Source organism: Brassica napus, chromosome C6 (genome assembly GCF_020379485.1).
Source record: "Brassica napus cultivar Da-Ae chromosome C6, Da-Ae, whole genome shotgun sequence".
Taxonomy (NCBI): domain Eukaryota; kingdom Viridiplantae; phylum Streptophyta; class Magnoliopsida; order Brassicales; family Brassicaceae; genus Brassica; species Brassica napus.
Window position 1 is genome coordinate 24,462,630 of NC_063449.1, and position 143,656 is coordinate 24,606,285.

Sequence of the window (143,656 nt, forward strand, 5' to 3'; positions counted from 1 at the left end):
CTGCATAATTACATGACAATCATGACTCTTCAAGCCAGTAAACTTTCCTTCGCTTCTATCAACGCAGTTCCCCAAATTTGATGCATATCCGTCAGGAAATTTCACTTTATCTGTAATCCAATCAAAGAACTCTTCTTTTCTAGCACCATCTAGCCGATAAATGGGAAAAGGGGCCGTACCGTTCTCATCAACGTGAAGTTCAGAACGATCACAAATATCGACTAAATCCAACCTTGACTTCAAATTATCCTTCGTTTTACCTTGGATGTTAAGGACTGTGTTCATCAGATTATCGAAGAAGTTCTTCTCAATATGCATGACATCTAAATTATGCCGCAATAGATGACTCTCCCAATATGGCAGATCCCAGAAAATACTCTTTTTGTGCCAGTTATGTAGCTCTCCAACCGCATTGACTCGAATGTTTTCATGTCCACCTACATCTGGCGTCCTTTCTGCATCAAAATACCTAAACTGCTTCAACAAATCTTTCCCACTAACTTCCTCAGGTGGACCATCAAACACCTGCTTGTTCTTCGTAAACGAAGTCTTACTCCTGCGGTATGGATGATCAGGTGGTAGAAATCGTCTGTGACAGTCAAACCAACACGTTTTCCTTCCGTTCTTTAGTTGGAAAGCATCTGTGTCATCTTGACAATATGGACATGATAGCTTCCCATGTGTTGTCCATCCAGATAACATACCATATGCTGGAAAGTCACTTATTGTCCACATAAGTACTGCCCGCATCTGAAAGTTTTCTTTGCGCGAAACATCGTATGTCTCAAAACCATGCGCCCATAGTTGTTGCAACTCATATATTAGTGGTTGAAGAAACACATCTAGTGATCTTTTAGGATGATCTGGCCCGGGGACGAGAATTGAGAGAAACAAAAACTCTCGTCGCATGCACAAGCTCGGCCGTAAGTTGTACGGTGTCACAATAACTGGCCATAGAGAATACTGCCTTCCATGCTTTCCAAATGGGCTGAAACCATCAGTAGATAATCCAAGATAAACATTTCTTCTCTCTTCCGCAAATTCTGGATATGTTGACTGGAAATGTTTCCAAGCCTTTGCATCTGAAGGATGTCTAATCTCACCATTTGTGGAATGCTCTGCATGCCATCTCATTGCTTTTGCTGTGCGCTCACACTGATACAACCTCTTCAATCTTTCCGTCAAAGGCAAATACCACATTCTTTTGAATGGGATCGGAACTCTTCCCCTCGTCTCCTGATAACGAGGTTTCCCACAAAATTTGCATACATTCCGTGTCTCATCCGCTCTCCAGTAGATCATGCAGTTGTCAATACATACATCTATCACTTCATACGGTAGTTGAAGACCTGCAACAAGTTTCTGAACCTCGTAGTATGAACCCGGTGCAAGGTTATCCTCAGGTAGAATACCTTTGACAAAATCAGTAATCGCATCCATACATTCTTCAGCCAAATTATAGTCTGTCTTAATACCCATTAATCTAGTTGCAGATGATAAGACTGAATGACCATCTCTACAATTTTGATACAAAGGTTGTTTTCCTGCATCCAACATGTCAAAAAATCTCCTAGACTCGGGGTTTGGTTCTTCCCCTCTATAATGATCATGTACCATCTGCTCAGTACCTACACCATAATCTATATCCGTTCTAGATTCTTCTAACCTAATATCAGGCTGAGGTTCACTAACAGGCTGAGGTTCGCTAGTACTACCATATTCATAACCAGTTTCCCCATGAAGGTACCAAACTTTATAATTACGTGAAAACCCTTTCATATACAAATGAGTCCAAACATCAAATTCTTTTATAACCTTATTATTATTGCAAGAAGAGCAGGGACATCTTAACATACCACTTTTTGCATCCGGTTGCTGTTGAACAAGCCTCATGAATTCTCCAATCCCTTGAACGTATTCTTCCGTAAGCAAATTGGTGTTCGGATCCAAATGAGGTTTATCCATCCACGAACGATAATAAACTTCTGAAGACATGATTTTCACGGAATTGTTATGACTAAAGAGAATGAAGAGAGAATGAAGTGTGAATGAGTTGAATGAGGAGGGGTTGTATTTATAGGAAATTGCTTACGGACCTCCGACGACTTTCCGACGAAATTCCGACGGATGTAAAGCAGTCCGTCGGTATTCCGTCGGAATTGTCCAATCTCAAACGGCTATACAACGGTCATATATATTTGTCGGCAACGGTCACATGGTTCGTCGGAATTCCGTCGGAAAATACCGACGGAATTCCGACGACTTTGCTGTTAATCGGAATGTCGTCGGAAATTCGTCGGAATATACCGACGAACTTCCGACGACTACAACGGTTACATTTTTTATCGGAATGTCGTCGAAAAGTCGTCGGAAAATTCCGACGAACCATATTTCGTCGGAATTCCGTCGGAAATGGCCGACGGAATTCCGACGACTTAATTTTTTTGGATTTGGTCGGAAATTTGTCAGTATTCCGTCACAAATTTCCGACGGCCTTGGTGTCCGTCGGAACCTCCGTCGGAATTCGGTGTGTTTTCTTGTAGTGAAATTTCTTTTGCCTCATCCAATGGTGAAAAAGTGATCCCCACATTTTGATATACCCAAGACAGACAACTTGCAAACCGGACAGACAACTTGCAAACCGGTCCCCTAACCAAACAGCAACTTCGATCTCGTTTCATTAGGGACAAAAATGTCAAGTTTGCTTCTTGGTCTAAGATATTGTGTCTTGAAAGCAAGATGTGTCTCTCCATGTAAACCAAAGATACGATGTGTCCCATATAATGGAGCTGCTGCTTCACCATACATTGGGTAGATAGTCACTTTTAAATTCAAGTTTATTATGTAAGAAGACAAAACCCCAATAGTCGAAACCCGAAAACCCAAATCTTAGCTTACCAAACAAACTAATTAACAATGCAAGAAAATAAACTTCTGGGAAGACACACAGCCAATGAAAGAATGTCGTGGAGAAGATGAAAGCTATAAAAAAAATAGAATTTGAGAATGGGCCTTTGCAATGAAACTTTGCAAACCATCACTAAGAATTACAATCAAGTATCCATGGTTTAAGAGAAAATTCAATAATAACAAATTTTTAACTCAAGAAATTCATTTTAGCAGAGATAGCCTAGCAAACCCTGTTCCCGAAATTACATATGAAGATCAACATAGGATTTCAAAAGATAGATGAGGTAGTAGAGTGAGAGAGAGAGACATGATGAAGACTCACCTATGAAGAACAAGGTATGCATACCACACACATATTTGTAATTAAACAACTCACCAATTTAAATTATATGAATTGTGAAATAATAAAATGAAACATAAAAAACAAACTTAAATATTCCAAGCCTAAAAATTTGAAGCAGTACTTTAACATCGTAGACTTACAAAATAAAAACCTGGTTTTAATAATTTTTAACGAAAGTAACATATTTATAAATGATTTTAACTAACGAAAATATACAAATATGTTTCAATGAAAATAATAAACACTACTACACATATAAATGATTTAATTAGGGTTTTAAATTATTTTTGAGAAGCACACAATTCGTAATACAGAAGTCATATAATTTCTTTACTTGAAATTTCATAAATAATTATTTTCTCTTCCCAATTCAAGTTTACTTGCTGCTCACCCCGGTCATTTCAAGACTGCAAGAAATTTAAAAAAGTCGGCATTTTTAATAATTTTTAATAAAAATAACTAACACATCATAAATCGTTTTTTCTCCAAATTTTTATCGAGAAACACACAATTCAATAATTACAGTGGTCATATTGTTTTTAACTTGAAATTTAAAAAGAAAAGTAAGTAGTTACAAAAGTTCAAGTCAGAAAACAAAATGACTACTGTAATTATGAATTATCTGGTTCTCCATATAAAATTTCGAGGCGTGAAATCATTTATGGAATATTAGTTATTTTATTAAAAATATTAAAATTTCCAACTTTTTAATTGTTTGCACTCCTGAAATGACATGCATGACCAATAAGTAAACTTGATTTTGGAAACAAAAGTAACTATTTACAAAATTTCAAGTCATGAAACGATATAAATCTATAATCAGTGAATTGTGTGCTTCTCGATAAAGAATTTCAGATCCTAATTAAATCATTTATATGTAGTATTATTTTTCATTTTCATTAAAAATATATATATGTATATTTTCGTTAAAAACATTTATATATCTGTTATTTTCATAAAAATTATTAAACCATGTTTTTATTTTAGTAAGTCTCTAAAGGATGTGAAACGATCGCTTGGAATTGTTAGGCTTGGAGTATTTAAGTTAACTTTTTGTATTTTTCATTTTATTATTTTAAAATTTCTATAATTTAAAGTGATGGATCATTTCATTACAAAATAAGAATGTGTTCTGCATACTTTATTCTTCACCGGTTAGTCTTCATCATGTCTCTCTCTACTACTTTATGTATCTTTCAAAATCCTTTGTTGATCTGCAAATGTAATTTTGGGAATAAGGTTTTCTAGGATATCTCTACCTAAAATGAGTTTCTTGTGTTAGAGATGAGTTTATTATTGAGTTTTCTCCCCAACCATGTCTTCTCAGTTATTGTTCTTAATGGTGGTTTGCAAAGTTCAATTGCAATGGACCGTACTGAAATTCAAATTTTCTTATAGGATCCATATTCTCCACACCACTATCTTTTTAACTGTGTGTTTTTTCAAGAAGCTTGTTTTCTTGCATTGTTAGTTGTTTTGGTTGGTAAACCAAGATTTGGGTTTTACGGTTTTCAATCTTGGGGGTTTATCTTTTTACAGAATAAGCTTGGAAGTGATTATGGACCCAATGCATCGGACGAAGAAAAATAACAAGGATAACAACAAATCATCGGAAAATGTTCCACTAACTGAGCACAATACTTTGAAAGAGAAGTATGAGAGTTTGATGATATATCAAATAAACTTACAAAAATACTCTCAATCTTCTAAAGAAATCGCACGACACTTTAGAGTATTCTGGAGAAAAAAAAAGAGAGAAGCATTGGTGGCCAAGGAAGAGATTGAAGATGAAATTCAGAAACAAAGTGGATGGAGTCAATCAAGAGGGCAAGGTCACAATCCCGACATGTCAGCATCATCATCAAGGACTGGGTGGCAAGAATAACAAGAACATAATATGGTTTAAGACAAGAAAGTAGAAATGGTTGAGGAACAAAATGAAGAGATAACTCCGAAATAACAAGAACAACTCATGTGTTTTCTTACTACACTTTTTCTATCTTCCTCTCAAGTTTTACACTTAATTGTATCTAAACCCTTGGTCACAAATTTTTCTCTTCCGTTTGTTGAGATTAGTTTTGCTTGCATGAATAGTGATTGCGTATTAGAAATTGATGACTTGGTTTCTTGAACTTGATACCTGCTATGCTACTAACTTGTAGCATGATCTATATTTTGCACTATGGAAATGGGAGCATCAGACTTGGGATGGAAGAAACCACGTGAGTAGCAACTCAATATATTTGGTGGGATGTAGTGTCAAAACATGTACACATACTTGCGAGAATGACACTTTATTGACAATTAGAGAGACAAAGATCATGGACTCATCACCGATAATAATCATTATCTAGGTGCTAAGAGCTTTGAATGTGGATGACTAAGTGATGTGGAGTAGGCAGATCCAAATGAAGATAGCATTGGACATTGGTGATAATGATGAGATGATTCAGATGACACCAAAACTACTATGTAAAGAACTCAAAGAGATGTTCATGAGAGCATCATTATCCCAGTCTTTAAGGGTGTATCTTAGCTTAATTGGAATTAAAAATAAAATAAAAAATACATTAATAAGAAGATACGTCTCTAAATCAAGGAAAGCAAGGGACGTCTCTTGTGGACAGGTGTCCAAAAATGAGTGCGGAGGAGAGGTTTGGTGTTTCAACGCTTTCGGTTCCTCTCTCTCCCGATTCCTCTCCTCTTTCGGCTTCTCTTCGCAAGTCATCTTGACTCTCCCTTACAGATTCCGAATCAGCAGCCATGGAAGAGATAACAGACGGAGTGAACAACATGAACTTGGCCGTTGATTCCCAGAAGAAGAACCGGATTCAAGTTTCCAACACCAAGAAACCATTGTTCTTCTACGTCAACCTCGCCAAGGTACACACTTTTCTATTTATTTCTGGAATCAACGATCTGTTTCGATCGAGGAGATCATTGTCTGACTCTTATCCATCAAAAGGTTCAATCTTTCTGGAAATTTCTATACTTTAGCTGTCTTGTGAGAATCACAAAGGTGTAAGCTTTGATTGGTGTGTTGATTACTTATGTTATAGGATCTGTAAACGGCTATTTTCAGAGATTGTGCAACTGGGTTTTGTTTTTGACTTTTGTAGAAGTCGGTGGAACCAGATGGTGAATCATATCGGATTACCTGGAAGAAAAACGTTTGCAGAACAAGTTGAGATTTTGTCTCAAAGGTATTGCCCTGACATAGCTGAAGACAGAGAAGATTTTGACAACAGACCTTTTGATCCTGAAGATTAATCAAGTCTAGTAAGAGAGTTTCTTGTTCCTTTTTTGTGTTCTACTTTAAGGTCAACTTATGTTTTGTTAGCTTGAAAAACTATGTTAAGGTTTTTGATCGTGTTCATCTTTTTTTTTTCTTTGTGCATTAATGTTTATCAATCATAAGAATATCTAGTGGATATATCCATAAATTATTTGTGTTCTAGATATGTCGCAAGAGTCCAGCATTGATGTTGCAGTAAAAGGATATATGAGTTACGTTACTTGTACTTTGCTTGGCTTGGAATACAGCTAATCGTCTTCTATTAAAAGGCATCTTCTAGTTCAAATTCTATCTATTGGTTACAGGTCCTGAGGTTTGAGTAACCTTTGAATCTTGCTGATCGTTGAAAAAGAGAAGTGGGATAAAGATCTTTAAAAACAGATTGGGTTTCTGCTTTTGTCCATAAACAAACAATAAACCAAGCAAAGAAGTTGTATTATTGATAAGATAAGTGGATAGTATAAATGACTAAACAAATGAACTTTTCGTGAGATATCAAAATTTGATTCTTTGTTTTTTTGGTCTTGCAGATTGAAATTACGCTTGGAAAGTCAGAGAAGTTTGATGGGCTAATGACTGCAGCCAATGAAGAAAAGGAAGAGCAGCAGAAGCTCGGGTACAGAGCTGAACATAGCTTACTCCTTATCTCTGATGCCTTTGTGTTTACTCATCCTCAAACTCAAGTAGTGTCTCCTCCCCTTTTCTCATCTCACTCACACACTCTCTCTCGTTGCAGAACCTTCTCCTTCCATCTCTCTGGTTAATTGATTTCATTACTTGGTTCTTTATAATAAGTCCTTTTAAGTGACAGTTCTGAAATTTCTCACTCTTGCTTCTTCATTGCCATAGATTCAATCATGCATCTGTTACTCCTCTTCACTTGTTTTGGATAAGCTCTAAATTTTCATCTTATAGAAACTTCTACCTCTATGATCATTTTAATAAATTTTTTTTCTAAAAACCCTTAAATAAGGGACTTGCAATGGAAGATATAAAAATTGAAAGTTTTTAACTAAGTTTCTTAACCAAATTTACAACTTAAATAATATTAAAAATTAATTAAGAGACACTTAAAGATCTGAGATACAAGTGAGAGAGAAGAAGAAAAAGAGAAAGGTGCGGCAAATTGAAAAAGAAAAGGTGTTAATTTTTGTATATGTTGTTTTTTTGGTATCATTTTTGGCACACTATATAAGATAAAAACAGATAATTAATTAATGGACACTAAGATGAAAACTTCTAGAATTGTTTCTCTTGTTGATCATCGATGTTGGTGGCAAACAAACATATCTCATAATATCATGCCAAGTAGACTTATTTTAGGCTAATAATAATGACCAACATGCTAGGCCCATGAAATACACGTGTATGGTTATGATTCGTCACTAAAAAGGCGGCCACGTCTTTCGCCTTGGATATTTGTCTGTTGACCTTTCTTACGCTATAAAAATGTCAGTTCCATCCTCGTCATGTCTTCTCAAAGAGTGTATCTGTACCTCCGAATGATTGACTGATCAGCTCAAACATCTCTGCAATTCTTACGAGTAGATTTGGCATTTCTTTTGCCGGGTAGCTCTTCGGTTATAAGGGTTTCGAAGAGCCTAAATAGAAGATATAATGCGGCTGAGCTCCGATCTACTCCTCTCTTTGGTTCCTTCGTTGACTTTCTATCATTCTTCTAATCGTTTGAAACCTCTTGAAAAGAGTGATTGGCGTGGTAATCTTAGTTAATCTTTCCCTCCCTTCTCGTTTTTTTTTCTTCTTTCTCCTAGATCCCTTTGTTTCATATCCGCCTTCCTCTGGTTCTAACGGTTTTCTTAAGCTCGGTTTAGAAGCTAATCCGTTCTTTCGGTGTTTCTTGATCTGCGACGCACGAGGTATTTATTTATTTACGTTTATGAATCTTTTTCTTGGATACTTTTTTATAGTTTTCTAGTCATGTAGATTAGGTTAATTCACTGATGTAACTTTGATTTTGTTCATGGCAGTTACTGTTTTTGCGATAATTGGATATGAGCTCAGTATGTGGTGCGTTGGATTACAAAGATGCAGAGTCTCACCTTAAGAGCACTTCTGCTTCTAGTTCCAATAAATGTTGTAATAATGGCTCTGGTAATGGATCTGACGATGCTCAAGAGTCTGATGGGGATGATAGTGGTGGTTATACACACCAATATGTGAATGAAGAGTCCAAAGACATCACCAAACCCATTCTCAAGTCTTCGGATGATGATGACGACAAGAACCTTGCCACCGCTGAGAGTGTGAGTTAACCACCCTACGCTACTAACGAAACTGGTTGCTGTTTTTAATTGGTTAGTGAACTCGTCAATAACTACTTAATTCTCCAAAAAAAATCAATATTTCAGACTTGGTAAAGAGTTTCGTTTCATAGACTTTGGCTTGTGGTTGGATATAATCAGTTAACTAGTTATATATTATTTTTATGCATTATCTGTTATGTTGGTTGCTTCTGACTTGTGTTTCTCATACTCCCAAACAACAGATGATTGCTGCGGTAACCATCATCCCAGCCATAAAAGGCAGCCGAGAGAAGCATGGCAAGTCCCTGGAGAAGCTGAGCGTGTCATGGGCTGAAGATGTGTATGATCCTCCACCCTCCCTTGTATCTCACACGCGGAGCAAGAAACATCAACCGCAGAAATCAAAGAGCAGAGATAGCTTGAAGAAGAATGGAAAGAAGGGACAAAAGGGGAGCAGCAATTCTTCATCTTCATCATCCCGTGGCAGCAAAGACAAGAAATCTTCTTCTTCTCGCAGCAAACACAGTCGTGATAATAAGTTCGGATGGGCCACACAAACGTCTATTGTAGCCGCATCTTCTTGAATTGTCTGTGGCTTGAACAACGCACGTGCGTCTTCCTTACTCCTTGTCGCCTCTCTCTCTCTTGTTTATATATAAATAAAAAGCTATGGTGTGAAAACTTCTTGAATTGTTTCTCTTGTTACAAGAGTTACCACTAGTTTTGTGAACCTTGTGATGTTGTCGGATTTCAAGTTTAAAAACTATCGTTATCATTTTGATAAGTGACTGTATAGTTTGAGAAAAGGTTGAATCTGCTTAGCCGGGTCCTAGTAGTTTGCCACTTGCCACTTACATCATTGTTTTCCTTGTCACTTGCATTTGAAGCCAAACCATCAGGAGTCTTTTAATTGCATATGTAAACTAATATGTAAGCAAATCTCAGCATCTATATAGATGCAAAGAAAGAGATCATGAAAAACTTCCCGAAGATTCATAATTACTGTTATTTATATGTAGAATACTCTTTCTACAAATCTTACCACTTTAACCATTAAGGTAAAGTTCAAGTAGCTACATCATACATTTGCATCTCCATCAGTACTTAAAGAAGACTCATTAACAATTTTGGAAACTGTAATCTCCTCAACATGAGCTTTGTTGTGTTGTTGAACCACAAGGACTGATGGGATGACATGGTTGTTCGAAGAGGCAAGCACATCCCCGATAGGGCCTAACTCGGGATGTTCGGCCTGACGCTCAGCTAACGCAGCCACCTCCACGGACGGTGACCTCCCTCTTCCAACCACTATAAGGTCAAAGTCTTGACTTTGTCCTATTGACAGTATTTCTTCAATTGTGTTGTTTGGTTCCTTCTCTTTGTATTCCACCAGATCTTTCCATTTGCTCATGAAATCTTCTAATGCTCCTTCGTCTAATTCCTATTTTTTCAACAACAAAAATAAATTAATACAGATTAAAATCTTTGCACATGGACATTCAAATGTCTAATCGGGTTCAGTTTGGGTTCAGTCGGGTTTGGTTTTGTTCATTTGTATAGACAAGTCGAGACTTTCTAAAATACCATAATAAGCAAAAACAGAGTTAAACCTTTTCTTTTTCTGGATCCACGTTGGTTGTCAAGAATGCATAATTCTTCTCCTTGCATTTAGACGGTGCCGGATGTAACGTGATGGTGTTACTCCTCAACGTTTCCCCAACCAAAAACCTCATAATGGTAACTTTAACGGCCGGATGCTCAGCCATCCTCCCGCCGAGCTCTAAAGCCTCACGGTCATCAGGCCCACCAAAGAAAATCACACAAACCCTTTCAACGACATTCGACCCATCAAGACTCGAACTTTGGGACTCAATAGACCCAAGCCCACGGTCAACAAGAACCGCCACCGAACACGGTGCATTCTTCAAAACCCTCTGGTTAACTAATCTCCAACCATGACCAACGTTTTCCGGTACGTTCCCATCTCCTCCGTCTTGGTGGTGGCCATGACCATGATCAACGTTCCATCGTCTGTGGAAAGGTAAAATGATCAGTGTGACCCTCTTGGTCTCTGCCATGAGGCAAATGTCTTCGTGCATTGTAGGTAAAGGAGAAACTGCTGTAATAGGCCGGACAGCGACTCTGCCCAGTTGACGATAGGCTTGGAAGCCTCGTATAACGCTGCTGTGGCACTCGTCGTGACGGTAGCGGTTGACGAAAGGAAAACCGTTTTTCTGGGCTCTTCGCACCATTATGATTGACGAGGATCGTTCCGTTAGTTCCACAAGGTGCATGACAAACAGTTTTAGCTTCAGTATCTGCCAAAATAAGTACCATATTAACCAAGATTAGTACCCCTCCAATAAGAAAACTATATACTATGTGTAGGGCCGGTCATGGACTTATCGAGATGAAACATTCGACTACAATACTCAAAATATTAGTGGTTAATATGTATATAACATTTGGCTTCAAATGATTGAAAATAATGTTTAATAATTTTCTCAAACCACATAATATAAATGATAAATATGCATAAAGCCTCATAATTTGTCTTTTTACAACATCAATATTAACTTTGATTCAAAATTTGAAGAATCTTTAGGTACTTTAAAATAGTAGTCTTGGTATAGAAAAGGAAAACACATATATATCATGCATCGTATTCGTACATATCTTAGGGTATCCAAGTCCTAAGTAAATGTATCACGCATGTCAACTAGAATCTCGGTTATTTTGTGCAACTCTAAAGTAAACATTTTACGTAGAACATATCAATATATCATTATAGTTATGTCTACGCATTAGGTCATCCATAGATTTGTATGTAGATTGTAAACAGGAAGAGACATAAAGGTAAATAACCTTGGTGGTTCGGATGGACACGATGAGAGAGATGAGGGATGAGACATTGGCTGGACCATGGAGGCAGGCAAGGATGCGAAGCTCTTCCTTAGAGGAGTGTTCGCTCGCCGACAAGTCCTTTAGTTTGCGGTGGATTCCACGTGCCGGTCTGTAAATGGCCATTGCACTCGGCGTCGTAATGAACGTTGTGAAGAGTGCCATTAGCACCAGTATCGCAAACGTCTCATCGTTTAGCACCTAGTTAAACACAACCCCACGCACGTACGGTTAATCAATAACCACATAGTAATAGTCATATTAATGGGTAATCATTATTGTTCCATTCTGTCGCTTTTTTATTTCTTTTGTGGTGCAAATCGAAGAAGATAAATAAGTATAATTTGTGGTGCCGAAAGTGGAACTGTACGAGGTGATTGATTACGTAAACATTGTCCCAATCGAAAAGGTGACTGATTACGTAACATAGGCCCAATCGAAAAAGCTAATTTCATGTATCAGCCCATTTTTTTGCTAACTTGTAAATTTTATATAATGAGTTAGATTTTATACTTGCCAAAAAAAAAAAAAAAAAAGAGTTAGATTTTATACAAAAAGGGAAATCTAGAGGATTTGTCCCCCCCCCGGTAAAAATTTAAAACATACATCAGCCCTTAATTTGACGGTTTTCATATTATTAATTAATCACCCACTAAAATGAGAAACGAAACAACCAATGGTATTACTCGGCTGTGGTTCTGTGGTTCCGTGGATTTGTAAACTTAATCATTTACTAAAGTCTAAAGCTACTCGAATTCAAGAAGAAAATGTTAAAACGTAGTCAGAGGGAGGGCCTAGATAATATATGAACGTGTACTTTTTATTATATGTTGTTTACATGTATGCTATTTAATTAACTACACTAGTATTTATTATCTTTCGTTACACTTATTTTTTTGGGAAAAATAACTTTTTGTAACATGTAGCACTAAATTCATTAATATGCATCAGAAAAGCAAAGAAAACATGAAATTGCATACATGTTATCTTACATGAAAACCTTTTTCTAGTGGTGAAACAAAAAGATTCTCGGAATAACAAAATGTTTGCCAATTTTACCGATAATAAGCCTGGACTATTATTGATTTTGTTCTTTACCAAATTTCATAAGAAATGTTTTTGTTATGTAGTTCCTTAAAATGAAAAGAAAAGTAAGGAACTATATGTAACAATTATTCTTCAAAGGTGATCATCCTTAAATATAATTCTACTATTAATTATTAATATATACTACTATATAAATAAACACAAGAACTCAACTGTTATATTCTTTTCCACCTTTTCACCTAAAATTCATCAACTGTCACGAGTAAAAGGAAAAAATATACTTATAAATAAATATTAAGTAACTATATAATTTAGTATTAAATTAAACTGTAAACATACGATAAATGATTCAGTGTCAATCCAATTCTCATAATGTTTCTTAAATAACCAATAAACAAAAAAAACAGAAAATGTAAAAGAAAAAAGAAAAAAAAATTATTCTTTAACAGTAATAATGATTTTAACCGCTTTAATTTTTAAAATAAAAGTTCATAGTGAAAAAAATATTTTCAAATAATAATAATAAAGAGAGATGATATGCACTTAATTTAAATGGTAGACTATTGTTTTTTTGTTGTCCAAAAAAAAAGTATCCCGAACGATTCCTAAAAAACCAGTCCACAAGATAAACGTTTTTTTTTTTTTGAAAATTCACAAGATAAACGTTGGATAAGACCGAACCCGTTTCAGACATGTAGCTAAAACAATAACCTAAAATTAATATATCTACACAGTTAAAACAATTATCTAGATAAGAATAAATGAATAGTTGATAAAAAAAGATTAGAATAAATGAATATACTGATCGTGTTTTGTTTTATATGCAGATATGCTGTCCCCATTAAAAACATGATCGTATACCTTTAATAGTTAACGATGACTAGAGGACCCAAATGTCCAAATGATGTTAAACTAGGTTATATATAGTTTTGTAGTTCTTATACTATTTTTATATAACTACAGAAAAACAAGAACCTTAAAAACTCAAAAAAAGAAACTACTTATAGAATATTTGAATATTAGAGGCAAAGAAATCTAACCTTTTTCTCCTTGCCTATATTGAGCACAATGAGCTCCACCAAACCTTTCGTGTTCATCAAGAAACCTAAAGTCAAAGCCTCTCTTGCCGGAATTTTAACCATAACCGCCACAGCAAAAGTTCCGACGATTTTCCCGACGCAAGCCGTAACCACGACAAGACCCAACATCCCCCACGACACAGCTCCTCTGATTTTTGCCACGTCAGTTTTCAGCCCACTCGTCGCAAAATAAAGCGGTAAGAGTAAACCGGACACAAAATCCTCAATCCGTTCAATCAATCTCTGACCAAACTCTCCATCTTTCGGTATAGTCAAACCGAACACAAAGGCTCCGAAAATCGAGTGAATACCGATTAAATCTGTCGCTAAACCGGAAACCATAACTCCAGCTAACGTCAAACACACGTAAGACTCCCGTACGGCACCGTTTTCAGGAGATGCGCGTTTAGCGATCCATTTCATTACGGGTCGGATCACAACCAACATGAAAACCACAAACCCTACACCTGATAGCAAAACCCAAACAGACACCAACGGACTCTTCTTCTCTCCACCGCTCTCACCGCCGTTTCCCGCCAACGCAACCGCTAAAGCGAGCAAAATCCACGCAGCTACATCGTTGAAAGCGGCTGCAGCCATCGCGGTTTCTCCTATCTGTGTCGTCAAAAGCTTCAGCTCTGCTAAGATACGTGCGAGCACGGGGAAAGCTGTGATGGAGAGAGCGACTCCCATGAAAACGATAAACTCCACGAATCCAGGTCTATCTGCGGCGGTGTAGAGAGTGTTGCGGATCACGAAGGAGACTCCTACGCCGGCGAGAAACGGGAGTGTGATTCCGGCGGCTGCGATTCCGAAAGCACGTTTTCCGCTTCGACGTATGGATGACAAGTCGAGCTCGAGACCGACGAGGAAGAGGAAGAAGAGGAGTCCTATGCTCGCGACGGACTCGAGTATCGGCATACTCCATTCTGGGAATATACGGTCCATATACGCCGGGTCTCTACCTAGAGCAGACGGTCCTAACAAGATCCCTCCCTTCAAAAAAATGAAACAGTGCAAGAAGATGTTAGTAAGTTCGTAAATAACGGGAAGATGACAAAATCAGTGCTTATGAGGTCATAAACATTTTTAAGTTAAATCTTAGTTAAAAAAATTCAACAATTTGAATAAACTATGTATAATATCTCTTTAAAATTTGGGAGCCAAAAAAACGAATGTATATTAGTGTTTGTTAGTGTAGTTATTACGTACGACAATCTCGGCGATGACTTTTGGTTGGCGGAGAGGTTTGAAGAGGACGGCGAGGGAGCGACTGACGGCGACAATTAATGCCGTTTGGACGATGAGTAACGGAAAGGCAAAGTTCAAGGGATTGTCGCCTTGCCATGCTCCGTTAGAAGAGGTTTTCACGGAGGTTATGTTAAAGGCCATATGTATTCTCAAAGGCTATATCTGGAACATGTGATATAGGTCAAGTGACAACAAGGTTTTGTGACGAAATTTATAGGCAAGCGGTTATAATCATTTTTGGTTTGAAGATTTGAAAAAGGTAATGATGTTGCTGCTTGTAAGTGGCTAATAATAAGTGCGTCTATCTGCATCTCTCACTTGTGGCTTGTATTATCCAGGTGTACAGTAATGCTTAAACAGTATATATGTACTCATCCAACATACTGTGGTTGAAGTCTCTTATTTATTTATTTTTAGTGACTTTCAAATTTCTCTTTTTAAGTCGGCAATAGAATTGGTAATGGCTAACTAACTACGTATGCACTAGATATCTAGTAATTTGTTTACACATGTAATATGATGGTACAATAGTAAAGTAATGCATGTTAATAAATACGATTGTATCATCATATTATCTGCAGAATACAAAATTTTATAAAACATAGAAATGTCAATAATTTTTAAATTAAAAATTAAAAACTAATTTAGAATAATTTTTCTAAAACGTTATCTATTGAAAAATGGAGGGACTATTATTGTGTCTGATACATGTTATTTCTTGCGCAAAAAAAAAACGTTTATATTTATGCTGCCTGCCACGACATTAAAATTTGCAAATTTATAGGTATCTTAAACTCTATTTATACCTAATTAACGAATTCTTGACATGTTACAACATCGAACGAAGCTCATCTCATGTGAGTCGCACGTGGGACGCGAAACATCGGCGTTCACATATGCTACGTCGGCGTGGATGGGCTTTAGCAAGTGCAACCAGGTAACACGTATACACTTCTCAGATTTACAATCCTTTTCAATATAGTTTTGGCAATATTTTCAATAGATAGAGCTCTGTTGATTTGTCCAAGAATTGGCATCTCTATATGCTGCGTTTTTACGACTTTCCTAACTTTAATTAGTTTATCAAATTATGGTTTTCAACTGATAGTCACGTTTGAAATAAGCATAGCTGTGTTAAGACTGTAGTATGTAGAAGCCATATGTAGAGTTTCATAAACCTAATGGTGGCAAAACAAATTTTGAACATGTAGAAAGAATAAGATGTAAAAGTAGTGGACTATCTCAAAGATGCGATAAACTAACTAATCACACTTTAGTTCAACCCATTTTCATCTTTTAACTTGTTTATGTTTTGTTGTGAAGTATATCTTTTTTCCCACTCATAAACCACAAACAATTTCGGATAATATACGGTATAATTAAGTCGGCAATATATTACTAAAGTTATTAGACAATTATCCCATTCAAATTATTTTATTTATACAAGTTAAATGATATTAATATTACACTCTGATTGGCAAACAAAATGACTAAACTGCTGAAGAGATTATAACTTTTGAATTCTGTAAATCGTTGGTTCAACCAATAATTTGTAATATCACTTTTCTAATGCTACTATAAAATAAAAATTTTATGTTAAATTATTGTTTCAACAAACAGAATATATATCTGACTCCAGGTTTTCTTTCCGTGACTTCAAACTCGAGAAAAGTAAATGGATACGATAGGTCACTTGCCAAGAGATATCAATGTTGATCTAGAAACATGTAATTTGATACCAATTAAGGTCTCTCTTCATATCAAAGAGAATTTGTTCAAGAACAAATTAAGAACACACTAGAACACACTTTTCTTTTGGGTAGTTATGACTACCTCTTTTTAGGGTTTTCATTGATTTAAATAGAAAAGATATTGGAGTCATTAACTCCTACAAAACAGGAATAATGGAAACATGGAGTCACAACTCCTAACAAAAGATAATGTGAAACAAAGTGGGGAACTATTCCCTAAAGAATAGTTCTATTATTTGAATAAGTAAAACCAAAGAACTGGAGAAGCCACGTGATTACCTTGTGACATCCTATCAATACTCCGACCGTCGAAAGAACCTTGTCCTCAAGGTTCGTGTTGAAGGCGAATAGAGGAGAACTTGACTTTAATTTCTTCTCTTCCTCCCATGTTGATTCCTCTAGTCGTAGCTTTTGTTCACGAACTATAATCTCCACGACCTACTAACTGATAGACAAATTTTTTTTGTTTTTTGAATAACAAAGAAATATGAGATTTTTTTTTTTTTTGAAAATTGAAAAACAATGGAAGATTACAGATTTTAATCTATACAAAAGAAAGGATGCTGAACTTGATCAACAAACCCGAAAAGAAGAAAATGGTGAAAAGAAAAATCGCTGGATAGATCTCGATGATCGTTGATTCCGAAGAATGACCGCTCGTCGAGGATTCTTGATAACCGTTGATTCACGAAGAATACCGATAACAAAGAAGATGAAAAATATAAAGTTTTTGATACCACAAAGTGGTCCGGATCAAAAACATAACATGCTCTGATACCACTGATAGGTTCCTTGCCGAGAGATATCAATGTTGATCTAGAAACAGGTGATTTGATACCAATTAAAGTCTCTCTTCAAATCAAAGAGAATTCACTACAAGAAAACAGCAAGGATACTGAGGGAAAAAATCGTCGGAATTTCGTCGGAATAACGTTATTCCGACGACATACCGACGAAACAAGTCCTCGGAAATAATTCCTCGGAATTTCTTCTTTCCTCGGAAATCCCTCGGAATTTTCTGACGGAATTCTGAGGAAACAAATTTCCGAGGAAATTCCGAGGATCACTAGTTTGTCGGAAATCTCCTCGGAATATACCGAGGGAGAACTTCGTCGGGATATTTTCTCGGAAGTTCATCGATCGATGCGTTTTTGGACATATATCCATCGATCGATCCGTTTATAAAAAAACGTTCGGAATATACCGAGGGACATCTTCCTCGGAATATTCCGAGGAACATGTCCCTCGGTATATTCCGAGGAACATGTCCCTCGGTATTTTCCGAGGAAAGGTGTCCCTCGGTATATTCTGAGGAAGATGTCCCTCGGTATATTCCGAACGTTTTTTATAAACAGATCGATCGATGGATATATGTCCAAAAACGCATCGATCGATCGAGTAAAAAATATAATTAATTTCCTCATAATGTAAAAATATTAATTTTTTTAAAAAAATAAAATTTTTGAAATTTAAATTCGAAAATATAAAATTAAAATTAAAATTGAAATCATATTAATTAATATTCAAAGTTTCACAAATAAAAATAAAACATTCCGAGTTTTTGAAAAAAAAAAACTACGGGTCTGGCACGTCTGGGAACACCTCGTTCGGGTACATCCTCTGCATCATCTCCATCATTTGCTGGTTCAGCCTCCTCTGTGCCTCATAGCCCGCCTGTTGAGCCGCCATCTGGGTCTCCAACAAATATATGCGATCATCCTTGTCCTTCAACTGAGCCGTAAGTACTTCTGGATCAACAAAGGGCGGTGGTGCAGAAGAAGGAGGAACCGACCGGGTGCGACGACCCAAACCGACCAAACGTCCCTTCTTCTTTGGAACCGACTGAATAGAAAATAGTCAAATTTACAAATTTAAACCAAGAAATAAATGAATTGAACTTTAAAAAAAAAGAACTTACGGATTCAACGATTTCGTTGATTCGAAACCGGGACAAGTTGGTCGAAGCCGTCGAAGCGTCATCCTCGGTTTGAAGCTGAGACACTTCGTCTACCACCTGAGTTTGGACCAGTTCGACCACGTCCCTCACAAGACCGTCATCAATCTGGTCGGTCTTCTTGTTGGTATACGCCCTCCTCATTAGGGCGAGATCATCAACCGGCTCGCCATCATTTTCTTCCGCCTTGAAAAAAAACATAAATTAAAGAAACATTAGAAATTAGAAGAAATGCACAATAAATTAAAATTCTGAAACTCAAATAATTGAAGAAAAAGCGGTTGAACTTACCATGCGATCTCCCAGAGTGACAATAGATTGAGCACCCAAGTTATGCTTGTAGATGTCCTTCCCTTTACGGTCGCTCCTGCGGTTGGTGGAGTTGGTGGAAGAAGTTTCTTTCGTCTCTTCCTTATCCCAATGCGCACACAACTCCTTCCAGACCGTGTCGTTCATCGACTTTGAGACCTTTTAATAAAAAAAAAAGAGAAAATAGTTTAATAAATTAAAAAATAGTTTAATAAATTAAAAAATTGTTTAATAAATTAAATCGACCCTTATTGATTTCCCACTTATTCTTCCACTCGTGGATCTGCTTCCCATAGTTGTCCATAACTTTATGGACGAAGTGGTGATAGATAAAGAGCGTCTCATCGGAATTCCAGTTTAACTCTTGCTGAAAAAAAAACACAATTAGTAGAAAATTTATATTAAAGATTAAAAATATAAGTAAAAAATTAGAATACTTACCGCAAACTGACGAAACCACAGAACCTGCTTGTCGGTAGGGAAGTGAGTGAAAGTCGGATGTCCCCTGTCGAGGGCCGAGTACATCATACGGTTGATCCATGCGCTGATCCCGTTCCCGGATCGGTTGAACCTAATAAAAAGAACAAACGGTTAATAATGAATCCAAATTTAAAGAAAAAAATGTTTAATTACCATGTTTGACCCCGTCCATGTGGATACGGAGTGAGATACGGAAGATGGTCACGACCGGGCTGTTGAACCAACTCCGCAACACTCATCACTCCCGGAGGACCCGGAGGAGCAGGAGCGGATGCAGCAGCGGGAGCGAGAGGAGCAGGAGCGGGTGCAGCAGAGTGAGATGTATGGTTGGAGCTGTAGGGCGAAAGGGAATCCTGAAAATGGTTGGAATCCCGAGACTGGCTCCCCGTACCGCCACGACCACGACGATGTCGAGGCCGGGTCTGATTATCATGAGACCTGTAAATTAGAAAAATATATTTAATAAATACAGAAATATATAAATTAATTTTTTTAAAAAAAAAAATCTCAAATAATTTAATCACAAAAAAAATTTATAGATATTAAAAATATTTAATAAATATATAAAAATAGTTCTAATAAACAAAAAATAGTTTTAATAAATAAAAAAATAGTTTAATAATTACAAAAAATAGTTTTAATAATATATATATATATATATATATTAAAAATATTTTTAAATCCCAAATAATAGTTTTTAATCACAAAAAAAGTTTTATATATATTAAAAAATGTTTTGTAAAATCCAAAAAATCGAATTTATGTACAAATTTTTTTTTGTAAAATCCAAAAAATCGAATTTATATAGAAAAATCATTTTTAAAAATACAAAAATCGATTTTATATACAAAAATCGATTTTATAAATACAAAAAAAAAAAAAAAAAATTATAAAAAAATTCTAAATCAATTCAACAAAACAAATTATTCAACCAAATCACAATTCTAAACCTATTATACAACCAAATCACAATCCTAACCAATCACCCTAACAAAAATCTATCAAAACTACACAAAAACCTAACAAATAAAACCTAAGAGAGTGGGATAGGGTCCTTACATGATTTGTGTAAGAGAAGGGGGAGATCGCCGGAGATATCGTCGGATTTCAGGGGGGCATCGCCGGAGAGAAGAGAGGAGTCGCGCAGAGGAAGAAGAAAGAAATGGGGAAGAAGAAGGGGCTCGTGGTTATAAAACCTAGGGTCCGACGGACATTATCCGTCGGAATTCTAATTTCAATTTTCGCGAAATATTTGCCCGGTAAAATGAAAATATTCCGATGACATTCCGACGGATAGTAAAATATCCGTCGAAATTTCCTCGGAATATTCCGAGGAAATATCGAGGAACTAGTGTTTGGGGTTTCAAAACATCAATTTTTTTTGCCGTATTTTATTTCTTATACAATTGTAATGCATACCATTGAGGATTCTTTGTATAGATGAGCATAAACCATGAAATAACAAATTTCAAAACTAATTGAAAGTATTCCCTTTACCGTTCATTAAAAGGTATAAGTGTTTCTCTTATGTTGTGGGATTTCGTTCATACAATCGGAAAAGTGTTAATTATACGGTAAGGAACAAATTTTTGACTTCATAATGAACGTAAGACACTTAATAAGGGTTATATAGGTGTTATTCAAACCGGAAAACGTTGTTTTCGGTTTAAAAACCCTATTTCCTCAGAATTTCCTCGGATTATTCCGAGAGAATTCCGAGGAAACCCTTTTCTTCCTCGGAATTCCGTCGGAATATTCCGAGAAAATTCCGAGGAACTAGTGTTTGGGGTTTCAATACGTCAATTTTTTTTTTCTAAACGGATCGATCGATGTATATATATATCCAAAAACGCATCGATCGATCACTAAGATGGACCAAAGCGTAACAATGTGATCGATCGATTAGATTATCCCATCGATCGATCGAGAATCTCAAGCGTTCCTCGGAATGTCCTCGGAAAATCTCGTACGTTTTTTTATAAACGGATCGATCGATGTATATATATCCAAAAACGCATCTATCGATCAATAAGATGGACCAAAGCGTAACAATGTGATCGATTGATTAGATTATCCCATCGATCGATCGAGAATCTCAAGCGTTCCTCGGAATGTCCTCGGAAAATCTCGTACGTTTTTTTATAAACGGATCGATCGATGTATATATATCCAAAAACGCATCGATCGATCACTAAGATGGACCAAAGCGTAACAATGTGATCGATCGATTAGATTATCCCGTTCGCCTCTATCATCATGCCGAGCAGGTCTTCTGTTTTTGGTCTGAACTTCTGCTGGAAAGTAGTACTCGGCAAAGTTTGAAGTTTCTTCATTGATCATCTGTGCGACTATAGAACCTTCCACCCTATTTAAATTTTTCACCATCTTCTTCAAATGGAACATATACCGCTCATACAGATACATCCATCTATACTGCACAGAACCACCAAGTTCCAATTCTCTTACCAGGTGAATAACAAGATGCTCCATAACATCAAAAAATGAGGGAGGAAATATCTTCTCAAGGTTGCACTGAATCACGGCTATGTTAGTCTTCAAATTTTCAATACCTTCAAGAGTCACTGATCTCGTGCATAAATCGCGGAAGAAACCACTTAGCCCTGCAATCGCTTCATGAACATTTCGTGCTAATAGTTCCTTGAAGGCGAACGGAAGGAGGCGCTGCATCATTACATGACAATCGTGGCTTTTCAAGCCAGTAAACTTTCCTTTCTTTCTGTCGATAAAGTTACGCAAATTTGATGCGTAACCGTCTGGAAATTCCACATCGTTTGAAATCCAATCAAAGAACGCATCTTTTCCCTCTGCATCAAGTCGGTATATGGGAAAAGGAGCCCTACCATTCTCATCAACATGAAGTTTTGAACGAGCGCATATATCGACTAAATCCAGTCTTGACTTCAAATTATCCTTTGTTTTACCTTGAACATTAAGGATCGTGTTCATGAGAATGTCAAAAAAGTTCTTCTCAATATGCATGACATCTAAATTATGCCTTAGCAGATGATCCTCCCAGTATGGCAAATCCCAGAAAATACTTTTTTTGTGCCAGTTATGTAGTTCTCCAACAGCATCTACTGGAAAACACTCATGTCCACCGACGTCTGGCGTCCTTTCTGCACCAAAATCTCTTAGTTGTATCTTCAAATCTTTCCCACAAATTTTCGGAGGTGGACTGTCAAACACCCTCTTGTTCTTCGTAAACAAATTCCTACTCCTACGATATGGATGATCAGGTGGTAGGAATCTTCTGTGACAGTCAAACCAACACGTTTTCCTTCCGTGTTTTAGTTGGAAAGCATCAGTGTTATCTTGACAATATGGACATGATAGCCTTCCATGCGTTGTCCATCCAGACAACATACCATATGCTGGAAAATCAGTTATTGTCCACATTAGTACTGCCCGCATTTGAAAGTTTTCTTTACACGAAACATCGTATGTTTCAGCACCTTGAGCCCATAGTTGTTGCAACTCATATATTAGTGGCTGAAGAAACACATCAAGTGATCTCTTAGGATGCTCTGGTCCGGGAACGAGAATCGAGAGAAACAAAAACTCTCGTCGCAAGCACAAGTTTGGGGGTAGGTTGTATGGTGTAAGAATGACGGGCCATAGAGAATACTGTCTTCCACTCTTGCCAAACGGACTGAAACCATCAGTACATAATCCAAAGTAGACATTTCTTCTCTCATACGCAAAGTCGGGATACTTTGATTGGAAATGCTTCCACGCTTTTGCATCTGAAGGATGTCTGATCTCACCATCTGTTGAGTGCTCCGCATGCCATCTCATTGGTTGCGCTGTGCGTTCAGACAGATACAACCTCTGCAACCTTTCCGTCAAAGGTAAATACCACATCCTTTTATATGGCACTAGAACTCTTCCACTCGTATCTTTATAACGAGGCTTTCCACAAAATTTGCATGTAACACGCTGTTCATCCGCCCTCCAATAAATCATGCAGCTGTCGCTGCATACATCTATTACCTGATACGATAAACCAAGACCAGCTACGAGTTTCTGAACCTCGTAGTATGAACCAGGAGCTACATTATCCTCGGGTAGAATACCTTTTACAAAATCAGCAATCGCATCCACACAGTCTTCAGCCAAATTATAATCTATTTTAATGCCCATCAATCTTGTAGCAGATGATAAAGCTGAATGACCATCTCTGCAACCTTCGTACAATGGTTGCTTTCCAGCATCCAACATATCATAAAATCTCCTAGCTTGTGCATTGGGTAAATCTTCCCCTCTAAAATGATCATTTACCATCTGCTCAGTACCTACACCATAATCTACATCCGTTCTAATTGGTTCTTCTAATCTAACCGCTGGCTGAGGTTCGCTAGTACTACCATGTTCATAATCAGTTTCCCCATGATGATACCAAATTTTGTAACTTCGTGTAAACCCACTCAAATATAGATGAGTCCAAACATCCCATTCTTTAATAACCTTTCTATTTTTACAATTAGAGCAAGAACATCTTAACATACCTGTTTTTGCTTCCGGTTGTTGGTGAACTAACCCCATGAATTCGGTTATATCTCGTTGGTATTCTTCCGTAAGCAATCTCGTGTTCAGATCCAAATGAGGTCGATCGATCCAAGAACGAAAATAATTTGAAGAAGACATATTTTTTATGAATCAAATTCGTGCGTAAATAGAGTAAGAGGGAAGATGAAGATATGGAGTGAATGAAGAGGAAGAGGAGTGTTTGTATTTATAGTTTAAATCCTGCCGACAGACCGAGGAAATTCCGACGCCAACGGCTAGTTCGTCGGAATTTCCTCGGAATTTTGTAAAATCCCCCAACGACTCTCCAACGGCTATAATATTTTCTTGGAATTCATCGGTTTTTTCCGAGGAACACATATTTCCTCTGAATTTCCTCGAAATATTCCGACGGATTGATATTTCCTCGGAATTCCGTCGGTATATTCCGAGGAAATTCCGAGGAAACCAAATTTTGTGTTTCCTCGGAATTTCCTCGGAAATTCCTCGGGATATTCCGAGGATTTCATTTTCCGTCGGAATGTCTGTCAGAATATCGCTGTTTTCTTGTAGTGATTTGTTCAAGAACAAATTAAGAACACACTAAAACACACTTTTCTTTTGGGTAGTTATGACTACCTCTTTTTAGGGTTTTCATTGATTTAAATAGAAAAGATATTGGAGTCATTAACTCTTACAAAACATGAATAATGAAAACGTGGAGTCACAACTCCTAACAAAAGATAACGTGAAACAAAGTGGGGAACTATTCCCTAAACAATAGTTCTATTATTTGAATAAGTAAAACCAAAGAACTGGAGAAGCCACGTGATTGCCTTAGGATAGCATAAACTAAAAACTATCAAAAATTAGTCATACGTGCAAAGACTATCAATTTAATATTACTTGTTATCTGCCATAGTGGCCATATCTTTGGAAGTGTTAAGTAAACACTTAGATTATTATTTTTCTAAGAAAATGTTAAACATACAACTTTAAAAAAGCCTCAATAATCACATAATAGTGGGAGAATTCACGATAAAATAAATAAACAATAAAAAATCAAATCACGTGGCGATCGTTTTTCCATGAAATAGTTTTGGACTTTTCATGAGGGGAATAGCCAAAAGTGCCAAACAAGTGATCCTCCAAATTTTTAGGAACAATTTGTTCAAAGCATCGTAAGTTTGCTCTCACCATACGTTTTTTTATTAAACTTTCTGTGCATTATAGTAAATTTTAATGGATTGCACAAAAAAAAAAACGGCCGAACAGAATCAAAGTTTCAGGATGGGCTTGGTCCAGAGCTTTTACATCAATTTAGAATTAGACAAATTTAAGATTAACCCAAAATGAGCTAAACAGAATTAAACGGGTTATATAAAAACCCTAACAAACCGGTGAAACAGAAACCATCACCACTAAGACCATGATTAACCCGGAGTTATTCTTAACTTCCTCTAAAAACTCCATCATAAGAACTTCGGGTCAATCTCCTTACTTAACCCCGTTAAGGAGATTGCCACGTCAAGCTCTGACGACCCATAAAACCGTTTTCAAAAAAGAAACTGGAACATAAAACAATTGAGGCATAACACTAAACAACGAGAAGAAGTAGAGCAGAACATAAAAGCTTTTTGTCTGCAGTCGAACATATAGCCTACACCAGTCACCACAACTATCACCAACGGAGCGAGACAAGACACTACCGCACTGGAAAAACGAATGAAAACAAAGTCACTTATTCCATGAAATATAATGCAACTATATTTGCGTCCATTGTCTGCATTTTTCGTATATTGTTCTATCTATCTTTGCATTTTTATGTGTTTATCTTTCCATCTATAGCATTTGTATATTATGTGTTTCAAAAAAAGAGAAAAAACATTTGTATATTATATTCCTCTTCACACGTAACATTTGTGTTTACATTTAAAATCAACGTACATGTTTTCATATATTTGTGTTTACTTAGCATTTTGTGTTTGAATTCGCTTCTTGTATTGCATATTACGTACTACTGGCTTTTTAGCGGTTCCCAAGAATCTAACAAATGGCTATATATTGAGGGTTCACACTGAAATAGATTATCTGTTCTAAAGTAAAAGTGACAAAAAAACTTTAGAACATGATAAAGATCCATATCAATGATAAATTTGTTATATTTGGAAGGTTCGAAACGACAAACTATTTACAAAAATTAATAAAGATCTATTATTAGATATGAGGAAGGAGAATGTCAAACCTAGCATAAGAGGAATTCTGGAGAGATAGTAGAACCAGATTAAGCTTACAAAATATTTGTATGGTTAATAAGTTTTGAAGTTCAAAATCACAATTCAGTGGTGCTTATGGATGAGCTTGGAAAATTTTTTAGGGGAAAGCCAGCTTTTAGGAACCTTGAACTAGAAGAAAAAACTTTCTGCCATTACATGCAAAAGTAAAGCACTCATATGTACGATGGAAAGATTGTTAGGACTTGATATAGTTAATTCAAAATTTAGGAGCGAGGTCAAGTTTTTCAACAGAATTAAGGGAGTTAAAAAACACTAAAACAAAGATTTCATGATTTGAAATTGATGTATCATTCTTACCAAAATTTCATAAGCGAATTCATTAGCTAAGACCACTAAAGAATTTATAGGATTTATGTTTTGTTGATTGTTTTATTCCGATTTGGTTATTTAAATTACTTCTAGTTTGAGTAATATAATAATCGTTTATGTAAAAAAAAAAACATTTGTTTTGCGTTTACATGTACATTTTAAGATTACCGTACCTAGACCCTCAACCCATTTAATTTTCGGGAGTCCAAACTCCAAAATTTATTTTTCTATATATGAAAAAGCATTTGCATTTTAACTTTATACCGTAACTATATACCAACTGACCCTGGAGAAAACACTCCTCACATGGAAACGAGAATTAATACTTTTGTATTGGTTTCTATCAACTTAACTTGTAATAAGTCATCTGGCTGTTCGTGTCATCGAAACCTTTAGTGAACAAGAATATAATGCCCCTGCTAGTTTTAGAAAGACAACGACTTCGATCGACATCAACGGGGCACACGTCAACCACTGCATTTGGAAGAATGAAATTGTCTGTGAAACATCGTTTTATTTCCATTTAGAATTGGAATCTTATTTCCAGATACAATGATTCTTGCAACGTAAACATTTTGCACCACTGCTTTTGGCTTTGTTGATTCATGGATGAGAAAATCAGGAATGACGATTTAGATAAAAGTAAGTTTCAGTGGCTACAGTATAAGTACAGGGAATAGTCTTAGGCAGAGGGTCCATCATTAGAAAATTTGACTTGAAGACGAATAATTGAGAAACTCATCATACTATACACTCAATAGTGGCATTGATGGTTATAGTTAGTGCAGTTAGCATTATAACTATGGTGAAATCTGGAAGAAGGAAGAATAAAAACGGTGAAAGTATGCATAGTTGTTTTCTCAAACGGACGAGAGAGTCATCATGTTGGGCCATGACAGGGTTATCGGCTATAGCACAAACATCCCTACAGTAGCTTACCGTAACATCCATAGTTATAACCAAAAGAGTGTTTATAAAACTAGAGTCTAGACTGATCCGATGATAAGAACAGATCTGACTATCAACCGGTGATATAATCGGTTTAGATCTTCAAGTTACTGAACGGAATAAAACCACTAAAATTATAAAAAAGATCTACGAACCAGATAAACAAAAAATTAATTAATATTTCCAATGTTTTCTATTTAAAATTTTATATCATGTTTACTATTATTATTTTTAAGTTTATATATTCAAAATCAATATTTGTCAAATTTGGTAATTAGGTTCAACCGATTAAACTAGATTGACCTATAATCCAAACTAAACTTTGATCCGGGCAGATGCATTTTTTCAAAAATATGTTCCTATTTGTTTTTCATGTCAATATTTTATATTGTATCTGTGTCATTATATAATTAATTATATTTTATATGTACCATATAGAGTTGGGTAAAAATATGAATCCGAAGAATCAAACCAAACCCGATCCAAATAAGTATCATTAAATCCGAACCGGAATTGATTAAATATCCGAATGGATTTCAATATTTTGGTATTTAAAGAACCAAAACTGAATCCAATCCGAACCAAAGTATTTCGGATACCCGAATGTATCTGAAATAAATTTATATACTTGAAAACACCAAATTTATATACTTGAAAACACCAAATTTATATACCCAAATATATTAATTATTTTTAGATTTGATATTTATTAAGAAACATCCAATATATATAATACTATTAAGTTGTCCAAAATACTTGAAAATACATACAAATAGTCAAAAGTAAATATCTAAAATAGTTAAATTATACTCAAAACACCAAAATAATTAAAATATTTATTGATTCTCTATCCATATATTCAAACCAAACCAATTTATATGTCAAGTTTAAGTATTTTGACATATGTTATTCAAATTTATATGTAATTTTTATTTTGTTTATAGATTTTGAGAAATTTAAATGGGTTATCCGTTCCTGAGCCAAACCCGCAAAGATTTAAACCGAATCCGAATCAAAATTTAGAAATACCCGAATGTGGCTGAAATCTTTAACCCGAAACCAGATTAGACCCAAACCAAATCTGAATGGATGTCTGCATATAAATAATCATATAATTAATAGTATATTTTATGTACCATCATATAAATAATCACATATCTTATATTTTTTAATTTGAAATATAAAAGCCATAATTTAAGTTGATGTTTGAAATTGAGTTTTTTCTTGTATTTTTTTTATATATATTGAAAAACACTTTTTATAATGGTTATTAAAAAATATTCTAGTAAAAATCAATTTTTGAATATATGTATATTTTTGAATCAAATTTTGATATAAATCAATTTTAGATTATTATTTTGATTTGAAATATGTATATAAAGTTTAAATTTTGTTTTATGATTATTTTAGATAAAATATGTTTTTAAGTAATTAGATTCGGCCATTTTCGTATATTTTAAAGTTAGCACAGATAAATAGTTTCTCATAATACAATGAAATTTCAATTTTTTTTAATAATTATATAAACCTATTACTTGTTTTTTAATGTTTTCAAATAATATTATAATTTTTTATACCGTTATCCGTATTTCTAAACAATTCTTAAAAGTACATCTACTCTGGTGAAATAGATGTTTAGCCAGTCTTGTGTACCAAGATGATGAGTTGATGAACTTGTTGTAACCTCATGTACGATGATCTTTTTCACTTTTTTTTTAAGGAAATACTTAATTAACGTATAATTACTACTCTTCTATTTTTAATTAAGTATTGTTATAAAGTAAATTTTCGTTACGCTTTTATTACTTGTTAGTTGTTACTTTCTTAATTTTCAGTATTTAAATGAAATCACATTCGAAGGTAATTAAAAAAAATATGATAAAAAGTGGATAGACGCTTTGACGCATAAAAATAATAAACACCAGTCTTGGACAACAAAACTCTTAAGATCCAAAACACTAAACACACACAATACGAGTGGTTCTCTAGCTAAGCTCATTTCTTCTTCTCGGTGACACCACCACCACCAGACCTACATTTATTAGAACAACAAAAAATGTATCCGAGTTCAGAACGATAAGCTTGTTTCGTTTTCATATTAACTTAGCTAGTGGATACTTCTCTCTAGCGGTTTAAAACTCTAGATAAGCTTTTCATGTATGTAACAAGTTCCTCAGAAAGATACACATCTAGAAGAACAAAAGCAGAATCGTAAGAAATAGGGTTTTTACCTCATCTTGCGGAGAACGCTAGACATCTCCTCTCTCTTCCTCTTGGCTCTCTTGTGGGTACCCAACTTTCGCTTGGCCACCTTAAGAGCACGCTTGTCTTTACCAACCTTAAGAAGCTCAGTGATTCTCTTCTCGTAGGGAGCAAAACCGGCAACTTCTCTTGCTTGTTTTCTGAGCACATGAGAAAGATTATACCCTAATCAGATCCACAACAAAATAAAACAAGAAGAATCACAATGAAAAAAATGCCACAACACAATTGCAAGATAATGCCACCAAAACAAGAACCAAGCAAAACATAAACTCAAGAATGCAGCAAATCACAAGGATAAATATTGCAAGATCAAATGGTGTTGCGTTAGATAATCTTGTCAACATATAAGATTCACAAGATAACGACTATGGCAAAAATGTTACAATACCAAATTTCCATTAACGTCAGATCATGAATCCAGCAACAAAATCAGAAACTATATTCCCAGGCACTATCTGAACAAAAATATAATCCAAAGAGTTTATAAGGAAAGAGAAGCATACTCCTTTGCGAGCACGGGGACGAGGAGCCAACTCGCGTCTGGTGACAACATGGCCTTTGTTCAAACCGACAAACAAACCGGTCTTTACTTGCGGTGTTGTCATCTTCTCCTCCAAATGTGGAACCTTGTTTTTGGATCGAGCTCTCCGGCAAGAAGAAGGTGGCGGTTGATGACAGAAAAAAAACTCTAATATATACGGAGGCTGGAGAAAAAACCTAACCCTTTCACAAATAGTTTGGGCCTAAAATGTCGGGCTTCTTTTGGCCCATTTATTATAACATTTCACCGAATTTAAACCGAAAAAATCTTATAAACAAATTATTTTAGAACAGAGGGTATAACCGACTTCTTACTTTAATTGAACCGTTTTTATATTTTACGTTTGCCATGCGTTTTGGTTGTCCTCCTCCTTCGCATTAACCTTTTTTCATTGATTGATTGTTTCTCCAGAGATTCACCCTGCCGCGAGAAAAGGTTTTCATCTTCTATTCCGTAAAATTTGAGATTGCTAATTGTGTTATTACGGATCCAGATATCATTATTTATTCGCCACATTTTCGATTGACAATTGATTTTATGGATTTGAGGTTTCGTGGCTTGAACGAGTGAACCTTCCTAAAGATCCCATTTTGATTGATACTCTTCTGTTTTTTGGTTCTTAAATTCAAGCATTTTTCCGAGCGTGTGATAGTATCGTTTGTTTTTTCTATTCAACTGTGATGAATGTTTGTTTAATAATATAAAAAGAATGTTGTTGTGAACGAAGGGTTTGAGACTGAATATTTCGTGTGTCTCTGTATATTATTACTCAATCAAATTGTTCCCTTATATAGGGGTTACAAGGAATAGGAAAAAAGAAATTATCCAAAACCTAAAACAACATGAAATAGGAAAATATCTAAAACATAGAAAAGGAAAACATCTTATATCTAAGGTCGGCCAAAGGATAGGCCGACTCTCTCTCCTCAGCCGCCGACTCTCTCTCCTTTTGGACACGGCTGTGGTTGGGCCTGGTCGTGGCTGGGCCTGGTCGTGGTCTGAGAAGTCATCTCTTCTTGTCTTGGTTAATGACAATCCACAATGTTCATAACATTCCCCCTTGGATGCCATAACCATACAGGATTTGTAGTACGCTTAATGTTGCCTCATTAAAACCTTATCAGAAAAACCCAGCGGGACAAAACCATGATGAAGGAAAAAAAGTACAACACGCACTACTCCCCCTGATGCGAACCTCGGTGTAGGTTCTACATACTACGCATCTTGATGCGTGATCTATCCTGTCTGTGTAGGAAGGGAGTAATCGGCCAGTTTCATTACTGTACCGTAATTAAGACCACTTAGACCTCTTAGGTCGTTTCTCATGTCCTTTGACATTGAGTGTCCCGTTTAAAGCATGTGTGCTAAGCAATGTGAACCACATTGTCCTCGGGAATCACATGTTGGTCTTTGCAAAACGTGTTTGCATCTGTCCATAGTCTAGACGTGACTGTCTACTCATCAAACTCCTTTACTTAGGTCGGACAGACCAAGTACTTATGGACAGCATACTAAATATGGTTTATCATTCGACCATGTTTCAATCTGGTTGATCTATGTCCAGGTCATAGACCTTGTCTATACATGTTCACTACTTGTTTCATGAGTGTTCATGATCAATCATTGCTGTGGCTCTTAGGCCCTCATGGATGTGGGCATTGATTCCTTTGCCTTAGGTAATGTCATATGATGGCGTCTCATGACCTTAGTTGTTGTGGATCATATCACACGCTTAATATATATTGTTAGGTCATGGATCTTGACTCCACGGGCTTACAATACTTTTGGTATCCGACCGGGAAGGGTAGATCAAATATCTCCTATTAACCTCACGACAAAGTCTTGTGTGGGTTACACAACAGCTGTAAACTATTCTGCTATCCCGGATCCTTAAGGGATCTGATGTCGGATTACAACCTGTTGGTTGATCTTTTATACTAGCCGTGATCAAAGGATATGAGTCGGACATCCTTGGTAGAAGGGGCCGGACACTTATAGCCTGAGGGCTGGACGCTTTTGGTCAGAGAGCCGGATGCTCTTAGCTGATGTGCTGGACGTTTTTAGCCAGACACCCACATAGATTTCATTCTATATCTACTAACCTTCTTTAGGTTTAGTATAAGCACAAGGAATTTCTTTATAAATTCTCATATATATATGGACTGTTATTGGATTGTCTTTTACACAACTCCAAGATCAATGATCATGTGTGATCAATTTCTTTTATATACTTTATGCAGCTGCTTTTGCTTCAGTCCATGAATCAGCTTAGGAACAAAGCTGTTCTCTTATCTTATCTTATCCAGTGATCTATATGCTGCTTACTACATTTAGTGTATCTATTTTCTTTCTTATGACCAGACTTGGTTTAATATCGAAAATTTGTAGCATCAATCACCACATAGGAGTTCATCTCCTTATAATCTGTTCCTTTGATCTCTGTGAGTACCTTGTGTAAACAAGCTATGATCTAATGCTGTTAATATGAAGACATAGACACTCTAGGCCACGTGATCATGTGTCCTCTCTCACGGTTTCTTTATCTCACAAGATCCATCTATTTCACTGGTTTATCAGATGGTGTTTCTGTATATGTACATAGCCAATACGCTCATCTCTCTTTAGATACTTTGAACCTCCACGTTTATCTTTCTATTCTTTTATAATCTTTATGATTCTATGATTGTATGATGAGTATTCATTCGTGGGTACATGATCCTCGCTTATGTTCAAGTGCTATTCTCTTATGTATCTTTATACAAATGTGTGTGTCGACACTTTCATGTGATTCCACTATGTTCCAGACATGATCTGATCACTTTGAGATTTCATTATCCAGGACCTTTGTTACCTAGCAGCTTGGCGTCCCAAGACTACTTGGTTTGGTACCTTAGATGTGTAGCTGGCCAGCCTTTATCTCTATGTCTGGTATGGTTTCTCTTATCATGACTTCGGATCTGTCTATGCACCTTTTCTTTCTATCCGAGTTTCTTTACTCTTATGGAACACTTGGTCTATCTTGCATAGACTCTATAGCAACTTGATTATGTCTCTTCTAGGACTTTAAATTTCGTTTGGTGCTAAGCTGGTTAGTCATTCTTTTCGGGTCAGTGTCTGACATTTCGATTAGCTTCTCAATTGGCTATCTTTATATTATCTTTCTTTGGACGTCTTATATCATAATGTATAGTCCGAGGATCTTGCCAAGACAATGATGGTTAAAACCATTCTTATCATTCCTTTACTCTTTCTTTATCTAGCTTATAATCTTTCTCCTTTAATGTTTGGATAGTCGGATCCATTTGATCATGCAATCCGTACTTGGCCACTATTTTAATCACCCATGTTTTGGCTCAAGCTTTCTTTGAATTTGGGGAGAAAGTAATACTCCTATCCAACATATATTCCCAATCCTCTTCTGAGGTTCCATCTTAGACGGCACATATATGTATGTGGTGGTTTTATCTCAGAATCTCTTAAGATGGTTTGTCTGGTTTTAATGACCCGTATTCATTCTTTAGATGGGAATATCTATGCTCACTTATATGGCCTGATGCTTATTATCACTCTGTACATGTATATTCATAATGTCCCCAAGCATATAGGTAATGGACAGTCCTTTTATAGGTAATGGCCTTTGCGGACCGGTTATGGCCTTTGCGGCCAGACCGTTGTCTCTCATGGTCTCTTCGGCTTCTTTGACCGAGTCATGGACTGTGTGCGGACAAGCCTGCACTATTCAGACATGTCACGGCCAAGTCGTGGCCAAGTCGTGGCTAAGCTGTTTATAGGTGATGGCCTCTTTGGTTTGGCTGTTTGTATCATGGCCTCTCTTTGGCCGGGTAATGGCCCTTTATGGTCTAGTAATGGCCGAGCCATATATCATGGTGTTTAGACCATAGTACACGAACTTGTAGTATTGATCATGGGTTTATCCTCTCTCCCCCTCATGACCATACTATAAGGTCGTGGTGCTTTGGGATAATTAAGCCTAATGAGTTTCCCTATGTGTACATGTTTCACAACGTGAGATCTTTACGGGATAACTCTGTGCCTTTTCAATATTAATCTTTTGCATCAAGTTCTATACTAGGATGGCTAATCCTATCATGCCATATAGTGTAAAATTTCGTGGTGTTTCTCAATATGATCACCACATCTCTTGCCTCTTATCATACTGATCCTTAGCATAGTATAAATCAGTAGAGATCATCGGTATAGTCTCGACCACTTTCTTTCAAAAGGTCTTAGGCGTTTTTATTCTTAAAGATCTGAAGGAACTTTGTTACATTTCTTGCCCATTGTATCTTATTTGGAAACCATTCATTATAACTTCAATGGACCACATTTCTTTGGGTGTATATAATGTCTTATAGGCAAATGCCTTAGCCATAGTTTCCTACTAGACTTTCTATACCATTCATGATTTCTTACTTGGTTTTATGCCCTTTAGGCAACTCTTTAAAACATTCATATGTTTAAGTAAGATCCGGCAAGATTTAATAAACTTAAAACCAATTCCATATAAATCGTGAATGATCCTTAGGTTAAAGTAAACACGAATGCAATCTAAAGCAATAAGACTAGTCGTATCGAAATTTGGTCCTTTTTGAAGATCAGATCAGTATAAGTGGTGAAGCCTTTTATTCTATACTGTTGTTACAGTATGACTTTCGACACATGTAATGTGGAATAGGACTTCTCTAGTAACTCTTCCTTGGTTACTACTTCACCACAAAGTCTCAGCATCGAGACTGTCTTAAACAAGACTGAGTTGTACTCATCCATGACTTTGTAATCCAAGAATCTTAGATTCTTCTAGCCATTTCTAGCCTTTGGAAGCAACACCGTTTTCTGGTGGTAATTTCTATGCTGTAAAGCATCCCCAAAGTCTAGTGGATTTTCCATAGTGATGTACTGATCTTTTAGACCTTCAATGAGATGATGGAATACTGTACCAATTCATTCTCATTGTTGTCCTTGGTGATTGTATCACCAAGTCCCTTTTCGATATCTGAGTCACATTGTCATTTAAAATTTCGGTTCACAATGTGGTCATGTAGCCGCATGATATTTAACAAGCTCGGCCACAAACAAGTCTTACGCATCTATGAAAACAATTGATCATGGTGTGAGTCAGGTCACACGGCCATGTCTTGTGATACAACGATCTTAAAGATCGGTTCATGAGATATACAAACAAGGTCGCATGATCATTTAGATATGATGTCTCTTTAGACCATACGGTCATACATTGTGATGCCTTAAGCTTCACGGTATTTATGTGATACAACAATCCTAAGGATTGGATCATTATGCAATCCGGTTTCTATAACCATCCGGATGCTTAGCCACATGGCTACATAGATATGCACTAAGCTAAAAGGCTTTAAGGGTACAAGGCCACATGTGTGTGCAATGCATTAGACCTTACGGTCGTCTAATATGATTCATGACAAAACACAATGCCACACAATACATATCAAGTTTACCAATTTCAAGGTTGGTAATGTTTCAACTAGATTTTAGAATCAATCAATCTAGCAACCTAACTCACATTCAAAAACCATTTTTAAACTTTCAATCTTTTAAAACTTTTATTAGATTTAAGATTTCAAAACCTTTAGGAAATCAAAACGTGATTTAGGATCTTAAAACTTTCAAGTAGCCGATTAAGGGTTTCAAGGCCTTAAGGATTTAGAGATTTAGATCTATCAATCAATCTATCAAACAATCCTAATATCTCAGATCATCAATCAATAAATTAATTTAGAAACCTCAATGATCAATAGATCAAATGAAGTCAAAACCGATTTTAGGGTTTTAGGGTTTCTAGGATTACGATTCCAAATTTAGGGTTTCTTTAATTCAAATCAGAAACAATCAAACAATCAAACATGTTCAAGGGAATCGATTTTAATCTAGTGATTTATGAGATGATCAATTCTAGGTTATATCAATTTAGGGTTTCATCAAGAACAAAGGGAGTCCATAATCATGGATTAGATTTTAGGGTTTGTTCTTTCTAGGTTCTCAGATCACGGTATACCTCTGTTTGAAGGGTTGAACCGGACCACCAAGAGAGCTGATGAACCTCTATCCTTCACGGGGACGGACGCTGGCTCCTGTCGGATCGCGAGCTGTTTCAGACGGTTTGGCGTCTGGTCACGGATGTGTGCTCTCATTGTTGCACCAATTCTTCTCAGCTCATGAAACAAAACAAAGGGGTATTAGATTACATGAACACCATATTCTAAATAAGGTATCATCAAATAACTGAGCTATGATAAACTTATCTTTCAACATGATTTGAAATTGGCTAGAAAATCTTGTAGGTTCAGATTAGGGTTCCAAAGAACTAAGTCGGCGCCGTCTGTTGTTTCTGCGAGTGTGGGCGCGTATGAGATCGGATTGACAAACGGTTTTCGCAGATAGATTCGTCTCGTCCAGAGCTTCAATTTGATATGTGGTTCGTCTTCTGGTTCCTCGGGGTTGGAGAGATAGATCGATTTGAAGTTCCGTCTGATTTAGGGTTTATGTGTGACAGATTTTAGGTTAGGGTTTTGTCTCAGGGTCTAGAGACTATCGTGCTGATAACGTGTTGTGAACGAAGGGTTTGAGACTGAATATTTCGTGTGTCTCTGTATATTATTACTCAATCAAAGTGTTCCCTTATATAGGGGTTACAAGGAATAGGAAAAAAGAAATTATCCAAAACCTAATACAACATGAAATAAAAAAAAGATCTAAAACATAGAAAAAGAAAACATCCTATATCTAAGGTCGGCCAAAGGATAGGCCGACTCTCTCTCCTCAGCCGCCGACTCTCTCTCCTCTTGGACACGGCTGTGGTTGGGCCTGGTCGTGGCTGGGCCTGGTCGTGGCCTGAGAAGCCATCTCTTCTTGTCTTGGTTAATGGCAATCCACAATGTTCATAACAAATGTTCGGTTTTCGGATATTATTTTTCATGACTCGTTGGAAAAAAAAAATCAATTCTTTTTTCGGCAAATCTCCAAAATAGCACATTTCTAAGTTTATATCACAAAAATAACACTCAAAAACTTAAATGACCAAAATAGCACATTTTTAAGTTTATCCTTTGAAAATTTTAATTTTTTTATTTTTCAAAATTTGAAATCTTATCCCCAAAACCTCATTTCTCAACTCTAAACCCTAAACCCTAAACTCTAAACCCTAAACCCTAAACTCTAAACCCTAAACCATAAACCCTAAACCCTAAACTCTAAACCCTAAACCCTAAACCCTAAAATCTAAACCCTAAACTCTAAACCCTAAACCCTAAACCCTAAATCCTAAACCCCACCTTTTAACTCTAAACCCTAAGTTTGTGACTTTTGATAAAACATTAAGTGCTATTTTTGTGACTTTTGACCTTGAGTGCTAGTTTGGGAACATAAACTTGATTTAGTGCTATTTTTGTCTTTTTCTCTTCTTTTTTTGCTGTAGTTATTATTATGTTATTGCTATAGTTATATATTCCAACATTGTTTGCTTTGTGGTTTAATGTTTGTTGTTTGCAGAAAGGAGTAAATGGCTGACGGTGAGGACATTGAACCCCTTGTCTGCGACAATGGCACTGGAATGGTTAAGGTAAATGCTACAATATAGACTTTGTCACTGTATCTGAAAAATGAATCTTTTTTGTATCATCACTCTGTTTCCTATGAACAGTTTATCTATTTGCCATCTCTAAGTTTTTTTTTTATTGTTATTTGTGTTGATTTAGGCTGGTTTTGCTGGGGATGATGCACCGAGAGCTGTGTTTCCAAGTATCGTAGGCCGTCCTCGTCACACCGGAGTCATGGTTGGGATGGGGCAGAAGGATGCATACGTTGGTGATGAAGCTCAGTCCAAGCGTGGTATTCTAACTCTCAAGTATCCAATTGAGCATGGTATTGTCAACAACTGGGATGACATGGAGAAAATCTGGCATCACACTTTCTACAATGAGCTCCGTGTTGCTCCTGAGGAGCATCCCATTCTCCTTACTGAAGCTCCTCTCAACCCTAAAGCTAACCGTGAGAAGATGAATCAGATCATGTTCGAAACTTTCAACGCTCCCGCCATGTATGTTGCCATTCAAGCTGTCCTCTCTCTTTACGCTAGCGGTCGTACTACTGGTAACTCCAGAACCCTATAGGCTTTGCTTTACTCCAAAGAAGATTCAAGACATGAATATTGTCTGTGTGGTTGTAGGTATTGTGCTTGACTCTGGAGATGGTGCGAGTCACACGGTACCTATCTACGAGGGTTACGCTCTTCCACATGCTATCCTGCGTCTCGATCTTGCAGGTCATGACCTCACAGACGCTCTGATGAAGATCCTCACTGAGCGTGGCTACTCCTTCACCACAACAGCTGAGCGTGAAATCGTCAGAGACATCAAGGAGAAGCTCTGCTACATTGCTCTCGACTACGAGCAGGAGCTTGAGACCTCTAAAACCAGCTCTTCCGTGGAGAAGAACTACGAGTTACCCGATGGACAAGTGATCACCATTGGATCTGAGCGGTTCCGTTGCCCAGAGGTTCTTTACCAGCCATCTATGATTGGTATGGAGAATGCTGGAATCCATGAAACCACATACAACTCCATAATGAAATGTGATGTTGACATCAGAAAGGACTTGTATGGTCACATTGTGCTCAGTGGTGGGACGACTATGTTTCCCGGGATTGCTGATAGAATGAGCAAAGAGATCACTGCTTTGGCACCGAGCAGCATGAAGATCAAAGTAGTTGCACCGCCTGGAGGAAATACTCTGTCTGGATTGGAGGATCTATCTTGGCCTCTCTCAGTACCTTCCAGCAGGTAAACTACTAATCCAATCAATCAACCAGATACTTCCTAGTCGTTTTTGACTTACTGATCCTTGTCTTCTGTTATTGATTTTTTGTAGATGTGGATTGCAAAGGCTGAATATGATGAGTCAGGCCCATCGATTGTCCACCGGAAATGCTTTTGAGTTTGATTTGAAGTTAAGTCTACTTCTGGAGAAGCCCTTGTGGTTTTATCTTGTTCTATGCCATTCTTCAATATTTTTCAGATTCTGGCCTAAGAAATTTAAAAAACTTACAGTATCTCTTTGTAGTATGGTTAATAATATTGTCTTGTTGCTTTTTTTTTGTTGGATAACACAACTGTGTGAGTGAATAAGAATAAATAGTTTTCCGAATCTTTCAGGATAATACGCAGAATTGAATAGTGTCATGTTCATATATCATCAACTTAAGCAGTTCATGGACGTAGACTCTGTACTAACATCATTAAGCATTCAAATAGTCTAAGGAACCAGGCCCTTAAGTCGTCTCCTGCATAATTTACATAGTATCACAAGACAACAAGCAGTTTATGTCCTTGAGTTTAAAAGGGAAGGGCGTGTGAGTGCACAAACTATGTTAACATATGATACATATTCTGTAACATCCCGGGCCCGGCCCAAAAGGAAACTCAAGTGCAGGAGGCCCAAGGAGAAGAAACCCTAGACATAACCTCTCCCATTGCTTATAAAAGGAGAAGTTTCCCTAGGGTTCAGCCACAAGAGAGACAGCAAGCGAAGCCCTGCCTGAGCAGAACCCCGCCGCCGCCTCCGCCTCAAGCCGCTGCCGCTCCATCTCCGGCGAAGCCAGCCGCCAGCCGCCCGCGAAGCCCTAGCCGCCGCAACCGAGCTCCTAGCCGCCGCCTCCTTGATTCAGTTTCGTGCAAGCAACTGAGATCTGAACCCTAAAGGTAAAACTAAGATCTCTAGCTCTAAGTCATTGGAAAATGACAGATTCTAAACCCATCTCTCTCTTGTGTGAATCCGATTTTCAAATCAGATCTCGAGAAGTGACTGTTCCCCAAACCTAGATCCAGATCTACTTCTGCAAAAAGCTAAGGTGAGGACTTGGCTGTGAACTTGCCTCATGTTGAGTAACCAATGGGACTTAGTCCTTTGTTAATCAGTTCTAGATATTGTGTGTATGTGTGATGTGATATGTGATTGATCTTGTCTAGACGATAGTACGTGTTGAAGTGATAAGAACGTAGGCATGTTAGGGTGGTCAAGAATATGATGATAAGGTGTTGAGACGTGTTGTGAATTATAAGTGAAAGATGTAAGAATAAGTACGAATAAGAGATCATATAGAGAGTCTAAGGAAAGTATGTGGGGTAGTAGTCCACGCTAGGTATCCATAGGAGATGTGGCCAATCCACAAGAATATGGAAGCACCCATAGGAGATGTGGCCAATCCACAAGAATATGGGGTAGAAGCCTAGTTGGGGCTACCCACTGATGAAAAGGACGAAAAGATGAAAAGGATGTGCATTGTAGGGTCTTTAGTTCATGTCGGGTAGTATGGGTTTCTGTGTAATAGATCTTATTAGCTCATGACTTGTGATTGTTTGCTCTTCCTGAGTTGAGCTCGTGGGTTCCTAGAACCTACCCTCACTGAGTATTATGTACTCACCCCTCTTTTTACAGGTAGGGCCGAGAGGGAGCGGGAGTAGATGTCCGTATGGTGCAAGTGTTTTCTCGAGTCTTTCATTTATGACTTCTTTCTTTCAACCATTTCTTCTTAAGTTTTTATTCGACATTTCAGTTTTGTTGAGTTTGGTTTTATGTAAGACAAATTTGAGTTTTAATAAGAGTTTTTGAACGAAAAGATTTGGGGTAAAGCATTTGATAAAGTTCATCGGGCCAAGGCCGTTACATATTCCCTATGATGTTTTCATGTGATCGTGTTATTTGATGATCAAACCAACCTATCACCACGTTATCGTAGCTGCTGCGAAACTTGGAACCCATTTCTGAAGAAGCTAAAAACAAGATTCTCCGACCAGAACTGTGGGACATTTACAATGGAAGAGCCGGGCGTTGCTGGACAAACATTTAACAAGACTCTTGTAGTTGCCTAGAGGTAAACAGAGTGGGTACGAAGCTAGCACTTTTCGGACCAGAATGACAAACTTAAATTCTTGTGTTCAGAATCACTACCTCGTAGAAGGAAAATAAATTTAGGGGTTGTAAAAAACCGAACGTTTCAGGAATTGTTATTTTTATTAGACATTATCAAACATATATGCAACAAAGTATCAAAGCCGACTTAGCTCAGTGGTAGAGCGCGTGACTTTTAATCACGTGGCCGTGGGTTCGATCCCCACAGTCGGCGACAATTTTTTTGCCTTTTCCATCTCAAATTTATAGAACACAGTACACACATGGCTGACAAGATCAACTTGAGTTTCGCAAACCAATCACCAGATCCTCAATATTTTGTTTTCGCTTCTGTGAAAGAGATGCTTATATGTTTGACGAAAGCTCCTTTTCCATCTCAAATTTATAGAACACAGTACACACATGGCTGACAAGATCAACTTGAGTTTCGCAAACCAATCACCAGATCCTCAATATTTTGTTTTCGCTTCTGTGAAAGAGATGCTTATATGTTTGACGAAAGCTGGACGGGCATACAGGATGTTTGATGTATGTGTCACTGTTTTGGTTAATCCTTCTAGGTCTTCATAGAGTTAATTTGTGAATTTTCGGAACAGACACATGTGACATTTATGTGTGTTTCGTCAATCCTTCCCTGCAAAATTTATATCAAGTTGATGAGTATTGTATCTAAGTTGCTGTAGGATAAGAAGCCAGAGGAATATATCTTTTAAGTGATATAAGCTTTAATTTCAAGAAACATATGATTTGAACCAAACGTCATACATCATCAAAAGCTACAAGATGTTGTTGTTCTCAACATTTCAAGAAAACTAAACAGAGGCTAAGATCCAAAATGTGACATGAGAAGAAACTGCGATCTGAAACCAAGAGACGAAAGCCAGAGCTACAGCTACTTGATACCTAAGACATGAAAACTGCTCACGGATATTGCAATACTTAAGATCTCTGGCAAATAAGACTACAACTCCTGCTGATGAACACGCAGCTGCAAGAGATAACATTGCAGTCACCTGCAATTAAAAAAAAAAAAAACGTTACAGCAACCAAAACAAAAAGCAAGCTCTATCATTACAGATCAAGAAAAACATTGCATACCCAATCACCAACGACGAATAAGCTAACCAAGATTGGGTTTTGGAGATCTTTCTTGCCCCTCAGAGCATAAACATCAAGACATGCGAGGCCAAAGCTCCACAGCAATTGAAGACCCATCGAAGCAATCAAGTAGCTGCAAACCAAACCCGAAAATTGAAATCCGACATCTAAGGCGAGGTTAGGACAGAATCAAAATCAACAAACAAACCATACCAGAAAGCAGTGCGGTTATAGAACTCGGTGGAAGAGAGCATAACGCCGATTGAAGCAGCAGCAGAAGCACATTGCCCGATTCTCAGTAACAGACCACACACAGTTCCTGGACCTCCGAATATCTTCTTCATCTCCAAATGTAAACCCAGAAACTCCGATTAAATCAGCGAAGAACAATTAATCGAGAAACCCTAGCTTCTTTTTTTTTTTAAATTTTCTGAATCAAAAGCTACATTTGCTTCGGGAGCAGTTTTGGCGGGGAGTAGCAAATGCAGATGAAATCTCACTGTATAGGAGTTTCCGGAAACGAATCTAGCTTCGATTATAAGCTTCTTTCGGCTTTCTCCTTTGACATATCCACTTTAGGCTCGTGAGCGAGTTGACTCAGAGGTAACATCCGACGTGGCGTAGTTAATAGTGTTAATTAGTCTTTTTGGGGGGTATTTCGATTGAATTAATTAAACGGTAATTACGCAATCAATCACTGAAATACTTAGATTGGATTATGTACCGTTTGGATTTTACCCAGGTGTATGTCATCCATAGGGGTGAACATTTTATCCGATAAATTTGATTCGATTTGTTATTCGTTTCGATTCAAAAATTCCGGATATCCGTAAATTTCAAAGCAAAGCAAATACTAAAAATCAATATCCATTAAAATCGAAACAAATCATAAATATTAAAATTTTGAAAAGCGGATATTCGATCCAATCCGATCCGACAATATATAAATACATCTATATCTTGATTATATTTAAAGTTTTTAATGTATTAAATTATATAATTATTATTCTAACATATGATTTGATAAATTATATTCACATTATTACTTATATAAAAATATTACATAAAAGGAAGTGAACACTTTCTGACAATTATAATTTTTTTTTCTTAAGTTTTATGTTATTATAATTGTTAACTAAGTTCAAAAAATTTACAAAATATGTAGATTCACTACTTCTTTTAATTTTTATCATATATATCATGCAAAAAAATATTTTACAAACAAAATTTGTATCACAATTTTAAGATTATTTGTATTAATCAAAACATAGGGGATATCCGTAAGTATTCGTAAATATCCGCAAATATCTATTTATTTTCCGTATATATGTTTTTCCGAATATCCGTATTTTTCCGAAACAAAGAAAATCGAAAAATTAGATTTCTGCGACATACAAAACAAATCACAAATACCTTCAAAAACTCGGATATCCAATCTGTACCCAAGCCTAGTTATCCGGCCGTTGTATGAATTATTCTCGCGATCTTTCTTACTCCCGGAGTATAGTTTAGGCCTTGATTGGTAGAACATTAGTATTATCATTATGATCTACATTATCCAACCAACAATTGTCAGAAAAATATTTAGATAAGCATTTACTAAATGCAAATGCTCTCTCGTCAATGCTTTCACATAAAGCTTTTATAAGAGCATTTGCATCTATAATTTATAAAATTAAGGAAAATATATAATTAATTCATTTATTTTATTAATAATATCATAAAATTATTTTTATATTCAGAAAATAAAATTTTGATTTCTAAAATTAATTTATAATAAAAATATTTTTTTAAAAAATAGTTTTTCATGTTTAAAATATATAATTTAGTTTTATATAATTTAATTTATTTTAAATGTGAAATATTATTTTAAAATATATATATTTTAATTATAAAATTTATTTTTAAATAATATTTTTCGATATAAACATATTTTTTAAATTTTTTAAATAAAATAAATTAATTATATATCTTTTTAATTTTATATGTTAATATATTTATATATATATATATATTAGAAATAAATTCATTAAAAATAAATATATTAATATACTAATTAAAAATAGATATATTATATATTATATACTAATTTTTATAATAATTTTAAATAGCATACTCATACTGATCTACCAATCATCTTATTAAACAGTTAGCAAAAACATAAAGGTCCTGCAACATACTGCTTCTATAGCATACTGCTATTGCAAATGCTAATGCTCTGCCAATCATGGCCTTAGTTTTGGGCAAATCTCACAAAAATACTCAAAAAATGTTTTTTTACTAAAAGAACACACAGAAGAAAATAATAATAAAAATGTCATTAAAGAGATAAATGACAACTATAAATATATAAATACAATAAATAGTTTAAAAATAATAATATTAAAAAATATTTTAAAAAATATTTAATTCAACTTTTTGCTGTTTTTGCTTTTTCAAGTTTTTCGATTTTTCTTTTTTAATTTTTTTTTTATTTTGAACTCAAAAAATTCTTTTGAAACAATTTTCTAAATTATTATTTTAAATTTCAAATATTAATTATTATTATTTTTAGTCATAAAATTAGTTAATGCTATTGATATAAGTAGGGCTCGAAAAATAAACCAAACCCGAAAAACCCGAACCAACCCGATCCGATAAAAATGAATCCGAACCGATCTGAACCCCATATAAATACTGAATGGATCTTGTTTTATGGTATTTCGAGTTATGGTTATTATCCGAACCGAACCCGAACCTAAATGGATATCCGATAGAACCTAAAACATTCAAAATCCCCCCCCCCAAAAAAAAAAAAAAAAAAACTTGTACCAAACATAGTCTCAATTCTTAATTAACATGTATCCAAAATACACTAAGATGTTTTTGAACTTCTAAATTAATTATCTATTACATGAAGGTTGATGAAGGTTGATGGTTGAAGATAGCGGTTAAAATTTGAAGTTTTTAGATTTTGGTTTTGTTTTCATTGAATAATGTCTCTAATTTCATGAGAAGTTTGTTTTAGTTTTATGCTTTCATTTATTTGATTTTCTTTCTATCAATAACTATGTTTACCTTTCGTTTCATTTTGAATGATCACTTTTGATGTTCCTTTCTTATTTTTGAACTTATTTTACTTATGTTTCAGTTACAAAATATGTACAAATCATATACTTTAAAACTGAAGAACCGATTTTACTTATGTTTTGGTTACAAAGTAGGTAAAACAAATCATGTACTTTTAAACGAATAACTGATTGGGATCCAAACTCGAAAGTACATCGGTTATACCGGTTCTTTGAAGATTTACTAATCCTAATCCGAACCCGTTAGAACCCGAATTGGTCCCGAACTGAACTTTCATATAACCCGAATGGAGATGGTTTTGATAAATTCAAAAGATCGAGACCCGATTGGACAAAACCGAAACCGATTGGACCCCAAATGCCCAGACCTAGATATAAGTATTTTTTATGTTTTGGTTAAACCTATTTTTGTCATTTTGATCTTTCTATGTTATATCTATGATAAAAACCTTTTTTTTTTTTTTTAACATAGAGCGTTTTACAATAGATTTTCTTTTCTTTTTCTTGTATAGAAGACTGCATAGTGTGGTATGGTAATCGTTAATAATTGCCTGTCTTTGCTATCTTAGTAAGGTTTATCATTCTTTTTGGGTATGACAATGACACACTTATCTTGTATGATTTTAATTTTTATGGTAATCAGGTTAGAGTTTGTGTGTGGTTGTGGAGTTATTTGTTGTACACTGTTACCAAGTTAATCTGAATTGTGCATTTTCTTCTTTCTTTTGCAGATATAGAGAAGTTTTCTGCGCATGCAGATTGGGGGAGTTCTGAAGAAGTCCTTTGAAGATGGTGCAGTGAAGCGTGAGAAGTTGTTCATCACATCAAAAATTCGGTGTGTTTTCCCTTACGTCTGCTTAGCATCTAAGTCTCTAACCTATTACAACCTGACGTGACAGGTTGATCTGCAGCTTGATTATGTCGATACGTATCCGGTAAGCAACAAGTTCTTTGAACAAAAGCTAATTGTTTTATATTCCGACAGTTTCCAAGGTACATAGTTCGTGAGATATTCTTTTGTTTAACAAAGAAATACGAATTTCTCCGCTGAATATAGAGAAAACTACTCTCAACTTGATTGATCGATGCCAATTTCAAGATAGTTCATTTAAAACTTAGTAATCTTTCATAAACCAGAAAACCCAAACAGAGTTCGAAACAAAGGAAAATTCAAATAAAAAACATCCCAAAAATAAAAAAAGAGGCAGCAGCATAGATTCTCTCAATCTCTTCTTATATCACTGTTGTTTGGTTTCGACCTTCTTCTTCTGCCAGAGCCTGTCGACGCCACTGTCTGCGTCTCCCTGCAATTTAAATCAAAACGTTGATAGACAAACACAATAATCATACACTTTGTTATCTAAACAATCGTGGAAGACTAATTTAATATTTGAAATAATGACAAAGTAGATTAGATGAGAGTTATGACAGACCTGAGCACGGACAAACCCACAGAGAGCAAGGGTGGTGAACTGGCCAGTGTAGATACCATCGGCGTCAAGATGACCGATGTTAAGCTGAACAGAGGCGTGATCCTTTGATGTGATCAATCTGTTTGTCGCCGAGCTGCATATTTACAACCAAAGAAGAATTAGCTAAATTTAAATCAAAACAGTCAATAAAGAATAATAACAAAGCCGATATACCATTTCCTGGGAATGTATAGCTCAGTGACGACACCTTCTTCGTTTTGCATGATTCTTAGCTTTTAAAATCGATCTGATCCATTAAGAAACAATTTCTCATGAGAAATAATAGAACATCATTTTTTTTTAAAAGAGAAACATCTTCTCCAGCAGAGGAACATGTTTTATCAATGAAGTGAAGAATAATCTCAAGCTCCTAACAGAGAGATCATCAACATTCAACGAAAGTCTAAAGATGGCGCGTTTTAGTAGCAAAACGTAGGATGATAAATGCATAAACAGGATCAAGATCACTGCAAGGAGATTAAAGAGACTAAGATGTATTTCTAACCTGTGAGAAGAAGTAGAAGAACGTGTGGAGTGAGAGCAGTCCGGCGGCGAGGGGAAGCGAGACTACAAAAGCAATTTATAATTGCGACTTCTTAGGGTTTGCTTAGATCTAGTATAGCGAACCGAGCCAATTTGAGCCGGTATGTAAAAATGGTATGAACCGAACCGAACAGGCTAAAGGGAAACTGGTTTAACCGAACTGAATACAAGATAGTTTCGGTTTATTAGTAAACCGGATGATCGTCAAAATGGAATTAAACCGGTACAAAACCAGAAAAAGTTATGGTTTGGATTTGGATGAACTAAAAAAACAAACTGAACTGCATAACAGAGTCTCTAATTCTATAGCCAATTAGCATGTAATCATCAACTTACACTAGATTTTGAGTTCATCTGTTACAGAACATGGAACATATCAATGAAAGAAACAAGATTATATAATGCTTGGTTCCCCTTGGCGAATATTTCAGATTTTAAACAATATTTTTCAAAATTTAGTTTTGTAGACAGAAGAAGTTGTTTCACTAGCAAGCGACAAACAATGATAACTAACACATACAAATCTCGACGAAGCAAAACTGGTGTGTACAAAGTCTCTTCTTTGTTTCGTTACAATGAGGAACTCATAGTTCTCCATGTTGATCCTCTTCTCATAGACCTCTAGACAAACCTGATATTGACACACATCAATAAACAAAGGTAGGTAAGAAACCACAGAAAATAATATCAATTCAACGTGAACTTGAGTTTAAATTTTAAACAGAACTCACACAAGAATCACTTCATCAAAATCTTAACCAAAACTTGTTTTCATGTCCCGAAACTACGGTCTCCAGCATCTCCAAGCCCAGGGATGATAAACCTAATCCATATAATAAACGTATTAACGACATTGTAGTTCCATATTATTTGCTAGTTTGCTTCGAGAAATCAAGAATCCAGTGAAAGCAGGCCTGAAGAAAACTTACCCCTTTTCATTGACTTCAGGATCGATGATTCCAGCATACACATGAAGCCTGGAATGTTGCACACAGTTTCATAATCTATCCAAATGATTAAAAAACGTGTTAAAAGAGTAAATATTTCGGTATTGATACCCGGGGTACTTCTCATTAAGCTTTGATAGTGCAGGAGGTGCAGCAACCGCACAAATCTGTAATCAGGGAGATACCAGATAAAGCTTTATATCTAAAGGATAAATGTTCTATATCCAACGTTTCAGAAAACAGCTATCTGCACGCTTACCACTTTGATTTGCTGAACAGACAAACCACGTTCCTTCAACATATCCATCGCCGCAATTATCGTACCGCCTGAAATACAAACAAACTCATGTTTTGAAGCAGTAGAAAACATTTTGTATTACCATGTTATGCATTCACATTCCTATGTATCGCTTACATTTGAGACACACATCAAAACACTTAACAACAATTGTTCTACTATGGTGGTGGCTGAAATGACAAGACTTCTTTACCTGTAGCAAGCATTGGGTCCACCAGAAAAACTCTGGAATTCTTGGGAAATTCGTCAGGCAGCCTGAAGAACATGTATGTCCAAAGCTGTCATCATAAACGCTTCAGTACTAACTACATAATGATGCGAAGAAGTTCTTACTTGTTGAGATACACAGAAGGCAAGAGCGTTTTCTCGTCCCGACTTATTCCTGATAAAAAGGATAAACACAGAGACGTAAGAACCTATAACAATCCTATCGTCAGGCCAGAGATAATATAGTAAGTTTATATTTACCTAAATGATATATTTTATTTGCAGGCAAAACTGTTGATGCGTGTTCCGCAAGAGCAAGACCAGCTCTTAAAATCGGAACAACCTACGCAGAGACAAAAGCCAAGAACGAGAAATGTCCAAACTTTTTGGATTGGGGAAAAAAAAAAAACAAGAGTTTTAGGGGATAGACACAAACCGCTATAGGCTCTCTAGGATCAATGAACTCAACAGAAGCAGCACCCATCGGAGACATGATTTCTCCAACAACAGTAGGCTTTTATCATCATCACATGATAGAAAAATTAAGAAAACACACACACGGAGGGAAAATCATGATACAATTAAAAGAAGAGATGTAAAACGTTTTAGACGCACCAGCCACTCTCGAGATGCTTCATACATCAACAGTCTCCCTAGTTCACCTATTGCATTCCCTAAGATAATCATAAGAACACAAGATTTTTAATTTTATCATAAAAATGAAAATCTTCTTTTTTTAAACGCAATTTTTTAGCTGATTTTTTTTTTTGTTTTTTTTAATGATAAAGAGATTATGGACCCGTACATGTCCATCCCCTTAGACACGAGGTCCAAAACATGTTAAATCAACTCTAATTTGAATTATCAGACTTGTATGATGTGTTTCACGTATTAGTTCCAATACTAGAAGAGACCAGACCCCTCCCAACGCCAGAGGCCACAGTTTAACACAACCTAACAGCTAAAGATTGCATCTGCACAAAACACTCAAATCAAAACCTTATCTACTCACTGAAAATAGGACAAGGAGTTTGGTCGTTTCTCAGGACAGAGATCCAGTGTTTGATCAAAGGATGTGGTGGCACGAATACCTGAAAATTAAAAAAAAAAACAAAAACAAAAAAACTAAGAATCAATTCATTTACTTTCACTTTCGTAATAACTATTGATTAGTTCAGATATCAAATTTTACCAGCATCCTATTGCTTGCGTTAATGGAGCCTTCCGACGCCGCCATTTTAGCTCTAACCGGAATATTCCGCCGTGAAAGAGAAGCACCCAAAGTCTGTATGTATGTAGAATTCGAGATGAGTATCCAAAAGGAGTGAGTGAGTGAGGTTATTATATAGTGGTGGTTACCTGACCGAGGAAGGGGGAGGAGGAATTAAAGGAGAGGAGAGAGGAAGGGCTAGGGTTTACGCGGCCGCATTGATCTTGTCGGGGACCAAAACGCAGCGTTTCGGAGTAACACCGGAAAGCGTTACTAATTGAGTACCCCATTTCCCGACGATATCCGAATTCTGGTCTATCTGAGAACGACGATCCAGCAATTCAAATAGATAATAAACCGGCCCTCACAAACCTGTACCGGATTATTTTGGGGTCTTCAACTTACGATTGGGCTACATATTTTTTTTCTGGACACCCCATTGGGATTTGTTTATTATGTAACCTTTTACTCCACGCTCTATACCGGCTGGTTATCCTAGATCCGCACTGAGAATAGAATATATGGAGTGTCAGAATCAAGATCCGAATAGTAAAATTTCAGATCTATTAAAACCGAATCCAGATCCGTATATCTTGATTTTTAAATCTGGAAATCCGGATCCAGATCCGTATTTTTAAAAAGTTTATTTTTTTAATTTTACTAATAATTATATTTGATTTATTATTATTTATACATAACATTCGTTTTATAATATTATATTTTAATTTTAATATTATATACATATAAATATATCTATAAATTTCGTATAAATATTTAATTTATATATTATTTAAGCATTTATCTGAACCATACACTTGGTAGTTTGTGTCAAGTTGGAAAGATTAGAAAGCTACAATATCTTAAAAGGATTTTGGTACAGACTAATTGGTACCAAAGTATCTATTTTTGGAATTAGATTTGGAAACATCGGTATTGAAGATTTGGTTTGTGAAAAGAAAGTTCAGCCTGAAACTGCATACAAATCATATCAGAAGAAGATCAAATATGAAGTTGGACAATAACATATCATATAATCTGTTAGGCGAATAAGACTACTCCTCGGAAAGCATCGTCAACTCTCTTCTGCTGTATTTTCTTCATTGTAAAAGTATACATTTGTGTATGTACTAATTTGTTTCCTAGAAGTTCTATAATGGCTTTGTAATCATGAGAAGGTGGAGAAACCAGATGTACGAAAGCGTTAGCTGAGGTAGACTCGTATGAGCCATAATGGACGTGAAATGAGCCAATGCTATCTCACATAGTTCGATTGGATCAGTGACTAGAACACCAGTTTGGAGCAATGAACGTATGGCATTGTAAGAGTTTCAGCTTGCTGCAATGCGCATGAAGAATATAGTGTTCTGATCAGTGATCACTAAGGCGCAGCCAGTTTATATGTGATTTTTGTTTGAAAAAGGCCTCCTCAATACCCCTCAGGAAGGACCATTTGTGCATTAGATTTTTTTTGGCTTAAAATTCTGAGATTGGGTTATCCATTGCTTGTACATGCACAACTTTAAGCAACTTGTTAGTTTCAATAGTTCTCTTTTGAATATCAGAAAAACTCTCTATGTTTGGTGTTTTTAACTCTCTCTTAAGACTTTTAAATTTGAATCCCCGGGCTGATAGGTCTGAAGCAGTACTTCCACTCTGAATCCATGCAAATTCAACCACTTGGAGAAATGATGGGTGGTTGAAAGAAAAGTTAAGAATTTGAATGGTTTTGTGCCAGCTAAGGGAAGAGGGCAGGAAAAGTTTATGAGACAGGGAGAGTGATCAGAGAATTCATGAGGAAGGAAGGAACCAATGCTATTGGAAAAAATTTCAATCCATTTGTCATTAACTATAGTGTGATCCAGCTTCTTAATGATTGGAGCAGTGGGGTTTTTGTTAGTCCAAATATGATTGCAGTCTTGATATCTGAGATCCATGGCTCATAGATGTAAGAGGTGATCTCTCATGTCCAACATATCAGAAGGAGTGATAACTGTAATGAATAATTTGATTGAAGTCCCCACCGATCAATCAACTTCGATTTTTCAAGGAAGAGAGTGCTCTGAACCTCACCAATGAAAGTTGAGAAAACTCCTTGAAGGAATCGATCTATTAACATGCCTTTAAATAGCCAAGATGGTTAAAAGATTACAAATCTCCATATTTACAGGATCGTATCTCCCCTAATTCAGTTATAACAAACAAATATTTACAAAGAAAATTCTAAATCTATCAATCAAGGTTTTCCAACAGTAACTTCCTTTCGCCTCTTTGATTTGATATGTAGACGGCTGTGAACATGAAACGATGATCTCCTGGTATAGTGACGTTACAAGTGATAGCTTGCCGAGATTGATGCATCACCTGGACATTGACTGTATCCTTCCTGATTATGATGATTCTTCTGTCATTATCAGTGTTATGATTTGAGGTAAATTTCCATCCCGGAAAAATATGCTGCATAATAGTATATATATTTGGTTCTTTTATATAAGACTCCAAAATAGCACCCAGTACTGGCTTATTAGAAGATAGCCAGTTTGGAAAAGGGTGATGCTTGTCCTGCTCTTTGTGGACATTCCAAAAAAATAGGTTCGAAGCCATTATTGGGAGACGGGTGGGACCAGTGGCGGATCTAGAAAACTTTTTAGTCGGAGGCACATTATTATAAATGTAGTATATAATTTAAATATTAAATTTATGTTAAATTTTAAATATAATGATATATAATAGTCACATAATAATCAAAATTTATTTTAAAATATTATATTATATTTTTGTCAATCATCCTTTTTGTCCATAAGAAACTACTTAGATTGTTTATAAAAAAATCTAATACACACTAGTATAAAATTAAATAAAGTTTTGAAATAGTTTCAAAGACAAGAGAAAAAAAAATGTTTTATAAGATGCATACAAAAAACAGGTTACGTATAAATGGTGTTTTTAATACCATAGGCTAGCCATAGTCTAGCGATTAGCGAAACATAAAATGGTCCAAAATAAATGTTATATTAATATATAACTAAAAATGGAGAAATAAAAAAACCGAGCTTGGAGAAGCGAACCCGTCACTCTTTCATTGGCTGTGCACAATGAATACCACTGGTCTAGTAGAAGAACTTATAGTACTCATACACACGAACTTTATATAATCAGTCGGGGGCACGTGACCCCGTACCCACCAACGTGGTCCGCCCCTGGGTGGGACCTTCTTCTGAGGAGTGGGTGAGGAAACTGAAGGTAATGAAAGGGAGAATTTTTGATAGACGAAAGGTTTGGAAAGTGAAGAAGAGTTTATAATTTGAAAGGGTTCAAAAGAGGTCTGATTTTTTGGAACTTGGGAAGGTTTGGTTGATAACGAGACGGAAGGTGGGGTAGGGTTGGACGGGCTTGGTGGTTTTATTTGTGGAGTGAAGGCAGGGAGGAGGAGAAAGAGTTTAAAGACATATGAGAATTTTGGGGAATGGTGGAATTTAGAATGGCAAATTTATTATATACGTGAATGATTGGTCTTTTTCTGAAAACAGCTGGTAGAGCCTGTACATAATCCACAACAGCTGGAGGACTTGCAATATCCATATCTTGATTAGTCGCCGGTAATCAATAGCCAATTTGACAAAACACGCGACAAGGACACAATAAAAAGCTGCGACTTGCTCTCGCATGAGCATATTGGAGATCACTGCAACTGTGAGACAAACAGTGCCAACAGTCAAGTTGTCTGTACTGTTAAATATAATTTCAACTTGATTGTACATTTGCTCGGTCCGCACTCCACATGTTCTTCGGACAAACTTCATTCTCCTTCACAGTCATTGTTTAGCATATAAGTGTTTTAGTCTATGCATTTTTCCTTTTATTCTTTTGTGGTAGTTTTAATTTTTTTTCATGCTAAAAGTTTACCTTTGGTAAGAAGGCAAGAGCATGGCAGCAATGAATTATCATCCAGTCTCTAAGCAATTAAGTAATGAAAAAAATAGAAAAAGTAAGTAAGAGAAAGTGAATAATAGGAAAGAGATAAAGAATCGTTGTTGGTAGAAAGATAAGAAACTCTCTCCACTATGTGTCAATTAATAAGTGGTCTAACACTATTTTTATTTAATTGTTATTTACTTAATTTAATTATCTTATTATTAGCGCATTCCCAACGGAAAAAACTCAAAATGGATATCAAATGTAAAAATATTATTATTTAAATATATTTTGATTAGATAATTAAATTTTAATAATTGTTAGAAAAGAAAACCACTAACATGTTAATTTTGCACATTTGCACGGGGTCATTTGTTTTTCTTTTAAAAATTAGGGTCTTATTTGATAGGGCCCTAATTTTCAGAGTTACTGCAATATAGCTAAAGTTTTGGGATTTTTTTTTAATTTAGCACAAGGTCTTAGCACTATTTGGGCCGGGCCTGCTTTCTTGTCAACATGAAATACTAATTATCCATAGTTTCTGTGCATTGTTGGTCCAAAATGACATACCAGGAACTTTGTGCTATTGGGAACGAATTGAAGGACGCCATTGACGCAAACCGAGAGAGAGATGATGGAGAGATATAGTATTTTGTGTATCGTATGGCTTCTAAACCAAAACCGGTCTATTTTAACCAGAATTGCAAGTCAGCCCAACATTATTGCTAAACTTGTTTCTTTGCGTTTACATTTTCTCTTGCATTTCCATATTACAGTTTGCTAGATGTATTAACTTTTTTCATTAGATGTATTAACTTAATACAAATGCAGTAATGCACACGTAAAGAATTAATCATGGATTAAATGATAAAGCCTTGCAAAAAAGATTACGCACAGCAGCACAGCTAAAGAATTATGAACGGATCTACCGAAAAACACCCTAAAACTAGAGGATTAATAAAGAATAGAGTTGTTTGACCCAAAAAAAAAAAAAAAAGAATAGAGGTGAATGAAAGAAACAGAGGATGCCTAAAACCTAGACTAAAAGGCAGTATGTCCTCGGTCGCAGCCGGCACAGCTAGCATCGTAATCGTTTCTTCGATCAGATTTGGTGTTGATGCATCAGCATACGAGAGCCACGAGCAAGATGAAACCCCAAACAAATGCAAATGATTTCGCCAACCTCAAGAATTTCTCCATTTCTTGTATTTCATATAATAATAATTCATCTCCTTGTCATCATCATATCAAACTTGAAAATTGTATTGTAATAAGAAAATATCTTAGATACTCATAGAGAGGGCATGAAAGGGTTATATACAGAGAGGAGAGGAGAGGAGAGGAATCAAAAACCAACAAGATTGAGAGTATAAATGACCTGTGGTTCTTTTGTTTTTTAAATGATCTGTGGGCATGTGGGACTTTTTATGTGATTGACTTTTTGCCTTTCTTTTTCTGCCGGATCGAATAGTTTTGTTGGTTGAGTTTATATATTTTACAATTTACACCATCAGTTTTCATAACACACGGTCCTTATAATTCTATTTGTCACAAATAGAATAAGGACCCTGCATATGAATCTCTGTTGGCCCAAATGAAAAATAAAATTGGTATAGCCTAGTTTACAAAGTGACAAGTTCATGCATGGTTCCACAATGAAACAAACGAAATCAGCATCGGTATGGACGTATGGTTAAATAACTTGAACAAACAATCAGATTTTGTAGTACATAAAAATATCAATACATTTTAAAGGAAAATATATGTTCTGTGACCTGGAAGGTTATGACTTATGCGAAGCATTTGTAATCCACGGTTGGTTGAGTACTGAAATGTAGGCTTGTGCGCTAAGAATACAACATGCAATGCGCATCTAGACTATGTGTATGGCGCACAGCATGGCATGGCCGGTCATAGGCCACTGAAGCATTAGCCTGTATCCCCCAATTTTTTTGAAAAAAAATGTAGATATAGGATCTTCAAATATGTAAAAGAATTTTTTTGTTAAATTTTTTACAAATGTAGATATAGATCTTATCCCATGCATGGCCGGTCATAGGCCACTGAAGCATTAGCTATATATTCCCATGCGACTTTGTTCTTCCTCACCCGAATCTGTTTACATGTTTTCGAAGCAGAGATCCTAAAACTTATCATGCTTGTGTGTCAAAAGGGAAAGATCATCCCCCTCAGCTCATGAAAACTTCAGCCAGTAATACAATTGTAGAGGTCACCATATGCAATCGTTTACTCATGTGGCAAAACTTCCAGTTCCCATTTGCATTGGCATCACAGACCATGGGCTCCCGACATATTCCCAAATAATGAGTTCTCAAGCTGTCAGCGACATAACTCATCCTTCCAATCCAAAGCCAGTCATCTGACCACAACAAAAACATTAGTTCCACTTCCACTTTTGAACATGTCTATTGACTCACATTGGATATATTATGGACTGGTTTCGTATTGTTTAAATTTTTAATTATATATCTTTATTTAAAATTAAATCCATAATAAACTTTATTTTATAGTGACGACTATATCCGTAATACTTTAAATGGGTAAATTGAAATTAAGCCCTTTAGAAAACTTGAAAACCAAGGAAAGGCACTGGCTAAACCCAAAAACACACTTTCCTTTGTCCGTAACATAAAAGGTACATCTATCTAGGGTTTAAGGCTCTGTAATCTCCGCCAGCCATGAAAAAACTGAAGCAGCTCGTATCAATGGAGAACCTAACCATCTCAACATCCAGCACACCTTCTTCAATCCAAGTTGATCTCATTACCGAAATATTCTCGAGACTGCCGTCAAAGTCTGTAGCTAGGTTTCGTTGTCTAGAAATCATGGGCATTGTAGGAGATGGATTACATCCTTCCACAAGGCCCACCGAATAACAGGCTCTAATCCAGCAAGTTGAATTAGTTTAGTCGGTTCGGCGGCTAAAGACGTCAGCTCGACCTTAGAGTACTTTTAGCCAGTCGAGTAAGCCAACCCGAAGTACCCGGTTTGGAGGGAACTTTGCCCAGGTCCGTATACTCGGCCTCTCGTATCAAGGTCCAAAGATGTATGAAATTAGGGCATCAAAGACAGGAGACTTATAAAAGGGGGAGAGGAAGCAACAAGAAAAAAGACTTTTGGATTTTACACACTAAGCGGCTAGATCTAGGGTTTTAGCGATCTCTTTGATCTTGTTGCTCTCTCACTTTCCTGTCACTCTTGTAACCCTTCAGTTCGAATCTAATAAAACGTCTTTAGTCATCCCATTTCTGACTTCTTTCACTCTAGTCGACTGAATCCCGTTCAAACAATTGGCGCCCACCTTCGGGCTGACTAAAGTAACGTTCTAGATCTACATGGTTCAAGACGACGCCACCTTCGGCGCTCCGGGCGGAGAACCAACCCCTACGCCCGAAGCCGCGCCACCCATCACCGCAGATTTCATGAGCTCTATCATGGCTCGACTCGCTCATCAAGACGAAGTCCAAAAGACGACCAACGACCAATTAGCTGCTTTGGTCGCGGCACTCACAGCTCCCGATGGCCAAATGATCCGTCCCCAGTAGATACGCCGTCGCCTCTTTAACACCAACCCAACGACGACCGGAGGCGACCACGTCTCAGACGACTCGGAGCCTAATGAAACCCTTCTCGCCGATACCCCCTCAGTAGGCTCCGATCTCGCAACCATACGCGAGATCGCCGAGCTCAAACTCAGCTTCCAACAATTGAGCGAGAAGATCCATCAGGTAACCAGCGCAGCCCCGCAAATCGAGAGCATGCTCGCCGCAACATCGCACACCTCTTTCACTAGCGCGTTGACTAGTGTACAACTCGGAAAGATAGAGAAGCTGTGCCTACCCGAGTATAAACCCGGCAGAGACCCGGTGGAACACATGACAGCTTTCAATATCGCGATGGCGCGGGATCGACTCTCCGATGAAGAAAGGGACGCAGGCTACTGCCAACTGTTCGTCGAAACTCTCAACGAGCAAGCCCTAACCTGGTTCTCCCAGTTAGAGGAAAACTTTATCGGAAGCTTCCGTGACTTGTCAGCAGCTTTCCTCAAGACTTACATTATGTTCACCAAGCGCAGCGCTACCGCCTCTAGCTTGTGGAACCTTAACCAAACCAAAGACCAGAGCCTCCGCGACTACATGGAGAAGTTCAAAGCCGTAGTCTCGAGGATTGAAATCCCAGACGGTATTGCCATCGACGCCCTGCGGAACATATTGTGGATTCGTTCTAAATTCTGAGAGGATTTATACCAAAACCCAACTATGTCACTCCAGGATGCTATCGCGCGCTCTGATAATTTCATCCGAATGGAAGAAGATACTAATGCCATTCTCAGCAAGATGAACGTACCCAAAGCTCCAGCGGCTAAAAACGCCAACACGCGACATGAACCGCGCCAGCATGCCCCAATCGACAAAAACGAGCGCAAAGACAGATACATGTATGTCGTCAATGAGAACAACGTGCCGGTTTCAACTCTCGTGGTCCGCGGAGAAGGTTGGAACAAGTGGGTAAGGGAGCTCGATTTGTCCGATAAACCAGTCGACGCCGTTTGCTCGACCCAGACTACAACAGCAGCAGGTTCATCGGCATGACCTTCCAGAACCGTCGATCTCACCAAACACTGCAAATATCACAACGTCAAACGGCACGATACGACAGAGAGCAAGTCACTATATGCGCACTACCTCTCATCCCTAGCAAGTGGCGACTTCAAGTTCGAACCCCTAAAGGCTAAGCCGAAGAACATCAAGAGCTGGAGCAAGAATAAAGAAAGGAGAGCCCATCGCAAAGCTACCGGCAAAGGTCGACATAGCGAAACTCAACAACGAGACGAGGAGGAGAATGCTCCGAAGCGTAACGCCGAGGGAGACTCCTCAGCCGACGAAGAGCAACCAGCTAACCGCAGGTGCATTGAGGTTATACTCTCTCAGCAAACCTTGTCGTCGGACGATGAGAACGATGACACACCTGTACTCGAAGATTTGAGAGATGTTCTGAAACGAAAGTTCGAATCCGAAGAGAGCAACAGCTCCACACATAATGATCTCCGAACAACGTTGGATGCACGGAAGTCCTGGCGTATCTCAACAGGTGACCTCGATCCCAAAGAGCACTCAAACGGTGACCTTGGAGATAAACTCAATGCAGGAGCATGCGACCTTTGCATCCGTCTCAATCGTTCGAAATCCACTGACCTCCGAAGGCGTTTGGTGCAAACTAATACGTCAAGCAACGACACTCCATCGTAAAAAAAACGACAGCATCGTACCAACCGATTTACGCGCCTTCTTAAACTCCAAGCAAGTAAAAATGCGACAGCAACTAAATGTCATCATGGGCGGTTCTCCTCCTTGCGGCAACTCTGTTCGCTCCGTCAAGGATTACCGTCGACAGGTCGCGACTTCGCAGAGGTGGCCGACTAGGCCGCCAAGTCACCCTCCGATAACTTTTTCACCAGATGACGCTGAGGGGATTCACGTACCCCACAACGACCATCTTCTTGTCATCCTTGGAATTGGGGAGTACGACGTCACCAAGGTCCTCGTTGATACATGAAGCTCCGTCGACCTCATCTTCTGAGGAACTCTGCAGAAGATGGGAGTCGATCTTGATGACATAAAACCGTCCTCCAGAACATTAACCGGCTTCAACGGATCCTCCGAAACAATACTGGGAGCAATCCACCTTCCGGTACGCGCATGTGGAGTCAGTCAAACTGTCAAGTTTGCCGTTGTAAGCACGAAGGCCCCTTACCACGCTATACTTGGAACCCCCTGGATACACTCAATGCAGGCTATTCCATCTACTTATCACCAGTGTGTCAAGTTCCCCGGTACAGACGAAAAAATCAAAACATTGCGAGGGGATCAAAAAAGCCGCTAGGGAACTCCTAGTCGCCACAGTCAAACTCCAACGATCATCTCTATCGGTTAACTCCGTTTCTCCTCCAACCTATAAAGTCTGCTCCCAGGAAGGCGAAGTTCTCGAGTTACCTATTGACGATACCGATCCAAGCCGGACCGCTAGGATTGGTGCGTATCTGTCTGAAGATATGCAGCAGTCAGTTCTCAACTTTCTCAAGACAAATGTGTCCACATTCGCGTGGTCCATGTCAGACATGAAAGGAATTGATCCGGCTATAACAACTCACAAACTAAACGTCGACCAGACATTCAAGCCTATCCGGCGGAAACGACGTAAGCTCGGTCCCGACAGGTCAAAAGCTGTAAACGAAGAGGTCGACCGGTTACTCGGTGCTGGCTCAATTGCTGAGGTGCGCTACCCTAAGTGATTAGCAAATACAGTAGTCCTTAAGAAGAAGAACGGGAAGTGGCGCGTCTGCGTCGACTTCACTGACTTAAATAAAGCCTGCCCAAAGGACAGCTATCCTCTTCTCAACATCGACCATTTAGTCGAGTCCACGGCTGGAAATGAGATGCTCACCTTCATGGACGCTTTCTCTGGGTACAACCAAATCATGATGCACCCCGACGATCGCGAAAAGACGGCCTTTATCACAGATAGAGGAACCTACTGCTATAAGGTCATGCCATTCGGCTTGAAGAACGCAGGAGCAACCTACCAACGGCTTATGAACAAAATGTTTGCAGACAAGCTGGGCGTCACCATGGAAGTATACATCGATGATATGCTTGTCAAGTCGCTACACGCCGCTGATCACCTCCCTCATTTGCAAGATTGCTTCGAAACTCTCAACAAATAAGTCATGAAACTGAACCCAGCAAAGAGCACGTTCGGGGTTTCCTCAGGCGAGTTCCTTGGGTACATAGTCACGCAGCGGGGGATCGAAGTCAACCCGAAGCAGATCTCCGCGGTCCTGAACCTCCCAAGCCCGAAAAACAGTAGAGAAGTACAACGGCTTACGGGTAGGATAGCTACACTCAACCGGTTCATCTCAAGATCCACCGACAAATGCTTGCCATTCTACAATCTCCTGCGAGGTAACAAGAGGTTTATCTGGGATGAGAAATACGAGGAGGCATTTACTCAACTCAAGCATTATTTGACAACACCACCCGTTCTCACCAAGCCAGATGTCGGCGACGTTCTATCTCTTTACATCGCAGCGTCACAAGCAGCGTCAGCAGCGTTCTGATAAAAGAGGACCGTGGTGAGCAAAAGCCAATCTTCTATACAAGCAGGCGCATGACCGGACCAGAAATACGATACCCAACTCTGGAGAAGATGGCACTGGCGGTCGTCGAAGCGGCGAGAAAGCTTCACCCATACTTTCAGTCACATTCGGTGGAAGTATTAACCGACCAGCCCCTCCAAACGATACTCCAAAATACAAACAGGTCCGGAAGACTAACGAAGTGGGCAATCGAACTCGGTGAGCTTGATATCACTTACAAGAACAGAACCGCGGTGAAATCTCAGGTTTCATGCGGACTTCTTAGTCGAATTGGCCCCGGAGTTGGAGCATGATCTCACACTCCCAAACCCAAACTGGACACTGCATGTCGACGGATCTTCGACTAACAAGGGCGTAAGTGCCAGAGTTCAACTACAGTCCCCGACCGGCGAACTGATCAGACAGTCTTTTAGCTTTGGCTTTCCAGCCTCGAACAACGAAGCAGAATACGAATCTTTGATCGCTGGACTCCGCTTAGCAAAAGCTGTCAAGGCCAAACACCTAAGCGCCTACTGCGACTCGCAGTTAGTTGCCAGTCAGTTTAGCAACGACTACGACGCCCACAACGATCGGATGGACGCCTACCTCAAGATAGTACAAGGCTTAGCCGCAAAGTTCGAATTCTTCGAACTCGTCAAAGTTCCCAGAGGAGAAAACGTCTGTGTCGACGCCCTCGCAGCCCTTGGAAGCAAGCTTCGGGACCAAGTTAAACGAACCATTCCAATACACCGCATTGAGAAGCCGAGCATCGATATCTCTATGGACCAAACCATCATCATTGCCCCAGTCACCGAAACCGACACGCTCGATACTGATGGATTTTGCCCTGACTGGCGAACTGAGTTCATCGACTATCTCTCAAAGGGGGAACTTCCAACCGAGAAATGGGCAGCCCGCCGACTAAAAACATGCAGTGTTCATTATGTCGTCCTAGACGACGAACTCCATCGATGGACTGCGAGTAAAGTACTCCTCAAATGTATCCATGGTGATGAAACGGTCAGGGTTATGGCCGAAACGCACGAAGGTGCTGGAGGAAACCATTCGGGCGGACGAGCATTAGCGATCAAAGTGAGAAGCCTAGGCTTTTTTTGGCCGACGATGAACGCAGATTGTGAGTCCTACGCTAGAAGCTACGACAAATGCCAACGGCACGCACCAAGCATCCATTGTCCAACTGAAATGTTACGAACGACGATCGTGCCGTACCCGTTTATATGATGGGTAATGGATATCATAGGACCTCTTCCATGCTCCCGCCAGCGGCGTTTCATTCTCGTCCTCACTGATTACTTCACCAAATGGATCAAAGCTGAAGCCTACGCTCAACTCACAGACAAAGAAGTCTGTGGTTTCGTCTGGAAGAACATTATCTGCCGTCACGGTCTACCGTATGAAATTGGTACTAATAATGGATCACAATTCATGTCAGGCAACTTCAAAGAGTTCTGCAGCAAATGGAACATTCGATTAAGCCCTTCCACCCCTCATTATCCGCAGGGAAACAGCCAAGCGGAATCCTCCAACAAGCTCATCAATGACGGCATTAAGAAACGTTTAGACCTGAAAAAGGGTCATTGGGGCGACGAACTCGATGGAGTTCTATGGAGCCACCGCACAACACCAAGAGGGTCGACCAAATCGACACCTTTCTCTCTTGCATATGGTGTCGAGGCTATGACTCCCGTAGAAGTTAACGTTTCAAGCCTCCGACGTTCAAAAATGCCCCAGTACGTCGAACTCAACAAGGAGATGCTGCTCAATGCCCTCGACGAAATTGAAGAACGACGAGACCAAGCTCTGCTACGAATCCAAAACTATCAACATCAGATAGAGAGTTACTACAACAAAAAGGTCCGAGCCCGACCCCTTGAACTCGGTGACCTTGTCATGTGCAAAGTGTTCGAGAACACCAAGGAGCTCAACGCCGGTAAACTCGACGATAGGTGGGAAGGACCTTACAAAATCATCAAAGTTGTGAAACCAGGCGTCTACTGACTTCAAAAGTCACGCAGAGAAAAGGTGCCTCGAGCATGGAACTCAATGCACCTCCGCGGTCACTTCTACTCGACCGAGTAAGTGCGCTTCCAACGGCCACTTTCACTCGGGAAAAATGAACTACGAATGGCTTGATCCTCAACCGAGGTACGTAGGCAGCCTTAACCAGTCTAGTTGTAACAAAACCAAAGTTAAAATCTTGTTCTTTGTTTCGACCTCAATCGAGTAAATACCAATTATCGAACCCAACAGCTCCCGTATCTCCAGCAGGAGGTACGCGGACACTCACATTCCATTTCCTAGCTATGTCCTGATCAGACAATTAGCCTAAGGACCCAATGGTCGCGAGTCACCTATGCCCAAAGAGCATTGACCGACCAAACGGAGTGAATCTTTAACCTTTTCTTGACTAGCGCGTAAAGGATTAGCTACCCAATTACTCGATTGTCATTGAGAAAATGGACGAAAGAAACTTCCACTCTTAGATTCAGTTTCTTGTTTTTGAAATAGAATGACGCACCTAGACGTTGTCTCAACCGAAATACGACAAGAGCTGAACAAAGTCCCTTAGCGGGTTGTTTCGTTATCTATTTGCAAAAGCCAAAGGTCAGGAATCTATTGTTTCTAAGCGAATATATCGCGAGACTCTAAAGATAACTGAAATTTACTTAGACAAGTTGCAAGTACAGATACGAAACACAACAACCCACAAATTTAAAGTCTGCTTAAAACAGCGACTTACCGACAAAATGAAAGTATGTCTAGTCGTACAACAACAACAGGGTCTATCAAGACCACAAACACAAAAAGTACAAAGAAAAAACATAGGCAAAGCGTCAAGGCACAAAACCTTGATCGCCCTCTCCTGGTGTCCCAAGAGCAGGAGGACCGACTGAGTCTTCAGTAGCGGCAGCAGTCGGGTCTTCCACCCGAGTAGGAACAGGGACAAGAGAGTCCACAGCAGGAGGCGGAGGAACATCTATATCCCCGACTTCGTTGGTCATCTCTTCCTCGACAGGCTGCGACAGTGACGCCTCCTCGACTCTATCGTCTTCCTCCTCTTCGTCTTCTCGTCCTTCAGAGGAAGAATCCAAGACGAGGACAAGATCCTCGATGCCCACATTCTCGGTCTCTTTCTCTCGAACCGGAGTATCACCTGTCTCAAGGTTGTCCTTTTCGGCGACCTCCTCCAGGTTCTTGTTCTCTGGACGTTCATCAAGACCACCTCCCTCCGGGACCTCGATGTGCTCAGCAGGGACCGACGTGACATCAACCAATGGCTCCTCTGATGGCTCCTCGGTAATTTCGAGCGAGGTAATGAGCCGAGAAGCCGTCTCCGGTATGATCAAATTTACTTTCGATCCATAAGGATCAAACAACGCTCTACACCTGTCCTCGACGAAACGAGAAGGAAGAACCAGCGGAGAAAAAGTGAGGTCGCTATCAGATAGCGGACCTACACAAAGTTTCGTAGCCTCCGCCTCATAGAGTTTCTCCTGCTCAGCAAAGACGTCGATCATTTCTTGAGGGATCTCTGTCCCACTTGCCTTTATCATCTCGAGGCACTTCTTCGTCCCCGAAGCTTGACCGTACAGGTTCTTCGCTTTCCCAAAGGCGTTCAAGCGAGTAAAATGGTCGCGCACGCGACCAAAGCAGCGATTTGCCTTCTCGACCATAGCAGTTTCGACCCTTTCCCTCTCACGAGTAACCTCCAACCCCCGGGAGTCCCTCAAGCGTTGCCTCTCTCCGATCAATTTCTCTACTGCAGCGTCCCTTTCTTTGAGTAGCTCAGTCTTCTCCTTCTCAAGGGTCGCAGCCGCTTGCTCCAAACGAGTGTTCTCTCGGGAAATCTCTTTCTTTGCCGCGCCGGTGGATTTGAGCTTACCCTCCAGGTCTTCGAACTTCACTCGAAGAATTTCTTTCTCCTTCCCCGCCTTCTCGTTAGCTTTCTTATGCTCCGCCCTTACTCTCTCGATGGCCTTCAACCTCGCCTAAGCAAGCTTCTCTGAAGATTCCAACTGGATCATCGTCTGCTTCAGAGCACTGTCGTACTTCTCAACAAGGAAGTTCATGCTCCCGTCACTCTGCAGAACGATAAACATGGACTACGTGAAATGGATGAACCTAATAAATCAAAGGAAATGAAAGATGAAAGGTAGCGCAGATACCCGCGCCCTCGAAGAAGCAGCGTCAATGTATTAATTCTTGAAGTAAAGATTCGTCAGTTGCGGCATCTCTTTCGTCCCACCACGAATTTGGCGCGTCAGTTCCGCGCATTTAAGGGGATTAAGGATCAGGGGAGTTGCCTCATCATAAGAAAACTGGATGCGGTCGGGGAACTCGATTCTCCCCCTCTTCACAATAGAACCTTCAGAACGAGAGACGTTTCTCGTAGACGGATCAGGAGCAGACCTCTCGCTCGCAGCAGGATCACTCCCAGAACCACTCTCTCGCGTTGAGACCTTTCTCTTCCTCTCCAGAGGAGTTTCAGGAGAAACGCCACCTCTTGTAGCGACATCGACCAGGGTCACCTCAACATCAGAAGGATGCGGCTCCGCTTCGATAGACTTCTTCTTCTTCTTTCTGGGACGATCCTCAGGCACCGCCTCGGATGGGTCTGTCTCGACGAGATCCTCTGTAGCGCCTTCTCGCCCTACTGTCGGCGCCTCTTCTTGATCAACAGAGGAAGTAGCCCCTTCGTAAGGCCTCTTCCTTCCTCCCTTTTTCTTCCCTGCTTCCAAACCCTCAGAAGTTTCATCGAGAGAAGCGGTCCCTTTAAGAGGAACCTCATCAGTAGCTTTCCTCTTGGCTTTCCTGCTCTTCTTTTTCTTTTTGGGACTCAAAGCAGAAGGCTCTGCCCCAACGCCCTCGTCGACTAAACCAGGTGCTCTCTCTTTGGAAGCTCCGCCACCGTCAGAACTAGTCGATCCTTGCACATTAGCGGGAGTTAACTTCTTCGAAAGCAATTGCAGCTTCCCCTTCAATAACGCGCTCAGGTCTGGAACTCCGTCCATCTTTCTAGCTTCGTCTAGAAGCATTTGCTGTTTCTGAGTAAAAAGGGACATGCGCGACTTACGGGGCCCGATACAACAGGAAGCCTCGACTCCCAATCAACTGCAATAAAAAAAAAACGTAAAGCCGGCGCAGATAAGTTGTTGATAAAACTTCTCGGTGAAATATCAACGAACTCACCTCTAGCAATCCGAGCTTCTTGACGCCTTATCCACTCCTGAGTAAGATCAGGCCAACAGAGATGGCTCTGAGCCGCGATCGCCTGGGCAGTCTCGAAGAATTTCTCCGGGTATGCGATTGTATTCAGGTGGCGAACTGCAACAATAAGAAACACATGATTAGAATCCCCGAATAGGACATGACGATAACAAACAGTATCTACCAAGCGTTTTATTCCATAGCACGCGATAGTCGTCCCCATGAGGCTCCGAGAAGGCATGCTCGTCGGACTTGATATAAAAATATGAGCGCTGCCAGTTTTTCGGCTTGTTCGGATACCCAGTCAAGACGTTATAGCTCGAACGCATCTTCACTGAGAATATTCCATGCGGCTCAGCCTTCGTGAAAGTTAACTCTTCAAACACTCTCACACTCATCGAAACGTCTATCTCCGCTGCCATCACCATCAGCATAACCGCAATGCACAGCGACCCATTAAGCAACTGACAGATTGTAATGTCTCGACGAAATGCGTAAGACGTGATCAGTCGGGGAATCGGAAACCAGAGTTTCGTATGGTCTCCAAAATAGGATTCGTAGACACACTGGTAGCCAATTGGAGGCGACCAAGGACGTTGCCCATTAGAAGGAATGATGTATGTAACGCCGGCGCCTCTATTTTCGCCACAACAAATCCTTCACCGTCTTGTGAGAGCAGCAAGAATCGAAAACATTCCCCCACGACTGAGCCTGCAGATCGAGAAGTAATTCAGGCGGGAGTGGAGAGAGTTCCTCGAAGATCCCGCCAGGATGATAGATCGTGGGACGGCAGTCTATCTTGTCGAAAGGAACCCCCCGACGAACTCGTCTCAAAGGTCTCGAGGCTTGGCTAGACGCTTCAGAACCACTACCGCTCACATCGCTGCTCTCGACTTCGACGTGATCCGCGCCTTCACCACGAATCAGCCTATGGGCATCATCGACCAAAAGGCGCTGAGATAGAGTCATGTTTTCTGTGTCCCAGAGAGCATCGCGATGAATCAAGTCGAAATCATCGAGTGGACTGCCAGTCGCTGACGCATCTCTGGTCGGACTCGGAGAATCTGCGATGTCCTTCCCTTTTTCCTCTCGCGACAATTGACTTCTCAGAGGCATGTTCCTTAATTCAGGGGACGACTAAAACCGCCGAACGATACCAAAAAAGTCTACACGAAGAAAAAATTATCTAGAGAGAGAAAGTAAAAGTAGAGAGAAGGGAGAGAAAATGGAATACCTGAATCTTCAGAGAAGAATGACGAAAGCAAAGGTGAGGAACCCATTTATAGCAAAAAATGAAGGCACGTTTTCCCAGCGAAATCATTAGGTCTACGAAGGCCTAAATGGACCTCAAAGGCCGCCTAAATGCCCAGAAACTTACTCGCGACGGTTCGGTTTCTCGCTTGAACCGGTTTTCAATCAGGTTGTTAGACCGGGATCAATTCTTGGTCTCGATTTAAACCGGCCCCCGGTTAACCAGCAAAACCGATCCCCACCGTTTTATCCGAAATAATCTATCACCCGAGTAAACTGTATCTCATCATAAAGACTGAGAGGCAAGTAAGGGAGTCAAGACGAGCGCTACTCGGAGTGAATAGAGACACCTACAGAACATCATGCGACTAAAAGCACGCACCGACGACTAAACAGGAAGGATTATCCCTTGCATTAGAGCCTACTATCCGAATAAACCTGACCCACAAATTCACTGAGACCGCCACATCGCTCACAAGTGAACTGGGGGGGGACTTATTGTAGGAGATGGATTACATCCCTCCACAAGGCTCACCAAATAACAGGCCCTAATCCAGCAAGTTGAATTAGTTTAGTCGGCTCGGCGGCTAAAGTCGCCAGCTCGACCTTAGAGTACTTTTAGCCGGTCGAGTAAGCCGACCCGAAGTACCCGGCTTGGAGGGAACTTTTCCCAAGCCCGTATACTCGGCCTCTCGCATCAAGGCCCAAAGAGGTACGAAATTAGGGCATCAAGGACATGAGACCTATAAAAGAGGGAGAGGAAACAACAAGAAAAAAGGACTTTTGGATTTTACACACTAAGCGGCTTGATCTAGGGTTTTAGCGATCTCTTTGATCTTGTTGCTCTCTCACTTTCCTGTGACTCTTGTAACCCTTCAGTTCGAATCTAATAAAACGTCTTTAGTCATCCCATTTCTGACTTCTTTCACTCTAATCGACTGAATCCCGTTCAAACAGGCATCAATACTTAGCCGTCCATATATATTTCACTGATTTGTTTCTGACTAACTCCTTTAATCATCCACGGCTTTTGTTCATCGTTCAAGTTAATGGCGGGTTAGTATTCTACCCTGCACCTCAGGCTCCAAACCCACATGCCAAGTATTCTCTTGTAACCAAATGCTATAAAACGCATTCCTCCTATAGTCTTGATATATACTTCTCGCTTTATGGACTGGTATGTTGTCAGGATTGGAGAAAAAGTAACAATAATAAGCCGGTGATTTTATCCTGCCACCGGAGAGGTTCTTACGTTACCTGGACTGGAAACAGATTTCTGTCGTCCAAAAATTTATTGCGGGTATGATCCAACAAACAAAAAATTCAAAGTGTTATGTGTACAAGCCGGTAAACCGGACTAACATAAACGATAAAATAAAAGCGATGTTAAGGAAATAGACGAATGTAAAAAAGGAATACAAGAACGATAAGAAATCGTATTCGCAAAGATACATGGAGTCGAGATATGATCTCTTTCCATAACTCTAAATATTCGCTCCGTTAGTGAGACATGACTGTACGAATATCAAGTCCCAGGATACAACCATGGCAGACGATTCACGCTTCACTCGTGAATGCCCTATCGAACTATAAATTCTACGAAACACTCTCGGTTTTTATGACTTACACTAAGAGATTTTTTGTTGTTGGTTTTCGATACGAAAAAAGTGAAAAATGAAGAGGAGGAGAGTCCGTATTTAAAGAGGAGACGAGGAGCGGTTTTTCGAAACTGTTGTGACCGTTTTCCGAAAATCTCTCAAAGATCTCGGAGTGGAACGTTGAGCAGCTTTCTCCGCAAGTTTCTCTCTTGTTGACTCGTTCTGATCCATTTCGAACAGATAAACTTCGTGTCGTTTTTATACGAACTACATGTCGTTTATACACAAATGTCATGCTGTTTTTTAGAAATGGAATGGCAAAACGTTAAGCTTAACTTGGTCCAAAAAGAATCTTATTGGGCCGGATACCCTCCACCAAGACCCAAGACCCAAGCCCAAGCCCAAGCCCACGCCGAGCCGAGGCCGAGCCGAGCCGGATGGATGGCGGCGGCGGCGCGTGCGTGGGGGGGCGAGCCTATCCTCTCATGTGCGCCATTTGAACAAGAGTTAGAGTGAGAACATATATATACTCCTCATTTGTTCCAGTTCTCCCCGAAGTGGGACTTTCTCTACTTCCATTCATTAATCATCATGCCTCAAAGGCTTATTAGATGATTGGCCCAATGGCCCATTTCGTTTTCACATATAACCAATAAAATATTGGTCCAACAATCCTCCACATGAATAGAAATGACTCTAAACATATGTAGACTAAATGCAGACTCGATAGACTCTTAAAAAATACTTATTCTAATCCTGACTAGACTAGACAGACTTATCGAGAGTGTTTGCGAAAAAATTCGCTGTGTTTGAGTTGATGGCATTTCTAAGCCTTGAACCACTCATAGTTAATATATGTCAGGTTTACTTTACCAGAGGGTGAACATGATGTCTTGAACCAACCGGTGTTTTATGTAGATCGAGACAACATGCATAACGCAGCTTCATTTTCTCGTAGAACTTAGTTCTCTATTGTGTTCATTGTAGCCCGAAACTATTCCTGGTTTTCATGAGTGAGCTTAGAGAATGTAGCCTTGCATTCATTCTCCTAGAAACGGCCACATTTCACACTCATTAGGTGATTGACCATGAAAAGTATTGAGTAATACTCCGCTTTGGAAGCTATGGAATCATTAAAAGCTTATGCTTATCCTTCTCACATTTGTTAGCACTTTTATCATCTTAGGAGCTGGGAAGAGACTACTGTGTCTCAAGTGCTTTGGTTAGATTCAGTTTGATTTTGTTTTCCCTTTGAACCTACGTCTTGGGATCTCCAGTCATGATAGGTAGGGTTGCAATCAAGCATCCTCATTCGTTATAGGCTTTAAACCCATTCCTTTTGATGATTTCGCAACAACATCTCGTGGCAAACCTTTTGTAAATGGATCCGCTAGGTTGTCAGCCGATTTGATGTAGTCTATTGTGATTACACCAGTTGAGATAAGTTGTCTAATGGTTTTATGTCGTCTTCTGATGTGACGAGATTTACCATTGTAGAGATTACTCTGAGCCTGAGCTATAGCTGATTGACTATCACAATGTATGCGTATAGCTGGCACAGGTTTCTCTCAAATAGGAATATCTTCCAAAAAATTTCTAAGCCATTCAACTTCTTCTGCTGCTTTGTCTAAGGCTATGAACTTAGATTCCATTGTGGATCTGGCTAACACTGTTTGTTTGGTAAATTTCCATGATATTGCTGCTCCTCCTAGTGTAAAGACATATCCACTTGTTGATTTTGAGTTTTTAGAATCTGATATCCAGTTAGCATCACCGTATCCTTCTAAAACTGTTGGTTCTTTACCATAGTGAAGTCCAAAATCTTTTGTGTAGCGCAAGTAATTAAGTACTCTCGTTATAGCTTTCCAGTGTGTATGACCTGGATTACTTGTATATCGACTAAGTATGTTTACTGCATGCGCTAGATCTGGTCTCGTATAATTAGTCAAGTACATGAGACTTCCGATCACACATGCATACGTGTTTTGTGATACCACTTCACCTGAATTCTTTTTCAAGTGCATTTGGAGATCTAAAGGAGTTTTTGTCGTACTTTTAGAGTAATTTTTAAATCTCTCTAATATAGTTTGAGCATAATGAGATTGGGTTAAGGTAATTCCGTTTGAGTTTCTTATAACTTTAACCCCGAGAATTACATCTGCCAATCCCAAGTCTTTCATCTCAAATATCCCTTTGAGCATGTTCTTTATTTGATTGATAATATCTTTATTGCTTCCAATAATGTGCATATCATCTACATATAGACATAGCAAAACATACACATTTTTGGTTGTTTTGTAGTATATGCATTTGTCACATTCATTTATTTTGAAACCATTTGACATCATTGTATTGTCAAATATTTCGTGCCATTGTTTAGGAGCTTTCTTAAGCCCATAAAGTGACTTTACAAGTCGGCATGCTTTGTCTTCCTGTCTGAGAATGACAAAACCTTCAGGTTGTTTCATGTAAATATTCTTTCTAAATCACCATTTAGAAAAGCGGTTTTTACATCCATTTGATGGATTTCTAGATCTCTTAAGGCTGCGATTGCTATCATCAGTCTTATTGATGTTATTCTCGTTACTGGAAAATATGTATCAAAATAGTCAAAGCCTTCCTTTTGTCGGAATCCTTGAACTACAAGCCTAGATTTGTATTTTCCACCAGGTTTTTGTGTCATTATCCATTTATTTCCTAATGCTTTGCAGCCAGGTGGTATATCTGTTATGTACCATGTATAATTTTGCATGATAGAGTCAAATTCACTCCTGACAGCTTCATTCCAAAAAGGAGATTCTGGTGAAGCCATTACTTCTGCCAAAGTTTTTGGAACATTTTCTACTAATAATGTCATTAGAAAATCTTCACCAAAAGATTTTTCCTTGCGAGCTCTTTTGCTTATTCGAGGTTCATCTTTTTCTTCAGTTTCTGAAATATCATTTATAGAAATCTCGACGTTTATCTTAGTTTCTGAGTTCTTGTCATTGTCTCTTTCTTCTCGAGTTCGTTTTGAACCTTGTTTTTCCTTATATGGAAAAATATTTTCGAAGAAAGATGCATTTCTTGATTCCATGACTGTATTTTCATGAATGTCTGATATTGCAGATTTATGTACCAGAAATCGATAAGCATTACTGTTATGTGCATATCCGATGAAGATGCAATCCACTGTTTTAGGTCCAATAGTGACCTTCTTTGGTGGCGGGACCGCAACTTTTGCCAAGCACCTCCACACTTTGAGGTATTTATACGAAGGTAAATTACCTTTCCATAATTCATATGGAGTTTTGCCAGTTACTTTGTGTGGAATTTTGTTGAGGATATAATTAGTGGTAAGCAACGCTTCCCCCCACATGTTCTGGGGTAACTCAGATTCCTGCAACATTGCATTCATCATCTCTTTTAGAGTTCGATTCTTACGTTCAGCAACTCCATTAGATTCTGGTGAGTAAAGAGCTGTAGTTTGATGAATTATTCCATGTTCTTTACAGAATGTATTGAATGGATCATCATACTCGCCTCTTCTGGCGCTTCTAACTACTTTAATAGTTGTTTTGAGCTGATTTTCGATCGAGTTTAAATTCTTTGAATTTTTCTAAGGTTTCATCTTTGTTATTTAATAAATATACATAACAATATTTTGTGCAGTCATCTATGAAGGTCACAAAGTACTTTTTCCCACCTCCAGTTTGTAAGTATTTTAAATCACATAAATCGGTGTGAATTAAATCTAGAGGTTTATTAGTTCTTTCAACACGAGGTGATGGCGCTTTTGTGAGCTTAGCCTGTACGCATACTTCACATTTTTGTTTACTTGTTTTACATTTAGGAATTAGATTTAAATTCATTATTCTTTGTATAGATTTGTAGTTTACATGGCCTAATCTTCATGCCATATATTAAAAGACTCAACCAAATAAGCAACTGGCTCTTTCTTATTCATTAAAACTTTTGGAGCTACAACTTTCAGAGGGACTATCATTACATTCAACTTGACAAGTCCACCCTTAACATACCTCTTTCCCAAATACATCCCATTCTTCCTAATCAAGAGCTTGTCCGCCTCAAAACTTGTGGCGAATCCATTCTTGCTGAGCAAGGTTCCCGAGACCAGGTTCTTCCTCATGTCAGGCACATGCTTCATATTCGTTAGAGTGACCTCACGTCCAGATGTCATCTTCAAAATCACATTGCCGCGTCCTTCAATCTTGGAGACTGCAGTGTTTCCCATCCTGAGCTTCTCCTGAGTCTTGCTTTTCTGATAGGTGATGAACATCACCCTATCGGTGCAAATGTGGGTGGTTGCACCAGTGTCATACCACCATTCCTTGGAGTTGTTGCTTTCAACCATGTTTGCTTCAGTCACCACAGCAACGAGATCCTCCTCAGTGAGATTTGCCTGAGCCTTCTCATCATTGATCTTTTTGTGACACTCAATAGTCTTGTGCCCCACTTTGTGGCAGTAGTGACATTTCCCCTTGAACTTCTCCACATTCGCATTGATCTCAATACCTTTGTTCTTGAAGTTTTTTCCAGAAGCCTTCAAGACTGCAGCAGTTTTGAAAGGCTTGGCAGGAGAATTAGCGTGTGCCTTTTCTTTGCTTTTGTGCTCAGCCATGTTGACACTGTGCTCCTTAGCAGTGACCTTGTCAGCAGTTCGGTTTCTGGATTCCATCTGAAGCCTCGTGATGAGCTCCTCGAGCCCCATCTTCTTCTTCTTGTGCTTCAAGTAGTTTTTGAAATTCGCATAGCTTGGAGGAAGGTTTTCAATGAAGCTGAGAGTTGTGAATGTCTCACAGATGGACATTCCTTCAACAGCGATTTCATGGCAAATGAGCTGAAACGCTTCCACCTGATCCATGATGGGTTTTGAATCCACCATTTTGAAGTCATGGAACTTTGCAACCACATACTTCTGGCAGCCAGCATCCTCACCTATGTACTTCTTGTCCAGTGATCTCCATAGCTCTTTCGTCGTGGGGATCTCACAATAGACACGGTACAATGGGTCAATGAGATGACCCAAAATGTACCCTTTGCAGATGAAGTCGGAATGCACTCATATGTCAACAGTTGCAAGACTGTGAACATCATCAATCCCGTAAGTAATAAGGGGCTTGTCCTCCTGGATGAACTTGTCCAGCTTCATCATTGTCAGGAAGAACATCATCTTCTTCTGCCACGTTTTGAAGCCTTTGCAGTCAAACTTGTCTGGCATCAGTCCTTGAGTGAACAAGCTAGGTACAGACGGAGGAGTTTGAACTGCCACCAGACCACTTGCGGTTCTTGAAACTGAACCCGTCTGATAAAGACCAGCACCGAATAGGCTACGGTGTGTGGTCTCATCAGCAGCATCAGTTGCTGCAACGTTGAGTGGAGTCTGAATGACATATGTGGTGTCAATGGGGGTGTTGTTATCGTTCGTCAGTGTTTTTTCTGTAGAGAAAAACATGAAAGCGAATCAGTACTCCATTCACAAATAACATATTATTTAAAGAAAAATAATAGTTTGAAATTGATGGTCATTTTTGGTGTTTGAACCAAATCATATCGATATTAGTCTGAAAAAAACGTTTTGCAAACTCGCTTAGAGAAGCGTTCGCAGAAACCGTTTTGTATAGACTTAGAATGTTTCATAAACTCGCTTAAGGAAGCGGTTATGGAAATGATTCATGTACTTTGTTTTAAAAATCGTATTTCAAAAACATTTCGCGATAATGCTAGAAAGCAATCCGCAAATCGTTATGAAATACATAGGAAACGTTTCGCGGAAGGGCTATAAAGCAATTCGCAAACACGTTTAAGAAAGAACAAATAAACGTTTCGCGGATAAGCAAAGAGAAAATCGCAAACATCGTTTTGAACGAAACCAGAAAAGGTTTCTATGAATCGTATATGAATAAACGTTTTTCGATAGTGCTACAGAGCAAAAACACAAACCGTTTATGAGATAAATAAAAAACGTTTCGCGGAAGAGCTATAAAGCAAATCGCAAACACCGTTCCAAAACCCATTTTTATAAGTCGTTCTTCAACCCGATTTGAGCTTTAGACGTAAAGCAATTTAGAGTTAAGATTGTACAAGCCGGTAAACCGGACTGACATAAACGATAAAACAAAAGAGATGTTAAGGAATTAGATGAATGTAAAAAAGGAATACAAGAACGATAAGAAATCGTATTCGCAAAGATACATGGTGTCGAGATATGATATATTTCCTTAACTCTAAATATTCGCTCCGTTAGTGAGACGGGACTGTACGAATATCGAGTCCCAGGATACAAACTTGGCAGACGATTCACGCTTCACTCGTGAACGCCCTATCGAACTATAAATTCTAAGAAACACTCTCGGTTTTTATGACTTACACTAAGAGATTTTTTGCTGTTGGTTTTCGATACGAAAAGAAGTGAAAAATGAAGGGGAGGAGAGTCTGTATTTAAAGAGGAGACGAGGAGCGGTTTTTCGAAACTGTTGTGACCGTTTTCCGAAAATCTCTCAAAGATCTCGGAGTGGAACGTTGAGCAGCTTTCTCTGCAAGTTTCTCTCTTGTTGACTCGTTCTGATCCATTTCGAACAGATAAACTTCATGTCGTTTTTATACGAACTACATGTCGTTTATACACAAATGTCATGTTGTTTTTTAGAAATGGAATGGCAAAACGTTAAGCTTAACTTGGTTTATAACGAATCTTATTGGGCCGGAGGCCCTCCACCAAGACCCAAGATCCAAGCCCCAAGCCTACGCCGAACCGAACCGGACGGCGGCGCGCGTGGGGGGGAGGAGCGAGCCTATCCTCTCATGTGCGCCATTTGAACAAGAGTTAGAGTGAGTACATATATATACTCCTCATTTGTTCCAGTTCTCTCCGATGTGAGACTTTCTCTACTTCCATTCATTAATCATCATGCTTCAAAAGCTTATTAGATGATTGGCCCAATGGCCCATTTCGTTTTCACATATAACCAATAAAATATTGTTCCAACATTATGTATATCCGCCACCAGCCAGGCACGGGTTCTAACATTGGAGACTGGAAAACTTTTATGGAGAATGATCGAATTCAAATACCATCGTCCTTTGTACTCTCAAGGTCATATGATTTGTATAGATGGGGTTTTGTATTACCTCGCACGCTTTAATAGCAGCCGGTCAAAGAAGAAGACTGTAATAGCTTGCTTTGATGTTAGATCTGAGAAGTTCAGCTTTATCAATATTGATGATGAAAGCATGGCTAAAAGTTCTACTTTGATAAACTACAAGGGTAGATTAGGTGCCGTTCAGTTTACAAGTACCAATCAAAGAACTCTCCGTTTGTGGTTGCTAGAAGAAGCTGCTGGGATAAATAAATGGTCAACGAATATCTACAAACTGACATTTTCTTGGAAGCATCCGTGTACCAATAGATTTAAAATTGTTGGAATGACTCGTACATGTTATATTGTCTTGTCGCCATGCATGGTCTCAGACGCTTTTTATGTTATTTACTACAATATCGAGAGGAACACTTTGGCAAAAACTGAAGTACAATGGTTGGAGTGTCGAGGTGATGCAGTTTATACCTTTCAAGATTATGTAGAGGATCCACAGCTTATGAAAAGTCTTTATTAGGGCTTTGTTCCTTTTCTTTTCTAAACAACAGCTGCTTTTTCACTTCACCATGATACAATCAAGTTTCTTATAAGTTATTCTGATACAAAAAAAAAATCATAAGGATATTTCAATGGAAAATAACTAACTGATAATTTGACAAAGCCTGAAAAATAAGTCTCTCAGAAAAGGGTTTTCCCATGAGATAAACCAGAAATCACAATCAACATCATAATTCATAATGAATACAAAGAAGAAGAAGCCATAAAAAAATATATGCATATATATATATATAGATATATAGATATATATATAGTTACACCATGCGCGCAGTAATAAGAAAGAGAGAGGGAACAAAATAAGCATATACAAAGCTCTTTTGAAAACACCTATTATCCGCGCCTATTAGTCTTCTTAGCTTCCAATGTCGGGCTTGAACAAGCAAGCCGCTGGCAGATACAATGCGGTTGGCCATTCCGGAGACACAACCTGTGCTTGCAACACATCAGCCAGAGCCTCTTGTGCGTTCTCGTTCATCAGATATGACAGGCAGCGCCATACGTGAACTATACCATGAACAAACAAAAATCCAAGCCAGCCATTTTCAGTTTCAGTGACTTAAAAAATAATCAGAATTCTTGTAAATGGGTCTAATTCCAAGAGTGCGAATGGAACTTGTTATTCAGACTATAGGGCCGATCTTGGTTATATCTAGATAAAACATTCGCCTCTGTCCTCAAAATTGAAGTGGTTAATATGTATATATCATCAGCCCCAAAGTGATTACGAAAAATATATATTAACCATTTAGCCTCTAATTCATAATTGTTTCAAGCCACATAAAACTCAGGTCCGGCCCTGCTTAGCATTCATTTGAACTCTGTAGATGTAGGCTGTCATGGTGATATGGTATCGGAATGGTAAATGCTTGGAATGCAGATGGTCTAACTGTGAGTGGACGTGTTTCTGTTTACTGAATTTTTTGATGTAGGCTCCCGGGAAAACAAATTTGGTGTTGGAGTGCTGCAAAGGAGGTGATTAGTCTATGTTTATTCAGTGTCATATAAGAGTCCCGATGTTACTGCTAAGCATTTCATGCAGCAGTTAGGTAAAACCTGCAGATAAGTTTTTCCTTATTCTCCGTTTGGTTTCAGACAGTAGAAGTGCATTCTCACTCTTCAATGAATTTTGTATGTTGTAGCTGCTGGTTTATATGTACTTCGTGACAATAATATCATTCACTGAGATTAATTTAAAGCCTCAGGTATGTCTCTGATTCTCATCCCTAGGAATATATATTGTGTAAGTTTGAAACTCAATTGCTAAGGTTCTTGCGTTCTTGAAAGAGAATCTTCTCCTATCTACAGATGATAATGATGCAGCTCTGAAGATAGCTGATTCTGAATTTGCAAGGTATTTTGATCAGCTCCATTGTTTGCAGAAATAAGTGAGTGTTATGTGAGATAGTACTATATGGTCTCGTTCTGCTTTTCATGTATATACACTATGGCCCTGTTCGTTTGCTCACTTACATGGATCATCTGGGTGAAGATACAAATCGATGTTCGTTTTGTGCATTATAATGTTACATCCAGATGGATCACCCAGCTGAAATTTTAAAAGCTCATCTCAAATTTTCACTCAAATGAAAGTGAGTCTTGATGGTGCATCTGGATGCAGATGCATCTAGTTCAGTCCAAAATGATAAATGACAAAAATGACCTTTTAAAATCAAAATATTATTTTCAAACCCTAAATTCTATTTTTTGCATATACATTTTTCTGCTATAACAAAAAAATGCATTTTCTCGCAAAAACTGAAAAACACACTTTCCCGCCAAAACCGCAAGATGCGTTTTTCCGCCAAAAAACATAAAACAAACATTTCAATAAAAACACATTTTTCGGCCAAACCAATAAAACCACACTTTTCGACCAAAACCGAAAAATCGCATTTTCCCGTCAAAACAAAAAAAAAACGCATTTTCCCGCCAAAACTCAAAAACGCATTTTTCCGCCAAACTCCAAAAAGCATTTTCCGGCCAAAACCAGAAAAATGCATTTTCTCGCCAAAACCGGAAACACACAATTTTCCTCCCAAAACCGGAAAACGGAATTTTTCCGCCAAAACCGGAAAAACGCATCTCCCGCCAAAACTAGAAAACACAATTTTTCCGCCAAAACTGGAAAACACAATTTTTCCGCCAAAACTGGAAAACTGAATTTTTCCGCCAAAACTGAAAAAAACGCATTTTCCCGCCAAAACCGGAAAAAACTCATTTTCCCGCCAAAATTGGAAAACACAACTTTCCCGCCAAAACCGGAAAACAAAATTTTCCCGCCAAAACCGGAAAAACGCATTTTCCCGCCAAAACCGAAAAATCGCATTTTCTCGTCAAAAAAAAAAAAACGCATTTTTGCGCCAAAACCCAAAAAAACGCATTTTTCCGCCAAACTCCAAAAAGCATTTTCCGGCCAAAACCGAAAAAATGCATTTTCTCGCCAAAACTGGAAACACACAATTTTCCTGCCAAAACCGGAAAACATAATTTTCCCACCAAAACCAGAAAAAATGCATTTCCCGCCAAAACTGGAAAACACAATTTTTCCGCCAAAACGGAATTTTCCCGCCTAAACCGAAAAACGTATTTTCCCGCTAAAACCAGAAAAACGCATTTTCCCGCCAAAACCGGAAAACGGAATTTTTCCGCCAAGACCGGAAACAGAATTTTCCCGCCAAAACCGGAAAAACGCATTTTCCCGCCAAAACTGGAAGACACAATTTTCCCGCCAAAACCGGAAAACAGAATTTTCCCGCCAAAACCAGAAAAACGCATTTTCCCGCCAAAACTGGAAAATACATTTTCTCGTCAAAATCTGAAAAATGCATTTTCCCGCCAAAATCGGAAAAATGTATTTTCCCACCCAAAACCGGAAAAATGTATTTTTTCGTCGAAACCGCAAAAATGATTTTCCCGCCAAAATCGCGAAAATGTTTTTCCCGCCAAAATCGTGAAAAAAAACTTTTCCCGCCAAAACCGCAAACACACACTTTTCCCGTCCAAACCGCAAAACGTATTTTTTCGCCAAACCCATAAAAACGTATTTTTCCGCCAAAACAACAAAAATGCAGTTTTTCGCCTAAAACACATTTTTCCTCAAAAACCGCAAAAATATTTTCCGCCAAAACCGTAAAAATGCTATTTTCCGCCGAAACGTAAAAAAATTATATTTTAATCATTTTATTAACAAGTCCACCTGGATGTAGATGGAAGTTAAAAAATGAAAAGCAAACGAACATATGGACAAAATGAAAAAATGAACAACAGCTAGATGGAGCATCTGGATAAGACATCTAGATAGACCATCTGGATGCATCTTCCAGATGTACAAACGAACAGGGCCTATCTAGTTTTTTTTTTGGCAAACCTATCTAGTTTATTTTGAATGTGGGACTATGCTTATTTCGAGATTGTAATTTGTACTTAACATCACACTTTCTTAGCTCAGATCGTTGCAGCCTAGGGGTTTGGCAGAAACTTTGTGGTTCCTCACTGTATATGGCTCCAGAGATTATGCAGCTTCAAAAGTATGATGCAAAGGTGCAACTTTTTTTTTTCTCTAGAAGCCCACCTAGTAATGCCTTATACTATCCTGCTAAAAATCTACCTTGATACACAGGCAGATCTCTTGAGTGTATGTGCTATATTATTTCAACCCCTTTTATAGGAAACAGCCAAGTTCAGGTTTTGTACCAACAAATGTCATCATATTGCAAAACTACTTAAATGTTTGTGTTCGGTTAATGCATCATTGGCTAACATGGTCTCCATGACTCCATATGGTTTCCACAGTTGCTCCAGAACATTTTGAGATCAACCGAATTGCATGATTTAACAGTAGACCGTAGAGATTTGAGTACTGACTGTAAAGATATATGTCAGGAACAATATCAATGTAATGTGTCATTTATCCACAGACATTTATAACCTCAATTTCATTATCATAGACGTAAAGTTTAGATTCATAAAATTATATAGCCTCAGGAATAGATCATCATTAATGGTTGTTTCTTAAAGTGGTCTGTATGTAACTACATGATCATACGGATCAAGCCTATTGATATGGATCAAGACAAGAGTTTCTTGTATAACTGGGTATCATGGGTAAATAGCCTCAACCTAAACCGTATTGAAAGAAAAAGAGATTAAAAATGAATTTTGAAATATTGCAAGGGTGATCACTAATTGGACCTGGACTGCTAATCTCCCTTATTGTTATAGCCCACAAACCAGTTACACAAAACCAAGAAATACGGTATTGCTTTTGATGGTACCGACTGTACTGATTCTATTGAAAACAGTGGTTTTGGTATTGACTTGTTTGATAAAGATTTCCGGTGGGTTCACCGAGGCCTTACTTTTGCGTATAATGGCATATTATCTTGTTAAGAAGAGTTTATCGGTGGATTCACCGAGACAGTTTCCATTTCAATCTTCCTCGTCTTTTGAAGAGAGGACTTTTCCACCATACCTTCTTCCCATGGAAGAAGATGATTTCTCGGCTTCGCTGCCGAGCTTCGACTTCAGCTTTATCACCGGTTTGTTATCTTGCGTAGCGGTATGTACGGGGCCAGAAGATGCAACTGAGATTACCATGTGTTGTCTCGTAGGTGAGGGTTGTCCCTCAACGGTCACATTATGTGACTAAGTCTCAGCTGTCCGACTCTGTCGGGTATGCTCCATCGACGCATTCAAGCTTTGTCTTGAATTCGCTGTCATCTTGCTTTGAAGATCTATCTTTCTTAATTTGGTATGTTATTGTATCTTATGATATTTATCAAAGAGGATGGATAATTTCCTTTAGTATTTGTATTCAAGAAAGTTGATGAATGAAAGTTAGGTGTGTTAAAAAAAAAAAGAAATATTGCAAGAGCGAAAGCAATTTAGAAATGGGTGACACTTTTTGAAATCACTATCTACAGACAAGACAGCACAACACAAAAGCTTATCAATTAATCTAAATTAACGAATTAATTGATCAGTTTATCAACTAATCATGTAGAAGAACTATCATTTATTTTTGTTGTCCATGTCCAAGAACCATCAAGATGACGAAAGATATGATCATTAGAAAAATGAGAAGCATGGGGAAAAGATAAGAAAAAGAACACGTTAACCAATAGGACTAATCATTTTATGAAACGGCTGTGAATTGATATTGGCTTGTAAAGGAAAGAGATAGAAACTATATAAAAATATAAATTAATCTATCTACGAAAAGTGTAAATTATTTTATAAACCATAAAAGTATTCAATAGAATCTTTGGTCGATTGTTTTTTTCTTTCTCATGATTATGCCTTTTGAGCAGTAAAAAGGAGAAACTTGCTAGCTAATCACTTGACAAATACGTTTACTAATTACAAAACGAAATCGATTGATTCTTCTTTTTTTTTTTTTTTTTTTTGACAAAAACGATTGATTCTTCTTAGCTCGTTTGATCCATTTGAAATGTTGTTTCAGACTTTCGGTTGTCAGTTTATGCTGATTAATCGCTATATAAACTTGACTTTTGAAAATCAATTGTATTCTGAACGTAACACGAATTTTAACGATATAAACTTTAGGGAAAAATACAAGATTCTTTTTTCTTTAGCTTAGTAATAAATAATAATATAATATTATCTTTAGCTACTTCGAATGTGTTCATGGGACCCTCACACAGTCTCTAGTTATCTGATCGTCGAATAAAAAAAATCATCTCATTCAATATCAACGGCTGCGATCAATTCACAGTGTACACCTTTTTCCCCACTTAATCTTCTTTAAAACATGTCAGTGAAGCGAAAAGCATCCAAGCTTAACCGACAAAAATGGCAGAACTGGTTCGTTATAACGCTCCAGGGATCGTAGTTATAGTTATACTTCTTCTCTTCTCCATCACACGTGCTGATTTACCAGGCACGTGGGAGCTCATCGTACAAGACGCCGGTATAGCCTCTATGCACACGGCAGTGACCCGGTTCAACACAGTGGTTCTACTCGATCGGACGAATATCGGACCGTCGAGAAAAGCTCTTGGCAAGCACCGGTGCCGGAAAGATCCAAACGACGCCGTTCTGAAACGTGATTGCTATGCTCATTCGGTTCTATTTGACCTTGGTACAAACCAGATCCGACCACTGATGATCCAAACCGACACGTGGTGCTCTTCGGGTCAGTTTTTATCCGACGGTTCTTTGCTTCAAACGGGTGGGGATAGAGACGGGTTTAAAAAGATCAGGAAATTCGAACCGTGTGACCCAAACGAGACCTGCGATTGGGTGGAGCTCCAAGACACCGAGTTAATAACCGGACGCTGGTACGCTAGTAACCAGATATTACCGGATGGTTCGGTTATCATCGTCGGTGGGAGAGGAACCAATACGGTTGAGTATTACCCTCCTCGCGAGAACGGCGCCGTTCCGTTTCAGTTTCTTGCTGACGTGGAGGATAAACAGATGGATAATCTCTACCCTTACGTTCATCTCCTCCCCGACGACGGCGGAAACCTCTTCATCTTCGCCAACAGCCGCGCCGTCAAATACGATCACCGTACAAACGCCGTCGTCAAAGAGTATCCGCCTCTAATCGGCGGTCCGAGGAATTATCCGTCGGGTGGATCATCGGCGATGCTAGCAATCCAAGGAGATTTCGCCACGGCGGAGATCCTAATATGCGGCGGAGCTCAATCCGGCGCTTTCACAGCGCGTGCCGTTGACGCACCGGCGCACGGAACCTGCGGTCGAATCGTCGCTACCGCGCCGGATCCGGCTTGGGTGACAGAGGAGATGCCGTTCGGGAGGATCATGGGAGATATGGTGAATCTACCGACGGGAGAGATTCTGATCATAAACGGAGCTCAAGCCGGAACCCAAGGATTCGAAATGGGATCGGATCCGTGTCTTTACCCGCTTCTATACCGACCCGATCAACCAATTGGATTGCGATTCATGACACTGAATCCAGGAACCGTACCGAGAATGTACCATTCGACGGCGAATCTGTTACCGGACGGTCGAATCCTCCTCGCCGGAAGTAACCCTCACTACTTCTACAAATTCAACGCCGAGTTTCCCACCGAGTTACGTATCGAAGCGTTTTCTCCGGAGTATCTTTCACAGGATCGAGCCAATCTCCGACCCGAGCTCCGAGAAATTCCGCAGATCGTAAGATACGGCGAGGTCTTCGATGTGTTCGTGACGGTGCCGTTGCCGGTTGTGGAGACGATTCAGATCAATTGGGGAAGCGCGCCTTTTGCGACTCACTCGTTTTCTCAGGGTCAACGGCTCGTGAAGTTGACCGTTGGGCCATCAATACCTGACGGAGAAGGACGTTATAGGATTCAGTGCACGGCTCCACTTAACGGCGCCGTCTCTCCCCCAGGTTATTACATGGCCTTCGCCGTTAACCAAGGCGTTCCTAGCGTCGCTCGGTGGATACGTATAGTTATTTGATTAAAAACGAGGAAATATTTCGATTTTTAATCATGAATAATTGTTAAATATGTTAATAAAAAAAAAACACATGGCTTAATATGAATATTTTTAATGGAAACCCTTACTTGGCCAATTCTAACCATACAATGTTTTATTTGGTCCGGTCATTTAGATGTTTTGGTTTTATAAATTAACCAGTGGTACGTGTCGGGTTTGTATTTGTTTTCTGATGAGTTGATAATTGATTTTTTGATCCATTTGATCCATTTGATAATGGTTGGTGATATCAGTGTATTACTTTGTTTTGTAGTTGGTTAGGTCAAAGAAAAATAGCATAAGTGAGTTTTATAGATTAATGAAATAACAACCAAATAAATAGCTGATAGTTGCACCAAAGTAAATATAATTTAAATTAAAACAAAAAATAAAGTTGATGTTCCAAAATAAAGCACGTAAATGCATGTGTTTGTTTGTGATCATCCTCTTAAAACACCAAATTAGGGGTTTCATTATGGATGTATTCGTTAAATACTTTGTCTCCGACTCTAATTTGAATCCGCTAAGTGAATTTTTAATCATGGTCCATCATTGCTCGGATCTAAATTGATAACTTATCCAGATATTCTTTTCCTTTTCGAAATAAAGAATAAAGATGTGAGCAAAGCAACTCGTGTATTTGTGGTAGGTGATCTACGTTCTTCTTCGCAAAGAAGTTGGTGAAGCTGCTTGAGAAAAACTTCATAATGACGTACACGATTAGGTGCGATAAATCCTTGCATAACAAAAGGCATGTGGATGTTTTAATTAATAATAATTTACATTTATAATATAATGTACAAAATGATGAATATTACTTACTTTCTACAAATTGTTTTCAAATTCAACTCAGCAGTACAAAAATTATGATATTTATTTGACATATTTTACTGAGAGTGTTTTCTTACTGAATGCTATTATTGATAGTGCTAAATCTTTATTAATATGGCTTAAGAAACTTTCCAATGAAACCTTTTTATTTATGAGAGATTACTTCATATTAATGTTTTTTTTACATTTATGAGTTAGAACTTTCATTGTTTTAAGATATTTTTTATTAGTTAAACTTTCTCTTTTTAAGAGAAATTACTTTTTATTCTAAAAACTCTTTTTTGAAAAATACAGAGAAAACTAAATAAATGAGACCATTATATATGTTTTTTAAACCTTTTAACAATTTTGAACTCATTTATGATATTTATTTGACATATTTTATTGAGAGTGTTTTCTTGCTGAATGTTATTATTGGTAGTGCTAAATCTTTATTAATATGGCTTAAGAAATTTTCCAATGAAACCTTTTTATATATGGGGAATTACTTCATATTAATGTTTTTTACATTTATGATTTAGAACTTTCATTGTTTTAAGATATTTTTTATTAGTTAAACTTTCTCTTTTGAGAATTTACTTTTTATTGTAAAACTTCTTTTTTTGAAATATGCAGAGAAAACTAAATAAATGAGACCATTTTATATGTTTTTAACACTTTTTAACATCATTGTGAGGTTCTTCCCAAAATTCTCAATTTAGTTGGTGTCTTAATACGATGCAAAAATCTACATAGTCTCTTCATTATATGAAAATAAAAATGCTGAGATTAGTGAAGTTTATTCAATTTTTCCAAAGTACAAAGAAGTTTCTGAAACATCCAATTGATGTAAGTTGTATGTAAGTTGTTTTGGATCCTGAGTTGTTAGATGGACACAGAAGCACACTTTTTTTTCTTTACAAACTGAGAGAACCCGTAAGAATATGTTTACCATACGTAGACGACAAATAGTATTTGCTCAAACCGGTTCATGATCAGAAACACATTACAATGAAAAATTAGACCCAAACCAAATAGCCAAATTTTAAAAGCAAATCACCCTTCAAAGCTTGATATTTCATACAAACCACATGTGACTATGCAACTTACTAAACACAAAGACCTGACTCTTCTTCATAAATAAGCCAATCCTCTTTACCGCATAAGAAGTTTAGTCACTCTTGCTTGCACTCCAATTCTCACCCTGTTGACTTTCCGCAAGTTGACAGCTCCAGACTTTTGTTCACAGAGAAAAGAGCCTCAGGTTATAAACAGTCCTTGAATAATTAAGAAGAAATTGAACTTACGGTAGAGATTGATTTTTGAGTTGGTTTTACTGCTTTTCCTACTAGAGTCCTTTGAGAAGGATCACCGATCTCAAAGCCTAAACCCGAGTCTAAGACAGAAAAACTACTACCAAAAATACTCCATTTAACTTCATTAACCAATGAACCAGCTTCTTTAACCAATGAACCTGAGAGAGAAGTAGAGACAACATCCAAATTAGAATTAGACTCAAACACTTGAGTTATGTTTGCACATTGAATAAAGTAATGACTTACAGACACACGAATCTAAGCTAAACCCTTTAATCTTCACCATATGCGTATGTACGTATAGACAATGGTCTCATAGAATAATGTAGCTTCCTGGATCACTGATGAAACAAAGAACCGTCAATATCAGAAAAAAAAAATTGTTGCGGTTATCAACGTTGATACCCCTTGGAACCTCCATCATAACTTGGAGCTTGCTCAAACTTGAGTCAAAGTGGACATGGCCTTTGATATAATATTGGTCAATGAACTGATTACTTCTCTCCATGGGCATAGTTTGAACAAATACAATTTTTAAAAACTGGAGTTTTAACTGAAATGGTTGAAGTGTGAAGCCCACCGTCCTTCATATTCGGATAACCAAACCAAGTATGCTGTATATCCTAGCTCCCTTCGTTCAGGTAACAGCCACAATTGGTTTGATGTTTTATCAGACATTACATGCTACTCCATGGAAATAAACTTACGTGTTTAACCAGGTAGCAGTTGAGTAGTCCACTCCGATTCGTACGTGTTTCCCAGTTTTCATAAACCGCATGCTCACAGTATTATCAACAGCACAAAAAAAAGAGGCTGCATCAGTGAAATGTAAATTATCTTCAGAAATAGCATATGAATAACCCCAAGGTGATGGAGGTTAACATGTATGGACACTTACATAAGGTGTTGCTTTCTGTTTTCTACAACGACATCCTCTTTAAAAACCTCAAATTCAATTCCTCGTCACAGAGCAAACCCACAAAACCCATCTAATGAAAAAAGAATATTTTTTATTAGAGATACTTACCGAAAGAGAAGTGGTGTGAAAGCTTGTGTACTATCAGGGGCTTTGTCTCAGAAGGTGCGTTATGGTTTTTAACTGAAAACCATAGATCATATCATAAGATCGATGAATTTAATCACAACAAAGAACAACAGATACACAAGTACTTGATAAATTCAACCTAGTATGCTTTCTTAGAGAAGAAGAAAGACTGTGTTTCTTAAAAAAAAAAACGAAGAAAGACTAACCTTAATCACATAGACATACAAAGCAGTTCATACAAAGCACATATACCCTCTCAGTCCAGTCTTATGGACATATCTAGTCGCTCGCAACAAACTTTGTAACTGACTCCTAGTAGCAGAAAAGATTTACATCACATGAAACTGAGACAGAACCAACTTATTGAAGAAAACAAAATTTTACCCTGCCTAATGGTCTCCAACTTCGATGCAGCAGCAGAGAAAGCCTTCAAAATATTAAAAACAGCCAAACCCTAAAGGAGAAAGACAAGAAAACAAAAACACTTTAGACGCAACCAAAAATCAGACAACTTTGACTTAGTCTCTTCCCCTAAGCAACACATGAACATAAATAGAAAGGGTAAAGAAACATACAACTCGAGCTGCAAAGACACTGCAGAGCTGTGGAGCTTGATTTATAGTATTGTCCAAGATATTATTATACGTTAGCCTTGTCGGAACAATATATCTTTTGCTTACGAAAGAAAAACAGGTTTGGCTCAGTAGCATCACTGATCACATACTCTAAAGCCTGTCATCTTCCTGCACATAAAAATTATAATCAGAATGTGTTAAAACCAAAAGATAAATCCTTTGATCGTCCAACACTATCCCACGAAACAACCAGAGACCAAAACCCCAAAAATTTGAAATCGAAAATAGCAAAGAGATGATTACCAAAGTTGAGAGTGATCGAGAGGGTGAATAGAGAGAGACCTTGGAGACTGGTCCCTGTCGCAAGAAAGATGAAGGAATTAGCCATTCTCGGTTTTGGTAATTATTAGAGACTTTTCTTCTCAAATTGTGTTGTTCATCCCTTGGAGATTGGAGATTTATAGTTGGAGCTTACGTTGGTTTTTGGGAGAGGAAGAGTCCGATTGCTTGAGAACGTGAGGAATGGGAATAATCGCATAAAATGCTTAAACGCGACAGTTATGGTGAAGAAGATTAACCAAACCTAACAACAATTGAGCCTAAGAGAATAATAGCCCACCAAAAATATCCACCAAAAATATTCATCTTTTAAACATCAAAACAAAGTAAAATAGATAAGGACAGATGTAACAAAATGCCTCTCATACGATTGATGATGCGGAGGTCCGAAGAGAAAGCATAACCTAACTTTATTATTATAGATAGATAACCAAATAAAAATAATTTTTTTTTTTTTGCTAGGATTTAGATTAACAATTAACTTTATATATAATATATCTCAAATTTAAAATAGATTGTTCCACAAAATTTCATGTTTGGTTGGTTTATGAATTTTTAATATAAACTAGTGGTATTCCGGCAATACGCGCCAGGTTGGTATATTTATTATATAATGAGTGTTTTTAATCTATTTGATAGTGCTTAACGGTAGCAGTGTATTACTTTGTTTTAAGGTTGTTTAGGTCAAACAAATATAGCATAAATGGTTCCACTGTTCGATTCAAAGTATATTATCTCAGATAGAGAGGAATTTTTTTTAAAGTTCTGATTGAATGTATTTTAGGTTTTTATTTGGAAATAATGTGTACGATAACAATGTTTGCTTTTTAATAATGTTTTGCGCTATGAGTTGATTTGAAGAGGTGAACTTTTATAAATTTTTGATAAAATGAAGTAAAGAATTTGTTTATATTTTCATTTTAATTTTATTTAGATAATTATTTTTATATATTTTCATATAGTTTGTAATAAATACTATAAGAATTTTTTTAAAACAAAAATTAGGACGGGACCCATTTATTCAGACCCATCTTTGAATTGTCGATTTCATTGTTTTCAGTGTTTCTAGAGAAAAAGACAAAAATAGCACTAAATCAAGTTTATGTTCCCAAACTAGCACTCAAGGTCAAAAGTCACAAAAATAGCACTTAATGTTTTATCAAAAATCACAAACTTAGGGTTTAGAGTTAAAGGGTGGGGTTTAGGATTTAGGGTTTAGGATTTAGGGTTTAGAGTTTAGGGTTTAGGGTTTAGGGTTTAGGGTTTAGGGTTTAGAGTTTAGGGTTTACGGTTTATGGTTTAGGGTTTAGGGTTTATGGTTTAGGGTTTAGGGTTTAAAGTTTAGGGTTTAGGGTTTAGAGTTGAGAAATGAGGTTTTGGGGATAAGATTTCAAATTTTGAAAAATAAAAAAATTAAAATTTTCAAAGGATAAACTTAGAAAGGTGCTATTTTGGTCATTTTAGTTTTTGAGTGTTATTTTTGTGATATAAACTTAGAAATGTGCTATTTTGGAGATTTGTCCGTGTTTCTATGTAACATGGGAGTTATTCGACACTTATACCATGGAATGATGTTCTGATGAGTTATCAATATTGATCACCCGTTGTTTTGCATTGTCGCTCTACTAGTTTATGTATTCTTTCCCCATATTCCTTTCTCCTCTGTGTAACATTAATATGGCGTAAAGGCAAACATTATGTAGATATGAACCAGTAGAAACCAAGTGAAGAGATGAAATCATTGTTCTTTTGATGGAAATATTTTTATGCCTTTGATGTTTAACCTACTCGTGAAATGATTTCAGTATAGATATCTCGTAGCTTTTTAAGACTTGAGAGGGGATATTTTCGAATCACTTTTTTGTATTATTTTCAAGTGATGTGATTATGGTTACTGATGGATGGGTTAGGTCTTTAAACATTGAGGAGTTTTCTTCTTTTTTTTTTTTGAAACATTGAGTATAATATCATTTAGACGATTGCTTGTAGTTTTCCGAAAAATTGTTCCAATAGTTGTTACCATTGTTCTTTTTCTTGTTCATTCCATTCAGTCTTTACTTGTTCCCACAATATCTCATCTTGGATCGCCACCAAGTCTAAGAGTAGTAATGTCATGTATGGTGTATAAAAAATCAGAGTATTCTTTTTTTTCTTAATTTGATTCTTCTTCAGGCTTACTTCCCAATCTCCCAGAGCCTTACAATATCTTACCATGATAATTCTTTTCTCTATTAAAAAACCATAAACAATATAAACATCAATTAAAAGAGAGATTAAGAGCTCTAGAAGGAGAATACTATTGATAGTTGTTCAGCTCCTTTGGTAGCAAGTGTGTCCTTCATGTACATCGCTTATATTGATACGTTCCATGTAATCTGCAGCATCAGGACCATCATGCTGAAGAGGTCATGGGTTTCTGCACATGAATAACAAATTGACTGATGTGCACGTGAAGATGTTGGGTTTCTCTGTGTTCTGTCTCAAAGCCTGTTACAAACTATTTAAACATTACTAACAACTGAGAAAGATACAAAGCAACATTATTAAGAATGCATCTTTTTGATGTTTTTGTAAACAAAACAGAAACTGCTTACTTGGATGAAGTGTATGTCTGCCAATTTTAGTAGGTGCAGCACCAGATTTCCACTTGTTTACATGACTTTTAGAGTTGGTCACTGTTGCCATGTCACCATTTAAACCTGCAGCGAGGATGTGGTATTGGTGTTGTGGTCAGAGTGGCAGTGAGTTGTATATGCATAGTAACAATTGAATTTCAATGTGAGAGAACCGCAAGCTTGGTAACCAAGGAAGTGTCGTATAGTATTGAATTTATTGCCTTTGCATGTGCCTTCTTTCTATCAAGTTTCAAAGATTTAATTATGCAAACAACTTAAGTATTCAAATATCAGTATTGGATATGAATACATATATATCTACATATAAAATACAGATTCCTTCTCTCCCAGGGTGTCCATGTCGCCATCCACGTCATCAATTCGATCGATGTCGTGCCGACACCTGTCCAGCTTAATTAAACGCGGAGCTTCATTTATTTCGACACTATATGGGCTTAAGTTCGTATTTTGATTACGACCCAACGAACCTCTCAAACGGCGTCAACCCTAACCTCTGTGAGCCAACTCCTCTCATGCCCCTATTTGTGGTGAGACAATCTGCTATTGGCCTCTCAAATCTCTTATACCCCTATTGTTTTAATGAAACTTGAATATCCGATTTTGCCCTTTTGCATTTTCGAAATTATTAATATAAATCATAAAAAATTCAAATTCAAATTTTCAAATTTTCAAATTTTCAAATTTTCAAATTTCGGATACTACATTATACTGTATAGTTTTACTTATTTGTATTGGGTTATACTTCGTTCTACTGGGTAATATTGATGTTAAGTTATATTGAGTTATACTGCGTACTACTGAATGTAGTTATACCAAGTTATACTGAGTTATACTGAGTACTACCAAGTGTAGTTATACCATATTATAATTAGTTATACTAAGTACTACCGAGTGTAGTTATACCGAGTTATACCGATCTTACTGAGTACTACTAAGTATTACTAGTACTACTACTAAGTTAGTTATACCGAGTTCGACTAAGTTCTACTGGTTATACTGCATAATACTAAGTACTACTGAGTTAGTTATACCAAATTCAACTGAGTTAGTAATACCCAGTTATACTAGATCCAGATCTGAAGAAAATAAATAAAAAACACGAAACATATTTTGCAAAGGGGAACAAGAACAATAAAATCACAAAATCATAAAAATCCCAGATCTATAGAGAACAAGAAGAACCCTAATCATACAAAATCCAGAATCTTAATTTACAACCCTAAATCAAAAAAAAAAACTCAGAATCTCTCATCAAATCAGGTTGAGCCGTCGCCGTTCTTGATATCTTCTGCTCGGTATCCATGGAAAAGTGAAGGTTTTGTTCGGTACTCATGGAGGACGACATGTTATGAAGAAAGAAGAAGGAAGAAGTGATTTTCACAGAGGAGAACAAGAAAATCGCAGATAAAAGAAAGAGAAGGAGCGGAAAAAAAAGAGGAGAGAAGAAAATGAAAAGAAAAACTGTCGGCGGTTTTATTTTATTAGATTAGGTTATAAAATAAAAGGGGCAAAACGGTAAATGTTTTAATTTTGACACCAAAAATAAATCAATTTATAAAAAAAATAGGCTGGGTCCTTGGGAGATTGAGGTGATGATTGTTTCCATTAGTTTTTGGTTTTAGTTTTTGGTTTTTAGATTTTGGTTTTAGATTTTTGTTTTTTGGTTTTTAACTTTTAGATTTTGGTTTTTGATTTTCAGCTTTTGGTTTTGGTTTTTGGTTTTTAGATTTTAGTTTTGCTGTATTCTTAGTTTTTTTATAAAATAAGCAATACATTATTTTAAAATAATATATTTTTTAAAAAATTACCATTAAAATTTATCAAAATATAGTGGCTATTATTTAAAATAAAAACATTACCATGTTTTAAATTATTTTATTTTTAAGTGTTTACTTAAATATAATTAATAAAATAACTATAAATTATAAAAATTAAAATATTTTGAAATTTTGAAACTATTTATAAATTTTATTACATAAAATATTTTCGTTTTTAGAACTTGAATGGCTATTTTTCAAATTAATATAATAAATTTTATCTTTATGAAAATATTATTTACTTAATTATTAATTAATTAAAATATAGTATTTTATACAGAATAAACAAAATTCGTTTTTATATTGAAAACCCACAAAAGTTGGTTTTTGACTTTTCTTCACAAATTGGTTGAAATTTTGAAAAACTAGTTTTCCTAAATTTTAGGAAATCTATTTGTTAAAAAACTTGATTGGCAAGTGAAATGATTTTTACAAAAACAAAAACTAAATGCTAAAACTTGATTGGATAAACAATGCTTAGAGCTTGTCCGGCAATATCGCATTTGTTATTTGCCGACGATAGCCTATTCTTTTGCAAGGCAAACAGAGAAGAATGTCAAACTATTCTCAAGATTTTAAAAGAGTACGAGGCTGTTTCCGGGCAACAAATAAATTTTCAGAAATCTTCAATTCAATTTGGTCATAAGATTGAAGAGTCCAGTCGACAAGAGTTGAGGGATATTTTGGGTATTCAGAATTTAGGAGGAATGGGATCTTATCTAGGGTTACCCGAAAGCCTTGGGGGATCTAAAGTCCAAGTGTTCGGATTTGTTCAAGAACGTTTGAATAAGAGGGTAAATGGATGGACTTTTAGATATTTTACTAAAGGTGGGAAGGAGGTGATTATTAAGTCGGTGGTTACGGCTCTGCCAAATCATGTCATGTCTGTTTATCGATTACCAAAAGCTACTTTTAAAAAATTAACGAGTGCAGTAGCTCAATTTTGGTGGAGTCCAGGAGGGAGCACAAAAGGCATGCATTGGAAATCATGGGATAAGTTATGCCTCCCCAAAGACAATGGTGGATTAGGTTTTAAGGATCTTATGGATTTTAACACGGCGATGCTTGGAAAGCAACTGTGGAGGCTGATTGAGAAACCAAACACTCTTTTCTCTAGAGTCTTTAAAGGACGGTACTATAGGAATGCTTCACCCCTTGAACCGATCCGATCTTACTCCCCGTCATATGGCTGGAGAAGTATGACCTCTGCTAGATCTCTGGTTTGTAAAGGACTAATTAAAAGGGTGGGAACAGGTTCATCTATTTCCGTATGGAATGATCCTTGGATCCCAGCCACTCGCCCGAGACCAGCAAACAAAAATCTTCACAACAGTTACCCGGATCTCACAGTGGATTCCCTCATTAATTTGGAATCCCGAACTTGGAATCTTGAGGCAATCAGGGCTTTGGTGGATCCTCATGATGCACAAATTATTGAAAGTATTCCATTAAGTAGACATCAGATGGATGATAGGAATGGATGGCATTTCACTAATAATGGGAAATATTCGGTCAAATCAGGGTATCAGGTGGAACGGGTATATCCTGATAAGGAAAAACCACCAGAATTTTATGGACCCACAGTGGATCCGTTAAAAGCTTTCTGCTGGGAAGTGCGGTGCCCACCGAAGTTGAAGCACTTTTTATGGCAACTCGTTTCAGGTTGTATAGCGGTAATGAAGAATCTGCGGGGGAGAGGAATACAAGGGGAAATTTGTTGTGCTCGATGCGGAGACCCGGAGGAATCAATTAATCATGTGTTTTTTGAATGTCCTCCAGCACGTCAAGTGTGGGCACTATCTAAAATACCATCGAGTCCGGATTTTTTTCCAACTTGTTCGTTTTTTGGTAACATGGATCATCTCTTTTGGCGAGTTACTCCAAAGATGGATGACCACCAATTTGCATGGATATTATGGTATATATGGAAAGGTCGGAACAATAAAGTGTTTAGTAATCTAGATATTGATCCAAGGGAAACACTTAGATTAGCAGAACTGGAATCGACACTTTGGGCTGAAGCACAGGTTAACACTGATCAACGAAGGGAGAGGCAAGTACAGGCCCGACCTACATTAGAAACTACAGGACGCTGGTGTTTTATAGATAGTTCGTGGAAAGAGAATGAACTATTTTTGGGACAAGGATGGTATAGTACCTTACCAGGTTTTGATGGTTTATTAGGAGCAAGGAATGTAAGGCCGTGTCTGTCACCTCTTCATTCGGAGGTGGAGGCATTGATTTGGCAATGGAATGTATGAAGAATCTAAGACAGTTTCAGGTTACGTTTGCAACGGATTGTTCTCAATTGGTGAAGATGGTTTCGGAACCAGAAGAATGACCAGTATTTGAAACCTATCTGGAAGATATCAAGCTTTTACGAAGAAGCTTCTTCAACTCAGACACCATCCATGTTCCCCGAACGGAGAACCAAAGGGCGGATAGTTTGGCACGTAGTGCTAGGAAACAACCGTCTTTCGTCGTTCATATGGATGTGGAGTTGCCGATTTGGCTTACAGAGTCAATATGAGTCTGTGAATGTCTTGCTGTAAAAAAAAAAAAAAAAACAATGCTTTTTACAAAAGCAAAAACCAAAAACTGAAACAAAAACTAAGTTACTAGATTTTTGTTGGGTGGGGGGGGGGGGGGGGAGGAGATGTCTCAACCTCTGTTCTTCCTTACTTTGAGTTCGGCGGCTAGGATGGCGAATGATTGTCCTGGATGTTTCTGTAAAGGAAAGCTTTATGAATTCTACGACTTTATTTACATTAATACAAACGCCCACTAAGATCCCTTCAATGCATCGTTCCGTTGGCGAAATCTCTAATCTCTGTATAAATAGGTTAGTATTTCTCCTCTAGAAATCGCGATCTCTTCATGTAATGTCCCCGATTCTGGATAGGATCGTCCGGACGGACTGTGGTGCGTGGAAATGCACCAGTATGGTCATATGGCCCAAAGACAAGTGTGTCATAGCCTGGAAGTAAGGTTAAGGGCATCAGGAAGCTAAGGCATAGCTAATCCAAGAAGGAGACAAGCTCAAAGGAGCTGGACAAGCGAGCTGGTAGCTGGACAAGATCCAGGTGAAGCTCGATGAAGTGAGTGATCAGAATGGATCATGGGAAAACTAAGTCTAGGTCTGGAAATTGACCAAGGGACTTAGAAGGATTGAAGAAGATAAAGGAAACAAGCTGGACACAGTGTATAACAGCTGGGCGATGCAGTAAGCAAGCTCGACCAGCTAGGTGAAGTGTAGTGCAGCTCAATGTAGCTCACTGAAGAGTGTGTCAGCTCCCTGAGCTAGATGGACTAGCTCACTCAGCTGGGACAGCTGGGGATCAGCTCAACTCAGCTGGACTGAGTGTTCAAGTCATGGGCAGTTGGGCCGGGTCTGGACAGTGGCCGGGCCATGTGGGTGACCCGTGTGTGCCGATGGGCTGGTGGGCTCTTGGGATTGAGCCAGGGGCATGGGCAATCAGTCTGGGCCTTGTTTGGCCTTGTCCAGGAGTGGATTGGCAGTTCCAGGGCGTGTGGTAACTGCCAGAGGCGAAAGGGTGTGATCTGGACCATTGATTTAAATCAATGGCCAGGATTGAAACCGAAGGGATGGAATGGTTAAAAAGTAACCACCCCTTCTTCTATAAAAGGCAGGCAAGTCCGTGCCTTTGCAGGCACACCAGGGGCTTCCTTCTACACCCTGAAACACAAAGAAAACCAGAGAAAAAGAGAGAGAGAGTCGGATTGCTCCATCCAAGATCAAGAGTGGTGTGAAGGCAGCAAAGAGACAGTTTTGTGGGCAATCACAAGGGGAGTTGAGAACGACCCTTTGATGGTGATTGATCATGGATGATCATGTCCTAGGCTTCCTCTGTGCCCTGGGAACACTCTCAAATGGTCAGGAGGGAAGGGAGAAGGCCGGACTCCAGTCTCAATGGCATGAACAGCCTTAAGGGCAGATGTGTGTAGAAAGGCAGTTTCATGGGCACTGAAGGGGGAAATGATGGACGACCCTGTGAGGATGTTTGATCATGGATGATCACATCCTGGGCTTCCTCTGTGTCTTGGGAACACACGCAGATAATCAGGAGAGAAGGGAGAAGGCTAGACTCCACTCTTACAGGCCAAGACAGCCTTGAAGGCGGATGCAGTGTAGAAACTGGTTTCATGGAAGTTCCATGGATGGGAAGTTGGTGCGACCCTTGAATAGATCTTATCAATACTGGAGGTATGTGATAGGACAATGATGGAGGCGTGCCCTGGAGGAGCATGGCCGTCCATGATAAGGGAAGGCACATGATCTAATCAGATCATGTATAAGGTAACCGGTTTTATGATTACCTTTTGAATTACAATTCTGTTGACTGTGGAATTGATCATGGCCAAGTATGGTACGTCCTTGAGGAATATATATATTATGAATGATTATGGTGTAGTCTGTTGGATCAGACTTGATGACACTGAACCATGGCTTGGCCGGTTCAGAAGAACCCTCCATGGCCTTGGTTTGGCAGCTAAGTCCGGATCTCCTACTTCCTGATGGATTTATGGCGATCTGACTTTGGAATCCTCTTAGTGGTGAATTATCATGAATTATCATGGTATTTGGGGATTTTTATCTAATTGATTTCGAGATGGTCAAGGTGGCCGGTGGGGCTGTTCTAGGTCAAGATCTATAGGATCGAGATCGGTTCTTGGAATTCTGACTTGACCATTCTCTTAGTTAAGATTTATCATGAATTATCATGAATCCTAATGAATTTTTAGGGATTGATTTAGAGATGGTCCCTCGGGCCGGTTTGGTTGATCTTGGCCGAGATCTAGGGGCTGGAGGCCGGTTCTGGGAAATCCGATTGGACCATTCTCTTAGTTATGATTTATCATGAATTGTCATGAATTTTAATTGATTTTTGGATCACATTTGAAATCGGCCAGATTTGGGTTTAATGAGAAAATGATCGGTTAGTTATGGAACCAGCCATGCAATGATAGATCCTTGTGTTAGGTTATCGGATCATATGCTTGTGTATTATGAAATGTTTGTCACTTATGATTATTGATCATAAGGAATGTTAGTTATCAACCTTGGGTTGGTAAGCTATGTGCAAAGCATTGGCTATGTTTTTGGAGCAGGTTTGCTTGCGGTCGAAATTGCACCTGAGGGCATATTGGGGTCAGATCCTTGTGTTAGGATATCTGATCATATGTTTGTGTGCTGGAACATATTGTCACTTATGATATTGATCATAAGGAATTGCTGGTTATCAACCTTGGTGTTGGTAAGGCAGGCCGTGTGTGATCTGATCATGGGTAAGGATGGACGACCTGATCCTTGGATGATGGATCAAGGTGTCTGATCTGATTGATCAAAGGATGCACCGGTGGTAAGAGCAACACTAATCAGGTTCAGTGGGACATGGTTCCATGACTGATTAGGAAGTGTGAAGACTCATCAGTTCTGAGTCATGTGGGGTGGTTGGTTGATTGACTCAGGATCTGATGGGCATTGTTAGTCCATGAGCTGGACTTGGTATCATAAGTTGATAAGGCAAAAAGGATGTGGGACAGTGCATGAGCCGGTAAGGGCCAGATGCATGTCCTTAGCTGTTTGAAGACTTCTCAAGGGTTACTTATGTCTGTGGGGATGGTTGGCTGAATGACTAAGTACCCAAGAGAAGAGTTTATGAAGGTATAAGGGAGTTGGACGAGTGGACGGGGAGCTGGGCAAGGCTACCTCGCAGCTCGATCAGCTGGTTTATGAGTTCATTCAGCTAGTGTAGCTGGGCCGATGAGCTAACAAGCTCCGTGGATGTGGCAAAGGTATGATCTAGCAATGTTGCATAGATCTAGATAGAATGGTTAAGTAGATATTATTCCGCTGCGTATGTGTTGTATTGATCTAGCTAGGGAATGACTAAGGTAGTCTTGAGCTAGGATCTGAGTTAGCCCTCGCCAATGGGCGATATTTTAAATAAAGGGCAAAATTTTTAGAGGTTCGGTCTGGGTATGGACTGAGCGACGTGAGGCATCGACCGCGGTCTAGTCGGCCGGGATCGGGTCTTACACTTCATCTCTCTGAAAAAGGCAGCGTCTTGTGGGGTTAACAAGCTGTCCGTCGGCGAGTAGGTGAGGCCAGCGACCATTGGCATTACCCGGAGCAACCACAACTTCAAGCTTTCTGACTATACAATGTCCATACGCTTCTGGGTATTCTCAAACTTTGGATATCAAATTTTTTTTTTCCGTTCTAATCTCTATGGAGGATTGAGGGTGTGATTTGATCATGTGTTTAGATCGATCAATTTTTTTTTCATTCTAATCTCTATGGAGGATTAAGGGTATGATTTGATCATGTGTTTAGATCGGTTATCTAGAATAGCGTTGCCAATATCTGATAAACTACAAGAGTGGTCAGTTCCTTTACTTTTTAGGATAAACTTCTTAAGTTTCTGTAAGAAAAATCACTAACCTAATCCAATTGTACATGTCGTTCTTTGTGAGCACTTGGAAATGTTGAAAAGGCTTCAAAAGAGAGTTTTGTTGCAGAAACTCCAAATCTAATGACCACTTTTTGTGCAAACTGATGAATGTAGAGCTATGGTTACAGCAGGTAGGCTCCCATATTTGATGGTGATTACTGGCCAGGCACATCAAAAGAAGATGGTAGGAAGGACATTAAGTAAGGACTGATCTTTCTGGGAAGGCATTCAAAAATCAGTTGCTAATGCTTAAAGTAATATGTGTTAAGAAATAACTTATAATTTATAGTATCGAGAAATTTAAATAAGAGTAGAATTTGATACCCGTAGAAAGCAAATAACACTAGTATAAGGGAGAGAGTTTATTATAAGGAAGAAGAAAAAGATGTAATGGTTCTTTGATTATAAACTCTTGTTCTTGTTTATGGTGTACAAAAGAGTGAGATGAGTGATGGTATTTATAGTGAACAACAATACATAAAATAACAAAGATGGTGCTTAATTTGGTAAATGAGTGGGTGATCATAGTGTTTGATGAGTAGATGATCATAGTGCTTGAGTTGGTAAAGGAGTGGATGATCATAGTGCTTGAGTTTGGTAAAGAAGTGGATGATCATTTCAATGCTTATCTTATAACACTCCCCCTTGATCATCCATCTTGTATTACGTGGTGCCTCGTTAAAAACCTAGTCATGGAAAACCCAATGGGAAAAACCGTAGTAAAAGTAAAAAGAGTACAACTACGTAAGCTCCCCCTCGAATGAGTAGTCATAGAACCTTTAGAACAATGATAGATTTTCATCTCTCAAATTGTAACATTCTCTTTGGGTGTCTACATTTTGTATGTTCTTTGTTGCCTCGTTAAAACCTTGTCATGGAAAAACCCAATGGGATAAAAAAAAACCATGATAAGGAAAAAGAGTACAACCACACTTACTATCATATTTCTTTCTCTGGAAACAATATCTTCAGGATATGCATTCCAATCAACTCTCTTCAGAGAATTAAGCTTAAGAGAATAAACTCTATTCATTTCTATTATGATATCTAGGGCCTTTAGACTTCTTGTCCATAATTCTCATTTGACTTAGACAATAGTTTATTGGTCTATTTGGATTTCAAACCAAATTTCTTACATATAATCGTATAGAAATTCCTCTCGTACATACGAATTATTCATTTGTAACTATAGAAGTTACTATTATGATTTTCTTTTTTTTCATATGAAATTACATCTTTCAGTAATGAAAAAGATTAATAATTTTCTTAAATAACACTCTTACGTATGGTATTTCAGGACCAAACATATACGAGCGTCTTAAATAAAATACTTTAAGGATCTTTATGATAACATCTCAGTTTTAGATCTCCAGTTTAAAATACATAAAAACAATATAGTATTGTCAAGAGATTTCTTCCAAAATATAATTTTTCTATAACTCTTCAGGAGTTTTGATTATATTCAAATCATGATTCTATTGATTTATAATCTCTTGATAAATACAAATGGATACATTTGTTAATATTTCATATATCCCATAAAATAGTTTGTTTCAATTCGATAGAATATGCAGAGTTCCCGGGAACATGATTTTGATATCATCAATCCTTCATGGATTATACTTTCAGGGATTAACATTTTTCAAGTGGATTGTTTCATTCAAGTTCTTCCTTTATTACCAGACTATAAGGAACTTGAAACTAGTTGCATCTACCACATGAAATTATGTCTCTTCACAATTAATTTCATATTGATCCTTCTTTGTGTGCAACGGTTCATTTACATCTCACTTGTTTTACACATTTTAGTGTATGGACTACTGGTCCAAATACTTCTCTATTTCACAAGAAGTTTATATCTTTGTCTATTGCATCTTTCTGATTTGGCCAATCATTTCTTTGTGTACACTTTTCAATAGACTTTCTTTCATGATCCTCTTTCTCATTTATTATATCAACTGCTACTTTGCATGTATAATATCATCGACGTCAATTTTCTTATCGGTTCCATTTTGTTTCATACATGACATAACTTATTGAGATCTCTTCATTTGTCTCAGGTACCTGAATTTTCGTCAGTCATGTTTAATTTCTCTTCTGGAGATCATACAAAACTATATTGCCTCGTTTTGACCATTATCAATATATGCTCCTTTTCATTTACGAGGATTTATCTTGGGAACCAATCTGTCTACCACGCTGCAGGCGTGACTAGCAGTTTGATATTGTTCTTGTAGAACATTTATTCTTATTGGAGCATTTACAGCTGGTATATGTGACTTGATCACTATATTTATATAGGTCGTGTCTGGCAACTGCTTTAGTAAGTTTTGAAATGAATTATCTTTTGGACTTCTATTTCACATTTTGTTTAGCCCGAGGATCAATGATAATTCATTTCAACTTATTTTCTTTTCCAGCTGTTTATTTTCTCCCCCTTATGTTGGAAGTACTAACTCACTTTTAGAATTCATGTATAGCCTTACTTATATTTTTCGGGGATGGCTCTGGATTCTTAAGTGTCAATAGAGATTTATATCCAACATATATTTCCAACCTCATTTGAAAACACATCTTCATTTGAAGCTCTGTGGCGGAGCAACATCCAACATTCTTAGATGAAAATGATTGGTTTCTGATCCTATACCAATGATGGGGAGAACTAGTGAATATTTATTGGCTTGATGCGAACCAGTGTTGCTCAAAATGTTTAGCACTTATCTCAGTGAATGTGCTATAGTCGTTAAAGACTTTAAGAAGTGAATTCACCAATATTATAAAAATGCATAGTGGGTGATCAGTCCACTAACATCTTCGTTATTTATGCCAATATCTTATTTTGGCTGGTGAAAACCATATTACCCTTTTATCTTATGGGTAAGCAACATATGTCAAATCATTCGGAAGAATCTTCGGGTTCTTATATGACTATGCATATGACCTATATATTCGCATTATTAATGAACCAAAATGGTCTAACTGATTCATGCCAAATGTAAACTTCTAGTTTACTATACATTTATCTTCATTATACTAATCTTTGTGTAGTACAATATATAAGAGGCTGTAGATATTTTCTCTAAAATACTTATACTGCTTTGAGAATTATTTCTCATTGAATGTATATATCATTTCGTTTGCTTATTGTCTCAACATAAGTGTCTCAAAATCTTACGGATTTACTTTGAGAAAAATTCATCAATCTTAGTTTTAGTGTAAACATAATCTTCTGCATGTTTGACTTATCATAAAAAGTGAGATTCTTTAACTCTTCCCCTCGAGATTATAATACTACAGGTTTATCAATCTCGAATGTATCTCATTTTCTTAATCAACAACATATCCTACATGGGTTATGTATTTTTCGTAGATCCTTTTAACTTTTGATACTTATAAAAATACAATACCTTAAGAACTTTAAATTGCATTCTTAAGAACTTTAAATTAATTTTTTATGTGCAGTAATACTATGTATACTTCTGGAGCATCATATATATCCTCTTTTTAAGCATTCTATAAGTTTTTACTACCTTGTATTGTACACACAATAAATTTTCTTTCATCTTCAGATGAATTCATAATTTCTTTTCTTTATTACCATGTTTATTTTCTCAACTTTAAGTGAGAGTATGAGTTCTATAAAGAAACTCTTTGGACCTTGACCTCATTTATGCTCACGTCTAAAACCACTATTTATGAGTTTTTTTAAATGTCATATTCTCTTCAGGAGAATGAATCATAATCAACTAGACGTGATTTATCAATAGATATTTTTCAATATATATGCATCATAAAAAAATTTCTTGAAGAAATTTTACTTTTAAACTTAACATCCAACATAGTTGGCTTTATTTACAGACTTCAGGTCTTGTAATCTTTAAATGCAAAATACAAAATGAGCTTTAGGTAATCACTTCAGGTGATAATACATTTTTTATATATATTATTCTCCAAAACTTATGGATCTTTTAGAGTCAAGCTTTAAACTTAAAATCCTCAATATAAATGGTAATAAAATCAAAATATTTCAAATATATATAAATATGTATTAACAAAGGTGTCTTATTATATCAGAAAATAAATAAAACTTTCATAGTAATTATTATATAGACTATATTATTACTCTCATGCTTTTTAACAAAGTTTAACCTATCAATCAATTTAATGAACAAATTTATATCACTGCCAACTTCATGCAAATTGATTTATCTAATCAAGTTTGTTAAACTTGTATATAAAGCATAAAAATACTTATCTTATAAACAGAAGTATATCGGCGATGAAAGTTTCAGCTGTTCACGTTTCTGAATTGGCTGATAACTTGTACATATCTTTCCGAGAGAATACACAATCCTGAAAACTTTAAATTTTGCTCATATAAACATGGCCATTACATTAGTAAATATCAACATATAATCCAAATTCTTTTATGATATTAGACCAAAGACTAATCGACTACAAAACTAACCGATTACAAATAATTTCTTTTATGATGTTAGACCATGAATCATAAAGTATGTTTCCTTAATACCATTAAACCATGAAGCATATTAAAGTATAATAAGCAAAATTTAATTCATCAAATAACTATTATTCTTACATATAGACAAGCGTTGATATATATATATATATATCATCGTCTAAAATGACTATATATATATATATTTTTTTTTATTTTTTTTTGGAATTTCGCAATTTTAAAATGAACCATTTATTATGAACTTCATAATTTAAAAACCGTTTACATTAATCATACAAGCAATAACAAGTAAATATAACGTAAACAAACATAAGGCGATGTTAATGCCAAAATATTCATCAGTGGTTCCTCCAATAAAAATAAAATACATAGCCGAAAAAATATAAATCGCACATAAAATTAAAGCTAAGCGACTCATCTTCATTGCGATTGAAAAACCGAAATATGGCGATTTGAAAATTTTGAGAGGAGATGAAATGTTTTGGATGAGTGAATGAAGTGAAGAATGAGTTGTATTTATAGATGAAAATACTGTTCATAGCCGTTTGAAAAAGAGAAAAATTTTGAAAATTTTTCTTTGTGACCGTTGGGGTTAAATCGAGTGCACTAAAAATCAGTCTGAAAATATCGTATTAAACGATCAATCAAATCTATTAAATTTCATAAAATTTTGATAAAAATAAAAATTATGGTGAATAAATATTTTTTTGTTATGATAATAAATTATGCGACGGCTCAGCCGGTCAATGCAGAATAATAAATAAATTATACGGCGGCTCGGCCGACCAATTAGCAATAAACAAAATATAAGGTGGCTCAGCCGACTAGTTAACAACAAACAGAAAATAAAGGCGGCTCAGCCGTCCAGTTAACAATAAATAGAATATAAGGCGGCTCGGCCGACCAATAAATTAATTAAAATATTAATAAATAATATAGGCGGTATTCCGGCCATTATAACATAATATAAATAATAGTACATGCGGTATACCGACCATTATAGCAGAGTATATATGATACAATAAATTTTACCGAATTGCAGAACGATCGTGCTGATAACGTGTTAAGAAATAACTTATAATTTATAGTATCGAGAAATTTAAATAAGAGTAGAATTTGATACCCGTAGGAAGCAAATAACACTAGTATAAGGGAGAGAGTTTATTATAAGGAAGAAGAAGAAGATGTAATGGTTCTTTGATTATAAACTCTTGTTCTTGTTTATGGTGTACAAAAGAGTGAGATGAGTGATGGTATTTATAGTGAAAAACAATACATAAAATAACAAAGATGGTGCTTAATTTGGTAAATGAGTGGGTGATCATAGTGTTTGATGAGTAGATGATCATAGTGCTTGAGTTGGTAAAGGAGTGGATGATCATTTCAATGTTTATCTTATAACAATATGTACTTTCTATGAATTATACTATCTTTTTATTAGTTTGTTCTCCTTTTGCCTTTGTTTCCAGCTCGGTGAGACCATTCGAATGAGGACTTTCCCATGGTCCACTTGCAGCCTTCTTACACACATTGCTTATGGTGATGGTATCTGGAATCGTTGGGTCAGTAGTCAGTGAAAACATTTTCAGATTTGTGATAAGTAGGAATTTTCCTTTTTCTTATGTTCTTTGATGTTTATAATTTTTTGTTTAGTTTTTTTTGTTGTTGTATTGCACTTGCACATTAGAATATTATTGATTAATAAAATGTTATCCTCCCTTTCAGGTGTTATGAGGCTGAACAGATGCATGAAGACATGGAAAGTCACATCTGTCTGATCTTCAAGACCAATTCCACTGCAGATTCTTTGCATGCCGACAAATTTGTTGCTCTCGGTAAATCTCGGGTTCATCTGATTTCTTTTTTTCCTACTAAATATGGGCTTTCATTTGGTTTCATTAGTTAGGGCTCCTCTTCTTTGGCATGTTTGTATTTTCAACGGATCAAAGACATCCCACTAAAAAGAGATGTATCTTTTTATTTCTTTAAAGTTTGATAGCATTTCAGCTCTATAAAAAAAGACAGGGAAAGATATCATGTCCCACTAAAAATAGATGTATCTTTTTATTTCTTTAAAGTTTAACAGCATTTCAGTTCTATAAAAAAAAACAGGGAAAAGTATCCTGTTCATTTCAAGGATATGCATGTATTAAAAACCGGCGTCCAGATATATAAAATACTCCAAATTTTGTTCTTTCTGAAGTTTAAAATACTCCAAATTTTGTGATGCTCATATTTCATTCTTGGAATATAATTATTTATTTTATAGTTATGGTTTAACTTTCAAATGTATGATTTTAAATATAAACAAAAGTAATTTAAAAATATATATTATATTTTAACTATGCTTTCACAAACATGAAATTTCTGTAAGTTCTTTATGTTATGGTGCTTTTAAAACTAATAATAAACTTTAATATAAATATAAATCAGTGTTATAGAATAACTTACAAAATCCAATTGAACGACTGATAAAAGATTAATTTTATTTCTTCAAAGAATAGAAATAGATGAAGTCGAAAACAAAAACTTATAGATGTATAAATCTTTATAATTACACATTGTGAATGATATACATGATATAAAAGGAAAACCATTGAAAATACAAGTTAGATCAAATATAAATAAACAAATAAAACATTTTTGGATATTCTCATTTCTAAAATAAAATTATATTGTATAGGAAAATTGGTCAATGGTAATAAAATTATGTTTTCATCAAACTAAAAACCCACAACAAAAAATATAAATAATAATTAAAATAGTATGGTCTCACAACATGTCATATATCAAATAAAAATTAGAATACATCATAGTAAATAGGGAAAATTTGGAAAAATACTCTAATAAGAGATTTTATTTTGAAAACTACACTGCTTTTTAATTCTTTTGAAAACTACATCTATTTCTAAACTAAAAGACTAAATTACCTTTGACCAAAAAAAAACGAGATTACCTAACTAACAAATTACGTTTATTACGTTCACTTGTGATAGATCGGAATATTTCGTGATCGTAATGTACAAATATAATACATAAGACTGGTATAGGTATTTAGATTCGTCTCATATATAAGTTAGAGATCTATTACAAGTAAGAATAAACACATCAAACTTTAGCAATCTTAATAAAGAGAGTCTACGCCCAAAGTGAGAGAGAAGCGGATATCAGAAGCTAAGCTTCCTACCAACAAGGTTAGGCCAGGGCAAATAATCCGGACCCGATAACCCGAACCGAACCCGGTCCGATTAAGCCGGTTCGGGTCGGGTTCGGATCTTGTTCAAAAACCAAATGGGTTTGATTTTTTGGTATAATGGGTTTCGGGTCGGGTCGGGTTTAAACCGAGAACCCGAATGGTTATAACCGAGACCCGATCTTATCTAACCTTGTTTCACTCATCCTTCGATATTTTATTTCCCTATTCGGATAAAGCGAGATTCTTTGCGTGATCTCAACAATTCAATCCGTGAAATCTCTCAATCCCTAAATATTTTCACCCAAATCGTTTCCTTAATCAGATTAGCTGCATATTCTCTTTGATTCTCTTTTGATTTCGAATTTGAAGACCTAATTTGTAGCTCTTATAAATGTCTCTTCAATTTCTTAAACTCGACAACGCAATCTCCCTACTATCATCTTCTCCTTCGTCAGATAATTCAAGCAGCAGCCAGAGGTACTCGTTTTTCACTTTCGGGTTTTCGGGTTTGGGAAATCTCACTGTGTCTCCGGTTAAATACTTTAGCTTTATTGTGTTTAATCTGTTTCTGTGAATAGTTATCGAGTTAAACATGTTTAAATATGCTTCAAGGAAACTCTTTTAATCGGTTTTACATTCACTGTATACGAGTCGTTGTTTTACATGCACTATATATGAGTCGTTGTTTGATGCTAATCTATTTCGATTTTTAAAACTGTATATCATGCTAGTTGAATACGTTTGCTGAGAAATGATTTAATTTTCTTTGAAAGAGTATTATTGTATTCGTTTGTTTTGTCATATTTGGATACGTGTGCTTAGGTTCTTTTAAAGTATTATTGAATTCATGATTATGAGTTGTTGTTTGATGCCATTTTGATATGTGTGCTAAGTTTTTTCAAGGCGTATTACTATTTTTCATTGTCATTTAGTTCTTTTTTATGTGCTTATGAATATTGTGGTTCACTTACGTGCAGATGGTTTCATCATCCTCTAAAAGTGCTCAGAAAGGTGGAGATGGCAAAGAGCGTGAGTGTGAAGATGAAGTATGTCAAACTCCTGAGTTCTGTGGGAAAAGGAAGCAAACAGATACACCTTGTGGAGAAAGTTCTCAGCCAAATAAGATGAAAAAGATTGTTGTGCCAAGGTCTGGTGTATGGAAGCACTACACCAGAACAAAGGAGAGCCGTGACAAGTGCCTTTGTCACTACTGCCAGAAGGTCTTCTCATGTGCAACAAAATCAGGAACCTCCAACCTTCAGAAGCATCTGCAAATCTGCAGAGAGTACCAGTCCTACTTGATCAGTAATGGAAAAGATCAAACTGTCATCAATGACGAAGGCAGTGTGAAGACATCAAACGTGCCTGAGCCGCTTTTCAGAGAAGCCACAAATGAGCTACTCGTGTTAGCTGAATTGCCTCTTTCTTTCATAGAAAGTACAGGCTGGAAACACTTCTGCAATAAGGTAAAACATTGTATATTTGTATTCTAAATGATTTTGTCTATCTCTGAAACTAATAATACCTTTTCTATGTATATCAAGGTTAATTTTTACAAACCCCACTCAAGAAGAACCGCTACTAGGGACATTGTGGAGATGTTTGTGAAGAAGAAAGAGGCCATGAAAAGATGGTTGTACACCAATCATCAGAGAGTTTCTCTTACCACTGATATTTGGGTATCTCAAGTAACAGGTAACGTTTTTTTTTTTTTTAAGTGATGTCATTTATTTGTTGATACCAATATCATTTTCAGTTTACTAATATCATTTTTTACGTTGTTGGCAGGTGCAAGTTACATGGTTGTAACTGCACATTTTGTTGACCCAACTTGGCAGCTGAAGAACCTCATTCTAGGATTCAAATTCGTTATGGATCATAAAGGTCAGACCATTTCTAATGTTCTTCTAGAGTGTCTAGCTGATTGGGGAATTCAGAAATTGTTTTCTATCACAGTAGACAATGCCACTGCTAATACCTCAGCTATTAAGAAATTTCATAGGGAGTTCAATTTAGTCTCGCCTGATGCTTTCGTATTAGATGGAAACTTTCTTCATATGAGGTGTTGTGCACACATTATCAACTTGATAGCTAAGGAGGGTCTAGGGGATTTAGGCGAAAATGTGATGGCTATCCGTAATGCAGTCCAATATGTCCGGTCTTCTACAAATAGGCTAAATGCATTTGATCAAAGGGTTACTACTGGGAAGATGACCTGAGGAAGTCTGCCTATGGATGTTAAGACTAGGTGGAACTCAACTTTTCTCATGTTGTCTAGAGCATTACAGTTTAGAGTAGCTTTTGATAAAATGGAAGCTGAGGATAGACTGTACAATGACTACTTCTTAGAAGTAGAAAATGGGGCTAAGAGGTGTGGACCGCCTGCTATTAGTGATTGGAACGCTGTGGAAAAGCTAAAGCGGTTCCTAATCATATTTTATAATAGTACCTTGGTCGTCTCTGCTTCCTCGAAAGTGAATTCCTACAAATGCTATGGTGAGATAGTCACCATTGAGAGGAATCTCACCACATTGGCCAACAACTTGGACCCAGACTTGAAGTTGAAGGCTGAAGATATGCTGTGCAAGTTTTTGAAGTATTGGGATGGCATCAAAAACGTGAATAGGATATTAATTATTGCGACAATAATTGACCGAGGAAGAAGATGACGTATGCAAACTTTTGCTTTGAGCAACTTTATGGAGAGGATAGTTTGGAGTCCAAAGAAATGGGTGAATCTGTGCTTGATCTCCTTAGAAGCATGTTTAAAGAGTATGCTAGCCGGTTCGGTGGAGATGCTACACGATCATCACAGTCGAAGAAAACATCATCAGTTAGTGTTCAGGAGACTCAAGAGCAAATGGGCAGGCTGGCGATGGTTGTTGAAGATTTCGGTTATGAGAGGATGGATAACAAGTACACAGAACTTGTTGCTGAAAAAGAAGATGAAACAAGGGACGAACTGGAAGCTTACTTGAAGGCACCTCTTGAGAATCAAAGGCTTATGATGGGATTTGAGTTTGATATACTCGTTTGGTGGAAGATGCATCAAACCAAGTTTCCAGTATTGGCTGAAATGGCTAGGGACCTATTAGCAATGCAGGTCTCCTCTGTGGCATCAGAAAACGCTTTTAGCACCAGTGGCCGAATCTTAGAACCATACCGAAGCTGTCTAACTCACTACATGATAGAGGTTCTGATGTGTGGTGAGCAGTGGATGAAAGCTGATATCAAATTCTCTGAAAAAGTCCAAACAAATGAGCAGCTTCTAGCTGAAGTTGAAATGCTAGACAAGCTTGAGAAGGGTATGTTTTCTATAAGTTGTTTTAATATTTCATCTGTTTGTTCGTGTACTTATATATTGTTTTGTTTGTCTTTTCAGAATTTGAGAGTGTAAGAATTGAAGACTGAAGAAAGAAGATTGCTGCTGAAGTCTGAAGTCTTTTTTTTATTTGGTGTTGGTGTTGGTTTTGATTTTGATTTTCAGTACTCGTTTTTCATTTGAATTGTTTTGTTCTTTGCTTTTCAAGGAGGTTTAATATGAACAAGTTGGATTTATTTTGAAGTTTAATAAAGGCTCTCACGTTTGGAGTATTTGATTTTCATTATTGCAAACTACTTTTGTTCTTGTTATTTCTTTGTTCACGTTCTGGTTGAAGTAACCGTAAGGTTATGTCATGAAACAAAACAAGTACTTCGGGTAAAAAAGGGAATACGGATAACCGAAACCCGGTTTAGAACCGAACCCGAAAACTAAATGGGTTCAACCGGGTTTAGGATGTTTTACTAAATCCGAACCGAACCCGACAAAACCCAAACCGAGACCGACCCGAACTTTTATAATACCCGAATGGGACTGATTTTTGTAAACCCGAAAACCCGAAACCCGATTAGAACCGAACCGAACCCGAATGGTCACCCGATTGCCCAGGCCTAAACAAGGTAAACATCAACAAAATTAAGCTTATTTTTCTACTTTGTGGTATAGTAATACGTGAAGAGCTTGTTATCGGTTGTGAGCAGCACTCACTGGGGAATAATGTGTATTCACATCCTCAGAAACAAATGAATTCCCACCTTAGATGGTCATCTCACATGTCTCCAAAATTAGGATTGAAAGGTTTATAAATCTTTCTAAGTAAACATATATATCCCATGATGTTGGACAAAAAGATAACATTCAATCGCATGAAAATTAAAAATCTCAAAAGTTTATCAGTCGGAAGTCAATATACGCGGAGTCTTTAGAATCAGCTAGTTTCTTTTCTCGTCATTCCCTTCTGCATCTTTTTTTTTTTGTCAAACAAAGAATACTACGTAGAGATCCTTTTCTGCATTTGTCTTGCCACCTCCTGGATTTATGACATGAATCTTTCATAACTAAGCAATCCGAAAAATGTACAATACAACCATTGGCAAATCTTACATGGTTTCTTATGAATTAAACACCTAATGAAAATAATTTTCAGTACCACAACACACAATTCGGTGTGTGACCTTAACCTACGTACATAATTTAAAGAAACAAACAAATGTAATTTTAATTTAAATCAGGGCAAAAATGTCTTATCATATATAAATAGTGTAGTTTTCAAAAAACAATATAAACAGTGCATTTTTCAAATTTTAAATCCTAAATAAAGTATTTTCCTAATTATCCCTAGTAAATAAGTATTTATCAACTGTTAAACTAAATAAATATAGACACCCTGCAGGAACCTACTCTAGTAAATCATATAGAATACACAGAAACATACCAAGCACTTGTTCCTTTCAGTCAAAAGCCTTCCCGTCGGAATCTGGAGAAGGAAGGAAAAAAAACATCTAAAATTCAAAATTTCTTTTGTAACATATTCTCCAACAGTTTTTTGTTTCTTCTTCTTCTTCCCTGGGATAGCTAAGCGGAATCTTCAGAGTCAGGATGGAGAAGCAGCTGGAACCACAAAAATAAGCATTTTGTAAGAATCAATACTTATTTGCTTTGGTGTAAAACAAGAGAACTCTCATGTCAAGAATTCAAACCTGTTTGTGAGTGGAGGAAGAAATTGAATAGAGTAGATGTCCAAGGTGAGAACTGAGTAGAAATCTTAACAGCAGCTACACCGTGCCTAAGAGCACCTCCAATGGGGGTTCTACCCATTGGAGTTCTAAAAATAAATATGTGTGTGTATGTATTGTATATGTGTATGTAGTTGTGGGGTCCACTAAATAGTGTAGAACTCCTAGCCAAAGGTTCTAAAAGTTTTGTTTTTAGAACCTTTGGATAGGGGTTTTACACTATTTAGTGTACCCCACAACTACATACACATATACAATATATACATACACACATACTCATTTATAGAACTCCAATGGGTAGAATCCCCCATTGGGGGTGCTCTAAGTAGCCCGTGAATTTCCTGCATAACAAAAAGACAGCATAGGCATGAGATATATAATACTAAAACCAACATTTTATTATTCGAGAAAGAAGAAAAAAAACTAACAGTTGTACATATGTTTACAATATCAAATCATTACCTTTAAGATAGTGTATAATATTCTCCATGTTGTTTCTTATCTGCTGCAAATAAAAAGTATAACAATTGTGTTCTAAAATACATGACTGCACAACCTTTCATATAAGTTTTCGTTAATGAGACATTGACTTGCATCACATATCGGTTTCCTACCTTCACCTGAGAGAACCCATCACATTGCAAATCAGGTAAGTTTATGGCTGCTTCAATCACTCGGCTAAGTGTCGAAGCTTTACTGATTTCGGGCAATTGGTGAATCCAAAATCAGAGATAACGGAAAAACTGGTTATGAAAGAAAAAGAAGGTCTTAAGGATGACCTCAGGATTGCCTTCCATACCGAAGCTCAGATAAGCTGCGTTCTCTTTCAGATACTGACTCAAGCAACTACACGTCAGCCTTCTCAATCCTCAGTTTGTAGAATACAGGCGAAGAAGAAAGAGTAACTGGTGTTCTGATGCAATCATGATGAACTGGTTTAAAGATAAAGACGTTACGGTGAGCTGAAAGGTGATTAAGTTTCAGAGAACTTACGACTGCTAGACTAAGAAGGTAGAAAGGCGAGAAGAGGAGAACCTAGTTCTTATGGGCCTAAGATTTATGCATAAAACCCAAACATAATTAAAATTTAATAAAATGCTACGATCGTAAAGCCCAACACGTAAATAACAACAACCGAATTCTTTGTTTTTAGATGCCACGTGGCATCGAAAGCCCCTGTCTTCCTGCTGAGGTGGTGCATTGTGGAGAACATAACCCAACTTTATTATTATAGATAGATAGGTAGATATAGACTAGATTTGAATGGTTTTACTTTTACTAAAATAAGAACACCAAACTTTTCAACAACAGAAAAACAAAAATAACATAAAAGGGTGACCAATAGAGATGTTAAGTATACTTTGAAGTATTAGCCACCAATGCCATCTCGACGTCATCGCCACCGTCAGCAACAGCCACACTTGATTGAACACTCTTGTAAGTATATCTTTTGGCTACAATCACAAAGAAGCATATATTTACAGCGGTCAAAGCGGCTAGCATCCAGTAAAAACGGTCCAAGCGGCTGCTATTAAGGTCTTTACCAAACCAGCTCTTCCCAGAGATTGCCTCAGCCAGACGATCACTAACCGTCATCAAAAGATTATTGACAAAGCTAGCCGCTCCAATCACACTAAGGTAAAAAGCTATGCCTAAACTTCTCATTGAATCAGGGACTTGGTCGTAGAAATACTCTTGAAGACCCACAAGGGTAAGTGCGTCCGCTATACCTATAACTATGAATTGAGGAGCTAACCATAGAGCACTCATGACCATGTGATGGTGCTTTGTATAGTCCAATCTTTTTCGCTCAGTTAAAGCAGCAATGATCATGGCTATTAAGGAGAAAACCATACCGATTCCTATTCTTTTTAGAATGCTAATACCTCTTTCGTTTCTTGTGACGCGTCTTAAAATAGGCACGAGGAGTCTCTCGTAGACTGTTAAGGAGATAATCATGGAGAGAGCTACGAGGGAAAACATGGATGATGGAGGAACTATGAAGTTGTGACCGATGTGCCGGTCCATGACAATGGCTTGTTTGATGAAAAATGTGGAGCTTTGAGTGGCGCATATGCCAAAGGCTAATGTAAAGAACCAGATTGGAATCATATTGATGAGTAGCTTCAGTTCTTCTACTTTTGTTACCGTTGCGAGTTTCCAAGGACTCTCCTTCTCGTCCATAACATTTTCACATCCTCGGTTTTTGATAATGGCTGCTTTGTCTAGAAATCTGCAAACCATACAGAAATCAGTTCAATGTATGGATGCTAAAGAAATTTCGAAGATGGAAAGTTAGTGTTTAATCCGGATAAATCGATCTGAAACTGATAAATACAAATAAAACCAAGTAACAAAAATTATATTATATTTTTTTTTTTGTTGAAACTAGATTTTATTTAAAAAACTTGGATTCTAATAGAACATGTAACAAATATATCCTTATATTATTTGATTATAATTTACTTTGTTTACTAGTGTTATTCATTGACCAAACCGAACCTAAACTGGAATTGAACATATGTTGATTGATGACTCTAGTTGTAACTCTTAAGTTGTAATGCACTTACTTAAGATTATTTGAGCTGGAAAGAAGCCGTCCTTTTGTATACTCGTTTCTAGACAACTCATGAAAAAGAGAAGTATCACTGGGATGAGGAAGATGTCTTTTGGCAATGGCAGCGACAAAGACTTGCAACATCGGGGTCAGCGGGCTACCCGAAGGTGCTCGATAACGATAGAACGGTGTACCAATAAGAAAGATCAAAAGTGATGTAGCCATGACTACGGTGAGTATGATACCAGCCACACCCCAACTAATCCGGTCTTCAATATAGACGATGACAGTCACCGCGGTTAAAACACCAGCGCAAAGACCAGCGCTCCACCAGTTAAAGTAAGACATTTTCATCTTACGTTCTTCAGGATGGTCATCTTCGAATTGATCAGCTCCAAAGCTCTCAAGGGATGGCTTATGACCTCCTGTGCCTATGGATATCAAGTAGATTGCAATGAAGAAGGCTATTTCGTGGGCTTTCGTTGGCTCAACACACATTTCTTCATGACAAGGTTTCAATCCCGGTATAAACCAAGATAATGTTAACAGAATCAAACCCTGTAATTTAAAAAAAAAAAATCATCAATAAAGACTAGAAATAAAAGAAACACACCATCAAGCTTTTTTTTTTGAACAAAACACACCATCAAGCTTTGACTGAAGTAAAAAAATAAAATACAAATAAGATATATATTTAGAACGTGGCCGTCTCAATCAGTGTTACAATATTGACGACATTTTCTTATATTAAGGTTCCCAAATATTTTAAAAATCATTTTGTTCGAATGCTCAGTAGCACATGCTAACAAACAGTTTTAATTTAATATATCGAACAACCATCCTAACATTTTGGAGTGTTAATGAATAAGATTTGAGATATATATGCAAGAGGTGCTACTAGTCTACTACAGAAGGTCCACAACAATATATCATTGGAAAATGCATATATTTGAAATATTGAACACAGAATTAATATCGAATTTTCGAGTAGAAGTTATTACCATAAGGTAGATGATGGTTGCAAGTAGGACAGTGGCATAACGGCCAAGATAAGCATCGGCGACGAAGCCTCCAAGAAGAGGCATCAAAGTAGTGACACCGGACCAGTAGTTTGCATTTCTTACAGCCATCTTAAGATCTTGGTGAAGAATGGTCGTAAAGTAGACCACTAAGCTCGTAGCGATCCCAAAATAACTTAGCCTCTCACTGAACTCGATTGCTGCATGTACACACACATATATCAAACCATAAGATTATAATGTACATATATCTCATACCAAGAATCTCTTTACAAAGTTTGATATACATACCAATGATGAAGAGTGCAGCCCTCCAAGCTCCGGTTCTAGCCCGAACAGGAATCTCTCCTCTACTATCGAGAGAAGAATCAAGAACCCATTTCTGTTGATCATTGTATGAATTTTGAAGCTCTGTATCAATCTTGTTGTGCTCCATAACTTTGTGTGTTGATGATAGAGAGAGAGAGGATTGTTGATGAGTGATGAGTTTGTGGAGAAGCAAGGTTGGTTCTCTTTATAATGGATAAAATTTCGCTATGTTGACTCTTCTTGTTTAGTGCTTTAAGATCATTTCAAATAAAATTACCACAAAAAGACACGTTAAGTTGACAAATAGAAGATACGTAGGAACTTAGCTACTATTCCGGTCACTTAATCGATATGAACATAAATATATAACATTTAATGTCGCTGGGTTTTCCATTTTACGATCAAAGCTTTAGCTGTTAGCTAGCATAAAGTCGATAAATACATAGAACTAGAAGTAAATGTCTAAATGATAGTGAAGTTTTAGATTATGCTCAGATAAGCACAAATCTCGATGCGATATAGTGCTCATCTTTTACCCGATCGGTCACTTTCAGATTGTAACTTGTGTGGCTTTGTGGACCCAAAAAGCCCTACAAATGTAGTTGAACATTCCACTAACTCCAAAGTTCAAAATATAACTAGGATTAGACAGATTTAAAAAATGAAAGAGAGATGTCGACATAAGAAACATCAAATTTGATTGAAGCTTTCTATGAATCACAAAGATTACTAAATGAGAGAGATCTACTGAATAAATATGATTCCTCTTATTGGATAACTCTGGGATTTTTTTTTTGTAAAAAAAAAGAAGAAGCTCAAAGTGCAAATAAAAGGAAGGCTTTTTTTAGAAAAAATGTGAAACCATAGAAAAGGTAAGTATTCATTGTTCAAGCTCAAAGTGCAAATAAAAGGAAGGCGTTTGTGGTTTTGCAAATATTTACAAAGAATATTAACAAAATTTCATATTCCATGAGTTTGAGGCCTATAGTGCAAAGACATCTCCCTCTTGGCATACCACCAAAGACAAAAGGCTTCTAAGAGGCGAGTGAATATCACCAACACATTGTTAATGCCTTTACACACAACTTCTCACTCAAATGATTCCAAAGTATCAAAATTTTGGTCCAAAAGATTACCCTCTAGGATCTGACCTTAATATCTACAACTCTTGAAGAACTTTTAAAATTAATGCCAATTCAATAAAACAACTACTATTTATTTGATTAATTGAGGAATTATAAACTGAAGTTCGTACACCTTCGAATGACAGCAACGACCAGTGAAACTACTTTTTTTTTTGCTTAAACCAGTGAAACTACTTAACACTTGATAAAATAACTATTTTCATTTATATGGTTTTTATTCTTTAATTCTATCAAAAACAATCTCAACTCACTGTTTGGGAAGTAGAAAGAAAAACCTTTATTTATGTAAATACTGCCTAAAAATAGGTAAGATTACCAATTGATGTAGTCTCTTACGTATCTTCTTAATATATTTTTTTTGGAATACTCGTATCTTCTTACTATCATACCTAAAATTCGGCAATGACAACAACATTATGCGGCCAGCCCCGCCACATCAAATATGTAAAACATTTTTGATTACATATGACGTCAAATTCAATACCTCATCCATTAATGGTGTTGTTAACCACTACCACCATATATTACACAGTCAATATTGTACTCTAGTACTACACTACTACTACACGTCTATAATCACTCACGAGCAAGGAAAAAAAAGGAAGAGACACACTTGAGCATAATCATATAAGTCCATACTGTAACAGTAATCATCACATGTTAGTTAATTAGAGGGGTCAGTTATGCTTAATACTGTAACCACTATCCAAATTAATGACATTATACGATCATTATCCTCTACTTCTAGAGTGATCTATATAGCCTTATTTTCTAGAAAGAAAGGGGTTTCTCATTTCGATATGCGGTTAGGGAGTACTAATCAGAGCAATTCAAGTTTTAATTAATGAGTTTTAAGTGGTTTTGGCTAGCTTACTGGTGATCATTGCCAGGAGAAAGTTGTGGATATTAGTGGATTTGCTACCAAAACCAAATACATCATTCTCAAATCTTGAATATTTAAACAAGGACCCAATGGTAATTAAAAAACAGAAAATATTTGGATTAAGAGTCAACTCTTATCATATATGATGAACTATTGGAAATCTGAGGCTATGGTCGAGGAAAGTGGATTACCTGCTAACAGTATAATGCTGTTACCACCACTGATAGATTCTTATTCTGTAATTATCAGCAATTCCAACAAAACTAAACTAAATGGACACTGCCTTGCGCGAAATGTGATTATTAGTTTTGTTATTTTTAATAAGGAGACATTAAATCTGTTTAATCTGGATATCGGTTCGGTTTTAAGTTTGTTTTTTTGTTTTTAATCTCCTAAAATATAGCTATAATTCTAAATCAATATTTATTTTGGTTTGTTCGGTTCAAATCGTTGATGTTTTTGGTTTTTCCGGTGATAACCAAAAATATTATTATTTGTTTGGCTTCATGTTATATGAATTCTAGATAGTCCTGATGTCGAATCAATGATTTCAAATTATAGTCTCTAAACATAAAATAGTTATAGAAAAGGAAAATAAAATGTTTAAGACAAATCATTTTACTACAATTTGGTCGATAGTGAAAGATACATTAAAACTATATATATTTCAACTTCTAAGAGAATTAGATACTCCAGTTATGGTGAATATTTAGTTATATATGTGTTCACATCAATGTCCACATGTAGGTGTATGTAAAGTATATAAAACTGGTTGCTAAATATATAAAGATATTGTTAATCAATATTAAATGACATTTTTATTTAAAATAACATATGAAAGATAAAATTCGTAAAATAAAATAAGCCTAGACATTAGTGAAATTTCTTTCATATAAAGAAAGTCAAATTGTATCCGTAAATAGGGGTGGACACGGATCGAATATCCAAGTATTTGGAGGTATTCGTGTCGATTTGATACGTAGCCACCCGGATATTCGGTGTCTCGGATATCCAGAAATTTTAGAATTTTCACGGATATCCGATTTGATCCGTAAATAAAATATTTAAAAATAAATAAATCAAAAATCAAAAAATAATATGTAATAATAATATTTCATGACAATAATAAATTATTATTTAACTTTTTCAATTCTAATACCTAATGTAATAAATTTAATACATAAAAATATTGTAAAAATTATATAAACTATAATATATATATAACTTATATATAGTTCTTTAAATATATGTATATATATGCATATAACGGATCAAATCGGATATACGTTCCTAAAAATATAAGTATTTTTGATTTGCTTCGTTTTTACAGATATTGCGTTATTTGATTTGCTTCGTAGTGTTACAGATATCCAGATTTTTTGGTTCGAATCAAAACGGATAACGAATCGAATCAAAAATTTACGAATATTTTGCCCAGCCTACCCCTAAATAATAAAAATAATATATGTATAAATGGACTTTCGATTCATTATCTTTTTTTATTCGAATCGAAAAATCTGGATAGTGTGAGTTTTATTGGAATCTTACATGTGAGTTTTATATTTAAAAACAAAACGTAAAGTATATAGTGTAAACACATTTATGTAGAGTTGGATGGGAAGCTCTCTGCACGTGACACGTCAGCGTGTTCATTCTCAAATCGCTGCGAAGTTGTCATGTGTCTATAATGAACACATTTATTACAATGTTTCTCCTTTTGATATACTACTAGGTTAAGAACCGCGCCTTGCGCGGAATAAACATTATATATATAAATTATTTAATATATTAAAAGTCAGCAACTATTAAATATATAATTAAATTGATGCGAACATATAAATCAATTTTTTAATCTAAAAATATTTTTTTTAATATTTGATAGGATATGTAATTAAATTTAAATGATACTAACATACATAGTATATTTTAGTATATTTTTAATATTAATGTCTATTATATCATGATATCTACTCATATAGTTTTTTTTTTATCATTTGTATCTTTTATAGAAAAAAATAAATTACTGATAACAAAATTTTCATTGTGGGATTAATAGTTTTAATAATTTATAATTTTTAAAAAAATAAGTTGTCAATATTCGTTCAAAAATTTTACCAAAAAATTGTTCAAATAAATTTTGAAACTAAAAGATTTATGTATTATATATGGTTTATAGTTTAATTTAAAATGATATATATATATATATATATATATATTAATCTTAATAATTAATTAAATTATACTTTTTACTTATATAATTTTGTAATCATATGAATGTGAGACTTTTGACAGTTTTAGTAATTTATAGTCGTTTTTAAAAATTCAAAATATAATATATACAGAAAAATCGAATTTTTTATTATATGGTTATTGTGGTTGTTTAATTTATTTAATAGTTTAATATTAAACAAATATGATAGAAGATACAATAATTTTTATCAAATCTTTATTATTCAAAATCATTAATTGCCATATATACTTTAGCCACATTAGTCAATTCCGTAAATTTTATTTAAGGAAATAATAAAGTACATTAATAATGAATTTATTGTTAGTTTAATAAAAAGTTTATTATATAATTAGATGGACCAACATATTTCTCTAATGATTCTAAGAATCATACTAGCGATGATACGTGGCTACAAAAAGAAATTGTAATGTTTCTTAAATAATATATAGGGGATAAGAGATCTGAATCGGTACTATGTTATACGAGTGTTGGTGGAGGTTATTTCATAATGGATCCTGACTGTCTTCTCATAAGTTTATTATACTCAAAAAAAAATCTATTTAGTTTAAATGGTAAGAAATCAACAGTTAAAGAAATTTAAATACATGGTCAATAGTCATATTTTACCACAAATTTGATTATAAGTTTACAAAAGAAAAAAAACACTATGAAATAAAAATGTAAAATAAGAAATCATAAAAGAGGAAAAAAGGAAAAAAGTATACCAAAAAGAAAGTTCTCCGTGAAAAATCCACATTAATACTAAATATCTTTTTGAGAAATTCTTTATATACTAAAACACAAGTCACTCGACCAATAAAAATCTGAAAATGTCATTAAAAAAATCAATTAAAACAATTCTTTATATTTCAATTTTCTAAAGACTATATATAAAAAACAAAATCCTAAATTTTCTCCTGCCACTACCACGTTCATGTTTCTTAAAAACCGTCATTTGTAATCAAAAATCATGTCACGATTTCAAAACGTTTTAGTTAATTCTTATATAAACTCAAGCAACTAATTTATTCTCCCTATCTATTTCTTTTACAATCATCGTCTACTCTTCTTCCTCTCTTTTTTTTTTTTTTTTTTTTTTTGACTGCAGTAAAAAAGTGTGTACAAGTTTTTATTTCAGATTTAATTTTCTTCCATTTTCAGTTCAATGTACTCGCTCATTCTTTTTAATTATTTCAACATGATTCAGGTTGAAAATGGTACTAAAATATACTCCGACGCAGAAATTTTTCAGCAATTTTAGGTAATAATATGTATATCTGAACCTGTTATATGCAAATTGTATATTACTAATCTGTTTGTTATGGTTTAACTATTTTACAACTATGTTTTTATAACAGAACATATACAACTATTTAAAATTGTGCTTATGAGCCGATATATTATTCATCTGTTTTTTTTTCTTACTCATGAACTCAAGATTAGTGATGACTACAAAAAAAGGCCATGGAGAAGAATCCCAAAACCGCAAGTTCAACCAAAAAATCTTAAAAATGTGTTATCTTTTATTTTTAATCAGACATTTATCTAAGTGATATTTATACAAGGCTTCATTTAAAAAAAAACTGAACAAAAAGACTTCAATAAAAGTTTAATTTTTATAGTTTCTATTTTATTTTAGTTTCACTTTTTATTTTTGTTGTATTAAAAATAAAAATTTATATTTAAAGAAAACTTATTTCAAACCAAAATACAAATAATAGTAATGGATTAAAATATAGTAACTATATTATTATGTGTTGTTATTTATAAATTATTATTTTTTCTATAAAAGTTATTTCCAAACATGTATCTCTTTTTGGGAAAACTCATAATAATTGTTTTACCGTCTATTTTAATGTTTCCATTTTATTCAGTTACAAAATGTGACTAAGATAATATTTGATTTTAAAATGTGTATTAAAAAACCGAACACTAGAATTTGGTTAAAACAAAATAATATTAATGCACCCACATGCGGAGCATGGGTGATAATAGTGTCATATATCTTACAATCCTTGTCATCCTATTTATACTTGTCATCCTTGTGGATGAACCAGTTTTATTGGATTTATCCAAAGGGACAAATATCTCCTATATATTAATTGAATATCATTTAAAAAGTTGTAACCTTAAGTTTATACTAATAAATAAGAGATCGTGTTTAGGTGTCACTTAACTAAAATGTCAATTTAGCTTATGTGTTAATCTAAGAATCAATTGAAAAAAAATGTTGATCCAAATCCAATTGCTAGAGAATACTATATTAACCCAAAATATAAGATGCGTGTATTATTTTCTTAAATAAAAGTTACGGAATTACCTAATATGATTAACATATATATGACAATTAATAACTATGAATAATAAAGATTTGATAACAATTTTTGCATCCTTCTTCATTTTTGTTTAATCTTATATTATTAGAAAAATTAAAAAAAATCACATTAACCATATAATAAAAAATTAGATTTTTTCTTATATGTTATACTTTGAATTTTTTAAATGACTTTAAATTACAAAAATGAGGAAACCTTATATGTTATCTTTTAAATTTTTTAAAACAACTTTAAATTACAAAAATGATGAAACCTTATATGTTATATTTTTCTTATATGTTATATTTTTTCTTATATGTTATATTTTGAATTTTTTAAAACAACTTTAAATTACAAAATGTAAGTTTTCCTTAAGCATACAACTAAAAGCATTAAAATGACATGTATCAATTCGATGGTTGATCCGAAATCTTTCAAAACCATATGGAAGATAAATGTCAAAATAATTCAGCCGTGGAAACAGTACTCTTCACTTTTTTCAAGAATGTGTTCAGTGGAAAAAATAAGATTTTTGTGTCATAATTTGTTTAATATCCAATTCGATCAACCCATGATATATTAATTATAGTTTAGTTTCAAATTTTTTAATAAAAATTGATATGGTCCATCGGAAAGAAATTATATAATAACAACAAAAAACATTGTATATATATAAATAAAATGATCAAATATATAAAAAAAATTGTGGATAATATATACGAATAAACTCACGATGCGCAAGAAGTAGGTTTTATCCTAGTGTTATCTATATTTTGAGTTAGAGTTCTAAAAGAGAAACGAAAGGGTATTTTCTCATAAGAACTCGTAGAAAAATTCAATCTTTTAAACACTATATTTGTATTCAAACCAACTATGCTATAACTAGGTCTCAAAACAAATATGCGAACAACTTTAATCCCAAGTGCAATGCAGGAAACAACATTATAAACTTCTCTCATTCTTTACTCCATCCTGAAATCTGTGCGCTTATTACCAATTCCATTTCACCTCGAACCAGTGGCGGAACCCAGCCAAATCTTATACAGGGGTCAGTTTTATAGTTCACATATAATATCACAAGGGTCAAGGAGGCTATTTTACTATATTTTTCTAGTTTTCTTTTGTAAAAATACAAGTAATTTTTTTTCTTAATTTTCACATGGGTCATATGACCTACCTCTCACTCGCACTGAGCTACCTCTGCCACTGCCTCGAACTCATTATAATTTTACACATTTTCTCATTTACAATTTTTATATATCCATTTCAAAAATCTATTGATTTTTATTTCAAGAGACAACACACCATTCTTCTTAATTTTACATATATTTACAATCATTTATATATTTATAAATATATAAATTTTGAGATTTTTAGTTAAACTAGTCATATTGTAAATTATTATCTTGATATCTTTAATTATAAGTTGAAATAAAACGGGGATATATTCTGTGTAAAAGAAAACACACAAAAAAATAATTTTCGAAAATTAATTCTTTTATACTCTAGTTTGACCACATTTAACTTTAGAGACTATAGTATAATGTTTCATTTTAAAAAAAATAAAGGGCGGGTATATTTTTTGTTTAAAATTTTTTGTTTTAGAAATTTAATTTTCATATTTGTGTTTTTCTTTGTAATCATATTTGTGTATTAATCTTAATCAAAATCTATTTTATAAAATAATAGCAATTTAAAAGTTGATTCGGCATACGTTCGGTTCTTTGTAATCATATGCATGTATGCCCGTATACCCGTTTCTTTTTAATCATATTTGTCTATTTTAGATCTTGACCCGCGGGTATAATATTGCAGTGTAATTTTTTTGTTTTTTATGTTTCTATAAATATGTAACATTTTTCTGTAATTTAAAAGATACCCATGATATATCACCTATTTAAAAGATTCAGGAGTAGACTATATATTTAAGTTAATGAAAATCTTGAAATTTTTAAGTTTAAAAATACTTCGATTTATCGAGTTTTGGATTTTTTTTTGTTGCCAACTCAATATTTTAGTTATGTATATATTCTAAAGTTGTTAGTAGTTTTCACTAAACATAAAAACTGCTATGTTTATATCGAAGATTCAATATGTAATAGATATTGGTGATTTTCATTGAATAAACTGTTTACATATTATATACTTAAACTTACTAAGCTCAACCGTTAAGTCAACTGTATATTATTAAAAAGTGTAGACCGTAATGCTATATTAAAATATTATTAGGTGAAAAAATAAAACATAGACTTTATAAACGCATTAGAACTCTAGTCAAAAGAAAGTAATCTGACATAAACCGTGAACTAATATATGTATTCTATTTGCCTGTGTTATTATCAAGTGTTAATATCAAAATACGATCAGGAAATAATTAATTAAAAAATGGTTTCTTATAATTATGAAATTAAAATGAAACTGTCGACTGTTAGTTAATTGAGAGAAATGCTAGAATCATGGAATTAAGATGGAGGTTAATATTAATAAAATAATAAATGGGTTTTTAAAAATAATAGTTGGACTAAACTTATATCAATAAGTTAGGTCCTAATTTAATAGTATCAATGAACAACTGAAAAAAACTCCCAATATTCTTCTTTTAGTCACGATTGAATCGAGGGTCAGATACACTCTTGGTCTTACACCAAGCTTTTTATATGTTCAAAATTAAATAGTGCCTACAAAAGACGGTGAAACCGAATAAGTGAAGTTAGTCAATGCTTCGTTTTGGGTGAGTGTTACTTGTAAACAAAATATCACATCTCTGTTGTAAACTTAAGGATTTAGAACTGTAAATTTCTGTATATTATTAATAAATAAAGTGTTCCCTTTATATAGAGGTTATAAGAGAGATAAATAGAAATACAATAATAGGAAAGATTATAAATTATAAACATAAACGAATTAGGAAATAGGCAAGTTATAGCCGCCTCTCTCCTTTCCAAGTCTCGCGGCCGCCTCTCTCTCTCTAGGATTGGGCCGTCTCTCTCTCTAAGTGTATGGGCTGGTTATGGACCGGACCGGTTATGGACATCCACCAATTGATTTATAACACTCTCCCTTGGATGCCATAACCATACAGGGATTGTAATACGCTTAATGTTGCCTCATTAAAACCTTATCAGGAAAACCCAGTGGGACAAAACCATGATGAAGAAAAAAGAGTACAACACGTACTACTCTCCCTGATGTGAACCTCAGTGGAGGTCCTTCAGCCTACGCATCCCAATCTGATGCATGAGCTTCCTGAACGTGCAGGTAGGAAGTGCCTTGGTGAATAGGTCAGCTGAAGTGTCACTGGATCGTACTTGGACGACCTGGACCTCACCGGCTTTCTGAAGCTCGTGAGTAAAGAAGAACTTAGGCAATATGTGCTTCGTCCTATCACCTTTTATGTAACCGTCCTTGAGATGAGCAATGTGTACCATACCCGCAAATCATATTGGCGTTTTCAAAAATCATTCATTCCTTTTATTAAGTTTTAATAAAACAAGTTCATAGAAATAAAAAACATCAAAACAAAGAACATAGAATTTAGATTACAAATGTCGAAATCAATCTTCAGTTTTTTTTTTAGACAATCTGAAGTTTCATAATCCATAAGATCATCCTTCTCATGATTGAAGTCGTTTTCATCATCTTGGTAAGTCATATGGGCTTCAGGATTCTTCCCTTTCAAGCTCTCTTGATAGAGGTTAACTTGATGCTTGGGAGTCCTACAAGTCTTAGCCCAATGATTGCTTATTCCACATCTATGGTACACGTATTTCTCTGATTTAGTCGAGTGTTGGGGTTTGAAAGAAGATCCACGGCCACGACCATGGCCTCGTCCAAATGAGCCACGGTCCCGTCCATGGTCTCGACCATTTCCTCGCCCGCGGCCAAAGGATCTTCGACCGCGGCCACGTCCGTTCGATTTGTCTCGACCACGGCCATGCTGGCCGTTTTCTTGGACTTGGTTGGACTCTTTATTGTCCTCTGTAGCGTGTGCATCAGGTAGTGGAGCTGATCCAAGTGGTCTCATCTGACTGTTTCTCATTAGTAATTCATTGTTCTGCTTAGCGAGCAAGAGACAAAAAATAAGATTAGCATAGGTTTTGAAACCTTTCTCTCGGTACTGTTGTTGTAACAGCACATTGCTTGCATGGAAAGTAGAAAACATTTTCTAAAGCATATCCTGTTCCGTAATACTTTCACCACACAGTTTCATTTTAGAAACAATCTTAAACAGTGCCGAGTTATATTCGTCCACAGACTTATAGTCTTGGATCCTCAGATTTGTCCAATCAAACCGAGCTTTTGGTAAGATCACCGTTCACTGGTGATCATATCTTGATTTCAATTCATTCCAAAGATATAGTGAATTCTCAATGGTTAGGTATTGATCCTTGAGACTCTCAGCTAGATGATGACGAATGATCAAGATGGCTTTGTAACAATCCTTTTCATTGGCATTATTGTTCTCGGTGATACACTCACCGAGTCCCTTGGATTTCAAGATGATCTTAGCATCGAGCGCCCACTGAAGGTAATTGTCTCCAGATAGATTTAGGGCAGCGAAATCAAGGTTGTTGATTTTCGACATATGAAGTTATAGATTAATATTTTTGGATCTTTTAGGAATAGTTTTTAATGTTTAAACAATTAGGGTTTTATGTTCAAACAATCAAACAAGCCTTCATAACCAAGATCTATGCCTCACGGCCAATGAGCAAGCCGCACGGCCATGTATGCAAACTAGTTCGTTTCATGCATTTAGTGTGTCGTGTAATTGCAATCCTAACATGGTTTGTTTCTATCAGCTCATGATGCAATCAAAACAAGCAAACCTATCGGCCAAGCAAAGATCAAGCCACACAGCTATTTGATTCAATTCAACACCATTCCTAGAATAAGTTCTAAGTGCAATTGCAATCAATCAATGTGATTAAGTTATGGTATGAATGCAACAAGGCCACACGGCCACGAGTATGATCAATTCTAGAACAGTTTAACCTAATATGTAGTCTCAGATTTTGATTTTAAAATAATCTAAACTAGGTAATTAGGGTTTTAGTTTAAACAAGCCAAACAATCAGATTTGAGTTTGAACAATCCTAACAATAGTTCTAGGTGATCAAATCAACCAATCAATGTTCAATTTCAAACAATCAAAATCGATTTTCAGAATTAGGGTTTTAGTGTTTCAATTTTATTAACAAGCAATTTCAATTTAAGGATGATCAAATTCAATCTCAATCAATCAATCAATCAGTTTTAATTAATCAATAGTTTTTGAATTAGGGTTTAGGGATTTCGAAAATTTGATCTTAGATCAAAGGGATTTGATTTGAGATTCAAAACCTTTAAGGTTCTGATTTTTAATTGATCAATGGATCAATCTCGATTTTTAGGGTTTGGGGATCGAACTTATAGAGCTTTGATTTACTCGCTTGGGGATTAATCTATTATCCTATGGATTTCATCTTAGAGATTATATTTTAGGGTTTTATTCTTTACAATCAACCAAATTAGATTCATTATGTTCTTAGAATTCGAAATACCTTTAGTTTAGTTGTTTGCAGAAACCGGACCACCAAGAATGAACCTCGAGCTTAGACACGATCGGGACGCGAGCTGAATCTATCGGATCGCGAGCGGCTCTGATGCGAACGGGAGCTGTTGTTGTCGGATCGCGAGCTGTCCTTGATGTAGGATGGAGCTGAGTTCGTCTAGGATCAGGAACGCCTTGGGGCTGGAGCTGATCAGGTGGACACGAGCTGGAACGGAGTCGCGGACGGATTAGGGTTCGTCGGGTTCGGATTAGGGTTCCAAAGCAAATCGGCGCGCACTGTATCTAGGCGTGAGGGCGCGTCGTTGGTCAGATCGACAAGCGGTTTGCACTGACTGATTCATCTCGGCCAGGGCTTCGATTTGATATCTTGATCGTTTTCTGGGTCCTTACGGTTTGGGAGAACGGCCTCTTCGAAGTTCCGAGGCAAATTCCTTTTCATTTAGGGTTTTAGCGACTTGGTTTTAGGCTCTGGGTGTTAGAGGCTATCGTGCTGATAACGTGTTGTAAACTTAAGGATTTAGAACTGTAAGTTTCTGTATATTATTAATGAATAAGTGTTCCCTTTATATAGGGGTTACAAGAGAGATAAATGAAAATACAATAATAGGAAATATTACAAATCATAAACATAAACGAATTATGAATTGGCAAGTTGTAGCCGCCTCTCTCTCCTCTCCAAGTCTCGCGGCCGCCTCTCTCTTTCTAGGATTGGGCCGTATCTCTCTTTAAGTGTATGGACCGGTTATGGATCGGCCCGATTATGGACATCTACCAATTGATTTATAACAATCTCTTAATTTTTTTCTGAATAATCAATCATGAGGTTCACTAGAATTTAAATGGCCATCGTCAGCTAACTTATCAATTTATGGGTGTCGAACAATCAACCATCTGAATTTCAAGTCCTTTACGTCACCACCACATACAACAAACGTGATTATGCTCTAGCGATAGGACCACCGATAAGATTACTCGGCCAAGGGAAACTCAATCAAGTACATATAGTGCATGCATGCTTTTAGGGTTGGGCATTTTATCCGTAAATTTGATCGATTCGTTATTCGTTTTGATCATACAAAAATTCTGGATATCCGTAAACTTTCGAAGCAAAGCAGATATTAAAAATCAATATCCGTTAAAATCGAAGCAAATCTCAAATATTAAAATTTTGGGAAGCGGATATCCGATCCGATCCGACAATATATAAATACTTGTATATCTTGATTATTTTTAAAGTTTTTAATGTATAAAATTATATAATTATTATTCTAACATATGATTTGATAAATTATATTCACATTATTACTTATATAAAAGTATTGTATAAAAGGAAGAGAACACATTTATGACAATTATAATTTTTTTCTTATGTTTTGTGTTATTATAATTGTTAACTAAGTTCAAAAAATTTACAAAATATGTAGATTCACTACTTCTTTTAATTTTTATCATATATATCATGTAAAAACATATTTTACAAAACAAATTTGTATCAAAATTTTAAAATTATTTGTATTAATCCAAACATGTGAGATATCCGTAAGTATTCGTAAATATCCGCAAATATCTATTTATTTTCCGGATATCCATTTTTTGAATATCCGTATTTTTTCCGAAGCAAAGTAAATCAAAAAATTAGATATCCGTGACATACGAAGCAAATCACAAATACCTTCCAAAACCCGGATATTTGATCTGTGCCCATGCCTGCATGCTTTCACACAAAAAGTCTTGTTAAGGACTTTGTCAAGAATCGATACCATTTTGTCCTAGCGAAGAATAAACAACAGATGATGACCGTGCTTCATTTTCTTTTGTTTTGGGAATTTACAAGTTAACTTATAGTATGCTCTTCTTTCATTGACGTTTTCCTTCCTGATCTTAATCAAATGCTCTTTAATGTCTTCATTTTTTTTTTCTTGTTTGAAAATGATGTTTGAGAAAGAGAGATGAAGATATCAGATTTCACATGATATTTGATTGAAAATACAATTAAACTTTTTTTTCCACTAAGTGGTCTTATGTTATGCTATGCACTGACGAAAACATATATACATAGTATAAATGAAATGGATCATAAGAAACACGTGTCATATAACCATATTGAAGCACCAAAAAGTATTGGTTGATATAGTCAAAAAACATCATCATTACCTTACAAAGTCTAAAGGCATGATTATTGGTAGAACTAATCTTTGAGTCCTTAGGTTATTTAATTAGTATTTTGATGTTAAGAGTTTTAGTTAAGTACAAACCTAAAAATATAGATTATTGGTAGGACTTTTGTAGAATTTTTAAATTATTTTATTAGTATTTTGAAGCTAGTAAATTAATTAATTATTTTAATTTTATTACATAAAAATAAAACATATTACATTAAAATAAAACATATTACATTAAAATTGAAAACATAATAAAAGTATAAAGTTGGGAAAAAAAAATTACAAAGAACATAAATAAAAGCAAACAAACATTTTTATTGAATTTGTAGATTGGGCAAACAAACAATTTTATTGAAGATCTCCAAATTTATCTCATATATTTTCTATCAAATCTTCTTTTAATTGTTGATGAATGTGTGGATCCCGAACTTCTTTGCGACGAGCAATTCTATTGCCGTGTTTTGTAGTCTTTTTAAAGGCAAATGTAAAATCCTCATCTTGAAATTCCTCTAGAGTCTGTGAATCTCGTTCATCTTGGACTATCATATTATGGAGAATGAGACATGCTCTCATAATATTTCATATTTTACTATACAACTTCTCAGTCATAAACTATCCAGGAACGAACGAGAAGAAACCAGACACAACATTTCGAAATCGAACACCATCTAGTACTATTAGTTTAAAAAACGAATTTTATCAAGTTTATAGAGCTCAATTAATCATCTACTACTATCAGTTTCAAAGATAATCGAATTTTATCAAGTTTATGTAGTTCAATTCATCATCTAGTGCTATCAGTTTCAAACTAATCATCTACTACGAGAAGAAACCAGACACAAAATTTCGAAATCGAACACCATCTAGTACTATCAGTTTTAAGAAAAAAACGAAGTTTATCAACTTTATAGAGAGCAAATAAATCATCTACTACTATCAGTTTCAAAGAAAATCGAATTTTATCAAGTTTATGTAGTTCAATTCATCATCTAGTGCTATCAGTTTCAAACTAATCATTTACTACGAGTTCCTCAATCACTGATAAACTAACAAGATTTTTTTCTTTCACACATCACCCATGATTCAATCACAAACAAACACATACAATCACAAACATCACCCACGATAAAATCTAAAACAACCACATACAATCGGTTACAACGACGAGGACAGAGGATTGAGCGTTACCTTGTTTTGATTCCAACCGGCGGAGAGATTAAACGGCAGAGAGATGACTCAGCGGAGAGAGGAAACGTCGGGAGACAGAGCCGGAGAGATAGATCGGCGGAGACAGATAGATCGGCGGAGATAGAGCTCAAGAGACAGATCGGGAGAGAGAGGAAACGTCGGGAGATAGAGTCGGAGAGATAGATCGGCCGAGAGAGGGAACGGCGGAGATAGAGCTCGAGAGAGGGAACGGCTGAGACAGAGATCGGGGGAGATAACGGTTCGGGTCAGACAGAGATCGGGAGAGGGAACGGGGTGAGACCGAGATCGCCGTCGAGAGAGAGAAGGGAGAGGATGAGAATGACTCGACTCCGCTTTCCCAACCCTAATCCGCACACTCCCTCGCGCGATGACACGTGCCATTAAGGACGGAGACAAAAACTTCTTAATTAACATACGTTTTCTTCATTTTTATTTCATTTCGATTTAATTTTTCGGTTTAATTCGGTAAGGACGCGGTTTGGGACGCCGATAATCATGCCCTAAGTACAAACGGAACCGGTCGACAAGTAATTTGGCATGAATTGCTAAACTAAAATCTTAATTTTATTATATTCCTAACGAATAGATTAGCGCTATTGTTAACTTAAACGAATGTGTGGATCAACAAAATATTAGTAATGATAAATTAGCAATTACTTGACATCAAAATTTCTATCAGATTATTAGAGAAAATGAACATTGTCAAATCTTTTGATTTTAAAATCAAACAAATAGATTTCAAAATCAAAAGAAGTATATTATTATAAATCAAACAAGATTTGCAATTAAAGTTCTAAGTTATCGTTTCTTCAAGCATATACTCTGACAGAAAATAAATAGCACGGAAAAGTAATACGACATCTAATTCATCATCTTTATGCTTATGATATATTTTTTTTTTTCTTCCGTGAGGTTTCTTGTTGTCCATAAAATTCTAGATTCATATTTGATAATGTATAAATTTGACAAAAGGAGCTTAGGAACCTCTATCAAATCAAGGGTGAACACATTGCTACTTTGATAGTGTTTCTTCTTGATATGTGGCTTCTATTATTTGAATCACACAATAATATGATAACTAATTCATTATGTTTGTATGAAAGACACATTTTGTTTCCACCTCTTTTGAAATAGTTAAGTGTAATCTTGAGACTTCGCTGCCACCGTCATATTATTGTATAACACGTGATTCTAAGATTTGTTTTAAAACCACAAAACCAAAAACAAAAAATTTGAAAGTGGATTTTAAAGTGACAGAAGCAATAACACTAGATTTGACTTAGATTTTCAAATCCACTTAAATATACAAACCCATAACACCCACTAGCCAAAAATGGTCTGTAATAGCTACTTAAGTTATCGTTACACGACGTTTTGAAATGAACTGACTCATCAAGCACCAGTGGTCTAGTGGTGGAATAGTACCCTGCCACGGTACAGACCCGGGTTCGATATGCGGCTTGTGTAATACTATGTTTTTTCCTAACTTTTTAGACTTGGCGAGTCCGATTCTGTTTCGAGGTAGGCTCAATATTTATATAACTTTAGGGCCTTAGGCCCAACATCTCTATGGCTGCCGTAGGCCCAATATCTATATAATATTTAGAAAGAGAAAACCGCTGCGACAAGCCAAAACACAAAAGGGTCGATTTGCTTAACACTCGAACTTTCCGACCGAATCGATGGCGAATTCAGATACGGTGATGCTCGTGATCAGATCCTCTCGGCCACAGTTTCGCCACAACTGTGACAAGATCGCCTTCGTAGTTCACGCTTCCTTCATCGCCTCCGGTTACAAGCTCGTTGCCACTGGAAGGCCGGCGTTCGCCGAAGACGCACTTTCTTCCTCTCCTTCCCAAGGTTCGTTGCGTTTAGGTTTAGGGTTTGTTCTAGAAATTTTATACTAGGGTTTAATTCTGATTAACTGGGTTTTGTGAATGTAGGCGAGGTTGGGATCGAGGGGTGGAACGAGTTCGAGGAGTACGCGTTTGTGTATGCGAAGAAAGGATCGAAGAAGATTCTGGTCAAGTGTTTGGCGATAGATGATAAGCTTCTTGTTGATGCTATAGCTGAAGGTGGAAAAGAAGAGCCTGCTCATCTCGAGATTGAGTATGTCTATACTCTTTTATTTGTGTTGGATCTATTCTTATGGTTCTGAAAGTTTGTTTTTTTTTTTTTTTTTGGCAGAGTTGGGAACTATGTTGCTGAGTCGAGAGAGGAAGGAGACTACGATGCAGAGTTTAAGAATCTGGGGAAGTTAGTCACTGATTTGCAGAATCAGATTCTGTACAAGGTTGCTGAAGGCCTTAAACCTGTTCCTCCTAGGACCCAGTCCAGGTAACCATCCATCCATCCATCCCCTTGTTCAGATGGATGTGACTTGTGTTGCTCAATGTGCAGAGTCTGCTAAATATTATTGTATCTTGATTTTGATGAACAAGGTTTTGCCTTGGTTCGTATATTTTTGCAAGCATTCGTTAGTTGTTGGACCAGAATGATTTATATGATTTTGTGGTCTTGAAGCGTCTTCATCTTTATCATTGGTTGCTTGCAGTTCGGAGACAAATGAAGAGCGTGAGTCTGGATATTACGTTAGAAGGCCTGTTCCGTTAGGTCCTCAGATTCACCCATCAGGGTAATAATACATCGGCCACTTGTGCTGCTTAGTTTTATTCATTGTGTCATGACTGTTTTCTTATAACATATTTCAGAAAATTAAAACTTGTTGCTTTTTGATTTTACTTGTTAGGGTGGTAGTTCCTCCGATCCCAGGCCCAGGTTACAGCGATCTCATCCCTGGCCCAGGTGCTGGAGTATACCCGGTCAGGGGTGGTTTTGGCGATGGAAGCATGCTTGTAGGACCGAACGATCCTCGCATGTTCCCTGGAGTTGGTGATCATCAACCTGGCTTCATGGGACCACCACAACCGTAAGATCTCACTCTCTTTCTCTTGCATAGTTGAACACAAGAAAAGCTCTCAATTGTTTCTGACAAATTAACCATGGACTTCTTTTGGTTTTGACAGGGGTGTTCCACCTCCTGGTGCTCGTTATGATCCTATCGGCCCAGGTTTTGAGCCAGGCCGCTTAGGAAGGTAAGTGGTTATTTTTTAAAACGTACTGATAAACTCCAGAATCAAAATATGTTATCTGACGCTTGTTTGTCTTAATCTTGATAGGCAACCTCCAAGGAGGCCAGGAGATATTCATCCTGATCTTGAGCATTTTCCCCGCGGTTTTGGTTCAGATTATATATAGTTCATCTTCAAAAGAAACTGTGGTCATGACCAACCACATGTCTGTGCGTTATGAGTCTGCGGTAGTGTCTACGTGCAGACAATAATAGGATCTAGTTTGCTTTGCTTTTTGTCCGAAATTTCTTTCTTTGGTTTTTATTCCGCAGCTGGTTGTGTTTTATAACTTTTAAAGTATAAATATAAATAAAGTTGTTCCTTATTTTACTTTTGATGTCTCTTGTTTCTTGTTTTATGAGATTATGTTATGATGATACACATGTGTATTAGTAGTTGTTCCAGATGACCCTCGTGAAGATATTGTATAGTTGTTGCTTCTAATGTGTGTTATTCACTGTTAGATTTTCATTTAAGGTACTCTGACATTTAGGTTTCTCAATTTTTGTTGCTTCGTTTCAATAGCTTCCTCTCTCGTTCTTGTAATATGGGCAAGAGTTATATGAGGTTTACAAGCTTGGTTCTGATCTTGAAGCCTGCAGGCTCAAACTTCTAGTTTTACTTCCAGTAAAACGTGTGCTCACAAGGAGCGACTTTTTTCTTTTATGGGCTTAACACGATGCAGTTCCGAACAAATTTAAGCAGATAATATGGAGTATGCTATGGTTGTTATTCTCTTTTCGTTGAGAAAACAAAATAATTTTTAGAATGGACTAGTACGAGTGCGCGTATTTGTTATTTAACTTGTGTTGCACAAATTTTTTTGGATTTGTACTTAGACTCGTTTTTTAACGAGTACTTTGCTATTTCGAGTACTTGATTAAAACTAAATTGCTTGCAAGTTACTTGTTCTATTCTATTATTTGCTTTTTATACCTGTGAACTATTTACGAGTTTTTTTTGAGTATTTAAGAATTATTTACTAGATAATATTCTATTAGAGATAGACATGAAAATTTGTTTTGTTTATTTTGTACTTAAAATAACCTGTGATTTACTTTAAGCGAAATATTTATTCATATTATAAAGAAGACAAATATATAAATATTTTGATATATAGGCTTTATATAATTTTTAGGATGACAAAAATGTCTTCTCTAAGAAAGTAACAGATAATAACAGGCCATAAAACTAAATTTTTAATACTAGTTGCTATTTAATATTTGACTAGATGACGTCGAGTATTTAAATATCAAGACGGATATGAAACAATTAACAAGTATAAGAAGAGTAATGAGTATTTTTGTCCAATCCTAAATGCAAATAAATCAAAAAACAAATCTGAACACGTATTTAATAGATCATGTAACAAATACCAAGTAACGGAGCAAGTGATGAGGCAAGTAACAGATCAAGTACTAAAAATAATAATGATACTTGATACTTGACTTAGTCTTGCAAATAATGATAAATTGTCGATTTGTTATTTGCATTGACAACACCGAATACTTGAATTTTTAAGAAGGGTACAAGTAAAGTAGCGAGTTTAATACGAGTAACAAGTAATGATGTCCATCCGTGTATTTCATAATGGGTACTTTTCTTAGTTTGTTTGCAACTAGAGTCACAATGGGCAACATAAGCACATTTCCAGATTCCGCTTTTTGGACGAAAATGCTTTACCTAGTTAGAAATATGATTAGGTTTTATAGTTTAGTTTAGTTAACTGATTTGATAGATCTCTTATATATTAATTGAAAAACATTACAACATTGTTTTATAGTCACGTGTCACCATGAAAACGAAATTCAGAATTCTTAGAAAAATAGGTTGGTCTATCTTAACTTATATTATATTTTTTTAAACTAACTATCAAATTGATAAATAATGTACAAAAGAATATTCTCCCACTTTATTTAAATAAAAGTTACGGAATTACCAAATATGATCAACATATATATGAGAATTAATGATTATGAATAATAAATATTTAATAACAATTTTTATATCTTAGCTCTTTTTTGTTTAATCTTATATTATTAAAAGATACTAAACAATCACATTAGCCATATAATAATTTTTCTTTATATGTTATATTTTGAATTTTAAAACGACTATAAATTACTAAAAACGTTAAATATCTCACACTAAAATTTTGTGATCAATGGTTTAATTTTTTTTTGTTATAACAAGACAAGATACAAATGATCATCAATCATATGAACATATGACTCTCATTTAATAGGTATTCATATTATATATTTATATAGTTTAAAATTAAACTATATAACATATAAAATACATAAATATGTTAATTTCTAAATTTGTATTGAAAAAATATCGAAACTTTGATATTTTAATTTTAAAATTTGCAATAAAAAATTTGCACATTAGAAATTTTGTATTTACCATATGAGTGAGAATTCTCAATAATAAATATTTATATTAAAATATACTATATATTTATGTCCATGTCATTGAAATTTAGTTATATACCATATAAAACAAATAAAATGATTGTGTTGATGTATTTACCAAAAAATATCGTAAATAAACAAGAGGTATTGTTTTGATTTATGAGCTTACTCTAATTTAATTATATACATAATACATAAATGAGCACAAATAAATAATAATATATAAAAATTAATCTTATATATAACGTTCATCCCCCACAATTGCGCAGATCTTAACCTAGTTGTTCATTGTTTTGAATTAAAATATATATAAAACGTGTGGTTGCAAAGAAATATGATAGAAATGTAATAAAATTCTAATAATTTATTTTTATTTTAAAATTATTTTTACCTCATTATATTATATTCTTTATTATTATTTTAATTAAAAAAATATAGTAACATAACTTTGGTGCAATATTTATTGTTATGTATGTATTGTATTGGTTTATTATGTGTTTTATTGTAATTTTTATTATTTAATTTTATCATGTGTTTTTAAATTGCTTGTAATAAGTGTTTTGAAAACCAAATCGGTGGAACGGTGGATCAAACCAGTCGGACTGTGACTCGTTCTTCTAATTGGTTCCGGCTTGTGTTATAAATTAAATTTGAGTTAAACCGGTAAATCCAGTCAAAAACCGGTCAAACTCGCTAAAATGGTGACCTGGTTCGATATTAGAATCCGGTTTTTTTAAATTCAAGTTTTAAAAAATCATAGAAAATTAATATTATTTTCTAATATCTATAAAAAAATAAATTAGTTTTAGTCATATTTTAATTCATTTTAAAAAAAATTATATTATTTACATATCATTTTAGATTCTTACAATGATATAAAATTGTATCAAACTAATTTATAGCTATACTAGTTATAATCATTGTAATAAACTGTTTGATCTGCGTGATATATCTTTTTCCCCTGCATGATATACTTGATCTGCTCTGCGTGAATTGTTTTAACTTTTAACCATTCGAAGCAGAAAGCTAAGCTAAATATGAATCACACAATTAAAAGAATCAAAGAGGGAGTTTTTAATCACCTAGGTCATCGATATTTGAGTAAATTAAGACTTTAAGTTTTGGGATCACAATGTATTGTTTATTAGGTTTCTTAGTTTTTCTTGAGTTAAGAGGCACCAATATCTTTTCCCCACGAAAAAAATGACCAACAAGTAGAATGCGGCCTATTATAAAATTAGAAAGGCAAAAAATATCTAAGTGTTATAAATCATATGATGTCTATAACCAGTCCGGTCCATAACCGGTCCAATACCTAGAGAGAGAGAGGCGACCACGCATGGAAATAGAGAGAGAGGCAGCTTACCTAGTTAGAGAAAAAGAAACCCTATTTCATTTTTCTTGTATTTGTATACTTTCCATATTTATGTATTTTCTTTTATCTCTTTGTAACTCTCATATATAAGGGCACCTTATGATTGAGTAATAATAACAAGAACTTACAGATTCTAAATCCTTAAGTTCACAACACGTTATCAGCACGATAGCCTCTAAAAAACCTTAAAGCTAAAAACCAGAAATCGAAAACCCTAATCCTACCCGACGAACCCTAACCTGATCGCGTCTCTTGTTCCTGCAAGCGTTCCCGTCTCAGCTTCATCCGATCAGCTCCAGCCCCAAGGCGTTCCTGATCATAGACGAACTCAGCCTCAGCTCTTGACCAGGACCGTTAGCGATCCGACAGCAACAGCTCCCGTTCGACGATCAGTCGTTCGCGATCCGACAGCAAACAGCTCATGTCCAGCTCGCGTATAGATCGTTCCCGTTCGTGTTGCAGCTCGAGGTTCATTCTTTGGTCGTCTGGTTCATCAAACAACTAAGCTAAAGGTAATTCGAATTCTAATAACATATGAATCGAATTGGGTTGATTGATAAAGAATGAAACCCTAAAACCTAATCTTTAAGATAAAGCCATAGGGTAATAGATCAAACCCCAAAGAGTAAATCGAAGCTCTAAAAGTTTGATACCCCAAACCCTAAAATCAAAATTGATCTATTGATCAATTAAAATCAAAGTCCTTAATGGTTTTGAATCCCAAATCAAACCCCTTTGATCTAAGATCAAATCGAAACCCTAAACCCTAATTTTTAAAAAAAATCGATTTTGATTGTTTGAATTTGAAATCTTGATTGATTGTTTTATCACATAGAACTGTTGCTAAGATTAATATCGAATTTGGTATTGAATTGATTGAAACCCTAATATTGATAGCTTTGATTAAAATCACTAGATCATATCATCTCGCGGCCGTGCAGCCTTGTTGCATTCATACCATAACCTGATCACATTGATTAATTGAAATTACACTTAGAAACCTTATGCTAGGATGGTATTGAATTAAAAACAAGTGGCCGTATGATTGTTCTTTTGCTTGGCCGAGAGGTTTGTTTGTATTGATTGCATCATGAACTGATAGAAATCATCTATGCTAGGATTGCAATTACACAACAAACTGAATGCATTTATACTAAATTGAATCTATGGCCGTGCGGCTTGTTTCCTATCTTTGGCCGTGTGGCTTCTTCTTGGCCGAGAGGCATCATCTTTGGCCGTGAGGCATATTGATTGTGTAAACATTAATAATATTCCTAAAAGACCTAAAATAATTAAATCTATGATTTCAGATGTCAAAAATCAACAACTTTGATTTTGCTGCCCTAAATCTCTCTGGAGATAATTACCTTCAATGGGCGCTTGATGCTAAGATCATCCTTAAATCCAAGGGACTCGGTGAGTGTATCACCGAGGACAATAATGCCAGTGAGAAAGATCGTTACAGAGCCATCTTGATCATTCGCCATCATCTAGCTGAGAGTCTCAAAGATCAGTATCTGACCATTGAGAATCCACTAGATCTTTGGACAGAATTAAAATAGAGATATGATCACCAGAGAACGGTGATCTTACCTAAGGCTCGGTTTGATTGGACAAATCTCAGAATCCAGGACTATAAGTCTGTGGACGAGTATAACTCGGCACTGTTTAAGATTGTTTCAAAATTGAAACTGTGTGGTGAAAGTATTACGGATCAGGATATGCTTGAGAAAACCTTTTCCACTTTCCACACAAGCAATGTGCTGTTACAACAACAGTACCGTGAGAAAGGTTTCAAAACATATGTTAATCTTATTTCTTATTTCTTGTCTCTTACTCGCTGAGCAGAACAATGAATTACTGATGATAAACAGTGAGATGAGACCTCCTGGCTCAGCACCACCACCTGAAGCACACACCACTGAGGACAATAAAGAGTCCCACCATGTCCAAAGAAACGACCATCATGGCCGTGGTCGAGGAAATAGAAATGGACGTGGCCATGGACGAAGTTCCTTTGGCCGCGGGGGAGGGAATCAACATGGTAGAGACCATGGGCGTGACCGTGGCTCATTTGGAAGAGGTCATGGTCGCGGCCGTGAATCTTCATTCAAACCTCAACACTCGACCAACTCAAGCAAATCAGTGTGCCATAGGTGTGGAATGGGAAATCATTGGGCTAAGACTTGTAGGACTCCCAAGCATCTAGTTGGCCTCAATCAAGAGAGTTAGAAAGGGAAGAATCCTGAAGCCCATATGACTTATCAAGATGATGAAAATGATTTCAATCATATAAAGACGATCTTATGGATTATGAAACTTCAGATTGATTTCGACATTTGTAATCTAAATTATGTGTTCTTTGTTTTGGTGTTTTTCATTTCTATGTTGTCATTTCTTTGAACTTAAAACTTAATAATAAATGAATGATTTTATATATGAAGTCTCTAAGTAGCATCCTTTTGAATCTTGTTTTTAGAAATGAACGAGAACAAGGATGTACTCGTTGTGGACAGTGGGTCAAGCCACACGATCTTAAAAGATAAGAGATACTTCATACACCTAACTCTTAAAAACGCCAACATCTCCACCATTGCGGGTATAGCTAGTCTCATAGAGGGTCACGGCCAGGCCAATATCTTGTTGCCTATGGGTATACATCTTGAGATATCAGATGCCTTGTATTCACCCAACTCTAAGAGAAGTCTATTAAGCTTTAAAGACATTCGAATGAATGGATTTCATATTGAAACAAAGGGCGAAGGAAACAAAGAATTCCTCCAAATCATTGATCTCGCCCAAGGTCATAAGAAAGTTTTAGAATCCATACCCGCACTATCTACTGGTCTTTACCATGCTAAAGTCAGTATAATCGAGGCCAATGCCACTTTTAACAAAGAGGCAATCGACAATTTCATTCTATGGCACGACCGGCTTGGCCATCCTGGTTCGACCATGATGCGTAAACTGATCCTGAACTCAAACGGCCATTCCCTTAAACGAATTATCCCTAAGCACCTAAAGGAGGATGGGGATATATGTTGGATTTTATTATCCCACCATTATAAAGTATCCTGAGCCAACTATGGGTGATTTATTTAAGGCCAGATACGCGGATTGTCATTTCAATGAATCCGAACTTCCAACATTAGGGGGAGATAGCAGTAAAATGGTAAAAGAAATATCATGGAATCAAACATACATATCTTGGCAAGATCCCCGAACTCAAGAATGTGATCTAGAAGTTCAAAAGATCCTACATTTACAAAAGCTAGCTAATCAATTGTCAGATTCCTTTGATGGCCCGAATAGAGTGACAAAGTCACATATACCAGCTGCTAATGCACCAATAAGAATTGATGTTCAAGAGGGACACAATCAAATTGCTACAGAGTCTAGACAACGTTTGAAACGTGGTAGACCAATAGGTTCCAAAGATAAGAACCCTCAGAAAACAAAGAAAGGTGTTGAAATGGAAACCGAGGGACATGATATCCGAGACACGTCCGCGGCTGATCTGAAACCCCGGGACACGGCGGTGGTCGACCCTGATGCCCTAGATGTGGCTGGCTCTGATGTACCAAACAATGATGCTTGGGACGCCAAGCTTCATGGTACTGAAGTTCCTGATAATAATGGGATCTCAATAAACTATATCTTGTCTGGGATACAATGGAACCGAAAGGATGTCGACATCGATGATATATTTGCATACAAGGTAGCACTTGAACTTATGGATGAGGATCATGAACCCACGTCTATTTATGAGTGCACTCAATGATCAGATTGGATCAAATGGAAAGAAGCTATAAACGTGGAGTTAGACTCTTTAAAGAAGAGAGGTGTTTTCGGCCCGATAATCCGAACACCATTTGATGTAAAACCAGTTGGATACAAATGGGTCTTTGTGAGGAAAAGAAATGAAAATGGTGAAGTCGTGAGGTATAAAGCCCGGTTTGTTGCACAAGGATTCTCACAGAGACCAGGAATCGATTATGAGGAAACATATTCCCCTGTGGTGGACGCAACAACTTTTAGATTCCTGATAAGTCTGGCCATAAGAAAAAACTTAAACCTGCGGTTAATGGATGTAGTAACTGCATATTTATATGGTCCACTGGATAATGAGATTTACATGAAAGTCCCTGAGGGTATTGAATTGAAAAGCAAAGAGAGTTCTCGAGAACAACATTGTATTAAGTTGAATAAATCTCTTTATGGACTGAAACAATCCGGTCGAATGTGGTACAATCGACTGAGTGAGTACCTAGTGAAAGAAGGATATAGAAATGATCCGATCAGTCCATGCATTTTCATAAAGAAATTCGAAAACAAAGGATTCATGATCATAGCAATATATGTTGATGATCTGAATATCGTAGGAACCTCTGGAGAGATTTCCCAAACGGTTGAATACCTTAAGAAAGAATTTGAGATGAAAGATCTCGGGAAAACAAAATTCTGTTTGGGATTACAACATGAGTACATAAATGATGATATCCTTGTGCATCACATGGCATATACAAAAAATGTACTCAAGAGGTTCAATATGGCCGATTGTCATCCTCTGTCCAGTCCCATGGTCGTGAGGTCCCTCGGCCTGGATACTGATCCATTCCGTTCTATGATTGACGTTGAAGATGTCCTTGGTCCCGAAGTGCCATATCTCAGTGCCATAGGAGCTTTAATGTACTTGACAACTCACACACGGCCTGATATAAGTGTTGTCGTGAACCTACTATCTAGGTTTAGCTCATGTCCGACCCAAAGGCACTGGAATGTGATTAAACATGTTCTTCGTTACCTGCAAGGAACGAAAGACTTTGGTCTACTTTATACTAACCATAACAAAGATGGTTTAGTTGGTTTTGCTGATGCAGGCTATCTATTAGAGCCACATCATGCTCGATCATCGATAGGTTATGTCTTTACACATGGAGGTACGGCCATATCATGGCGTTCCATGAAGCAGACGATCGCGGCCACTTCTTCGAACCATTCGGAAATATTGGCCATACATGAGGCCAGCCGCGAATATGTCTGGTTGAGGTCGATGACCCAACATATCCGATCAGATTG

General features: G+C 36.6%; 13 protein-coding genes, 3 long non-coding RNA genes and 1 other non-coding gene across 18 annotated transcripts; 9 read left to right on the forward strand and 8 right to left on the reverse strand.

The window, feature by feature from the left end:
• The first annotated feature begins 7,992 nt into the window (after positions 1-7,992).
• Positions 7,993-9,596, forward strand: LOC106406507. The gene is made up of 3 exons (XM_013847187.3): positions 7,993-8,425; positions 8,537-8,812; positions 9,055-9,596. Exons 2-3 carry the CDS (start codon positions 8,561-8,563, stop codon positions 9,394-9,396), a joined length of 594 nt encoding a protein of 197 aa, XP_013702641.2. The 5' UTR covers positions 7,993-8,425; positions 8,537-8,560; the 3' UTR covers positions 9,397-9,596.
• A 206-nt stretch (positions 9,597-9,802) lies between these two features.
• LOC106406506 (cation/H(+) antiporter 20-like) lies at positions 9,803-15,283 on the reverse strand. Its single transcript, XM_013847186.3, has 5 exons — positions 15,052-15,283; positions 13,801-14,835; positions 11,678-11,914; positions 10,423-11,130; positions 9,803-10,253 (listed from the first exon to the last, which is right to left on the reverse strand). Exons 1-5 carry the CDS (start codon positions 15,229-15,231, stop codon positions 9,891-9,893), a joined length of 2,523 nt encoding a protein of 840 aa, XP_013702640.2. The 5' UTR covers positions 15,232-15,283; the 3' UTR covers positions 9,803-9,890.
• Positions 15,284-29,499: 14,216 nt separating this feature from the next.
• Positions 29,500-30,619, reverse strand: LOC106409507 (60S ribosomal protein L36-2-like). Its single transcript, XM_013847897.3, has 3 exons — positions 30,431-30,619; positions 29,894-30,064; positions 29,500-29,694 (listed from the first exon to the last, which is right to left on the reverse strand). The coding sequence occupies exons 1-3, from the start codon at positions 30,478-30,480 to the stop codon at positions 29,658-29,660; spliced, it is 258 nt and encodes an 85-aa protein (XP_013703351.2). The 5' UTR covers positions 30,481-30,619; the 3' UTR covers positions 29,500-29,657.
• A 190-nt stretch (positions 30,620-30,809) lies between these two features.
• On the forward strand, positions 30,810-39,487 carry LOC106407675 (actin-1). The gene is given in 6 exon segments (XM_022704632.2): positions 30,810-30,903; positions 38,011-38,080; positions 38,217-38,610; positions 38,687-39,241; positions 39,244-39,299; positions 39,388-39,487. Coding segments are annotated over 5 exon segments (1,131 nt in total). The 5' UTR covers positions 30,810-30,903; positions 38,011-38,020; the 3' UTR covers positions 39,454-39,487.
• A 2,023-nt stretch (positions 39,488-41,510) lies between these two features.
• LOC106409215 (CASP-like protein 5B2) lies at positions 41,511-43,132 on the reverse strand. Of its 2 annotated transcripts, XM_048761054.1 has the most exons (4): positions 42,739-43,132; positions 42,526-42,658; positions 42,331-42,440; positions 41,511-42,061 (listed from the first exon to the last, which is right to left on the reverse strand). In XM_048761054.1, exons 1-4 carry the CDS (start codon positions 42,867-42,869, stop codon positions 42,037-42,039), a joined length of 399 nt encoding a protein of 132 aa, XP_048617011.1. In that variant the 5' UTR covers positions 42,870-43,132; the 3' UTR covers positions 41,511-42,036. The 2 variants fall into 2 exon arrangements, with proteins under 2 accessions (XP_048617011.1, XP_048617010.1); XM_048761053.1 differs by lacking the exon at positions 41,511-42,061 and having other exon boundaries at positions 42,126-42,440; positions 42,739-43,129.
• On the forward strand, positions 41,570-41,641 carry TRNAK-UUU. The gene has a single exon. It is a non-coding gene; the product is annotated as a tRNA-Lys (tRNA).
• A 3,024-nt stretch (positions 43,133-46,156) lies between the features above and the next one.
• LOC125588989 lies at positions 46,157-46,794 on the forward strand. Its single transcript, XR_007325184.1, has 2 exons — positions 46,157-46,428; positions 46,493-46,794. It is a non-coding gene; the product is annotated as an uncharacterized LOC125588989 (long non-coding RNA).
• Positions 46,697-47,745, reverse strand: LOC106411212 (40S ribosomal protein S21-2). Its single transcript, XM_013851921.3, has 4 exons — positions 47,571-47,745; positions 47,240-47,312; positions 47,027-47,159; positions 46,697-46,897 (listed from the first exon to the last, which is right to left on the reverse strand). Exons 2-4 carry the CDS (start codon positions 47,287-47,289, stop codon positions 46,832-46,834), a joined length of 249 nt encoding a protein of 82 aa, XP_013707375.1. The 5' UTR covers positions 47,290-47,312; positions 47,571-47,745; the 3' UTR covers positions 46,697-46,831.
• Positions 47,746-47,984: 239 nt separating this feature from the next.
• LOC106407174 (uracil phosphoribosyltransferase, chloroplastic) lies at positions 47,985-50,730 on the reverse strand. The gene is made up of 13 exons (XM_048761055.1): positions 50,420-50,730; positions 50,253-50,345; positions 50,073-50,151; positions 49,676-49,734; positions 49,497-49,574; positions 49,322-49,403; positions 49,187-49,235; positions 49,047-49,108; positions 48,815-48,882; positions 48,667-48,722; positions 48,538-48,585; positions 48,340-48,431; positions 47,985-48,239 (listed from the first exon to the last, which is right to left on the reverse strand). Exons 1-12 carry the CDS (start codon positions 50,558-50,560, stop codon positions 48,380-48,382), a joined length of 867 nt encoding a protein of 288 aa, XP_048617012.1. The 5' UTR covers positions 50,561-50,730; the 3' UTR covers positions 47,985-48,239; positions 48,340-48,379.
• Positions 50,731-59,798: 9,068 nt separating this feature from the next.
• On the forward strand, positions 59,799-60,927 carry LOC125588422. Its single transcript, XM_048759758.1, has 3 exons — positions 59,799-59,926; positions 59,997-60,477; positions 60,583-60,927. Exons 1-3 carry the CDS (start codon positions 59,799-59,801, stop codon positions 60,925-60,927), a joined length of 954 nt encoding a protein of 317 aa, XP_048615715.1.
• A 443-nt stretch (positions 60,928-61,370) lies between these two features.
• On the forward strand, positions 61,371-62,580 carry LOC125588423. The gene is made up of 2 exons (XM_048759759.1): positions 61,371-61,522; positions 61,605-62,580. Exons 1-2 carry the CDS (start codon positions 61,371-61,373, stop codon positions 62,578-62,580), a joined length of 1,128 nt encoding a protein of 375 aa, XP_048615716.1.
• A 1,613-nt stretch (positions 62,581-64,193) lies between these two features.
• LOC125588424 (meiosis-specific protein ASY2-like) lies at positions 64,194-66,995 on the reverse strand. Its single transcript, XM_048759760.1, has 5 exons — positions 66,743-66,995; positions 66,550-66,684; positions 66,446-66,471; positions 65,664-66,404; positions 64,194-65,348 (listed from the first exon to the last, which is right to left on the reverse strand). The coding sequence occupies exons 1-5, from the start codon at positions 66,993-66,995 to the stop codon at positions 64,194-64,196; spliced, it is 2,310 nt and encodes a 769-aa protein (XP_048615717.1).
• Positions 66,996-82,655: 15,660 nt separating this feature from the next.
• LOC106411532 (aldehyde oxidase GLOX-like) lies at positions 82,656-84,607 on the forward strand. Its single transcript, XM_013852316.3, has one exon. The coding sequence runs from the start codon at positions 82,883-82,885 to the stop codon at positions 84,503-84,505; it is 1,623 nt and encodes a 540-aa protein (XP_013707770.2). The 5' UTR covers positions 82,656-82,882; the 3' UTR covers positions 84,506-84,607.
• Positions 84,608-86,287: 1,680 nt separating this feature from the next.
• LOC125588990 lies at positions 86,288-89,762 on the reverse strand. The gene is made up of 9 exons (XR_007325185.1): positions 88,573-89,762; positions 88,270-88,437; positions 88,079-88,148; positions 87,901-88,006; positions 87,677-87,748; positions 87,357-87,462; positions 86,896-87,280; positions 86,641-86,807; positions 86,288-86,569 (listed from the first exon to the last, which is right to left on the reverse strand). It is a non-coding gene; the product is annotated as an uncharacterized LOC125588990 (long non-coding RNA).
• Positions 89,763-99,133: 9,371 nt separating this feature from the next.
• On the forward strand, positions 99,134-106,111 carry LOC125588991. The gene is made up of 3 exons (XR_007325186.1): positions 99,134-99,737; positions 105,487-105,617; positions 105,743-106,111. It is a non-coding gene; the product is annotated as an uncharacterized LOC125588991 (long non-coding RNA).
• A 7,365-nt stretch (positions 106,112-113,476) lies between these two features.
• Positions 113,477-116,567, reverse strand: LOC106407102 (protein NRT1/ PTR FAMILY 5.7). Its single transcript, XM_013847896.3, has 4 exons — positions 116,139-116,567; positions 115,830-116,047; positions 114,842-115,386; positions 113,477-114,504 (listed from the first exon to the last, which is right to left on the reverse strand). Exons 1-4 carry the CDS (start codon positions 116,281-116,283, stop codon positions 113,622-113,624), a joined length of 1,791 nt encoding a protein of 596 aa, XP_013703350.2. The 5' UTR covers positions 116,284-116,567; the 3' UTR covers positions 113,477-113,621.
• Positions 116,568-133,266: 16,699 nt separating this feature from the next.
• Positions 133,267-135,115, forward strand: LOC106406936 (probable proteasome inhibitor). Its single transcript, XM_013847685.3, has 7 exons — positions 133,267-133,514; positions 133,598-133,763; positions 133,842-133,991; positions 134,209-134,289; positions 134,404-134,583; positions 134,681-134,749; positions 134,834-135,115. Exons 1-7 carry the CDS (start codon positions 133,337-133,339, stop codon positions 134,910-134,912), a joined length of 903 nt encoding a protein of 300 aa, XP_013703139.2. The 5' UTR covers positions 133,267-133,336; the 3' UTR covers positions 134,913-135,115.
• Positions 135,116-143,656: the final 8,541 nt, after the last annotated feature.

Coding starts and splice junctions, on each gene's coding strand:
- LOC106407174 (XM_048761055.1), bottom strand. CDS start 50,560: ATGGGGTACTCAATTAGTAACGCTTTCCGGTGTTACTCCGAAACGCTG. Junction 48,723..48,814: donor CTGTTCAGCAAATCAAAGTG/GTAAGCGTGCAG, acceptor CCCTGATTACAG/ATTTGTGCGGTTGCTGCACC. Junction 48,586..48,666: donor CTTAATGAGAAGTACCCCGG/GTATCAATACCG, acceptor GCAACATTCCAG/GCTTCATGTGTATGCTGGAA.
- LOC106409507 (XM_013847897.3), bottom strand. CDS start 30,480: ATGTTGTCACCAGACGCGAGTTGGCTCCTCGTCCCCGTGCTCGCAAAG. Junction 30,065..30,430: donor GTCCCCGTGCTCGCAAAGGA/GTATGCTTCTCT, acceptor TCATGTGCTCAG/AAAACAAGCAAGAGAAGTTG. Junction 29,695..29,893: donor AGCGTTCTCCGCAAGATGAG/GTAAAAACCCTA, acceptor TAATAAATGTAG/GTCTGGTGGTGGTGGTGTCA.
- LOC106411532 (XM_013852316.3), top strand. CDS start 82,883: ATGGCAGAACTGGTTCGTTATAACGCTCCAGGGATCGTAGTTATAGTT.
- LOC106407102 (XM_013847896.3), bottom strand. CDS start 116,283: ATGGAGCACAACAAGATTGATACAGAGCTTCAAAATTCATACAATGAT. Junction 116,048..116,138: donor GGCTGCACTCTTCATCATTG/GTATGTATATCA, acceptor GTGTACATGCAG/CAATCGAGTTCAGTGAGAGG. Junction 115,387..115,829: donor CAACCATCATCTACCTTATG/GTAATAACTTCT, acceptor TTTAAATTACAG/GGTTTGATTCTGTTAACATT.
- LOC106406936 (XM_013847685.3), top strand. CDS start 133,337: ATGGCGAATTCAGATACGGTGATGCTCGTGATCAGATCCTCTCGGCCA. Junction 133,515..133,597: donor TTCTTCCTCTCCTTCCCAAG/GTTCGTTGCGTT, acceptor TTGTGAATGTAG/GCGAGGTTGGGATCGAGGGG. Junction 134,750..134,833: donor GAGCCAGGCCGCTTAGGAAG/GTAAGTGGTTAT, acceptor TAATCTTGATAG/GCAACCTCCAAGGAGGCCAG.
- LOC125588423 (XM_048759759.1), top strand. CDS start 61,371: ATGACCGGACCAGAAATACGATACCCAACTCTGGAGAAGATGGCACTG. Junction 61,523..61,604: donor ATACTCCAAAATACAAACAG/GTCCGGAAGACT, acceptor GTGAAATCTCAG/GTTTCATGCGGACTTCTTAG.
- LOC106411212 (XM_013851921.3), bottom strand. CDS start 47,289: ATGCAAAACGAAGAAGGTGTCGTCACTGAGCTATACATTCCCAGGAAA. Junction 47,160..47,239: donor CTATACATTCCCAGGAAATG/GTATATCGGCTT, acceptor GTAAATATGCAG/CTCGGCGACAAACAGATTGA. Junction 46,898..47,026: donor GTGGGTTTGTCCGTGCTCAG/GTCTGTCATAAC, acceptor TTTAAATTGCAG/GGAGACGCAGACAGTGGCGT.
- LOC125588424 (XM_048759760.1), bottom strand. CDS start 66,995: ATGGTGATGGCAGCGGAGATAGACGTTTCGATGAGTGTGAGAGTGTTT. Junction 66,685..66,742: donor TAAAACGCTTGGTAGATACT/GTTTGTTATCGT, acceptor TTATTGTTGCAG/TTCGCCACCTGAATACAATC. Junction 65,349..65,663: donor TCCAGTTTTCTTATGATGAG/GCAACTCCCCTG, acceptor AAGCTTGCTTAG/GCGAGGTTGAAGGCCATCGA.
- LOC125588422 (XM_048759758.1), top strand. CDS start 59,799: ATGGGAGTCGATCTTGATGACATAAAACCGTCCTCCAGAACATTAACC. Junction 59,927..59,996: donor GGAGTCAGTCAAACTGTCAA/GTTTGCCGTTGT, acceptor CACTCAATGCAG/GCTATTCCATCTACTTATCA. Junction 60,478..60,582: donor GTGCTGGCTCAATTGCTGAG/GTGCGCTACCCT, acceptor GCCTGCCCAAAG/GACAGCTATCCTCTTCTCAA.
- LOC106406506 (XM_013847186.3), bottom strand. CDS start 15,231: ATGGCCTTTAACATAACCTCCGTGAAAACCTCTTCTAACGGAGCATGG. Junction 14,836..15,051: donor AAGTCATCGCCGAGATTGTC/GTACGTAATAAC, acceptor ATTTTTTTGAAG/GGAGGGATCTTGTTAGGACC. Junction 11,131..11,677: donor TGTCCATCCGAACCACCAAG/GTTATTTACCTT, acceptor TTATTTTGGCAG/ATACTGAAGCTAAAACTGTT.
- LOC106409215 (XM_048761053.1), bottom strand. CDS start 42,869: ATGAAGAAGATATTCGGAGGTCCAGGAACTGTGTGTGGTCTGTTACTG. Junction 42,659..42,738: donor TATAACCGCACTGCTTTCTG/GTATGGTTTGTT, acceptor TTTGGTTTGCAG/CTACTTGATTGCTTCGATGG. Junction 42,441..42,525: donor TATTCGTCGTTGGTGATTGG/GTATGCAATGTT, acceptor TTTTAATTGCAG/GTGACTGCAATGTTATCTCT.
- LOC106406507 (XM_013847187.3), top strand. CDS start 8,561: ATGAGCTCAGTATGTGGTGCGTTGGATTACAAAGATGCAGAGTCTCAC. Junction 8,813..9,054: donor ACCTTGCCACCGCTGAGAGT/GTGAGTTAACCA, acceptor CCCAAACAACAG/ATGATTGCTGCGGTAACCAT.